Source organism: Crinia signifera, chromosome 1, assembly GCF_055691185.1.
Source record: "Crinia signifera chromosome 1, ASM5569118v1, whole genome shotgun sequence".
NCBI classification, from domain to species: domain Eukaryota; kingdom Metazoa; phylum Chordata; class Amphibia; order Anura; family Myobatrachidae; genus Crinia; species Crinia signifera.
The window spans coordinates 254512151-254656329 of record NC_139217.1 but is presented as its reverse complement, the minus strand read 5'-3'; the positions used below and the strand labels follow the sequence as shown (position 1 = coordinate 254656329).

The window sequence follows — 144179 nt, the reverse complement described above, 5'->3', positions numbered from 1 at the left end:
GCTGGTTTCTCTAAACATTTGTGTTTATGAAAGTGGGTGTTTTTATTGGCCAATCCAATCGGATAGCCCGATTAAAAAACGTTGAAACATCGGAAAAATAGAGATGAATGGCCATTTTTCACTCTGATGATTTTATTATCTGTTTATATCACTACTATTGCCATACATTCAGTGATATACAGTGCAGGAATGATAATTTACAAGTGAAAGCAGTACAAAAACACTACGACCTTTTCATACCCCCACTATCCACGTCGGCATGGAGTTGATTTTATTACTTCAGGCTGCGCTCGCCACACTATATAAAGTCAACTCTGCGCCGACGTGGATAGTGGGGGTATGAAAAGGTCGGAGGACGCGTACCGCTGCCCCTCGCGGGGTCACTGCGCTCGCCACGCTACGGGTTGGCATTCATAGTGGGGTGGCATTAACAATGGGGGTGCATTTGACATGGAAATTACCCATCAGGGTGGGTATGCAATCAAAAATTGGATATGGGGGCCATTTAACATTGCTTCCTATGTAAAATCGGGTCCATCGCATTGGTCGCATTGTATGCCATTATAATGGTATGCGATGAACCTGATTTTACATTTGTCGGGAAACCTCAAAAAAAGCCAGAAATCGGGTCCGTCGGGTCTCATCGCATACCTTAAATTAAGGTATGCAATGGGACCCGATGGGCGCCGTGCTAGGAAACAAGTACCAACACATTTTCTTTTTTTTTTTTTTTCATTTGTATCTCAGCCCATATTCACATGCAGAAGTAATACTATTATACTGTATACGCCCATTGAAGTTTAGCGCTTGGCATTCGAGTGAAGTGACACTTTGTACACTTACAATCTACTCTGTTCTCTTAAGTATGATACAGTATATATAGTAATAGAACCCAAATCTGTTACCCTTGTTGGATTTGCTGCCCTGTCATGCAGCATATTATATGTATTGGTGTAAATAGCCTTTCCATGCATGGTATGGAGAAGCTTATTTTACAAGGACAGAGGCAGTATGGTATACAGTATACTGTATACTGATGGCTTTTCCTATCTCTTAGCAACAGCCAAGATGAAGTACCAACCAATCCGCTTCAGTCAATTCCTGTCAACCAATCAGCTCCTGTCAACCAACTGTCATTTCAGACATAGCCTGTGGACTGACAGTTGGGAGCTGCTTAGGCAGTATGTTATGTCTCTCCAAGATTAGATATCTCTGCCCCCAAGTTTGAGAACCTCAATGTTTATCTCAGCAGAAGAAGAATTGAACTAAGATTGACAAATACTGGAGTCAGATCGTGTATCATCATTACCATCCTCGCGGATTGAGAAGATGGCGCGGTTCTTGTAAAAAACCTGAAGCAAGCTAAGTAAGTCACATTACTTTTTTGACCTATGCAGACTATACACATTGGGGTAGATGTATGACGCAGTGATAAAGTGGAGAAGTGAGCCAGGGGAGAAGTTGCCTATGGCAACCAATTAGCTGCTCAGTATAATTTTATAGCATGTTATGTCAATGCTGATTGGTTGCCATGGGCAACTTCTACACTTGCTCACTTCTCCGCTCTTATCACTACTTCATACATCTACCCCATTGTGAGTTGTGATAATGCTATATACCATTTATTATGTGCTGTAAAATTATGTTGAATTTGTTGTGCATATTGGGCCTAATTCAGCTTGAGTTGTAGTTTTGCGATTACTTGTGGCACCCGGCAAAGGGCAAGGCTGGTCAGCATGCTGGGTTGCCTCCGTGCGATATAATTGCTACACTTTATGATTGCATTGCTAGTATGAGAGTGCTTAACTAGACAGTGAAGCGTTCGCATGGTAAGGGTAGCTTCCTGGCTGTGCGGTCAACCTGGGAAGCCAGTCGCCAGGCTGCCATGTTTCAGGTGGCAAAGGCTGTTTGTGATATCCTGCAGCCGCAGAGGTCCGTCCCAGAAATGGTCCGTAAACACCACTTCATGGCTTGCACATGCGCGCACCCACAGTTTAGCAAATATCTGCAAATAGCGATTTTTGATAATCTACAATTGAACATGAATAAGGCCCATTATACATTGAAGACCAAAATGTATTGCCTTGGGCCCAGCTAGGCCTAAATGTCTTGTCCTTGCTTACAGTGTAAGTGTTTTTTGTGTGTGTTTATTTCAAGGTTGTTGACATTAATTATATTCTTATCTCTATGTTCCCAGTATGTTGCATGGGGAGATATACCATATTTGGAGGACAGAGGAGAAGTTGCCCATAGGAACCAATCAGCTTCCAAGTGTCATTTTGCAGGCTGTGCTGTAAAAAATGCAAGAAGATGATAGGGTACTATGAACAATTTCTCCACTTTCTCACCAGAATTGATCATTCTTCCTCTATTGGTTTTCCCATTTGTAAGCAATGTGCCACTGGCGTACGGGTAGGCCTTGCTCTGTGCTGGGCGGCACCTGCAGCATACCACCATTGGTTGTATATTTGCAAATTAGGCCCTATGTGCTCTAATTTTCTGCACTGTAAAAATGGCCTATTTTGCCCAATAAAACTATCGGGATGTCTAATTACAACCAGTTTTCAGAGTCCAGTTGCAGGTTTGGGTCCGGTTAACTAGATTAGAGCGCGCCGTGTTTGGATTCTGCAATGGTTAGGCACCAGGAAAAGGTAAGGTAGCACCTGCTACATTTGCATAGTACATGGCCCTACCCCCAAAAGGAGGTACAGTGGGAATTGGGAGGGAGGAACCTCTTCTTGGGGGCACGGCATGTTTTTCCATCTTGTCTGGAACACCTTAAAATGTTTTGTGCAGTTTCTCTTGCAGGTACGGGCCCAGTTAACTGGATTAGATTGCTTTGTATTTAGATTTTGAATAGGCTTTACACCAGGAAAAGGTAAGGTAGCACCTGCTACACTTTCATAGTACATAGCCCTGCCCCCCAAAAAAGGTACAGTCGGCATTGGGAGGGTGGAACCTCTTTTGGGGGTCATGGCATTTTTCCCACCATGATTAGAACACCCTAAAACCTTTTGTGCAGTTTCTCTTGCAGGTATTTGTCCAGTTATCTGGATTAAAGCGTACCTATGTTGGATTTTGCAATGGTTGGGCACCAGGAAAGGTAAGGTAGCACCTGCTACATTTGCACAGAGCCGGCCTTAGGCATAGGCAAACTAGGCAATCGCCTAGGGCATTTGGAATGCCTGGGGGCACCAGCAGCTTCTGCTGATTAAAATGATATGCAGCATGTCTATATTCTGAGTGAGGCTGTATCTGCATATGAAATAGTGTATTCATGGAAATCACTGTAACATAGCATTCCGTATTCATGTACAGCCACAGTAGCACACAGAATATAGGCATGCTGCATATCATTTTAATCATTGGAAGCTCCTTGTGTGTGCTGGTCATAACAATGCAAATAAGACGAATTTTCAGCAAAAAAGGCACCCAACGTTAGCAGAACTGGCCTGGAGCTGCATGGTCTATTGAGGCAAGATGTATGAGGAAACATCTGTATCCAAGCAGAGGCAGAGGTCACAGTGCTAGCGGCTGTGCGAGTGCTATCTGCGGGTGGGTTGGTTGTGCAATAGTGTTCGGCATATGTGTAAGGAGCATTATGTATGTCATGTATAAATGCATTAATGTGCAACATATGTGTAACAGGCATTATTTGTGTCATGTGTATAAGGGCATCAATAATGTGCAACATATGTGTAATGGGCATTATGTGTGTCATGTGTATAAGGGCATTAATAATGTGCAACATATGTGTAATGGGCATTATGTGTGTCATGTGTATAAGGGCATTAATAATGTGCAACATATGTGTAAGGGGCATTATGTGTGTCATTATGTGTATGAAGGGCATTAGTAAAGGTTGGCATAATGTGTAAGGAGCATTATGGTTATAAGGACATTAATAATGTGTGTCATGTGTAAGGGGCATTACTGTGTGGTATTATCAGGGGAGCCGAGAGAAAGGGGTAGGGGGTACAAATTATCTAGGCCAAAGTCTGATGGAAGGGTCAAGTGGGGGCCCTGGGCCCCCGCCCCTTAAGTGTCAGCACAGCTGCAGCTCTTCTCCTCTGCCCAGCACACACTGCTTTGTGCTGGGTTGCAGTGTGGCCATGGAGGTGCTTAAAATACAATATTTTCTCAGGATTTTTTTCTAAGGGTGTAATGTGAATAATGTGAGGAGTAATGTATATAAGGTAAAGTGGTACTACTGTGTGATGTAACGTGAATAAGGGACACCATCGCATGATATAATGTGAATAAAGTTGCGCTACTGTGTGGCATAATTTGAATTGGGGGTACTATTGTGTGGCCATGCCCCTTCACAGAAAGAACACACCCCTGTTTGGGCTGCGCACCGAATGTGTGCACTGTTTCTATTTCAAATATTGCGGGTAGGAGCACCAAAATGATGACTGCTATGATGAGGGGTTGATGGTGCTGGGAAAGGGGAGCAGGGTCAGAGGCGGAACTAGTGGCGGTGCTAGGGGGCACCAGCCAAAACCTTGCCTAGGGCGTCATTTAGGCTAGGGCCGGCTCTGCATTTGCATAGTACATGGGCCTACTCCCAAAAAGAGGTACAGTCGGAATTGGGAGGAAGGAACCTCTTCTTGAGGGCAGTGCATTTTTTCCATCTGGTTTGGAATACCTTAATACGTTTTGTGCAGTTTCTCTTGCAGGTACGGGCCAAGTTAACTGGATTCAAGCGCTTCGTATTTTAGGTTTTGAATAGGTTTTACACTAGGAAAGGTAAGGTAGCACCTGCTACACTTGCATAGTAAACAACCCTGCCCCAAAAAAGAGGTACAGTGGGAATTGGGAGGGAGAAACCTCTTCTTGGGGGCAGTGCTTTTTTTTCCATCTTGTCTGGAACACCTTCAATCCTTTTGTGAAGTTTCTCTTGCAGGTAAGGGTCCTGTTAACTAGATTAGAGCACGCCTTGTTTGTATTCTGCATAGATTGTACACCAGGAAAAGGTAAGGCAGCACCTGCTACTCTTGCATATTACATAGCCCTGCCCCCAAAAAGAGGTACAGTGGAATTGGGAGGGTGGAACCTCTTCTTGAGGACAAGGCATGATTTTTCCATCATGTCTGGAACACCTTAAATCCGTTTGTGCAGTTTCTCTTGCAGGTATGGGTCCTGCTAACTAGATTAGAGTGTGCCGTCTTTGTATGTTGCAATGGTTAGGCACCAGGAGAAGGTAAGGTAGCACCTGCTACACTTGCATATTACTGTACATAGCCCTGCCACCAAACATAGGTAAAGTAAGCATTGGGAGGGTGGAATCTTTTTTGGGGGGCATGGCATTTTTTTCCACCATGAGTAGAACACCCTAAAACCCATTGTGCAGATTCTCTTGCAGGTATCTGTCCAGTTATCTAGATTAAAGCGTTTCTATTTTGGATTTTGCAATGGTTGGGTGCAAGGAAAAGGTAAGGTAGCACCTGCTACACTTGCATAGTACATGGCCCTACCCCCCAAAAAGAGGTAAAGTAAGCATTGGGAGGGTGGAATCTCTTTTGGGGGGCATGCAGTGGTGAAAGTGTGGCGGTACGGGCTTCCGTACCTTTATGCCGGCGGCCCCATTACCCCTGGCATTACATCCATCTATTAATAGTAAAGCTTCATCTCTTCTAAGGGACTCCCCATGGGACCTGTTGCTGGCCGTGCTGCACATCCCTACCTCCTGATAGTACAGCACAGGTGCAGACAGCAGGTAAGGCAGCACTTCCCTGTCCTGTGCACTTTTTATTAACATTTTCACTCTAAATAGGCAGCAGCCATCCCTGGTGTCCAGAGGCGTAGGGAGGGCGGAGCCACCGGAGCTCACGCTCCGGGCGCTGATTGGTCGGATGGCGCCGCCGGCCCGCCCCCCCTCCGCAAAAATCATCCCCGCTGCCGCACAAGATAGATCATCTGTACGGGCAGCGTGCACCGGCGGCTGCCTTGCCCGGCGCCTGCCTTCTGCCCCCTGCCCAGTCCGTGACGCTTGGGCGGCTGACTCAATACAATGTAAATTGGTGCTGCTGCTGCTCGGACCGGCTTCCGGGCAGCGCAGCAGTACTCAGATTCCTTCCCAGAGTCGCCTGCTTCTCACTCCCTCCTCCGTCATCAGCCACAGCCATCCGAACTTCCCAAGCGCTGGTGAGGAGAGTTTCTGCTGCCGCCCTGCTATCACTATTCAAGGTGGATTTTTTATTTTTTTACAGCTAATTAATGATGTAATATGCATAATAATAAACTTGGGGTTTGGGGGATTTGTGGGTCCTTGGGAGGGGAGGAGGGGGGGGGGAGTGAATCTCTCTGGCATCTGCTGCTGCCCTGCTGTGCTGTATGTATATTTACAGCTGTCAGCATGTTATATAGTGCAGCAGATTCCGTTACAGTGTCTTATATAGCGTAGCAGATTCCGTTACGGCACCTTATATAGCGCAGTAGATTCCGTTACAGAGTCTTATTTAGCGCAGCAGATTCCGTTACAGCGTCTTATATAGCGCAGCAGATTCCATTACAGCGTCTTATATAGCGCAGCAGATTCCGTTACAGCACCTTATATAGCGCAGCAGATTCCATTACAGCATCTTATATAACGCAGCAGATTCCGTTACAGCGCCTTATATAGTGCAGCAGATTCCGTTACAGTGTCTTATATAGCGCAGCAGATTCCATTACAGCGTCTTATATAGTGTCTTATTTTTAAGTTAACTTAAGTTTTTTCTTTTCAAATGTAACATGCAAACACATGTTAGCCACGCCCCCAATTACCGGGGTAGGGGGGCGCGAAATATGCCCTTGCTCCGGGCACCATGGCACCTAGCTACACCGCTGCTGGTGTCTCTATTCATGCCTGCTACTGTAACTTCCATCCTCCCATATCAGTGTGCACCCCTATAGCCAACCATATACTCACTCCCCATAATGTGCTCCCCTATGGCCAGCTTTGCACCTCCCCCAGTCTGCACCCCTATAGCCAGCCCCATACCCTCTCCCCTTGGTATGCCCCCCTGCAGCCAGTCTCCTCCTCTGTAGGGAGGGCGGAGCCACCGGAGCTCACGCTCCGGGCGCTGATTGGTCGGATGGCGCCGCCGGCCCGCCCCCCCTCCGCAAAAATCATCCCCGCTGCCGCACAAGATAGATCATCTGTACGGGCAGCGTGCACCGGCGGCTGCCTTGCCCGGCGCCTGCCTCCTGCCCCCTGCCCAGTCCGTGACGCTTGGGCGGCTGACTCAATACAATGTAAATTGGTGCTGCTGCTGCTCGGACCAGCTTCCGGGCAGCGCAGCAGTACTCAGATTCCTTCCCAGAGTCGCCTGCTTCTCACTCCCTCCTCCGTCATCAGCCACAGCCATCCGAACTTCCCAAGCGCTGGTGAGGAGAGTTTCTGCTGCCGCCCTGCTATCACTATTCAAGGTGGATTTTTTTTTTTTTTTTACAGCTAATTAATGATGTAATATGCATAATAATAAACTTGGGGTTTGGGGGATTTGTGGGTCCTGGGGGAGGGGAGGAGGGGGGGGGGAGTGAATCTCTCTGGCATCTGCTGCTGCCCTGCTGTGCTGTATGTATATTTACAGCTGTCAGCATGTTATATAGTGCAGCAGATTCCGTTACAGTGTCTTATATAGCGTAGCAGATTCCGTTACGGCACCTTATATAGCGCAGTAGATTCCGTTACAGAGTCTTATTTAGCGCAGCAGATTCCGTTACAGCGTCTTATATAGCGCAGCAGATTCCATTACAGCGTCTTATATAGCGCAGCAGATTCCGTTACAGCACCTTATATAGCGCAGCAGATTCCATTACAGCATCTTATATAACGCAGCAGATTCCGTTACAGCGCCTTATATAGTGCAGCAGATTCCGTTACAGTGTCTTATATAGCGCAGCAGATTCCATTACAGCGTCTTATATAGTGTCTTATTTTTAAGTTAACTTAAGTTTTTTCTTTTCAAATGTAACATGCAAACACATGTTAGCCACGCCCCCAATTACCGGGGTAGGGGGGCGCGAAATATGCCCTTGCTCCGGGCACCATGGCACCTAGCTACACCGCTGCTGGTGTCTCTATTCATGCCTGCTACTGTAACTTCCATCCTCCCATATCAGTGTGCACCCCTATAGCCAACCATATACTCACTCCCCATAATGTGCTCCCCTATGGCCAGCTTTGCACCTCCCCCAGTCTGCACCCCTATAGCCAGCCCCATACCCTCTCCCCTTGGTATGCCCCCCTGCAGCCAGTCTCCTCCTCTGTAGTGTGCACCCCTGAAACCAACCCCTATATCCAGCCCCTGTAGTATGCTCCCCTGTATGCAGCCCTGTAGAATAACATCCCCAGAACCCTAAATCCCCCAATAGTGCACTTAAACCTAACCCCTCACCCTCTTCGTGTTATGGGGAAACTGGAAGCAGTTTTGCAGATTGGGGCGTTTTTGTTCTATTTACTGCACATAGCATTTTTCGTCTGTCTCCATTTAAAACAGTCCCCTAGAATTCCAGACCCTTTAGACAGTGGTGCAAGTACGGTGGTACAGAGTTATGGCATGGGTAATATGCAGGGGTGTAAACATGAAACATTGAAACCCCTGGCATTGAGCATGAAACCCATAGCAACGAGCATGTAGGTAAGCGGCACTTACGTGGTATATTATGTAGTGAGCATTACAGCATGTGTTATATGTAATGGGCATTACAGTGCGTGGCATAATTGTGTTTGGTATATAACGTGTAATGGGCATTACGGTGTGTGGTATTATTTGTAATAGGTATTACGGTGTGTGGCATGTGTAATGGGCATTACGATGTGTGGCATAATGTGTACTGGGCATTATGGCATGGGTAATATGTATTGGGTGTGTGACATGTAACAGGCAGTACTGTGTAGATTTTTGCTGCGCGCCTTCGGCGTGCAATATCCCTATTTATGGTTTGTCTGGCTCCTGCACTTTGATCCTGGCCCTACATTTTGTGTTCAGGATGCAATGCTCAAGCCCAAACAGAAATGTCATCGTGTTCTAAAGTTTTGTCATGTAACCACTCCCCCTCGTGTCATATGACCACGCCCCTAGCCACGCCCATATTTTTTCCAGCACGCGCCACAGTACCACTAGGACATTTTTTCTACTTGCACCACTGGGGGCATGGCATTTTTTCCCACCATGATTAGAACACCCTAAAACCTTTTGTGCAGTTTTTCTTGCAGGTATTTGTCCAGTTATCTGGATTAAAGCATGCCTATATTGGATTTTGCAATGATTGGGCGCCAGGAAAACGTAAGGTAGCACCTGCTACACTTGCACAGTACATGGCCCTTCCCCCAAAAAAAGGTACAGTGGGAATTGGGAGGTAGGAACCTCTTCTTGGGGGCAGATCATTTTTTTCCATTATGTCTGGAATACCTTAAAACATTTTGTGCAGTTTCTCTTGCAGACACGGGCCCAGTGAACTGCATTAGAGCTCATCACATTTAGGTTTTGCATAGGTTGCACACCCGAACAATGTAAGGTAGCACCTGCTACACTTGCATAGTACATAGCCCTGCCCCAAAATGAGTTACAGTGGGAATTGGGAGGGCGTAACCTCTTCTTGAGGGCAAGGCATGATTTTTCCATCATGTCTGGAACACCTTAAATCCTTTTGTGCCGTTTCTCTTGCAGTTAATGGTCCTGTGAACTAGATTAGAGCGTGCTGTGTTTGTATTCTCCAATGGTTAGGCACCGGGAAAAGGTAAGGTAGCACCTGCTACACTTTCATATTACATAACCCTGCCCCCCAAAAAAGGTACAGTCGGCATTAAGAGGGTGGAACCTCTTTTGGGAGGCATGGCATTTTTTTCCACCATGATTAGAACACCCTAAAACCTTTTGTGCAGTTTCTCTTGCAGGTATTTGTCCAGTTATCTGGATTAAAGCGTACCTATGTTGGATTTTACAATGGTTGGGCGCCAGGAAAAGGTAAGGTAGCACCTGCTACATTTGCATAGTACATGGCCCTACCCCCAAAAAAGGTACAGTCGGAATTGGGAGGGAGGAACCTCTCCTGGGGGGGCAGAGCATTTTTTTCCATTATGTCTGGAATACCTTAAATCCTTTTGTGCCGTTTCTCTTGCAGGTAAGGGTCTTGTGAACTAGATTAGAGCGTGCCGTGTTTGTATTCTCCAATGGTTAGGAACCGGGAAAAGGTAAGGTAGCACCTGCTACACTTGCATATTACATAGCCCTGCCCCCAAAAAGAGGTAAAGTAAGCATTCGGAGGGTTGAATCTCTTTTGGGGGGCATGGCATTTTTCCCACCATGATTAGAACTCCCTAAAACCTTTTGTGCAGTTTCTCTTGCAGGTATTTATCCAGTTATCTGGAGTAAAGCGTGCCTATGTTGGATTTTGCAATTGTTGGGCGCCAAGAAAAGGTAAGGTAGCACCTGCTACACTTGCATAGTACATAGCCCTGCCCCAAAAAGAGGTACAGTGTGAATTGGGAGGGAGAAACCTCTTCTTGGGGGCAGTGCATTTTTTTCCATATTGTCTGGAACACCTTAAATCCTTTTGTGCAGTTTCTCTTGCAGGTAAGGGTCCTGTGAACTGGAGCCTGCTCGAGCCATACTACTACCAGCCACCAAGATCATTTTTGGATTACAAATATCCCACTTGGGATTGGGACACTGATTACAAACGGAACCAGCGCCTGGAGCTATACTCCTTTCATCAAACGGAGTGGACACCCACTGTGGAGATCCAAAGCTACCTCTGGCTCTGATATAGGACGTGGTTTCCATATCTCTACCCAGCATACTAAGAGGGACAATCCATGTGGACTGGTAAATATTTGCTTAAAAGCCTTATTGTCTCATAAATATTCACATGCAGTTGTGAGCCTCATAGCCAGCCCGGGCACCAGGAGAAGGTAAGGTAGCACCTGCTACATTTTCATAGCACATAGTGCTGCCTCCCAATAAAGGTACAGTGGGCATTGGGAGGGTGGAACCTCTTTTGGGGGGACATGGCATTTTTTTCCACCGTGATTGGAACAACCTAAAACCTTTTGTGCAGTTTCTCTTGCAGGTATTTGTCCAGTTATCTGGATTAAAGCGTGCCTATGTTGGATTTTTCAATGGTTGGGCACCAGGAAAAGGTAAGGTAGCACCTGCTACATTTGCATAGTACATGGGCCTACTCCCAAAAAGAGGTACAGTCGGAATTGGGAGGAAGGAACCTCTTCTTGGGGGCACGGCATGTTTTTCCATCTTGTCTGGAACACCTTAATACGTTTTGTGCAGTTTCTCTTGCAGGTACGGGCCAAGTTAACTGGATTCAAGCGCTTCGTATTTAGATTTTGCATAGGTTGTACAACAGGAAAAGGTAAGGTAGCACCTGCTACACTTGCATAGTAAATAGCCCTGCCCCAAAAAAGAGGTACAGTGGTAATTGGGAGGGAGAAACCTCTTCTTGGGGGCAGTGCATTTTTTTCCATCTTGTCTGGAACACCTTAAATCCTTTTGTGAAGTTTCTCTTACAGGTAAGGGTCCTGTTAACTAGATTAGAGCATGCCGTGTTTGTATTCTGCATAGATTGTACACCAGGAAAAGGTAAGGCAGCACTTGCTACACTTGCATATTACATAGCCCTGCCCCCAAAAAGAGGTACAGTGGAATTGGGAGAGTGGAACATCTTTTGGGGGTCATGGCATTTTTTTCCACCATGATTAGAACACCCTAAAACCTTTTGTTCAGTTTCTCTCGCAGGTATTTGTCCAGTTTTCTGGATTAAAGCATTCCGGTGTTGGATTTTGCAATGGTTGGGCGCCAGGAAAAGGTAAGGTAGCACCTGCTACACTTGCAAAGTACATGGCCCTACCCCCAAAAAAAGGTACAGTGGGAATTGGGAGGGAGGAACCTCTTCTTGTGGGCAAATCATTTATTTCCATTATGTCTGGAATACCTTAAAATATTTTGTGCAGTTTCTACGGTACGGGCCCAGTGAACTGCATTAGAGCTCATCGCATTTAGGTTCTCTTTTTGTTTTTTTCCATTTGTATCTCAGCTCATATTCACATGCAGAAGTAATACTATTATACTGTGTACGCCCATTGATTTTTAGGGTACTTGTTTCCTAGACCGGCGCCCATCGCGGGCATCGCATGTACATCGCATGCCAAAGCGTGGCGAGCACAGCGCGCCCCGCGAGGGGACGCGGAATACACGTTAAGTAATCCGTGTCCCCTCGCGGGGCTCGCTGCGCTCGCCACGCTTCGGGAGCGTGTTCCGCGTCCCCTCGCCGGGCTCGTAATGCTCGCCACGCTTTGGGCTCGGTGGCTCGCTGCACTCCCCACACTTTCTATTCTCAACTCCACACTGATGTGGATAGTGGGGGTATGAAAAGGTCGGAGGATGCGTACCGCCGCCCCTCGCGGGCTCGCTGCGCCCACCACGCTTCGGGTTGACGTTGATCGTGGGGTGGCGTTAACAATTGGGGGGGCCATTTCACACTTCAGGGTGGGTATTTGGGGTCTGTGGGCCATTTAACATTGTTCCCTATGTGAAATCGGGTCAATTGGGCCATTTAACATTGTTCCCTATAAAAAATCGCGGTAATCGTGTCGGTCGCAACGCATGCGATTTTTTGGGCTCATGCGATGCGACCGACGCAATTTTTTTCCTTGCGATGCCTAAGATCAAAATCGTGGGCGCCGTTCTAGGAAACAAGTACCAAGTTTAGCGCTGGACATTCGAGTGAAGTGACACTTTGTACACTTACAATCTACTCTGTTCTCTTAAGTATGATACAGTATATATAGTAATAGAACCCAAATCTGTTACCCTTGTTGGATTTGCTGCCCTGTCATGCAGCATATTATATGTATTGGTGTAAATAGCCTTTCCATGCATGGTATGGAGAAGCTTATTTTACAAGGACAGAGGCAGTATGGTATACAGTATGTACTGATGGCTTTTCCTATCTCTTAGCAACAGCCAAGATGAAGCACCAACCAATCAGCTTCAATCAACTCCTGTCAACCAATCAGCTCCTGTCAACCAACTGTCATTTCAGACATAGCCTGTGGACTGACAGTTGGGAGCTGCTTAGGCAGTATGTTATGTCTCTCCAAGATTAGATATCTCTGCCCCCAAGTTTGAGAACCTCAATGTTTATCTCAGCAGAAGAAGAATTGAACTAAGATTGACAAATACTGGAGTCAGATCGTGTATCATCATTACCATCCTCGCGGATTGAGAAGATGGCGCGGTTCTTGTAAAAGCCTGAAGCAAGCTAAGTAAGTCACATTACTTTTTTGACCTATGCAGACTATACACATTGGGGTAGATGTATGACGCAGTGATAAAGTGGAGAAGTGAGCCAGGGGAGAAGTTGCCTATGGCAACCAATTAGCTGCTCAGTATAATTTTATAGCATGTTATGTCAATGCTGATTGGTTGCCATGGGCAACTTCTACACATGCTCACTTCTCCGCTCTTATCACTGCTTGATAGATCTGCTCCATTGTGAGTTGTGATAATGCTATATACCATTTATTATGTGCTGTAAAATTATGTTGAATTTGTTGTGCATATTGGGCCTAATTCAGCTTGAGTTGTAGTTTTGCGATTACTTGTGGCACCCGGCAAAGGGCAAGGCTGGTCAGCATGCTGGGTTGCCTCCGTGCGATATAATTGCTACACTTTATGATTGCATTGCTAGTATGAGAGTGCTTAGCTAGACAGTGAAGCGTTTGCATGGTAAGGGTAGCTTCCTGGCTGCGCGGTCTACCTGGGAAGCCAGTCGCCAGGCTGCCATGTTTCAAGTCACAAAGGCTGTTTGTGATATCCTGCAGCCGCAGAGGTCCATCCCAGAAATGGTCCGTAAACACCACTTCATGGCTTGCACATGCGCGCACCCACAGTTTAGCAAATATCTCTAAATAGCGATTTTTGATAATCTACAATTGAACATGAATAAGGCCCATTATACATTGAAGACCAAAATGTATTGCCTTGGACCCAGCTAGGCCTAAATGTCTTGTCCTTGCTTACAGTGTAAGTTTTATTTGTGTGTGTTTATTTCAAGGTTGCTGACATTAATTATATTCTTATCTCTATGTTCCCAGTATGTTGCATGGGGAGATATACCATATTTGGAGGACAGAGGAGAAGTTGCCCATAGGAACCAATCAGCTTCCAAGTGTCATTTTGCAGGCTGTGCTGTAAAAAATGCCAGAAGCTGATTGGGTACTATGAACAATTTCTCCACTTTCTCACCAGAATTGATCATTCTTCCTCTATTGGTTTTCCCATTTGTAAGCAATGTGCCACTGGCGTACGGGTAGGCCTTGCTCTGTGCTGGGCGGCACCTGCAGCATACCACCATTGGTTGTATATTTGCAAATTAGGCCCTATGTGCTCTAATTTTCTGCACTGTAAAAATGGCCTATTTTGCCCAATAAAACTATCGGGATGTCTAATTACAACCAGTTTTCAGAGTCCAGTTTCTCTTGCAGGTTTGGGTCCTGTTAACTAGATTAGAGCATGCCTTGTTTGTATTCTGCATAGATTGTACACCAGGAAAAGGTAAGGCAGCACCTGCTACACTTGCATATTACATAGCCCTGCCCCCAAAAAGAGGTACAGTGGAATTGGGAGGGTGGAACCTCTTCTTTAGGGCAAGGCATGATTTTTCCATCATGTCTGGAACACCTTAAATCCGTTTGTGCAGTTTCTCTTGCAGGTATGGGTCCTGTTAACTAGATTAGAGCGTGCCGTGTTTGTATGTTGCAATGGTTAGGCACCAGGAGAAGGTAAGGTAGCACCTGCTACACTTGCATATTACATAGCCCTGCCAACAAACATAGGTAAAGTAAGCATTGGGAGGGTGGAATCTCTTTTGGGGGGCATGGCATTTTTTTCCACCATGATTAGAACACCCTAAAACCGATTGTGCAGATTCTCTTGCAGGTATTTGTCCAGTTATATAGATTGAAGCGTTCCTATGTTGGATTTTGCAATGGTTGGGCGCCAGGAAAAGGTAAGGTAGCACCTGCTTCACTTGCATAGTACATGGCCCTACCCCCCCAAAAAAGTACAGTGGGAATTGGGAGGGAGGAACCTTTTCTTGGGGGCAGAGCATTTTTTTCCATCTTTTCTGGAATACCTTAAAACATTTTGTGCAGTTTCTCCTGCAGGTACGGGCCCAGTGAACTGGATTAGAGCTCATCGCATTTAGGTTTTGCATAGGTTGTACACCCGGAAAAGGTAAGGTAGACCCTTCTACACTTGCATAGTACATAGCCCTGCCCCAAAAAGAGGTACAGTGGGAATTGGGAGGGCGGAACCTCTTCTTGAGGGCAAGGCATGATTTTTCCATCATGTCTGGAACACCTTAAATCCTTTTGTGTAGTTTCTCTTGCAGGTAAGGGTCCTGTGAACTAGATTAGAGCGTGTCGTGTTTGTTAGGAACCGGGAAAAGGTAAGGTAGCACCTGCTACACTTTCATAGCACATAACCCTGCCACCAAAAAGAGGTAAAGTAAGCATTGGGAGGGTGGAATCTCATTTGAGGGACATGGCATTTTTTTCCCACCATGATTAGAACACCCTAAAACCCATTGTGCAGATTCTCTTGCAGGTTCCAGTTATCTAGACTAAAGCGTGCCTATGTTGGATTTTGCAATAGTTGGGCGCCAGGAAAAGGTAAGGTAGCACCTGCTACACTTTCATAGCACATAGCCCTGCCCCCCCCCCTTCCTAAAAAAAAAGGTGCAGTGGGCATTGGGAGGGTAGAACCTCTTTTGGGGGTCATGGCATTTTTTTCCACCATGATTAGAACATCCTAAAACCTTTTGTGCAGTTTCTCTTGCAGGTATTTGTCCAGTTATCTGGATTAAAGCGTGCCTATGTTGGATTTTGCAATGGTTGGGCGCCAGGAAAAGGTAAGGTAGCACCTGCTACACTTGCATAGTACATAGCCCTGCCCCAAAAAGAGGTATAGTGGGAATTGGGAGGGCGGAACCTCTTCTTGAGGGCAAGGCATGATTTTACCATCATGTCTGGAACACCTTAAATCCTTTTGTGCCGTTTCTCTTGCAGGTAAGGGTCTTGTGAACTAGATTAGAGCGTGCCGTGTTTGTAATCTCCAATGGTTAGGAACCGGGAAAAGGTAAGGTAGCACCTGCTACACTTGCATGTTACATCGCCCTGCCACCAAAAAGAGGTAAATTAAGCATTGGGAGGGTGGAATCTCTTTTGGGGGGCATGGCATTTGTTCCCACCATGATTAGAACACCCTAGAACCTTTTGTGCAGTTTATCTTGCAGGTATTTATCCAGTTATCTAGATTAAAGCGTGCCTATGTTGGATTTTGCAATAGTTGGGCGCCAGGAGAAGGTAAGGTAGCACCTGCTACATTTTCATAGCACATAGTGCTGCCTCCCAATAAAGGTACAGTGGGCATTGGGAGGGTAGAACCTCTTTTGGGGGTCATGGCATTTTTTTCCACCATGATTAAAACATCCTAAAACCTTTTGTGCCGTTTCTCTTGCAGGTATTTGTCCAGTTATCTGGATTAAAGCGTGCCTATGTTGGATTTTGCAATGGTTGGGCACCAGGAAAAGGTAAGGTAGCACCTGCTACATTTGCATAGTACATGGACCTACTCCCAAAAAGAGGTACAGTGGGAATTGGGAGGGAGGAACCTCTTCTTGGGGGCACGGCATGTTTTGCCATCTTGTCTGGAACACCTTAATACGTTTTGTGCAGTTTCTCTTGCAGGTACGGGCCCAGTGAACTGCATTAGAGCGTGCCGTGTTTGTATTCTCCAATGGTTAGGCACCAGGAAAAGGTAAAGTAGCACCTGCTACTCTTGCATAGTACATAGCCCTGCCCCAAAAAGAGGTACAGTGGGAATTGGGATGGAGGAACCTCTTCTTGGGGGCAGTGCTTTTTTTCCATTTTGTCTGGAACACCTTAAATCCTTTTGTGCAGTTTCTCTTGCAGGTAAGGGTCCTGTGAACTGGATTAGAGCGAGCCGGGTTTCGATTTTGCAATGGTATGGCACCAGGAGAAGGTAAGGTAGCACCTGCTACATTTTCATAGCACATAGTGCTGCCTCCCAATAAAGGTACAGTGGGCATTGGGAGGGTGGAACCTCTTTTGAGGGGTCATGGCATTTTTTTCCACCGTGATTGGAACAACCTAAAACCTTTTGTGCAGTTTCTCTTGCAGGCATTTGTCCAGTTATCTGGATTAAAGCGTGCCTATGTTGGATTTTTCAATGGTTGGGCACCAGGAAAAGGTAAGGTAGCACCTGCTACATTTGCATAGTACATGGGCCTACTCCCAAAAAGAGGTACAGTCGGAATTGGGAGGAAGGAACCTCTTCTTGGGGGCACGGCATGTTTTTCCATCTTGTCTGGAACACCTTAATACGTTTTGTGCAGTTTCTCTTGCAGGTACGGGCCAAGTTAACTGGATTCAAGCGCTTCGTATTTAGATTTTGCATAGGTTGTACAACAGGAAAAGGTAAGGTAGCACCTGCTACACTTGCATAGTAAATAGCCCTGCCCCAAAAAAAGAGGTACAGTGGGAATTGGGAGGGAGAAACCTCTTCTTGGGGGCAGTGCATTTTTTTCCATCTTGTCTGGAACACCTTAAATCCTTTTGTGAAGTTTCTCTTGCAGGTAAGGGTCCTGTTAACTAGATTAGAGCATGCCTTGTTTGTATTCTGCATAGATTGTACACCAGGAAAAGGTAAGGCAGCACCTGCTACACTTGCATATTACATAGCCCTGCCCCCAAAAAGAGGTACAGTGGAATTGGGAGGGTGGAACCTCTTCTTGAGGGCAAGGCATGATTTTTCCATCATGTCTGGAACACCTTAAATCCGTTTGTGCAGTTTCTCTTGCAGGTATGGGTCCTGTTAACTAGATTAGAGCGTGCCGTGTTTGTATGTTGCAATGGTTAGGCACCAGGAGAAGGTAAGGTAGCACCTGCTACACTTGCATATTACATAGCCCTGCCACCAAACATAGGTAAAGTAAGCATTGGGAGGGTGGAATCTCTTTTGGGGGGCATGGCATTTTTTTCCACCATGATTAGAACACCCTAAAACCGATTGTGCAGATTCTCTTGCAGGTATTTGTCCAGGTATATAGATTGAAGCGTTCCTATGTTGGATTTTGCAATGGTTGGGCGCCAGGAAAAGGTAAGGTAGCACCTGCTTCACTTGCATAGTACATGGCCCTACCCCCCAAAAAAAGTACAGTGGGAATTGGGAGGGAGGAACCTTTTCTTGGGGGCAGAGCATTTTTTTCCATCTTTTCTGGAATACCTTAAAACATTTTGTGCAGTTTCTCCTGCAGGTACGGGCCCAGTGAACTGGATTAGAGCTCATCGCATTTAGGTTTTGCATAGGTTGTACACCCGGAAAAGGTAAGGTAGACCCTTCTACACTTGCATAGTACATAGCCCTGCCCCAAAAAGAGGTACAGTGGGAATTGGGAGGGCGGAACCTCTTCTTGAGGGCAAGGCATGATTTTTCCATCATGTCTGGAACACCTTAAATCCTTTTGTGTAGTTTCTCTTGCAGGTAAGGGTCCTGTGAACTAGATTAGAGCGTGTCGTGTTTGTTAGGAACCGGGAAAAGGTAAGGTAGCACCTGCTACACTTTCATAGCACATAACCCTGCCACCAAAAAGAGGTAAAGTAAGCATTGGGAGGGTGGAATCTCATTTGAGGGACATGGCATTTTTTCCCACCATGATTAGAACACCCTAAAACCCATTGTGCAGATTCTCTTGCAGGTTCCAGTTATCTAGACTAAAGCGTGCCTATGTTGGATTTTGCAATAGTTGGGCGCCAGGAAAAGGTAAGGTAGCACCTGCTACACTTTCATAGCACATAGCCCTGCCCCCCCCCCTTCCTAAAAAAAAAAGTGCAGTGGGCATTGGGAGGGTAGAACCTCTTTTGGGGGTCATGGCATTTTTTTCCACCATGATTAGAACATCCTAAAACCTTTTGTGCAGTTTCTCTTGCAGGTATTTGTCCAGTTATCTGGATTAAAGCGTGCCTATGTTGGATTTTGCAATGGTTGGGCGCCAGGAAAAGGTAAGGTAGCACCTGCTACACTTGCATAGTACATAGCCCTGCCCCAAAAAGAGGTATAGTGGGAATTGGGAGGGCGGAACCTCTTCTTGAGGGCAAGGCATGATTTTACCATCATGTCTGGAACACCTTAAATCCTTTTGTGCCGTTTCTCTTGCAGGTAAGGGTCTTGTGAACTAGATTAGAGCGTGCCGTGTTTGTAATCTCCAATGGTTAGGAACCGGGAAAAGGTAAGGTAGCACCTGCTACACTTGCATGTTACATCGCCCTGCCACCAAAAAGAGGTAAATTAAGCATTGGGAGGGTGGAATCTCTTTTGGGGGGCATGGCATTTGTTCCCACCATGATTAGAACACCCTAGAACCTTTTGTGCAGTTTATCTTGCAGGTATTTATCCAGTTATCTAGATTAAAGCGTGCCTATGTTGGATTTTGCAATAGTTGGGCGCCAGGAGAAGGTAAGGTAGCACCTGCTACATTTTCATAGCACATAGTGCTGCCTCCCAATAAAGGTACAGTGGGCATTGGGAGGGTAGAACCTCTTTTGGGGGTCATGGCATTTTTTTCCACCATGATTAAAACATCCTAAAACCTTTTGTGCCGTTTCTCTTGCAGGTATTTGTCCAGTTATCTGGATTAAAGCGTGCCTATGTTGGATTTTGCAATGGTTGGGCGCCAGGAAAAGGTAAGGTAGCACCTGCTTCACTTGCATAGTACATGGCCCTACCCCCCAAAAAAAGTACAGTGGGAATTGGGAGGGAGGAACCTTTTCTTGGGGGCAGAGCATTTTTTTCCATCTTTTCTGGAATACCTTAAAACATTTTGTGCAGTTTCTCCTGCAGGTACGGGCCCAGTGAACTGGATTAGAGCTCATCGCATTTAGGTTTTGCATAGGTTGTACACCCGGAAAAGGTAAGGTAGACCCTTCTACACTTGCATAGTACATAGCCCTGCCCCAAAAAGAGGTACAGTGGGAATTGGGAGGGCGGAACCTCTTCTTGAGGGCAAGGCATGATTTTTCCATCATGTCTGGAACACCTTAAATCCTTTTGTGTAGTTTCTCTTGCAGGTAAGGGTCCTGTGAACTAGATTAGAACGTGTCGTGTTTGTTAGGAACCGGGAAAAGGTAAGGTAGCACCTGCTACACTTTCATAGCACATAACCCTGCCACCAAAAAGAGGTAAAGTAAGCATTGGGAGGGTGGAATCTCATTTGAGGGACATGGCATTTTTTCCCACCATGATTAGAACACCCTAAAACCCATTGTGCAGATTCTCTTGCAGGTTCCAGTTATCTAGACTAAAGCGTGCCTATGTTGGATTTTGCAATAGTTGGGCGCCAGGAAAAGGTAAGGTAGCACCTGCTACACTTTCATAGCACATAGCCCTGCCCCCCCCCCCTTTCTAAAAAAAAAAAGTGCAGTGGGCATTGGGAGGGTAGAACCTCTTTTGGGGGTCATGGCATTTTTTTCCACCATGATTAGAACATCCTAAAACCTTTTGTGCAGTTTCTCTTGCAGGTATTTGTCCAGTTATCTGGATTAAAGCGTGCCTATGTTGGATTTTGCAATGGTTGGGCGCCAGGAAAAGGTAAGGTAGCACCTGCTACACTTGCATAGTACATAGCCCTGCCCCAAAAAGAGGTATAGTGGGAATTGGGAGGGCGGAACCTCTTCTTGAGGGCAAGGCATGATTTTACCATCATGTCTGGAACACCTTAAATCCTTTTGTGCCGTTTCTCTTGCAGGTAAGGGTCTTGTGAACTAGATTAGAGCGTGCCGTGTTTGTAATCTCCAATGGTTAGGAACCGGGAAAAGGTAAGGTAGCACCTGCTACACTTGCATGTTACATCGCCCTGCCACCAAAAAGAGGTAAATTAAGCATTGGGAGGGTGGAATCTCTTTTGGGGGGCATGGCATTTGTTCCCACCATGATTAGAACACCCTAGAACCTTTTGTGCAGTTTATCTTGCAGGTATTTATCCAGTTATCTAGATTAAAGCGTGCCTATGTTGGATTTTGCAATAGTTGGGCGCCAGGAGAAGGTAAGGTAGCACCTGCTACATTTTCATAGCACATAGTGCTGCCTCCCAATAAAGGTACAGTGGGCATTGGGAGGGTAGAACCTCTTTTGGGGGTCATGGCATTTTTTTCCACCATGATTAAAACATCCTAAAACCTTTTGTGCCGTTTCTCTTGCAGGTATTTGTCCAGTTATCTGGATTAAAGCGTGCCTATGTTGGATTTTGCAATGGTTGGGCACCAGGAAAAGGTAAGGTAGCACCTGCTACATTTGCATAGTACATGAACCTACTCCCAAAAAGAGGTACAGTGGGAATTGGGAGGGAGGAACCTCTTCTTGGGGGCACGGCATGTTTTGCCATCTTGTCTGGAACACCTTAATACGTTTTGTGCAGTTTCTCTTGCAGGTACGGGCCCAGTGAACTGCATTAGAGCGTGCCGTGTTTGTATTCTCCAATGGTTAGGCACCAGGAAAAGGTAAAGTAGCACCTGCTACACTTGCATAGTACATAGCCCTGCCCCAAAAAGAGGTACAGTGGGAATTGGGATGGAGGAACCTCTTCTTGGGGGCAGTGCTTTTTTTCCATTTTGTCTGGAACACCTTAAATCCTTTTGTGCAGTTTCTCTTGCAGGTAAGGGTCCTGTGAACTGGATTAGAGCGAGCCGGGTTTCGATTTTGCAATGGTATGGCACCAGGAGAAGGTAAGGTAGCACCTGCTACATTTTCATAGCACATAGTGCTGCCTCCCAATAAAGGTACAGTGGGCATTGGGAGGGTGGAACCTCTTTTGAGGGGTCATGGCATTTTTTTCCACCGTGATTGGAACAACCTAAAACCTTTTGTGCAGTTTCTCTTGCAGGTATTTGTCCAGTTATCTGGATTAAAGCGTGCCTATGTTGGATTTTTCAATGGTTGGGCACCAGGAAAAGGTAAGGTAGCACCTGCTACATTTGCATAGTACATGGGCCTACTCCCAAAAAGAGGTACAGTCGGAATTGGGAGGAAGGAACCTCTTCTTGGGGGCACGGCATGTTTTTCCATCTTGTCTGGAACACCTTAATACGTTTTGTGCAGTTTCTCTTGCAGGTACGGGCCAAGTTAACTGGATTCAAGCGCTTCGTATTTAGATTTTGCATAGGTTGTACAACAGGAAAAGGTAAGGTAGCACCTGCTACATTTTCATAGCACATAGTGCTGCCTCCCAATAAAGGTACAGTGGGCATTGGGAGGGTAGAACCTCTTTTGGGGGTCATGGCATTTTTTTCCACCATGATTAGAACATCCTAAAACCTTTTGTGCCGTTTCTCTTGCAGGTATTTGTCCAGTTATCTGGATTAAAGCGTGCCTATGTTGGATTTTGCAATGGTTGGGCACCAGGAAAAGGTAAGGTAGCACCTGCTACATTTGCATAGTACATGGACCTACTCCCAAAAAGAGGTACAGTGGGAATTGGGAGGGAGGAACCTCTTCTTGGGGGCACGGAATGTTTTGCCATCTTGTCTGGAACACCTTAATACGTTTTGTGCAGTTTCTCTTGCAGGTACAGGCCAAGTTAACTGGATTCAAGCGCTTCGTATTTAGATTTTGCATAGGTTGTACAACAGGAAAAGGTAAGGTAGCACCTGCTTCACTTGCATAGTAAATAGCCCTGCCCCAAAAAAGAGGTACAGTGGGAATTGGGAGGGAGAAACCTCTTCTTGGGGGCAGTGCATTTTTTTCCATCTTGTCTGGAACACCTTAAATCCTTTTGTGAAGTTTCTCTTGCAGGTAAGGGTCCTGTTAACTAGATTAGAGCATGCCTTGTTTGTATTCTGCATAGATTGTACACCAGGAAAAGGTAAGGCAGCACTTGCTACACTTGCATATTACATAGCCCTGCCCCCAAAAAGAGGTACAGTGGAATTGGGAGGGTGGAACCTCTTCTTGGGGGCAAGGCATGATTTTTCCATCATGTCTGGAACACCTTAAATCCGTTTGTGCAGTTTCTCTTGCAGGTACGGGTCCTGTTAACTAGATTAGAGCGTGCCGTGTTTTTATGTTGCAATGGTTAGGCACCAGGAGAAGGTAAGGTAGCACCTGCTACACTTGCATATTACATAGCCCTGCCACCAAACATAGGTAAAGTAAGCATTGGGAGGGTGGAATCTCTTTTGGGGGGCATGGATTTTGCAATAGTTGGGCGCCAGGAAAAGGTAAGGTAGCACCTGCTACACTTTCATAGCACATAGCCCTGCCCCCCCCCCCCCCCCCTAAAAAAAAAGGTGCAGTGGGCATTGGGAGGGTAGAACCTCTTCTTTTGGGGGTCATGGCATTTTTTTCCACAATGATTAGAACATCCTAAAACCTTTTGTGCAGTTTCTCTTGCAGGTATTTGTCCAGTTATCTGGATTAAAGCGTGCCTATGTTGGATTTTGCAATGGTTGGGCGCCAGGAAAAGGTAAGGTAGCACCTGCTACACTTGCATAGTACATAGCCCTGCCCCAAAAAGAGGTATAGTGGGAATTGGGAGGGCGGAACCTCTTCTTGAGGGCAATGCATGATTTTACCATCATGTTTGGAACACCTTAAATCCTTTTGTGCCGTTTCTCTTGCTGGTAAGGGTCTTGTGAACTTGATTAGAGCGTGCCGTGTTTGTAATCTCCAATGGTTAGGAACCGGGAAAAGGTAAGGTAGCACCTGCTACACTTGCATGTTACATCGCCCTGCCACCAAAAAGAGGTAAATTAAGCATTGGGAGGGTGGAATCTCTTTTGGGGGGCATGGCATTTGTTCCCACCATGATTAGATTACCCTAGAACCTTTTGTGCAGTTTATCTTGCAGGTATTTATCCAGTTATCTAGATTAAAGCGTGCCTATGTTGGATTTTGCAATAGTTGGGCGCCAGGAGAAGGTAAGGTAGCACCTGCTACATTTTCATAGCACATAGTGCTGCCTCCCAATAAAGGTACAGTGGGCATTGGGAGGGTAGAACCTCTTTTGGGGGTCATGGCATTTTTTTCCACCATGATTAGAACATCCTAAAACCTTTTGTGCCGTTTCTCTTGCAGGTATTTGTCCAGTTATCTGGATTAAAGCGTGCCTATGTTGGATTTTGCAATGGTTGGGCACCAGGAAAAGGTAAGGTAGCACCTGCTACATTTGCATAGTACATGGGCCTACTCCCAAAAAGAGGTACAGTGGGAATTGGGAGGGAGGAACCTCTTCTTGGGGGCACGGCATGTTTTGCCATCTTGTCTGGAACACCTTAATACGTTTTGTGCAGTTTCTCTTGCAGGTACGGGCCCAGTGAACTGCATTAGAGCGTGCCGTGTTTGTATTCTCCAATGGTTAGGCACCAGGAAAAGGTAAGGTAGCACCTGCTACACTTGCATAATACATAGCCCTGCCCCAAAAAGAGGTACAGTGGGAATTGGGATGGAGGAACCTCTTCTTGGGGGCAGTGCTTTTTTTCCATTTTGTCTGGAACACCTTAAATCCTTTTGTGCAGTTTCTCTTGCAAGTAAGGGTCCTGTGAACTGGATTAGAGCGAGCCGGGTTTCGATTTTGCAATGGTATGGCACCAGGAGAAGGTAAGGTAGCACCTGCTACATTTTCATAGCACATAGTGCTGCCTCCCAATAAAGGTACAGTGGGCATTGGGAGGGTGGAACCTCTTTTGAGGGGTCATGGCATTTTTTTCCACCGTGATTGGAACAACCTAAAACCTTTTGTGCAGTTTCTCTTGCAGGTATTTGTCCAGTTATCTGGATTAAAGCGTGCCTATGTTGGATTTTTCAATGGTTGGGCACCAGGAAAAGGTAAGGTAGCACCTGCTACATTTGCATAGTACATGGGCCTACTCCTAAAAAGAGGTACAGTCGGAATTGGGAGGAAGAAACCTCTTCTTGGGGGCACGGCATGTTTTTCCATCTTGTCTGGAACACCTTAATACGTTTTGTGCAGTTTCTCTTGCAGGTACGGGCCAAGTTAACTGGATTCAAGCGCTTCGTATTTAGATTTTGCATAGGTTGTACAACAGGAAAAGGTAAGGTAGCACCTGCTTCACTTGCATAGTAAATAGCCCTGCCCCAAAAAAGAGGTACAGTGGGAATTGGGAGGGAGAAACCTCTTCTTGGGGGCAGTGCATTTTTTTCCATCTTGTCTGGAACACCTTAAATCCTTTTGTGAAGTTTCTCTTGCAGGTAAGGGTCCTGTTAACTAGATTAGAGCATGCCTTGTTTGTATTCTGCATAGATTGTACACCAGGAAAAGGTAAGGCAGCACTTGCTACACTTGCATATTACATAGCCCTGCCCCCAAAAAGAGGTACAGTGGAATTGGGAGGGTGGAACCTCTTCTTGAGGGCAAGGCATGATTTTTCCATCATGTCTGGAACACCTTAAATCCGTTTGTGCAGTTTCTCTTGCAGGTACGGGTCCTGTTAACTAGATTAGAGCGTGCCGTGTTTTTATGTTGCAATGGTTAGGCACCAGGAGAAGGTAAGGTAGCACCTGCTACACTTGCATATTACATAGCCCTGCCACCAAACATAGGTAAAGTAAGCATTGGGAGGGTGGAATCTCTTTTGGGGGGCATGGCATTTTTTTCCACCATGATTAGAACACCCTAAAACCGATTGTGCAGATTCTCTTGCAGGTATTTGTCCAGTTATATAGATTAAATCGTTCCTATGTTGGATTTTGCAATGGTTGGGCGCCAGGAAAAGGTAAGGTAGCACCTGCTACACTTGCATAGTACATGGCCCTACCCCCCAAAAAAAGTACAGTGGGAATTGGGAGGGAGGAACCTTTTCTTGGGGGCAGAGAATTTTTTTCCATTTTTTCTGGAATACCTTAAAACATTTTGTGCAGTTTCTCCTGCAGGTACGGGCCCAGTGAACTGGATTAGAGCTCATCGCATTTAGGTTTTGCATAGGTTGTACACCCGGAAAAGGTAAGGTAGCACCTTCTACACTTGCATAGTACATAGCCCTGCCCCATTTGGTAGCACCTACTACATTTGCATAGTACATGGGCCTACTCCCAAAAAGAGGTACAGTGGGAATTGGGAAGGAGGAACCTCTTCTTGGGAGCACGGCATGTTTTGCCATCTTGTCTGGAACACCTTAATACTGTGGTCTCCAACCTTTTTTGGGTCATTGGCTCCACTATGCCCGTCTTCACATGGGCATAATAAATTAGTCATTGCTGCTGGTGCGTTCGGAGCTCAGCTCCATCATCACCCTGCTGGCAATTGGAGTCCGTCCGTTCTTCCCCCCACAGCCCCACACCATGCTAGAAGTCATATTTGACTTCTAGCCTATGACTGGGAACACAGAGCTGCGTTGCTGCAGCGTTACCCGGAAGTGCCGGGAGCGCTTAGCGCGGTGCTCCCTGTCAGACACTAGAGGTCAAATATGACTTCTACCGCCTGCTGTCTCCTCTGGTGCCCGTAACAAGGAGGACTACAGCGGGGCAAGGCGGCGGCTATAGCGCCGCAAGCCAGCGGCAACAGCGGGCGGGCGGACCGGGCAGGCAGCAGTGGTCGAGCCACCCGTTTCGCTCAGGCGAGCTACCGGTAGCTCGCGAGCGACGGGTTGGCGACCACTGCCTTAATACGTTTTGTGCAGTTTCTCTTGCAGGTACGGGCCCAGTGAACTGCATTAGAGCTTATCACATTTAGGTTTGCATAGGTTGTACACCCGAACAATGTAAGGTAGCACCTGCTACACTTGCATAGTACATAGCCCTGCCCGAAAAAGAGGTACAGTGGAAATTAGGAGGGCGTAACCTCTTCTTGAGGGCAAGGCATGATTTTTCCATCATGTCTGGAACACCTTAAATCCTTTTGTGCCGTTTCTCTTGCAGTTAAGGGTCCTGTGCAGGGCCGGTGCAAGCCCTGTTAGCGCCCAAGGCGACCCCCCCGCACGCCCGCCCCCCTCTCTCCCCAACGGGGGTGCGGGCGCTGTCCACCGGGGGGGGGGGGCAGCGGATTGCCTCCATAGTAGCTCCACAGCCGGGCTGCGGGGGGGGGGGGGGGGAGGAGGTGTGTGGCCGCTACAGGGGAGAGGGGACTGCAGAGGGGTGGTGTCAGGCAGGCGGAGTGCTGACTAGGTGGTGGGAGCTGGGGGCCGCCGTCCACCGCTGGCCTGGCTGCGGACGACCAGGCAGAGGCAGCAAGTTTTACACGGGGTGCTCCGGCGTGTGTGTGTGGGGGGGGGGAGCACTCACCCGCCTGGCAGATTGATGCTGCAGCTTCTCCTTCCTCCGGCGGCTCTCCAGTCTCCTCTGCGGTAGCTTTCCTGCTGCTGGCCTGCAGCTCACTACCTCCCTCCAGTGGCCTAAACCTGCCTAGTGGTGGCGCCGGCCCTGATTGTGTCATTTCTGTTCTTGTCATTTGCTACAGATATGCCGGAGCGACTGGATGCTGTGCAGGCTGTTCTGTGGGACAAGGAAATAGGAGTCTAGTTGGACTTTAATATAGAGGATCATAGCCACAATCCAAACTTCTACTCCACCAACTTGGCTCCACTTTGGGCCTCATGTTACTCTGGCACGAGGCTGTGGACAAAGCAGTCTCCTACTTAGAGGTAATTAATTATCTTGTATTATATTATTTTTTTATTTGTTCCTAATTGTATTACATACTCCAGGCTTGCCTACCCTCCTGGAATTGCCCTGAGGCTCCCGAAAATCGGGTCCCCCGGGAAGGTGGGCAATCCTCCCGCATTGGCCAGGCAGCCCCCGCACCCCCTTCCCTGCAGCACAAAATTACCTTTTTTTGCGGGTCCGCGAATTACGTTGTTTGACTGTCGTGGGGGTGGGGCTTGATGACGTCTGCCTGTCCCGCCCCCCTGACTTGCTGCTGTCAGCAAGTATGACATACTCCTATGGTATTGATTCCATCTGTTAATATCGAAATTCGTGCAGACCCTAGTGCGGGATCAAAACCTAAACACTTGCCAATACTGAGAGAGCGGTCCAATCAGGAACTAAAGGTGCGCAATGTATCCCAGAATTCCAATGGCAGGACAGGTTCCTGCCACTGGAAAAGTTTATTTACAAACGCATTATTACTGGTTACTACTGAAGTAATATGTAAGAATATATATAATGTAATATAACGTATGAAGTAGCTTTTATGAACTTGGCAGAGTATATATAATGGGGTATATTGGTTTGCAAATCCACTGTACTGGTTTCTCATTTCCCTACAGTATTTGGCATGATGTTACATTACCTATTTGCTTTCTCAATGCCAAAACGTAAAAAAAAACTTTTTGAAAAATAAAACTGATTTCAAATCTTACTTATATTGTCTGTATTATTTATAAATAGTGATAAAGATTTTCATAAAATAGTTTTTTAACACTGCGCTCTGCCTTTGTGGTGTCCTATCCTGAACTCAGGTGCTGCTTTTCCTTAAGGCAGGGGTTCCCAATCTTTTTTTAATCACGGCACCCTAGAGTATAAGAATTTTTTTCGCGGCACCCCTAGGCCAAATTTATTTTAATTAGATTGGATTTATATGCTATTCTTAGGGTCAGTTATGTGGAAAAGGGCAGGAATTGCTTCTGTTTGTACACATTTTATGATTGGCAGCCACCAGCACTGGTTTTGCTTATAAATAATTAACCATTCATAATTTTAGTTGGTCCTGGACTACCAACCCAGGGCACCCCTGCATGTGTCCCGAGGCACCCCAGGGAGCTACGGCGCACAGTTTGGGAACCACTGCCTTAAGGGTATCCCTGTCCCTTATTGCTTATAGTGGAGAAAGTTTGGAGATGGGAAAAGCGCTATCCTGATGGTGTTGAAAAGGGTTAATTGTTGTGGGTGTAAAAAAGAGGAAGAATGGGTCAAGTACTGTAAAGGTAAAAATAAGGTATTTATTGATAGATATTAAATAATAAATAGTAAAGATACTATGTGTGAGCCAGACTCTGTATGACCGGGGGGGGGGGGGGAGTTTTGCTGCGGGGAATATTGGTCGGCAGTTCTGGGTGGTGTTGCAGCCTTGTTACCCTAGGGGTAATGTGTACCCTTGATGGGTGTAAATGGTGTTTCTATACACCTACTCGGGGTCCCCAGTATGATGGGAATTTTCCTACACAAGTGTCGCCAGGGGAGAGTTCCCAATGGGTTTTCAGTTAGTCTGTCCTAGACTACTTTAGCTACTGTGGGTCCTGAGCCCAGGACCTACAGCCTCTCCTGACGACAGGGGCGGATTGGAAATTAAAACCAGCCCGGGAAATATTTTGAAGCAGCCCTGACAGGGGGGGGGGGGGGGTGTGATGTTGTTGCGCGCCACAGGCGCGCCAGATTTTTGGGGGGCGTGGCCTATCCCAACGAGGCCACGCCTGATTTTTGCCGCTGAGATAAAAAAACATTATGCAACGGAATGAGAGACACAGGGTGAGAGGGGGTTGGTGCAGGGTGAGAGGGGTTGGTAATGAAGGGTGAGAAGGGGGTGACGAGGGGTGAGAGTAGAGTGACAGGGTGGAAGAGGATGCAGGGAGGGAGGGGGGACGGAGGGTGGCGTACAATGCTGGGAGGGGAGATGCAGGGTGGCTGAGGACGAAGGGAGGGAAGACTTACACAGGGTGGCACAGGACGCAGAGTGTGAGGGGGGCATGGTGGCACAGGATGCAGGGTAGATGGAGGAATGCAGAGTGGCAGAGGATGCAGGGAGGGGAGTCAATAAGTGGTGGAGGATGCAGGGAGGGGAGACAGTGATGCCCATTATACATATGCCACACACCATGATGCTATTATACATATGCCACACACCATGATGCTATTATACATATGCCGCATACTGTGATGCCCAATATACATATGCCAAACACTGTGATGCTCATTATACATATGCCACACACCGTGATGTCCATTATACATATGTCACACACCGAGATGCCCAATATACATATGTCACACACCGTGATGCCCAACATACATATGTCACACACCGTGATGCCCAACATACATATGCCAAACACCGTGATGCTCATTATACATATGTCACACACCAAGATGCCCATTATACATATGCCACACCGTGATGCCCATTATACATATGCCACACACCGTGATGCCCATTATACATACGCCACACACCGTGATACCCATTATACATATGTCACACACTGTGATGCCCATTATACATATTCCACACACCGTGATGCCCAACATACATATGCCACACACCGTGATGCCCATTATACATATGCCACACACCGTGATGCCCATTATACATACGCCACACACCGTGATACCCATTATACATATGTCACACACCGTGATGCCCATTATACATATGTCACACACTGTGATGCCCAATATACATATGCCAAACACCGTGATGCTCATTATACATATGCCTCACACCGTGATGCCCATTATACATATGCCGCACACCGTGATGCCCATTATAAATTTGCCACACACCGTGATGCCCATTATACATTTGCCACACACCGTGATGCCCATTATACATACGCCACACACCGTGATGCCCATTATACATATGCCACACACCTTGAAGCCCATTATACATATGCCACACACCTTGATGCCCATCATATCATGCCCATCCCCAGCGCACATTATATACCTGGCTGGCTAGCTGTAGAGGTGCTCCAGGCTCTGCCCATGCTTGGCTGGCTCTTCCTATGGCTGTGGCTGCCAGGCTGCTGCTCTGCTGCTGCTGCTATAGGGAGGAGGCTAGCAGAAGGATGGGCGGCGCTGCAGACTGCTGCTCAGTCTTTAATTCTGCTGCTTTACCAGCGCCGCCCCCTTCCTGTTTTTGATCCCCAGCACGCAACTTAGCAGCCGCACAGACACACTCAAAGGGGCCTTTGAGGCCGAAACGCTTGAAAAAGGCCTTTGAGGCCGAAACGCGTCGTCAACATAGGACAAGGACACCCACACAAGCATTCTCAGACTTTTTGTAACTTTTTAAACATTGTAATGGCAGATGTGTGCCCCCTTTGGCATGCATACCTTAAAGTCAATCAACTTAAACACTCTAATAGAAATAAAGACTCGGAGACGTAGGTTGGCAGAAACTGTTAGCTGTATTTATTTATAATTCTTTAAGCTAATTTTGATGTTTGTTTTATTTAATTAATTAATTTAATTAATTTAATGGTGGCCCAGAAAAGAACGGCTATTTAACTAAACTAAACTCCACCCCAAACTAGCATACATAGGTTGGCCTAACTCAACACGGTATCCACTCCTCCTACTACCATGACTACCCCACCCAGCCGGATGGGGACGCTGTCCCCGAGCGGGTGATACAGCGAAGGCCTAAGCCAATGAGAGGCGAGCGCACCGAAACCAACCAATACGCAGCAAACATAACTTAATGAAAATCTTACAACCTATCAACAAGCCGTTCTTTCCCGCCTACAGCTAACGCGTTTAAGATGAGAAATTATATGCCCACCCCACAAGCCCCAAATAAAGAGGGAGGGAGGGCGGGAGATTTCTCAGGAAAAAGAGGCAGACTTCTCCCATTCCTGAGGTAATATTTCCAGCTAACCAGCCAAACCTAGGATCTGATAGGGTCCCCGAGTCACATGACCCACAAGCTGCACACCCAGCCTATCATGTTTAAACTACTCCCTGTCTATGCAGCCACTGCGTTGTTCTAAACATTGTAATGGCAGATGTGTGCCCCCTTTGGCATGCATACCTTAAAGTCAATCAACTTAAACACTCTAATAGAAATAAAGACTCGGAGACGTAGGTTGGCAGAAACTGTTAGCTGTATTTATTTATAATTCTTTAAGCTAATTTTGATGTTTGTTTTATTTAATTAATTAATTTAATTAATTTAATGGTGGCCCAGAAAAGAACGGCTATTTAACTAAACTAAACTCCACCCCAAACTAGCATACGTAGGTTGGCCTAACTCAACACGGTATCCACTCCTCCTACTACCATGACTACCCCACCCAGCCGGATGGGGACGCTGTCCCCGAGCGGGTGATACAGGGGATGGCCTAAGCCAATGAGAGGCGAGCGCACCGAAACCAACCAATACGCAGCAAACATAACTTAATGAAAATCTTACAACCTATCAACAAGCCGTTCTTTCCCGCCAAAGCGGGGATCTCGATCCCGAGACCCCGCCCACCACCGATCTAGAGCACCGACACCACTGCCAATAACAGATCCTCCACAAATATCCAAAGACCTTCCCAGGTTAAGTGAATCCCATCAGGCCTATACAGATGCTGGTAACCAAACCTGATCCTCTCGTGCTGGACCGTAACACTACCAAACTCCAGCACCCGCCGAGCAACAGCTGCATTCAGCTTCTTTCTGGACTCATCAATTGCTCGGCAATCTAACGCCCCTCTCCAACACAGTCGGGGCACTATAAATGACCAAATCAGGGTGCACCTGGGGCAGGCATTCCTGATTGCTTCCAGATCATCCAAGATTGTGGACCTCAGCCTCAATTGGGACATTTTCCCGAGGTCATTCCCACCGAGGTGGATCACCAACACTTCAGGTAACCCAAATAGCTTCACCTTCAGCAGGAGGAAAGCCCTTAGCTCGCGCCATGACATCCCCCCCACTCCCAACCAGCGCACCAGATGACAACAATCCAACACAGGTCCTTCACCAGAAGCCATAAGCCTAGAAGCCCAATGCACATAAGAGTGACCTACCACCCAAACCCTGCGGTTATCGTAGCCCACACCTATATGGAAAGAAATATGTAAATCGGAGTTAGAATTGTTTACTCAAGGACAGGTAAATGTAATTATTAGGAAGAAAAAATTTGGTTGTGCACAAATTTGGTGCGGTAGCACTGCTTCACTACTAAGTGAAGCCACTCCAGACACAAAAGGATAGGACGAGACATGGGAGGGTAAGGATTGGATAGGGTTAGGAAAATAGGGGATTACTCGGCCGGAGAAAAAACGTCTGGACCTGCTGAGGGACTCTTAATTGGTGCCTAATTAGCCGAATTGGTAATGCCGAATTCAGTCCGTCAGTCAGGTAAAAAAGCGTGAAAACTCCGGACGCTGGCCCAACAACAGAGCGTAGCTAATCCCCAAGTAGGAAGGCCTAAGGGAAGGGTAACATAGGAGATCATCCACTCAAGACGGAAACCAGACACGCACAGGCATCAGGGCAGGAGGTGTGGCCTAATGTATTTCTTATAGGTCGCTGAGCGCCATCTACCTAAACTCTTGATGTCCCTAACCTGCCAGCTGGCCCTAGCCGCTGATGTAGCCGCACCTATGCGGAAGGAGTGAGTGCCAAAGTCTCCAGGGGGGAAACCCAGCTCGCTCAGACAGCGACGCATCATCCAGCTAAATTGGTACCTCGTCAGAGGGGAACTATCATAGTGCAGGAGCCAAGATTCCGCAGCGTCAGGCCTTACCATTGCATACTGACTAGCCAAAGCTACCGGGCAAACTAATGCCGGCACCACCGGATGCATTGGCACCCAAACCCCCTTGGCCTGGTCAGTTTTTGAGCGCCTAATCCTACACCAAAGAGCCCGTTTGTCTATGCGTATGTCCGACAGCAGGAGAGTGGATTCTTTGTTCTTAGATGGAGCAACTAGCTCCATAACTCTGAGAGCCCCATGAAAAGCCATTGAGAAGGCCAAACGAAATAATAAACATTCAAAAGCTGAATCCGCAATGACGCTCACTTTTTCAGATAGCGCATTAAGCATGGTGAAATCAATGGGACGCCTCCTATCTGGTGCCACCGGAGCTGCGCGCGACCACCCCTTCATAGCTTTCCTTACTAAAAAACACTTTGTGAAATCAGGAAAGCTGCGCGAAGAAGGATATGCCCGCTAAGTGACGCGACACTGCCACCCTGGACTTGCCTGCGTTGTAAAATTTCCAAATGAAAGAAAGCAGGAGCTTTTGCCCGCGCCTACCTGGGAGCGCAGACCCTCCAGCAAAGGACTCCCATTCAGACCATGCTTGGCGATAAGTCCTAAGAGTAGCGGGCGCTACCGACAGCTCAGCTAGCCCCTCCAGTCCGGCTTGATGACCTGCCAAACATAAAGTGGGCAAGAGACCCCAACAGCATCAGCATCGGGAGCCAACTGCCTAAAGCGCTCCCATTGAAATCGCAACAGCGCGTCCGCAATCTCGTTATGTATGCCAGGAACATGCTTCGCCTTGAAAAGGATGTTGAAACGGAGGCATTGCAAGGACAGCTGCGCTAGGACCCTAAGAACCTGGAGCGACTTTGCTTTCTGATTATTAATCGCGTGTACCGCGCTGAAGTTGTCGCACCAGAAGATGACACTACGGTTAGCCAACCGAGGGCCCCACAATTCCATCGCAACCATGATAGGGAAGAGCTCGAGGAGCAGCATGTCCCTGATCAAGCCGCCCTCTAGCCAGGACGCAGGCCAAGATTGCGCGCACCAGCTTCCCTTGAGGAAGCAGCCGAAGCCTGAAGAGCCAGCTGCATCTGTAAAAAGCTGAATCCTAGCATTGTCCATGACCGGGGACAACCATATGCGAACGCCGTTAAAATCCTCCAGGAAGGAGGACCAAACTGCGAGGTCACGCTTAATCTCAGCTGAGAGGCGTATCAAATGGTGTCGCCTAGCAATCCCTGCTGTGGCTCGCTCTAACTTGCGGCAAAACAGCCTACCCATCGGGATAACCTGGCATGCAAACCTGAGCTGCCCCAATAGGGACTGCGCCTGCTTCAGCGTTACTTTGCGAGATGCGTTAAATAGATCGATTATGCTCTTGAGTTTGGCTATCTTCTCCCGAGACAGGAGGCACAGGCCCCGATCTGTGTCAATCTGTATACCCAGAAATGACAAATACGTCACGGGGCCCTCGGTTTTCTCCTCGGCAATTGGCACGCCAAATTCGCCGAAGAGAGAACGGACGGTATGCAGAAGCTCCATGCATTGAACAGAATGCGATGGACCAACACATAAAAAGTCGTCCAGGTAATGAGCGATCCCGCTCACCCCTGCCGACTTTTCCACGCACCAATGCAAAAAGGTACTGAACCTCTCGAAATACGCACACGAGACAGAGCATCCCATCGGCAAGCACTTGTCGACAAAAAACTCGGCCCCTATGCGGAAGCCCATGTACCTGAATGCATTTGGGTGCAGTGGAAGCAGCCGAAAGGCTGACTCTATATCGATCTTGGCCATGAGGGCCCCCTGGCCATAGGATCTAACCATCTCAAGAGCATCTTCGAAGGACTGATAAACAACTGTGCAGCACTCCTGTGGGATGGCATCGTTAACAGAGAAACCATCCGGATAGGACAGGTGTTGAATCAGCCTGTATTTACCAGGAACCTTTTTTGGGACCACACCTACTGGTGAAATGATCAAATTGTCCAACGGGGGGCCCAAAAAAGGTCCGGCCATGCGACCCAGAGCAATTTCTTTATCAACCTTCTCTCTGAGAATAGCAGAAAGCGCTCGCGCGGATTGCAGGTTCCTAAAAGACCCGCCTCTAACATCCCCTTGTATGGGTAACTCAAAACCAACTGAAAAACCATTAAACAAGAAATCTGCGATTGCCTTATCAGGATACTGCCGAAGCCATGGGGACATGGGTTCGACCCTAACCGGCGTGGTGGCCCTAGCGAGCGGGGCCAGCTGTAGCATGCTTTGGTCCGGCCTGAGCCCCCGCCCCTCTTGAGGGGCGGCTGCCGCGAAAGCAAGTAGATGCCGGGTGATTGCCAGCGCAGTTAATGCATATGTGCTTATATTTGCATCGCTGGCCTTGCTGACAAAAGGAATTATTAAAGGCATAGCATTTGCCCTTTGCGGAACCGGGGGTGAATGACCTACCTGTACCCCCCGGGGTAAAACGTTTCGCTCCTGGCGGCTCGCTAGCAGCCCGCTGTTGTACATGAACCTGCGCCGGCGCAGTGGGGAGAGGGTGAGCCTCAGCCCCAACCTCTGAATGGACTCTGGCTATCTCCATCCAGACCTCCACGTCTTTGCAACCAAAGTCCATTATGTGTAAGCAATCCTGCTTGCGCCTGAAGCGCTCATCATATGTCCTCCATGCAACCCCACCATAAGGCATGTGCATGTCATGAATCATATGAATGTACCTAATGACATTCATGTGTTCATCCGGGCGGTCCTCGAGGTAGCAAGCCGCAAAGACGCAAAAGCCTGCCAGCCAGTTATCGTATGAGCGAAAAGCCTCAGACCCAATCCCAGATTTTGACTTAGCTGCCTTATACGCCTTTTGAGATTCGTCAGTTAGGCTGAACAAATCCACAAAATCACCTTTCTCAATCTTCTTTCTGCAGCTGTCCCTGAGCCCCCGCAGCACTGCGGTGTAATCGCAGTGCACTACCACGGGAGATTCCTGCGCTTCCTTTCCCTGCGTGAAATACGTGCCTCCCGCTTGCGCTTACCCAACCGAGCATGCCGGCTGGCCTCCTTCTTAGCATATTTCGCCGCCTGCTTCCACGCCTTAGCAGCGCTGCCCACTTTCGAGCCTGCCGCGGACGAGGACGAGGAGGAAGAAGAGTAATGCGTAGAATGACATTTTGGTTGGTAAGCTGCTCAATCAGAGGTGTGTCATTCAGGTGCCAAAAGGGAGGGGTAATTCTGTCTAGGAAAAAAAAAACATTTTGTATCCCAATTGCACACTGAATGAGAAAATAACTACATATTGATCAGATAATACAGAGATGTTGGTTGCATATATCTGCAGATATAGGGCTAAGCCCCCAGGCCGTGCGTCAAGGCCTCTCTGCCACTGGGGGTCCCTAATACTGGGTAATGCGTAGAATGGGAGCCCCCGGAGGAGGATCCCGAGCCCTCGCTCCCCACCTCATCAGAGGAAGCCTCACCTGACGAATCGGGCTGGGCCGCCCATGTGTCGTCATCAGCCTGCACAAATGCGGCGCAGCCTGGTATAGTCTCTCTCCCTGAGGACCTACGCCGGCTATGACCTGAAGCCCTAGCCTCGCCAGGAGTCCCGTCCACCAAAGGAGCCAATGCCCCGGCTACAGAAGACAGTGCTGCAGAGAGGAAGGCAGGGTCAAAAGCAGGGGTTAATGATCTCCCCCGGCTGCTGCGCCCGTGTGCCTCAGCACCAGACCCAGTGCGCCTAGAGGATCGACCCCCGCTGCGCCCACTGCCTCCCTCACTGCCTGAGCGCTGCCTCCGTGATGGCCCAGGGTCAGCGCGCTCCCATGATGGCCTGTACTGAGGGCTCACGCTAGTGCCCGGCCTGCCGGCGCCCCGCGCCCTCAAGGGGGCCACAGACCATTCAGCCTCACTCCCCTGACGCTCTGGCGCATCGGTCCGATCCTTTGTGGTGCCATATAAATAAAGTATAATAACCATAATAATATGCGACCAGTGGCAAACGCAGGATTTTCAGAAGGGGGTTTCCAGAGGGGCGGAGCAAAGCACGGAGATGGACACTTAGGTGACCCAGTATATGCCGGGTCAGTTAAAGTATTATAGATAGACCAAATGTATATAAATAATATTAATAATAATAAAAAAAATATATATATATATACATACATACACATACATACATACAGGGGCGTCAACAGCAGTGTAGACCCCTGCGCATAGCAATGTATTGGGGCCCCTGTCAGGAATGTGCTATGAAGCCCCATCACCCATCTACTGGTAGTGTCCTAGCATAATTATTAAAAGATCTATGTATCAGAATCAGAATCAACTTTATTGGCCATGTGTGCTTGTGCACACTAGGAATTTTTTGTGGATCGTATTACATAACAAGAATACAATAAAACCACTAACAGCACACATTATGTATAACTGACTGACGTACCTGGCATTGTCCTGGTTTAAGCCTTTGAGTTATTAAATTATCAATGAGTTGGATATAACGGTTATCATTTATAAATAATTGGCAGCTCTTCCAACACACCCATGGGGTGGCTGCTGAGTGTCGTTTTTTTTTTTGTTGGGGTTTCGCCAGTAGCCCTATTCCCCAGTTTTCCTTCAGGTGTAAAAGTTTCCATACACGTTACAATTATTGAATACAGTATTGTATATAATACTGTATACAATAATTGTAACGTGTATGGGTACCTTTACTGCCAGCCCGATTGCTGTTCATGTGTGCAATGTGTAATGACCAACCTTGAAAGGAGTGTACACCGTAAGATGCTGTGCCTTTGGTCTCAAATTGCGGTTGGGGATTCTTTGCTGGATACAGGGAGGAAAATCACGCAGCGGCCTTGCACTTTTTCTCACTTGATAAATATTCCCAGACCTGGGCAGGATCCCACGGCCATGCTCTGGAGGATGAGGGACTTCCGGCAGCACTGTGGTCCCTCTGACGCCCTCGAAAGTCTTATTGGGGACACAGACAGGGTTTCTCTCCACTCGCGTCTTGATAAACTTGGCCTTGCTTCCGTAGGTCATTGTGCTGCGGGATTCTTCATAAGCACTATCCGCAGGGCTGATGTGCGTGATCATAACCAATCGGCTTTTCCCGCTCAGTGCTCCCTTTAGCAGCCAGGTCAGCTTGCTGTCCCGATAGTTTATATGGCTGCCTGGTCTGTCACGCAGCGCCATGATACACATCCTGAGGGTAAGAAGGGATCGGTTGATGTATCCTCCTTCTTTCATGGTCTGGCCGCTGTTCTTAGTCTGGCTTGCTCGTTCTGATCCCGCAAGGTCTACCATGTACAACTTGCCTGTGCTCACACTATCACTGGCTGTCTGCTTTATGGTGACCTGCAATACTGCATGTGAGCGGGATGAGGTCTTATTAGCGGCTGTGGGAGCTTCTGTGCGCCGCTTGTTGCCCTTCTTCAGCAGGGTCATGGCTTCCTCAGGAGTGCTAAGGGAGAATGTAGAAATCCCTTCTATGTTGGTGTTGCCATTGGGATCCTCTCTGAGGACCAAAGACCTAGAGGAAGGTCTTAATAGGTCTCGGACGGTTTCATTATAGATCTCCGCGTATGATAATGATACGGAGAAATTCTTTTTTTCCCCAGTCTCCTCAATGGCTTTAAACAGGTCCTTCAGGGTGCGATATATTACTCCAGGTTCGCGGTCCTTACCCATCATGGTGAAGGTCTTTCCAGTGCCTGTGGGGCCGTAGGCAAATATGGCAGCATTGTACCCGGACAGGATGTCACCCAATAAGGGCTTCACTGTGGAATCATACACAGTCTCCTGGGTAGCTGCCTGGTCAAACACCTGGTTAAATTGGAATGTTGTTTCTCTTGTCCTGGTGGAGCGCAGGACATCATTAGGATCCTCACCGGGGTCCTGCAATAGCACTGTCTGCGGTCCGAGCTGGTGTGTGATGCATCGGGCGCAGTTCTTAGTCTCCGTCAAATTAACGGGACGGATGCGCAGAGCGACAGTCATTTGGTGGTCTATAGCTTTATTAGCTTTCGCCTTCTTCATTTTATATCAAACTTCAATCTTCAGAAAAGAGTGAAAAATTATCTGTGTTGGCACAAGTCCAGCAATATTAGATATGACTCAGGAAGCAGTCAGCTGCCAGTGTTCTACCCATCACAGCCCATTGTGACATCATCGGCCCATTGTGACATCATCGGCCCATTGTGACATCACTAGCTGCCATATGGCAGAAGGGCACTGCTATGTATCTCATCCAGGGTCTGCTGTTACAGAAGTGGTATCGTCTTCTGGTCCCCCTGGGATGTCTTACCTCTTACTTATTTACGTGATAAAAGTTAATAGGCACAAAGAACCTTTTATCTCTGCATGTTTGTAGCCATACACAGCAGTGGGAGCAATTGTATTAGTTCTGAAAGAAAATATATGTTGCCCACAGATGCCAGTGGAAGTGCGCCTCCAGTGGCCAAATTATTAATTACTTTAGTATAGTGTGAATACTGCTTCATCTCTCGCTGCAGTTTTATAATCAGGAGAAATATACTAACCATGTACAGTTACCTTGTAATAAACCAGCTCATGTCCTCTCTTTCTGCAGTACAATGCATTAAGGACCGCCAAGGATATTATGCCAAGGATCCTTACAAAAACCATGATGGGGACTGGGACAGATGAGGATATGTTAATCCAAATTCTCATCACCAGGGCAGAGGTAACAGGCTATAGTTTGAGAATGGACATTGTGCTGCTAGGAGGACGCAGAGTGTTTCTCACTGATAAGATCACAACATGTGCTGTATGGCCATTCACACAAATTAGGGCCCTTATTCAGATCTGATCGCAGAACAAATTTGTTCTCAAAATGGGCAAAACCGTGGCCCTTATTCTGATCGGTGCGGCCCGATCAGAATATGCGGCCGCAACCGTGCAGGCGAATCCCCGCCTTCCATATGGATCGCCACCTGCCGTCCGTATGCGGATATGTGGCGATCCGCATGAAATTGTACGGGGATACGCCTCCTCCATGGTGGGAGCAGCCCCTGCATTCGATGGTCGCCGAACATCGAATGCAGGGCCGCACGCTCCACCAGGTCCCGCAACACAAGACCACACGGACACTTGTCCGTGTGAAATCATGTATAGGGGCGGGCAGCTGACATCCGGCGATGTCAGATGCCCGCCCCGTACCCACGCGTCACGGCCTCATTACCATGCATACGCCCCGCGTTTGCATGGGAACGCCCATGAAACGGGGGGCGTATGCATAGGGTAATGAGGCTAAGTAGCCCCTCACGCCCCTCTACGCCCCCTGTGCGGCGTATAAAGAATCCGTGCGGCGAAATCGCCTGCACATGCGCAGAGTGACCTCTGCACATGCGCAGACGATCAACATCGGCGGTCCGTCCGCATGCGGGAATTTCCGCACCGATCAGAATAAGGGCCCATGTGCCCTCCAGGTGGGACAGATGTAACATGTGTAGAGAGAGTTAGATTTTGTTTCTGTGCAGGGTAAATACTGACTGCATTATTTTGACACTGCAATTTAGATTTCAGTTTCAAAACACCCCACCCAAATGTAACTCTCTCTGCACATGTTACATCTGCCCCACCTGCAGTGCACAAGGTTTTGCCCATATTGAGAACAATTTTGTACTGCGATCAGATCTGAATAAGGGCCTAGGTCAATCCATTTTATTTAACAACATTATCAGAATAATTGGTCTTTTGTTAAAGTTTATTTCACCATTTTTCCAATTGGCTGTATTATAATCTCTATATTGTATCCAGGGCCGGTGCAAGCCCTGTTAGCGCCCAAGGCGACCCCCCCGCACGCCCGCCCGCCCCCCCTCTCTCCCCAACGGGGGTGCGGGCGCTGTCCACCGGGGGGGGGGGGCAGCGGATTGCCTCCATAGTAGCTCCACAGCCGGGCTGCGGGGGGGGGGGGGGGAGGAGGTGTGCGGCCGCTACAGGGGAGAGGGGACTGCAGAGGGGTGGTGGCAGGCAGGCGGAGTGCTGACTAGGTGGCGGGAGCTGGGGGCCGCCGTCCACCGCTGGCCTGGCTGCGGACGACCAGGCAGAGGCAGCAAGTTTTACATGGGGTGCTCCGGCGTGTGTGTGTGGGGGGGGGAAGCACTCACCCGCCTGGCAGATTGATGCTGCAGCTTCTTCTTCCTCCGGCGGCTCTCCAGTCTCCTCTGCGGTAGCTTTCCTGCTGCTGGCCTGCAGCTCACTACCGCCCTCCAGTGGCCGGCGCCCTAGGCAAATGCCTAAACCTGCCTAGTGGTGGCGCCGGCCCTGGCGCTTCGTATTTAGATTTTACATAGGTTGTACAACAGGAAAAGGTAAGGTAGCACCTGCTACACTTGCATAGTAAATAGCCCTGCCCCAAAAAAGAGGTACAGTGGGAATTGGGAGGGAGAAACCTCTTCTTGGGGGCAGTGCATTTTTTTCCATCTGGTCTGGAACACCTTAAATCCTTTTGTGAAGTTTCTCTTGCAGGTAAGGGTCCTGTTAACTAGATTAGAGCATGCCTTGTTTGTATTCTGCATAGATTGTACACCAGGAAAAGGTAAGGCAGCACCTGCTACACTTGCATATTACATAGCCCTGCCCCCAAAAAGAGGTACAGTGGAATTGGGAGGGTGGAACCTCTTCTTGAGGGCAAGGCATGATTTTTCCATCATGTCTGGAACACCTTAAATCCGTTTGTGCAGTTTCTCTTGCAGGTATGGTGGAAAAATCATGCCTTGCCCTCAAGAAGAGGTTCCACCCTCCCAATTCCACTGTACCTCTTTTTGGGGGCAGGGCTATGTAATATGCAAGTGTAGCAGGTGCTGCCTTACCTTTTCCTGGTGTACAATCATGTCTGGAACACCTTAAATCCGTTTGTGCAGTTTCTCTTGCAGGTATGGGTCCTGTTAACTAGATTAGAGCGTGCCGTGTTTGTATTCTCCAATGGTTAGGCACCGGGAAAAGGTAAGGTAGCACCTGCTACACTTGCATAGTACATAGCCCTGCCCCAAAAAGAGGTACAGTGGGAATTGGGATGGAGGAACCTCTTCTTGGGGGCAGTACTTTTTTTCCATTTTGTCTGGAACACCTTAAATCCTTTTGTGCAGTTTCTCTTGCAGGTAAGGGTCCTGTGAACTGGATTAGAGCGAGCCGGGTTTCGATTTTGCAATGGTATGGCACCAGGAGAAGGTAAGGTAGCACCTGCTACATTTTCATAGCACATAGTGCTGCCTCCCAATAAAGGTACAGTGGGCATTGGGAGGGTGGAACCTCTTTTGAGGGGTCATGGCATTTTTTTCCACCGTGATTGGAACAACCTAAAACCTTTTGTGCAGTTACTCTTGCAGGTATTTGTCCAGTTATCTGGATTAAAACGTGCCTATGTTGGATTTTTCAATGGTTGGGCACCAGTAAAAAGGTAAGGTAGCACCTGCTACATTTGCATAGTACATGGGCCTACTCCCAAAAAGAGGTACAGTCGGAATTGGGAGGAAGGAACCTGTTCTTGGGGGCACGGCATGTTTTTCCATCTTGTCTGGAACACCTTAATACGTTTTGTGCAGTTTCTCTTGCAGGTACGGGCCATGTTAACTGGATTCAAGCGCTTCGTATTTAGATTTTGCATAGGTTGTACAACAGGAAAAGGTAAGGTAGCACCTGCTACACTTGCATAGTAAATAGCCCTGCCCCAAAAAAGAGGAACAGTGGGAATTGGGAGGGAGAAACCTCTTCTTGGGGGCAGTGCATTTTTTTCCATCTGGTCTGGAACACCTTAAATCCTTTTGTGAAGTTTCTCTTGCAGGTAAGGGTCCTGTTAACTAGATTAGAGCATGCCTTGTTTGTATTCTGCATAGATTGTACACCAGGAAAAGGTAAGGCAGCACCTGCTACACTTGCATATTACATAGCCCTGTCCCCAAAAAGAGGTACAGTGGAATTGGGAGGGTGGAACCTCTTCTTGAGGGCAAGGCATGATTTTTCCATCATGTCTGGAACACCTTAAATCCGTTTGTGCAGTTTCTCTTGCAGGTATGGGTCCTGTTAACTAGATTAGAGCGTGCCGTGTTTGTATGTTGCAATGGTTAGGCACCAGGAGAAGGTAAGGTAGCACCTGCTACACTTGCATATTACATAGCCCTGCCACCAAACATAGGTAAAGTAAGCATTGGGAGGGTGGAATCTCTTTTGGGGGGCATGGCATTTTTTTCCACCATGATTAGAACACCCTAAAACCGATTGTGCAGATTCTCTTGCAGGTATTTGTCCAGTTATATAGATTAAAGCGTTCCTATGTTGGATTTTGCAATGGTTGGGCGCCAGGAAAAGGTAAGGTAGCACCTGCTACACTTGCATAGTACATGGCCCTACCCCCCAAAAAAAGTACAGTGGGAATTGGGAGGGAGGAACCTTTTCTTGGGGGCAGAGCATTTTTTTACATCTTTTCTGGAAAACCTTAAAACATTTTGTGCAGTTTCTCCTGCAGGTACGGGCCCAGTGAACTGGATTAGAGCTCATCGCATTTAGGTTTTGCATAGGTTGTACACCCGGAAAAGGTAAGGTAGCACCTTCTACACTTGCATAGTACATAGCCCTGCCCCAAAAAGAGCTACAGTGGGAATTGGGATGGAGGAACCTCTTCTTGGGGGCAGTGCTTTTTTTCCATTTTTTCTGGAACACCTTAACTCCTTTTGTGCAGTTTCTCTTGCAGGTAAGGGTCCTGTGAACTGGATTAGAGCGAGCCGGGTTTTGATTTTGCAATGGTATGGCACCCGGAGAAGGTAAGGTAGCACCTGCTACATTTTCATAGCACATAGTGCTGCCTCCCAATAAAGGTACAGTGGGCATTGGGAGGGTGGAACCTCTTTTGAGGGGTCATGGCATTTTTTTCCACTGTGATTGGAACAACCTAAAACCTTTTGTGCAGTTTCTCTTGCAGGTATTTGTCCAGTTATCTGGATTAAAGCGTGCCTATGTTGGATTTTTCAATGGTTGGGCACCAGGAAAAGGTAAGGTAGCACCTGCTACATTTGCATAGTACATGGGCCTACTCCCAAAAAGAGGTACAGTCGGAATTGGGAGGAAGGAACCTCTTCTTGGGGGCACGGCATGTTTTTCCATCTTGTCTGGAACACCTTAATACGTTTTGTGCAGTTTCTCTTGCAGATACGGGCCAAGTTAACTGGATTCAAGCGCTTCGTATTTAGATTTTGCATAGGTTGTACAACAGGAAAAGGTAAGGTAGCACCTGCTACACTTGCATAGTAAATAGCCCTGCCCCAAAAAAGAGGTACAGTGGGAATTGGGAGGGAGAAACCTCTTCTTGGGGGCAGTGCATTTTTTTCCATCTTGTCTGGAACACCTTAAATCCTTTTGTGAAGTTTCTCTTGCAGGTAAGGGTCCTGTGAACTAGATTAGAGCATGTCGTGTTTGTTAGGAACCGGGAAAAGGTAAGGTAGCACCTGCTACACTTTCATAGCACATAGCCCTGCCACCAAAAAGAGGTAAAGTAAGCATTGGGAGGGTGGAATCTCATTTGAGGGACATGGCATTTTTTCCCACCATTATTAGAACACCCTAAAACCCATTGTGCAGATTCTCTTGCAGGTTCCAGTTATCTAGACTAAAGCGTGCCTATGTTGGATTTTGCAATAGTTGGGCGCCAGGAAAAGGTAAGGTAGCACCTGCTACACTTTCATAGCACATAGCCCTGCCCCCCCCCCCCCCCCTAAAAAAAAAGGTGCAGTGGGCATTGGGAGGGTAGAACCTCTTTTGGGGGTCATGGCATTTTTTTCCACCATGATTAGAACATCCTCAAACCTTTTGTGCAGTTTCTCTTGCAGGTATTTGTCCAGTTATCTGGATTAAAGCGTGCCTATGTTTGATTTTGCAATGGTTGGGCGCCAGGAAAAGGTAAGGTAGCACCTGCTACACTTGCATAGTACATAGCCCTGCCCCAAAAAGAGGTATAGTGGGAATTGGGAGGGCGGAACCTCTTCTTGAGGGCAAGGCATGATTTTACCATCATGTCTGGAACACCTTAAATCCTTTTGTGCCGTTTCTCTTGCAGGTAAGGGTCTTGTGAACTAGATTAGAGCGTGCCGTGTTTGTATTCTCCAATGGTTAGGAACCGGGAAAAGGTAAGGTAGCACCTGCTACACTTGCATGTTACATAGCCCTGCCACCAAAAAGAGGTAAATTAAGCATTGGGAGTGTGGAATCTCTTTTGGGGGGCATGGCATTTGTTCCCACCATGATTAGAACACCCTAAAACCTTTTGTGCAGTTTCTCTTGCAGGTATTTATCCAGTTATCTAGATTAAAGCGTGCCTATGTTGGATTTTGCAATAGTTGGGCGCCAGGAGAAGGTAAGGTAGCACCTGCTACATTTTCATAGCACATAGTGCTGCCTCCCAATAAAGGTACAGTGGGCATTGGGAGGGTAGAACCTCTTTTGGGGGTCATGGCATTTTTTTCCACCATGATTAGAACATCCTAAAACCTTTTGTGGAGTTTCTCTTGCAGGTATTTGTCCAGTTATCTGGATTAAAGCGTGCCTATGTTGGATTTTGCAATGGTTGGGCACCAGGAGAAGGTAAGGTAGTACCTGCTACATTTTCATAGCACATAGTGCTGCCTCCCAATAAATGTACAGTGGGCTTTGGGAGGATGGAACCTCTTTTGGGGGGTCATGGCATTTTTTTCCACCATGATTAGAACACCCTAAAACCTTTTGTGCAGTTTCTCTTGCAGGTATTGGTCCAGTTATCTGGATTAAAGCGTGCCGGTGTTCGATTTTGCAATGGTTGGGCGCCAGGAAAAGGTAAGGTAGCACCTGCTACACTTGCATAGTACATAGCCCTGCCCCAAAAAGAGGTATAGTGGGAATTGGGAGGGCGGAACCTCTTCTTGAGGGCAAGGCATGATTTTACCATCATATCTGGAACACCTTAAATCATTTTGTGCCGTTTCTCTTGCAGGTGAGGGTCTTGTGAACTAGGTTAGAGCGTGCAGTGTTTGTATTCTCCAATGGTTAGGAACCGGGAAAAGGTAAGTTAGCACCTGCTACACTTGCATATTACATAGCCCTGCCACCAAAAAGAGGTAAAGTAAGCATTTGGAGGGTGGAATCTCTTTTGGGGGGCATGGCATTTTACCACCATTATTAGAACACCCTAATACCTTTTGTGCAGTTTCTCTTGCAGGTATTTGTCCAGTTATCTGGATTAAAGCGTGCCTATGTTGGATTTTGCAATGGTTGGGCACCAGGAAAAGGTAAGGTAGCACCTGCTACATTTGCATAGTACATGGGCCTACTCCCAAAAAGAGGTACAGTGGGAATTGGGAGGGAGGAACCTCTTCTTGGGGGCACGGCATGTTTTGCCATCTTGTCTGGAAGACCTTAATACATTTTGTGCAGTTTCTCTTGCAGACACGGGCCCAGTGAACTGCATTAGAGCTTATCACATTTAGGTTTGCATAGGTTGTACACCCGAACAATGTAAGGTAGCACCTGCTACACTTACATAGTACATAGCCCTGCCCCAAAAAGAGGTACAGTGGGAATTGGGAGGGCGTAACCTCTTCTTGAGGGCAAGGCATGATTTTTCCATCATGTCTGGAACACCTTAAATCCTTTTGTGCCGTTTCTCTTGCAGTTAAGGGTCCTGTGAACTAGATTAGAGCGTGCCGTGTTTGTATTCTCTAATGGTTAGGCACCGGGAAAAGGTAAGGTAGCACCTGCTACACTTGCATAGTACATAGCCCTGCCCCAAAAAGAGGTACAGTGGGAATTGGGATGGAGGAACCTCTTCTTGGGGGCAGTGCTTTTTTTCCATTTTGTCTGGAACACCTTAAATCCTTTTGTGCAGTTTCTCTTGCAGGTAAGGGTCCTGTGAACTGGATTAGAGCGAGCCGGGTTTCGATTTTGCAATGGTATGGCACCAGGAGAAGGTAAGGTAGCACCTGCTACATTTTCATAGCACATAGTGCTGCCTCCCAATAAAGGTACAGTGGGCATTGGGAGGGTGGAACCTCTTTTGAGGGGTCATGGCATTTTTTTCCACCGTGATTGGAACAACCTAAAACCTTTTGTGCAGTTTCTCTTGCAGGTATTTGTCCAGTTATCTGGATTAAAGCATGCCTATGTTGGATTTTTCAATGGTTGGGCACCAGGAAAAGGTAAGGTAGCACCTGCTACATTTGCATAGTACATGGGCCTACTCCCAAAAAGAGGTACAGTCGGAATTGGGAGGAAGGAACCTCTTCTTGGGGGCACGGCATGTTTTTCCATCTTGTCTGGAACACCTTAATACGTTTTGTGCAGTTTCTCTTGCAGGTACGGGCCAAGTTAACTGGATTCAAGCGCTTCGTATTTAGATTTTACATAGGTTGTACAACAGGAAAAGGTAAGGTAGTCACTGCTACACTTGCATAGTAAATAGCCCTGCCCCAAAAAGAGGTACAGTGGGAATTGGGAGGGAGAAACCTCTTCTTGGGGGCAGTGCATTTTTTTCCATCTGGTCTGGAACACCTTAAATCCTTTTGTGAAGTTTCTCTTGCAGGTAAGGGTCCTGTTAACTAGATTAAAGCGTTCCTATGTTGGATTTTGCAATGGTTGGGCGCCAGGAAAAGGTAAGGTAGCACCTGCTACACTTGCATAGTACATGGCCCTACCCCCCAAAAAAAGTACAGTGGGAATTGGGAGGGAGGAACCTTTTCTTGGGGGCAGAGCATTTTTTTACATCTTTTCTGGAATACCTTAAAACATTTTGTGCAGTTTCTCCTGCAGGTACGGGCCCAGTTAACTGGATTAGAGCTCATCGCATTTAGGTTTTGCATAGGTTGTACACCCGGAAAAGGTAAGGTAGCACCTTCTACACTTGCATAGTACATAGCCCTGCCCCAAAAAGAGGTACAGTGGGAATTGGGATGTAGGAACCTCTTCTTGGGGGCAGTGCTTTTTTTCCATTTTGTCTGGAACACCTTAACTCCTTTTGTGCAGTTTCTCTTGCAGGTAAGGGTCCTGTGAACTGGATTAGAGCGAGCCGGGTTTCGATTTTGCAATGGTATGGCACCAGGAGAAGGTATGGTAGCACCTGCTACATTTTCATAGCACATAGTGCTGCCTCCCAATAAAGGTACAGTGGGCATTGGGAGGGTGGAACCTCTTTTGAGGGGTCATGGCATTTTTTTCCACCGTGATTGGAACAACCTAAAACCTTTTGTGCAGTTTCTCTTGCAGGTATTTGTCCAGTTATCTGGATTAAAGCGTGCCTATGTTGGATTTTTCAATGGTTGGGCACCAGGAAAAGGTAAGGTAGCACCTGCTACATTTGCATAGTACATGGGCCTACTCCCAAAAAGATGTACAATCGGAATTGGGAGGAAGGAACCTCTTCTTGGGGGCACGGCATGTTTTTCCATCTTGTCTGGAACACCTTAATACGTTTTGTGCAGTTTCTCTTGCAGATACGGGCCAAGTTAACTGGATTCAAGCGCTTCGTATTTAGATTTTGCATAGGTTGTACAACAGGAAAAGGTAAGGTAGCACCTGCTACACTTGCATAGTAAATAGCCCTGCCCCAAAAAAGAGGTACAGTGGGAATTGGGAGGGAGAAACCTCTTCTTGGGGGCAGTGCATTTTTTTCCATCTGGTCTGGAACACCTTAAATCCTTTTGTGAAGTTTCTCTTGCAGGTAAGGGTCCTGTTAACTAGATTAGAGCATGTCGTGTTTGTTAGGAACCGGGAAAAGGTAAGGTAGCACCTGCTACACTTTCATAGCACATAGCCCTGCCACCAAAAAGAGGTAAAGTAAGCATTGGGAGGGTGGAATCTCATTTGAGGGACATGGCATTTTTTCCCACCATTATTAGAACACCCTAAAACCCATTGTGCAGATTCTCTTGCAGGTTCCAGTTATCTAGACTAAAGCGTGCCTATGTTGGATTTTGCAATAGTTGGGCGCCAGGAAAAGGTAAGGTAGCACCTGCTACACTTTCATAGCACATAGCCCTGCCCCCCCCCCTAAAAAAAAAGGTGCAGTGGGCATTGGGAGGGTAGAACCTCTTTTGGGGGTCATGGCATTTTTTTCCACCATGATTAGAACATCCTAAAACCTTTTGTGGCGTTTCTCTTGCAGGTATTTGTCCAGTTATCTGGATTAAAGCGTGCCTATGTTTGATTTTGCAATGGTTGGGCGCCAGGAAAAGGTAAGGTAGCACCTGCTACATTTTCATAGCACATAGTGCTGCCTCCCAATAAATGTACAGTGGGCTTTGGGAGGATGGAACCTCTTTTGGGGGGTCATGGCATTTTTTTCCACCATGATTAGAACACCCTAAAACCTTTTGTGCAGTTTCTCTTGCAGGTATTGGTCCAGTTATCTGGATTAAAGCGTGCCGGTGTTCGATTTTGCAATGGTTGGGCGCCAGGAAAAGGTAAGGTAGCACCTGCTACACTTGCATAGTACATAGCCCTGCCCCAAAAAGAGGTATAGTGGGAATTGGGAGGGCGGAACCTCTTCTTGAGGGCAAGGCATGATTTTACCATCATATCTGGAACACCTTAAATCATTTTGTGCCGTTTCTCTTGCAGGTAAGGGTCTTGTGAACTAGGTTAGAGCGTGCAGTGTTTGTATTCTCCAATGGTTAGGAACCGGGAAAAGGTAAGTTAGCACCTGCTACACTTGCATATTACATAGCCCTGCCGCCAAAAAGAGGTAAAGTAAGCATTTGGAGGGTGGAATCTCTTTTGGGGGGCATGGCATTTTACCACCATTATTAGAACACCCTAATACCTTTTGTGCAGTTTCTCTTGCAGGTATTTGTCCAGTTATCTGGATTAAAGCGTGCCTATGTTGGATTTTGCAATGGTTGGGCACCAGGAAAAGGTAAGGTAGCACCTGCTACATTTGCATAGTACATGGGCCTACTCCCAAAAAGAGGTACAGTGGGAATTGGGAGGGAGGAACCTCTTCTTGGGGGCACGGCATGTTTTGCCATCTTGTCTGGAAGACCTTAATACATTTTGTGCAGTTTCTCTTGCAGACACGGGCCCAGTGAACTGCATTAGAACTTATCACATTTAGGTTTGCATAGGTTGTACACCCGAACAATGTAAGGTAGCACCTGCTACACTTACATAGTACATAGCCCTGCCCCAAAAAGAGGTACAGTGGGAATTGGGAGGGCGTAACCTCTTCTTGAGGGCAAGGCATGATTTTTCCATCATGTCTGGAACACCTTAAATCCTTTTGTGCCGTTTCTCTTGCAGTTAAGGGTCCTGTGAACTAGATTAGAGCGTGCCGTGTTTGTATGTTGCAATGGTTAGGCACCAGGAGAAGGTAAGGTAGCACCTGCTACACTTGCATATTACATAGCCCTGCCACCAAACATAGGTAAAGTAAGCATTGGGAGGGTGGAATCTCTTTTGGGGGGCATGGCATTTTTTTCCACCATGATTAGAACACCCTAAAACCGATTGTGCAGATTCTCTTGCAGGTATTTGTCCAGTTATATAGATTAAAGCGTTCCTATGTTGGATTTTGCAATGGTTGGGCGCCAGGAAAAGGTAAGGTAGCACCTGCTACACTTGCATAGTACATGGCCCTACCCCCCAAAAAAAGTACAGTGGGAATTGGGAGGGAGGAACCTTTTCTTGGGGGCAGAGCATTTTTTTACATCTTTTCTGGAATACCTTAAAACATTTTGTGCAGTTTCTCCTGCAGGTACGGGCCCAGTGAACTGGATTAGAGCTCATCGCATTTAGGTTTTGCATAGGTTGTACACCCGGAAAAGGTAAGGTAGCACCTTCTACACTTGCATAGTACATAGCCCTGCCCCAAAAAGAGGTACAGTGGGAATTGGGATGGAGGAACCTCTTCTTGGGGGCAGTGCTTTTTTTCCATTTTGTCTGGAACACCTTAACTCCTTTTGTGCAGTTTCTCTTGCAGGTAAGGGTCCTGTGAACTGGATTAGAGCGAGCCGGGTTTCGATTTTGCAATGGTATGGCACCCGGAGAAGGTAAGGTAGCACCTGCTACATTTTCATAGCACATAGTGCTGCCTCCCAATAAAGGTACAGTGGGCATTGGGAGGGTGGAACCTCTTTTGAGGGGTCATGGCATTTTTTTCCACCGTGATTGGAACAACCTAAAACCTTTTGGGCAGTTTCTCTTGCAGGTATTTGTCCAGTTATCTGGATTAAAGCGTGCCTATGTTGGATTTTTCAATGGTTGGGCACCAGGAAAAGGTAAGGTAGCACCTGCTACATTTGCATAGTACATGGGCCTACTCCCAAAAAGAGGTACAGTCGGAATTGGGAGGAAGGAACCTCTTCTTGGGGGCACGGCATGTTTTTCCATCTTGTCTGGAACACCTTAATACGTTTTGTGCAGTTTCTCTTGCAGATACGGGCCAAGTTAACTGGATTCAAGCGCTTCGTATTTAGATTTTGCATAGGTTGTACAACAGGAAAAGGTAAGGTAGCACCTGCTACACTTGCATAGTAAATAGCCCTGCCCCAAAAAAGAGGTACAGTGGGAATTGGGAGGGAGAAACCTCTTCTTGGGGGCAGTGCATTTTTTTCCATCTTGTCTGGAACACCTTAAATCCTTTTGTGAAGTTTCTCTTGCAGGTAAGGGTCCTGTGAACTAGATTAGAGCATGTCGTGTTTGTTAGGAACCGGGAAAAGGTAAGGTAGCACCTGCTACACTTTCATAGCACATAGCCCTGCCACCAAAAAGAGGTAAAGTAAGCATTGGGAGGGTGGAATCTCATTTGAGGGACATGGCATTTTTTCCCGCCATTATTAGAACACCCTAAAACCCATTGTGCAGATTCTCTTGCAGGTTCCAGTTATCTAGACTAAAGCGTGCCTATGTTGGATTTTGCAATAGTTGGGCGCCAGGAAAAGGTAAGGTAGCACCTGCTACACTTTCATAGCACATAGCCCTGCCCCCCCCCCTAAAAAAAAAGGTGCAGTGGGCATTGGGAGGGTAGAACCTCTTTTGGGGGTCATGGCATTTTTTTCCACCATGATTAAAACATCCTAAAACCTTTTGTGCAGTTTCTCTTGCAGGTATTTGTCCAGTTATCTGGATTAAAGCGTTGCTTATGTTTGATTTTGCAATGGTTGGGCGCCAGGAAAAGGTAAGGTAGCACCTGCTACACTTGCATAGTACATAGCCCTGCCCCAAAAAGAGGTATAGTGGGAATTGGGAGGGCGGAACCTCTTCTTGAGGGCAAGGCATGATTTTACCATCATGTCTGGAACACCTTAAATCCTTTTGTGCCGTTTCTCTTGCAGGTAAGGGTCTTGTGAACTAGATTAGAGCGTGCCGTGTTTGTATTCTCCAATGGTTAGGAACCGGGAAAAGGTAAGGTAGCACCTGCTACACTTGCATGTTACATAGCCCTGCCACCAAAAAGAGGTAAATTAAGCATTGGGAGGGTGGAATCTCTTTTGGGGGGCATGGCATTTGTTCCCACCATGATTAGAACACCCTAAAACCTTTTGTGCAGTTTCTCTTGCAGGTATTTATCCAGTTATCTAGATTAAAGCGTGCCTATGTTGGATTTTGCAATAGTTGGGCGACAGGAGAAGGTAAGGTAGCACCTGCTACATTTTCATAGCACATAGTGCTGCCTCCCAATAAAGGTACAGTGGGCATTGGGAGGGTAGAACCTCTTTTGGGGGTCATGGCATTTTTTTCCACCATGATTAGAACATCCTAAAACCTTTTGTGGAGTTTCTCTTGCAGGTATTTGTCCAGTTATCTGGATTAAAGCGTGCCTATGTTGGATTTTGCAATGGTTGGGCACCAGGAGAAGGTAAGGTAGTACCTGCTACATTTTCATAGCACATAGTGCTGCCTCCCAATAAATGTACAGTGGGCTTTGGGAGGATGGAACCTCTTTTGGGGGGTCATGGCATTTTTTCCACCATGATTAGAACACCCTAAAACCTTTTGTGCAGTTTCTCTTGCAGGTATTGGTCCAGTTATCTGGATTAAAGCGTGCCGGTGTTCGATTTTGCAATGGTTGGGCGCCAGGAAAAGGTAAGGTAGCACCTGCTACACTTGCATAGTACATAGCCCTGCCCCAAAAAGAGGTATAGTGGGAATTGGGAGGGCGGAACCTCTTCTTGAGGGCAAGGCATGATTTTACCATCATATCTGGAACACCTTAAATCATTTTGTGCCGTTTCTCTTGCAGGTAAGGGTCTTGTGAACTAGGTTAGAGCGTGCAGTGTTTGTATTCTCCAATGGTTAGGAACCGGGAAAAGGTAAGTTAGCACCTGCTACACTTGCATATTACATAGCCCTGCCACCAAAAAGAGGTAAAGTAAGCATTTGGAGGGTGGAATCTCTTTTGGGGGGCATGGCATTTTACCACCATTATTAGAACACCCTAATACCTTTTGTGCAGTTTCTCTTGCAGGTATTTGTCCAGTTATCTGGATTAAAGCGTGCCTATGTTGGATTTTGCAATGGTTGGGCACCAGGAAAAGGTAAGGTAGCACCTGCTACATTTGCATAGTACATGGGCCTACTCCCAAAAAGAGGTACAGTGGGAATTGGGAGGGAGGAACCTCTTCTTGGGGGCACGGCATGTTTTGCCATCTTGTCTGGAAGACCTTAATACATTTTGTGCAGTTTCTCTTGCAGACACGGGCCCAGTGAACTGCATTAGAGCTTATCACATTTAGGTTTGCATAGGTTGTACACCCGAACAATGTAAGGTAGCACCTGCTACACTTACATAGTACATAGCCCTGCCCCAAAAAGAGGTACAGTGGGAATTGGGAGGGCGTAACCTCTTCTTGAGGGCAAGGCATGATTTTTCCATCATGTCTGGAACACCTTAAATCCTTTTGTGCCGTTTCTCTTGCAGTTAAGGGTCCTGTGAACTAGATTAGAGCGTGCCCTGTTTGTATTCTCCAATGGTTAGGCACCGGGAAAAGGTAAGGTAGCACCTGCTACACTTGCATAGTACATAGCCCTGCCCCAAAAAGAGGTACAGTGGGAATTGGGATGGAGGAACCTCTTCTTGGGGGCAGTGCTTTTTTTCCATTTTGTCTGGAACACCTTAAATCCTTTTGTGCAGTTTCTCTTGCAGGTAAGGGTCCTGTGAACTGGATTAGAGCGAGCCGGGTTTCGATTTTGCAATGGTATGGCACCAGGAGAAGGTAAGGTAGCACCTGCTACATTTTCATAGCACATAGTGCTGCCTCCCAATAAAGGTACAGTGGGCATTGGGAGGGTGGAACCTCTTTTGAGGGGTCATGGCATTTTTTTCCACCGTGATTGGAACAACCTAAAACCTTTTGTGCAGTTTCTCTTGCAGGTATTTGTCCAGTTATCTGGATTAAAGCGTGCCTATGTTGGATTTTTCAATGGTTGGGCACCAGGAAAAGGTAAGGTAGCACCTGCTACATTTGCATAGTACATGGGCCTACTCCCAAAAAGAGGTACAGTCGGAATTGGGAGGAAGGAACCTCTTCTTGGGGGCACGGCATGTTTTTCCATCTTGTCTGGAACACCTTAATACGTTTTGTGCAGTTTCTCTTGCAGGTACGGGCCAAGTTAACTGGATTCAAGCGCTTCGTATTTAGATTTTACATAGGTTGTACAACAGGAAAAGGTAAGGTAGCACCTGCTACAATTGCATAGTAAATAGCCCTGCCCCAAAAAGAGGTACAGTGGGAATTGGGATGGAGGAACCTCTTCTTGGGGGCAGTGCTTTTTTTCCATTTTGTCTGGAACACCTTAAATCCTTTTGTGCAGTTTCTCTTGCAGGTAAGGGTCCTGTGAACTGGATTAGAGCGAGCCGGGTTTCGATTTTGCAATGGTATGGCACCAGGAGAAGGTAAGGTAGCACCTGCTACATTTTCATAGCACATAGTGCTGCCTCCCAATAAAGGTACAGTGGGCATTGGGAGGGTGGAACCTCTTTTGAGGGGTCATGGCATTTTTTTCCACCGTGATTGGAACAACCTAAAACCTTTTGTGCAGTTTCTCTTGCAGGTATTTGTCCAGTTATCTGGATTAAAACGTGCCTATGTTGGATTTTTCAATGGTTGGGCACCAGGAAAAGGTAAGGTAGCACCTGCTACATTTGCATAGTACATGGGCCTACTCCCAAAAAGAGGTACAGTCGGAATTGGGAGGAAGGAACCTCTTCTTGGGGGCACGGCATGTTTTTCCATCTTGTCTGGAACACCTTAATACGTTTTGTGCAGTTTCTCTTGCAGGTACGGGCCATGTTAACTGGATTCAAGCGCTTCGTATTTAGATTTTGCATAGGTTGTACAACAGGAAAAGGTAAGGTAGCACCTGCTACACTTGCATAGTAAATAGCCCTGCCCCAAAAAAGAGGTACAGTGGGAATTGGGAGGGAGAAACCTCTTCTTGGGGGCAGTGCATTTTTTTCCATCTGGTCTGGAACACCTTAAATCCTTTTGTGAAGTTTCTCTTGCAGGTAAGGGTCCTGTTAACTAGATTAGAGCATGCCTTGTTTGTATTCTGCATAGATTGTACACCAGGAAAAGGTAAGGCAGCACCTGCTACACTTGCATATTACATAGCCCTGTCCCCAAAAAGAGGTACAGTGGAATTGGGAGGGTGGAACCTCTTCTTGAGGGCAAGGCATGATTTTTCCATCATGTCTGGAACACCTTAAATCCGTTTGTGCAGTTTCTCTTGCAGGTATGGGTCCTGTTAACTAGATTAGAGCGTGCCGTGTTTGTATGTTGCAATGGTTAGGCACCAGGAGAAGGTAAGGTAGCACCTGCTACACTTGCATATTACATAGCCCTGCCACCAAACATAGGTAAAGTAAGCATTGGGAGGGTGGAATCTCTTTTGGGGGGCATGGCATTTTTTTCCACCATGATTAGAACACCCTAAAACCGATTGTGCAGATTCTCTTGCAGGTATTTGTCCAGTTATATAGATTAAAGCGTTCCTATGTTGGATTTTGCAATGGTTGGGCGCCAGGAAAAGGTAAGGTAGCACCTGCTACACTTGCATAGTACATGGCCCTACCCCCCAAAAAAAATACAGTGGGAATTGGGAGGGAGGAACCTTTTCTTGGGGGCAGAGCATTTTTTTACATCTTTTCTGGAATACCTTAAAACATTTTGTGCAGTTTCTCCTGCAGGTACGGGCCAAGTTAACTGGATTCAAGCGCTTCGTATTTAGATTTTACATAGGTTGTACAACAGGAAAAGGTAAGGTAGCACCTGCTACACTTGCATAGTACAGAGCCCTGCCCCAAAAAAGAGGTACAGTGGGAATTGGGAGGGAGAAACCTCTTCTTGGGGGCAGTGCATTTTTTTCCATCTTGTCTGGAACACTTTAAATCATTTTGTGAAGTTTCTCTTGCAGGTAAGGGTCCTGTTAACTAGATTAGAGCACGCCTTCAGGGGCGTAACTATAGCACCGCAGCCCCCGCCACCGCGGGGGGGGGGGGAGGCGCTGTGCATGTGGGGGCGCCGGGGGCTGTGGTGCTATAGTTACCCCCCCATCCCCAATCCCCCGCAGACTTACGTATTTTGCTGGTCCCGGCGGCTCCGTTCTTCTGATGAGGACCACCACAAAATGGCCGCCCCCATATAGCACACTATTCTCTGAAACTGTCTGCTGTATGGGGGCGGCCATTTTGTGGTGGTCCTCAGCAGAAGAACGGAGCCGCCGGGACCAGCGCGATAGGTAAGACTGCGGAGGAGGGGGTTAGCATGGGCGGCAGGGCGGCGGGGGGGTACTTGACGGGGCGGCGGCGGGGGGTGGGTATGGGCGCCCCCTCTTAACGGCGGGGGTTCACCCAAAACTTAGCTACGCCACTGCACGCCTTGTTTGTATTCTGCATAGATTGTACACCAGGAAAAGGTAAGGCAGCACCTGCTACACTTGCATATTACATAGCCTTGCCCCCAAAAAGAGGTACAGTGGAATTGGGAGGGTGGAACCTCTTCTTGAGGGCAAGGCATGATTTTTCCATCATGTCTGGAACACCTTAAATCCGTTTGTGCAGTTTCTCTTGCAGGTAAGGGTCTTGTGAACTAGATTAGAGCGTGCCGTGTTTGTAATCTCCAATGGTTAGGAACCGGGAAAAGGTAAGGTAGCACCTGCTACACTTGCATATTACATAGCCCTGCCACCAAAAAGAGGTAAAGTAAGCATTGGGAGGGTGGAATCTCTTTTGGGGGGCATGGCATTTGTTCCCACCATGATTAGAACACCATAAAACCTTTTGTGCAGTTTCTCTTGCAGGTATTTATCCAGTTATCTAGATTAAAGCGTGCCTATGTTGGATTTTGCAATTGTTGGGCGCCAGGAAAAGGTAAGGTAGCACCTGCTACATTTTCATAGCACATAGTGCTGCCTCCCAATAAAGGTACAGTGGGCATTGGGAGGGTAGAACCTCTTTTGGGGGTAATGGCATTTTTTTCCACCATGATTAGAACATCCTAAAACCTTTTGTGCAGTTTCTCTTGCAGGTATTTGTCCAGTTATCTGGATTAAAGCGTGCCTATGTTGGATTTTGCAATGGTTGGGCACCAGGAGAAAGTAAGGTAGCACCTGCTACATTTTCATAGCACATAGTGCTGCCTCCCAATAAATGTACAGTGGGCATTGGGAGGGTGGAACCTCTTTTGGGGGGGTCATGGCATTTTTTTCCACCATGATTAGAACACCCTAAAACCTTTTGTGCAGTTTCTCTTGCAGGTATTGGTCCAGTTATCTGGATTAAAGCGTGCCGGTGTTCGATTTTGCAATGGTTGGGCGCCAGGAAAACGTAAGGTAGCACCTGCTACACTTGCATAGTACATAGCCCTGCCCCAAAAAGAGGTACAGTGGGAATTGGGAGGGCGGAACCTCTTCTTGAGGGCAAGGCATGATTTTACCATCATGTCTGGAACACCTTAAATCCTTTTGTGCCGTTTCTCTTGCAGGTAAGGGTCTTGTGAACTAGATTAGAGCGTGCCGTGTTTGTATTCTCCAATGGTTAGGAACCGGGAAAAGGTAAGGTAGCACCTGCTGCACTTGCATATTACATAGCCCTGCCACCAAAAAGAGGTAAAGTAAGCATTGGGAGGGTGGAATCTCTTTTGGGGAGCATGGCATTTGTTCCCACCATGATTAGAACACCCTAAAACCTTTTGTGCAGTTTCTCTTGCAGGTATTTGTCCAGTTATCTGGATTAAAGCGTGCCTATGTTGGATTTTGCAATGGTTGGGCACCAGGAAAAGGTAAGGTAGCACCCACTACATTTGCATAGTACATGGGCCTACTCCCAAAAAGAGGTACAGTGGGAATTGGGAGGGAGGAACCTCTTCTTGGGGGCACGGCATGTTTTGCCATCTTGTCTGGAAGACCTTAATACGTTTTGTGCAGTTTCTCTTGCAGGTACGGGCCCAGTGAACTGCATTAGAGCTTATCACATTTAGGTTTGCATAGGTTGTACACCCGAACAATGTAAGGTAGCACCTGCTACACTTGCATAGTACATAGCCCTGCCCCAAAAAGAGGTACAGTGGGAATTGGGAGGGCGTAACCTCTTCTTGAGGGCAAGGCATGATTTTTCCATCATGTCTGGAACACCTTAAATCCTTTTGTGCCGTTTCTCTTGCATTTAAGGGTCCTGTGAACTAGATTAGAGCGTGCCGTGTTTGTATTCTCCAATGGTTAGGCACCGGGAAAAGGTAAGGTAGCACCTGCTACACTTGCATAGTACATAGCCCTGCCCCAAAAAGAGGTACAGTGGGAATTGGGATGGAGGAACCTCTTCTTGGGGGCAGTGCTTTTTTCCATTTTGTCTGGAACACCTTAAATCCTTTTGTGCAGTTTCTCTTGCAGGTAAGGGTCCTGTGAACTGGATTAGAGCGAGCCGGGTTTCGATTTTGCAATGGTATGGCACCAGGAGAAGGTAAGGTAGCACCTGCTACATTTTCATAGCACATAGTGCTGCCTCCCAATAAAGGTACAGTGGGCATTTGGAGGGTGGAACCTCTTTTGAGGGGTCATGGCATTTTTTTCCACCGTGATTGGAACAACCTAAAACCTTTTGTGCAGTTTCTCTTGCAGGTATTTGTCCAGTTATCTGGATTAAAGCATGCCTATGTTGGATTTTTCAATGGTTGGGCACCAGGAAAAGGTAAGGTAGCACCTGCTACATTTGCATAGTACATGGGCCTACTCCCAAAAAGAGGTACAGTCGGAATTGGGAGGAAGGAACCTCTTCTTGGGGGCACGGCATGTTTTTCCATCTTGTCTGGAACACCTTAATACGTTTTGTGCAGTTTCTCTTGCAGGTACGGGCCAAGTTAACTGGATTCAAGCGCTTCGTATTTAGATTTTACATAGGTTGTACAACAGGAAAAGGTAAGGTAGCACCTGCTACACTTGCATAGTAAATAGCCCTGCCCCAAAAAGAGGTACAGTGGGAATTGGGATGGAGGAACCTCTTCTTGGGGGCAGTGCTTTTTTTCCATTTTGTCTGGAACACCTTAAATCCTTTTGTGCAGTTTCTCTTGCAGGTAAGGGTCCTGTGAACTGGATTAGAGCGAGCCGGGTTTCGATTTTGCAATGGTATGGCACCAGGAGAAGGTAAGGTAGCACCTGCTACATTTTCATAGCACATAGTGCTGCCTCCCAATAAAGGTACAGTGGGCATTGGGAGGGTGGAACCTCTTTTGAGGGGTCATGGCATTTTTTTCCACCGTGATTGGAACAACCTAAACCCTTTTGTGCAGTTTCTCTTGCAGGTATTTGTCCAGTTATCTGGATTAAAGCATGCCTATGTTGGATTTTTCAATGGTTGGGCACCAGGAAAAGGTAAGGTAGCACCTGCTACATTTGCATAGTACATGGGCCTACTCCCAAAAAGAGGTACAGTCGGAATTGGGAGGAAGGAACCTCTTCTTGGGGGCACGGCATGTTTTTCCATCTTGTCTGGAACACCTTAATACGTTTTGTGCAGTTTCTCTTGCAGGTACGGGCCAAGTTAACTGGATTCAAGCGCTTCGTATTTAGATTTTACATAGGTTGTACAACAGGAAAAGGTAAGGTAGCACCTGCTACACTTGCATAGTAAATAGCCCTGCCCCAAAAAAGAGGTACAGTGGGAATTGGGAGGGAGAAACCTCTTCTTGGGGGCAGTGCATTTTTTTCCATCTGGTCTGGAACACCTTAAATCCTTTTGTGAAGTTTCTCTTGCAGGTAAGGGTCCTGTTAACTAGATTAGAGCATGCCTTGTTTGTATTCTGCATAGATTGTACACCAGGAAAAGGTAAGGCAGCACCTGCTACACTTGCATATTACATAGCCCTGCCCCCAAAAAGAGGTACAGTGGAATTGGGAGGGTGGAACCTCTTCTTGAGGGCAAGGCATGATTTTTCCATCATGTCTGGAACACCTTAAATCCGTTTGTGCAGTTTCTCTTGCAGGTATGGGTCCTGTTAACTAGATTAGAGCGTGCCGTGTTTGTATTCTCCAATGGTTAGGCACCGGGAAAAGGTAAGGTAGCACCTGCTACACTTGCATAGTACATAGCCCTGCCCCAAAAAGAGGTACAGTGGGAATTGGGATGGAGGAACCTCTTCTTGGGGGCAGTGCTTTTTTTCCATTTTGTCTGGAACACTTTAAATCCTTTTGTGCAGTTTCTCTTGCAGGTATTTATCCAGTTATCTAGATTAAAGTGTGCCTATGTTGGATTTTTCAATGGTTGGGCACCAGGAAAAGGTAAGGTAGCACCTGCTACATTTGCATAGTACATGGGCCTACTCCCAAAAAGAGGTACAGTCGTAATTGGGAGGAAGGAACCTCTTCTTGGGGGCAGTGCATTTTTTTCCATTTTGTCTGGAACACCTTAAATCCTTTTGTGAAGTTTCTCTTGCAGGTAAGGGTCCTGTTAACTAGATTAGAGCGTGCCGTGTTTGTATGTTGCAATGGTTAGGCACCAGGAGAAGGTAAGGTAGCACCTGCTACACTTGCATATTACATAGCCCTGTCCCCAAAAAGAGGTACAGTGGAATTGGGAGGGTGGAACCTCTTCTTGAGGGCAAGGCATGATTTTTCCATCATGTCTGGAACACCTTAAATCCGTTTGTGCAGTTTCTCTTGCAGGTATGGGTCCTGTTAACTAGATTAGAGCGTGCCGTGTTTGTATGTTGCAATGGTTAGGCACCAGGAGAAGGTAAGGTAGCACCTGCTACACTTGCATATTACATAGCCCTGCCACCAAACATAGGTAAAGTAAGCATTGGGAGGGTGGAATCTCTTTTGGGGGGCATGGCATTTTTTTCCACCATGATTAGAACACCCTAAAACCGATTGTGCAGATTCTCTTGCAGGTATTTGTCCAGTTATATAGATTAAAGCGTTCCTATGTTGGATTTTGCAATGGTTGGGCGCCAGGAAAAGGTAAGGTAGCACCTGCTACACTTGCATAGTACATGGCCCTACCCCCCAAAAAAAGTACAGTGGGAATTGGGAGGGAGGAACCTTTTCTTGGGGGCAGAGCATTTTTTTACATCTTTTCTGGAATACCTTAAAACATTTTGTGCAGTTTCTCCTGCAGGTACGGGCCCAGTGAACTGGATTAGAGCTCATCGCATTTAGGTTTTGCATAGGTTGTACACCCGGAAAAGGTAAGGTAGCACCTTCTACACTTGCATAGTACATAGCCCTGCCCCAAAAAGAGGTACAGTGGGAATTGGGATGGAGGAACCTCTTCTTGGGGGCAGTGCTTTTTTTCCATTTTGTCTGGAACACCTTAACTCCTTTTGTGCAGTTTCTCTTGCAGGTAAGGGTCCTGTGAACTGGATTAGAGCGAGCCGGGTTTCGATTTTGCAATGGTATGGCACCCGGAGAAGGTAAGGTAGCACCTGCTACATTTTCATAGCACATAGTGCTGCCTCCCAATAAAGGTACAGTGGGCATTGGGAGGGTGGAACCTCTTTTGAGGGGTCATGGCATTTTTTTCCACCGTGATTGGAACAACCTAAAACCTTTTGTGCAGTTTCTCTTGCAGGTATTTGTCCAGTTATCTGGATTAAAGCGTGCCTATGTTGGATTTTTCAATGGTTGGGCACCAGGAAAAGGTAAGGTAGCACCTGCTACATTTGCATAGTACATGGGCCTACTCCCAAAAAGAGGTACAGTCGGAATAGGGAGGAAGGAACCTCTTCTTGGGGGCACGGCATGTTTTTCCATCTTGTCTGGAACACCTTAATACGTTTTGTGCAGTTAGTCTTGCAGATACGGGCCAAGGTAACTGGATTTAAGCGCTTCGTATTTAGATTTTGCATAGGTTGTACAACAGGAAAAGGTAAGGTAGCACCTGCTACACTTGCATAGTACAGAGCCCTGCCCCAAAAAAGAGGTACAGTGGGAATTGGGAGGGAGAAACCTCTTCTTGGGGGCAGTGCATTTTTTTCCATCTTGTCTGGAACACTTTAAATCATTTTGTGAAGTTTCTCTTGCAGGTAAGGGTCCTGTTAACTAGATTAGAGCACGCCTTCAGGGGCGTAACTATAGCACCGCAGCCCCCGCCACCGCGGGGGGGGGGGGGGGCGCTGTGCATGTGGGGGCGCCGGGGGCTGTGGTGCTATAGTTACCCCCCCATCCCCAATCCCCCGCAGACTTACGTATTTTGCTGGTCCCAGCGGCTCCGTTCTTCTGATGAGGACCACCACAAAATGGCCGCCCCCATATAGCACACTATTCTCTGAAACTGTCTGCTGTATGGGGGCGGCCATTTTGTGGTGGTCCTCAGCAGAAGAACGGAGCCGCCGGGACCAGCGCGATAGGTAAGACTGCGGAGGAGGGGGTTAGCATGGGCGGCAGGGCGGCGGGGGGGTACTTGACGGGGCGGCGGCGGGGGGGTGGGTATGGGCGCCCCCCCTTAACGGCGGGGGTTCACCCAAAACTTAGCTACGCCACTGCACGCCTTGTTTGTATTCTGCATAGATTGTACACCAGGAAAAGGTAAGGCAGCACCTGCTACACTTGCATATTACATAGCCTTGCCCCCAAAAAGAGGTACAGTGGAATTGGGAGGGTGGAACCTCTTCTTGAGGGCAAGGCATGATTTTTCCATCATGTCTGGAACACCTTAAATCCGTTTGTGCAGTTTCTCTTGCAGGTAAGGGTCTTGTGAACTAGATTAGAGCGTGCCGTGTTTGTAATCTCCAATGGTTAGGAACCGGGAAAAGGTAAGGTAGCACCTGCTACACTTGCATATTACATAGCCCTGCCACCAAAAAGAGGTAAAGTAAGCATTGGGAGGGTGGAATCTCTTTTGGGGGGCATGGCATTTGTTCCCACCATGATTAGAACACCATAAAACCTTTTGTGCAGTTTCTCTTGCAGGTATTTATCCAGTTATCTAGATTAAAGCGTGCCTATGTTGGATTTTGCAATTGTTGGGCGCCAGGAAAAGGTAAGGTAGCACCTGCTACATTTTCATAGCACATAGTGCTGCCTCCCAATAAAGGTACAGTGGGCATTGGGAGGGTAGAACCTCTTTTGGGGGTAATGGCATTTTTTTCCACCATGATTAGAACATCCTAAAACCTTTTGTGCAGTTTCTCTTGCAGGTATTTGTCCAGTTATCTGGATTAAAGCGTGCCTATGTTGGATTTTGCAATGGTTGGGCACCAGGAGAAAGTAAGGTAGCACCTGCTACATTTTCATAGCACATAGTGCTGCCTCCCAATAAATGTACAGTGGGCATTGGGAGGGTGGAACCTCTTTTGGGGGGGTCATGGCATTTTTTTCCACCATGATTAGAACACCCTAAAACCTTTTGTGCAGTTTCTCTTGCAGGTATTGGTCCAGTTATCTGGATTAAAGCGTGCCGGTGTTCGATTTTGCAATGGTTGGGCGCCAGGAAAACGTAAGGTAGCACCTGCTACACTTGCATAGTACATAGCCCTGCCCCAAAAAGAGGTACAGTGGGAATTGGGAGGGCGGAACCTCTTCTTGAGGGCAAGGCATGATTTTACCATCATGTCTGGAACACCTTAAATCCTTTTGTGCCGTTTCTCTTGCAGGTAAGGGTCTTGTGAACTAGATTAGAGCGTGCCGTGTTTGTATTCTCCAATGGTTAGGAACCGGGAAAAGGTAAGGTAGCACCTGCTGCACTTGCATATTACATAGCCCTGCCACCAAAAAGAGGTAAAGTAAGCATTGGGAGGGTGGAATCTCTTTTGGGGAGCATGGCATTTGTTCCCACCATGATTAGAACACCCTAAAACCTTTTGTGCAGTTTCTCTTGCAGGTATTTGTCCAGTTATCTGGATTAAAGCGTGCCTATGTTGGATTTTGCAATGGTTGGGCACCAGGAAAAGGTAAGGTAGCACCCACTACATTTGCATAGTACATGGGCCTACTCCCAAAAAGAGGTACAGTGGGAATTGGGAGGGAGGAACCTCTTCTTGGGGGCACGGCATGTTTTGCCATCTTGTCTGGAAGACCTTAATACGTTTTGTGCAGTTTCTCTTGCAGGTACGGGCCCAGTGAACTGCATTAGAGCTTATCACATTTAGGTTTGCATAGGTTGTACACCCGAACAATGTAAGGTAGCACCTGCTACACTTGCATAGTACATAGCCCTGCCCCAAAAAGAGGTACAGTGGGAATTGGGAGGGCGTAACCTCTTCTTGAGGGCAAGGCATGATTTTTCCATCATGTCTGGAACACCTTAAATCCTTTTGTGCCGTTTCTCTTGCAGTTAAGGGTCCTGTGAACTAGATTAGAGCGTGCCGTGTTTGTATTCTCCAATGGTTAGGCACCGGGAAAAGGTAAGGTAGCACCTGCTACACTTGCATAGTACATAGCCCTGCCCCAAAAAAAGGTACAGTGGGAATTGGGATGGAGGAACCTCTTCTTGGGGGCAGTGCTTTTTTTCCATTTTGTCTGGAACACCTTAAATCCTTTTGTGCAGTTTCTCTTGCAGGTAAGGGTCCTGTGAACTGGATTAGAGCGAGCCGGGTTTCGATTTTGCAATGGTATGGCAGCAGGAGAAGGTAAGGTAGCACCTGCTACATTTTCATAGCACATAGTGCTGCCTCCCAATAAAGGTACAGTGGGCATTGGGAGGGTTGAACCTCTTTTGAGGGGTCATGGCATTTTTTCCCACCATGATTAGAACATCCTAAAAGCTTTTGTGCAGTTTCTCTTGCAGGTATTTGTCCAGTTATCTGGATTAAAACGTGCCTATGTTGGATGTTTCAATGGTTGGGCACCAGGAAAAGGTAAGGTAGCACCTGCTACATTTGCATAGTACATGGGCCTACTCCCAAAAAGAGTTACAGTCGGTTTGAGGAAGGAACCTCTTCTTGGGGGCACGGCATGTTTTTCCATCTTGTCTGGAACACCTTAATACGTTTTGTGCAGTTTCTCTTGCAGGTACGGGCCAAGTTAACTGGATTCAAGCGCTTCGTATTTAGATTTTGCATAGGTTGTACACAGGGCCGCCAAGAGAAATTCTGGGCCCCGGTACAACAACTTCCTGGGTCCCCCACGGGTGGAGATCCCCGCACACTCTGCGGACCTTGTGTTAGGCCACTGTTTCCAAGGTGGATACACGTACAAAAATTTACACTGTAATGTCTATTACACATGTCACACATCTGTGATGATTGTATACATGTTGATGTATTACATGGATATAATGCCATACTAGTTATTCTTAATATAAGATATATTGTGCTATAAACATATGCTATCCCCACAGGGGACATTGTCTGAGTGATGAACAATTCCCAGCAGTCTCTGCAACTGTTGAAGAGGTCAGGAGTTGGTCACATGACCAGGGTCAGGAGAGACAGTTGAGAGGGAGCAACAGTTGGGCTGTGCAGTCTGTGAGGAGAAGATTGAGAGTCTCTGTGGAGAGGGGCAGTGAGTAGGAGTGAGCCCGGCAGCAGCCCAAAAGGAGAGAGGGGTGTGGTGAGTACGGAGCCAGCCCCAAAGCAGTATAGTGCAGCCCTGGACCAGCCCACACAATTAGGAGCCAGTTCCAGCGGCCTCTATAGAAATGCTGACTGACAGACCTGGAACAGAACTACAGCAAGGGGGAGTGGTGAGAGTCAGCCCAGCCCCAAAAGTAGTGTCGCACAGCCCCAGGATAGCCTATAATCACCTCTAGCCATATATGGAGAGTTCTGCAGGAACTGAGTGACAGGCAATGTAAAACGTATGATCACTGCATCGTGGAGAAGGAATTCCCTAAACTGACAAGTTTGCTAGAGACTGCTTATTGTAAAGGTCTGCAGCGTTGGTGGTATACATATATATACAGAGACTAATTAGGTGGAGAGACTGAATTTATAAAGATGTCATATACTATTGAGGAAAAAGCAATTACCTCAGGCATCATCCAGTTAAACAGAAGTCTCCATTAAGGATGCATTATACCAGAGACTCTATTTGGTCTTAGGGTCAGCGGTTATGCAGAATTAGCTAGAGATCACCTAATTCTAGGATTCATTCATCTCTCCAGTTAGTTTGAATTACTTCAGAGGCTGTAATTACACAACCCTGCGGAGTCAATAATTACTTATTCCTACACGAACTCTATGTGTATACCAGTACAAAATACTGGAAGTTAGCATCACCAAGAGTTAAGTTCAGCGGAGAAGGGAGAGAGCATAGACACATGAATCATTGCCCTTCTGTCAGCCAAGTTAACTCTTTCCCTTGAGATCACATGGTCATCTGTTTATTAAGGAAAATAAATAACTTGGAGTAAAACTGCCCAACATCTCCTCTGAGATAGGAAAACATTTCCTTCAGTAATAAAAGGTTAAAGGTGATTTGGAGATTGTGACTAGAAACAAGACTACAGGCAGCAGTGGAAATTAATTCATTATTGAGATAGCAACACACAAACCAGCAGCTTCAGGAACAGTTAATAAGGAACCCCTTTTCCAGTAACCTAGTTGAGTGGATTACAAATACCTGAGGGATGAACTTTCAGCGTAGACTTTGGTCCCCTGAGAGCGAAAGGGACAGTTCTATAAGGAAGCGCTTTATTAAAGAGTAACTGCAGTTACGTCACAGACACTAAGGGTGAATTAACCCATTATTGCGCAATAAGAAACTATAGTAATTAAATTAGTAGAGGCCTCTTAGAAATGGTACCAAATATGAATTGTTTTTTTTGCATTGTAACATTTCCGTATGCATTGTAAGTGAATGAATAATAATCTGTTTTCTTTGTAGCATATAAGGTAGGGATAGTGTTGTATGTATTTAAAGTGAACTGGAGCACAGTGGCGGAGGAATCCATTGAAGTACCAACATTTGCTGTTCCAGTATAATAAAATTGTTAACGCTTGTTGTTATTTATGTGGAAACAATTGAATGTGTATTATTGAAGTGCATTATCCTAAATTTTGGAAATAATAAATTGCTCAAGTATTGATAAAGAATTGTCTCCATGTGATATCCCGAACACTTGTCTAAAGGAAAGAAAGACATACTTACCTGAGACCCTGTAGAGAAAGAGAAGTTGACACTTAGATGTGATAGATTTCACATTTGGCGTCAGCAGAACAGGATACATACATCAAAAGCGGGGAAAACCTAACCCAGCGTCATGTCTCAAGACAATAGTCAAGAAGAGATGCTTGGCAACGAGGACCAAGGAAATGCAACGGGTAGAATAAGTTCAATGGCACGTAAACCGGCAGTGATAACTATGCCCTATTACTTGGGGGCGCCATGGCTTCCCACTTATACCGGAGATAGTGGAATGACTGAAACTTATGCGTTCCTCGACTTTAGGGAACAAATTGAAACCATGTTCCAAGTATATAGTTTAGACGAAAATCAATAAGTAGATATACTTTTGGCTCAACTGAGAGGATTTGCAAAAAGGGAAGTAAAGTCATGGCCAAAATGTCAGAAAAGATCGGCAACAGACATCTTGAATAAGTTGGCGAAAGTGTTTGATGCAAAGACTCTCTCCGAATTAAAAACACAGTTTTATTCCCGAAAGCAGCAACCAAATGAAACATTGCGGGAATACGCAGTGGAGTTACAAGAGGCCTTACAGGACATTAAGACATGTGCTCCTAGGGAACCAATTGAGGAAGATGAAACCTTAACTAATCAATTCCTCGATGGAATCTACGACGCGAATACGAAAGGACAAGTAAAAATGTTGCATCGACAAGAATCACCTATAAGCTTTTCAGACTTCAAGGACTTGATAACAAGGGTGTTAGGTGATAAGCCCAAAAAAGGAACTACCCTTGGATCCGTTGAAACCGTTTTTCAGCAAGTTCAATCTGTTGCCTCTAAAGACCCCATCGAAGAAATGAAAGGGCAAATTGCTGAATTGACACAAGGAATGACTGATCTTTGTCGAGAATTGAGAACCTTAAAAGAAACGCAGACCTTACAGAGACCCTGGCAGATGGAGAGAGAATCCCGTTATGGAAATGATGGGAGAAACGCTTCGTGGAGCTCTAGGCGACTTCCTACAGATAAATTCGATGGACAAGGAAGACCCATCTGCGGGCATAGCCAAAGGAGCGGGCATATTGAGCGAAATTGCCGCAGTATGGAACATTTAAACAGAACTCCCGAGGTCCGGGACCAACCATCGGGAGAATCGTCAGTAGAAGGTCCCACATCGCAAGAATGGATACCAAAATTCATTGGGTGTTGCCCTACCATTGAGATCAAAGTGAATGAAGTCAGCATACCAGCATTGTTGGATACTGGGTCACAAGTGACTACAATTCGATGGGATGAGTTTATTAAGCATTGGAGGAAAGAAAGTATCATAGCCACACCACCGGCCGGGTTGAATTTGTTAGCCAGTAATGGACAACGTATCAAGTGTTGTGGATACTTTGAAGCTGAGATCGAGATAGGACAAGCTCATCTTCTCAATCAAGGATGTTTAATTACGGCCGTTAAAGAACAATGGTTACCGCCCATAATTATTGGAATGAATGTCATAAGAAATTGCCCAGAAGAACTAATCTCGACACTGACACAAAAATCGTACAGCCAACCTCAGACTCTGAACCGAATTATGCAGCACACTATTTATGGCCGGAGAAGCCAGGTAGAGAAGAGAGTGCTGGCTACACAAGTACAAGGAACTGTCAAGTGGTTTAATGTCCCGAAGAGGTATGGCTTCATCAACAGGAATGACACAAAAGATGATGTCTTTGTCCATCAGACGGCCATAAAGAGAAACAACCCCCAGAAATTTCTGCGCAGTGTTGGAGAGGGCGAGACGGTTGAATTTGATGTGGTAGAAGGAGAGAAGGGTGCTGAGGCAGCCAACGTGACGGGCCCTGGTGGTGTACCAGTTAAAGGAAGCCGGTTTGCTCCCAACAGACGTCAGTTCTGCAGATGGTCTTACCAGCCAAAAGTAGAGGATGCTGCCGAATCTGGTGGAGAAGGCATAAGTACAGACCAAGCAAGTGAAGGGGAGAGAGTGGAAGAAGTGTTCACTCCGCAGAGACCCATCCAGTGCAGAAGTCCACCGCAATTTTCCCACAGGCAACCTTTTAGTAGGGGAAACAGAGCAGCGGATCAGGAGCTTGACGCCCTCCCCGAGGGGACAGAAGTGATACAGACCGATGGGGTGAACGAACACGAGCATCGGCATGAACAGGCCGAGGAAGTAGTGGAAGAAAGGGTGGAGACAGCTCACCACCCACAAGGGACAAGTTATGGCCAGAACGCGAATGCCGCATCATTTAGAGTGGGAGACCGAGTTTTGAAGCTGGATGACAATCGGAGTAACGATTTAGATCCCTTCTGGGAATCGGAACCCTACGTAATTGTTCACCTTGCGGCTACAGACCCTGGGGTGTATGGAATAAGAAGAGATGGAGATGACCACCAAGTTCTTAAGATGGTACACAGAAACCAACTCGAGCCATGCCAGGACTGTACAGAAGAAGACGCAATACCACAAGTCCCCTACCATCCTATGGAAGACCCACTATATCTTCAGCGCCTTAGGGAAATACTCCTCGCAGAGAAAAGAAGAAAGGCCGAGGAACGTGGCCCATTCCTCCACAAAGAAGGTGTAGAGGAGATGTCCAGCAGACTCATTAGAAGTACCCGAGGGGTGAAACCCCTCCGATTCAGAGACTGATCATATATGTTTAAAGTAAAGAATAGTTTATGAAAAAAAAAATTTAATTCTCTTGATTCAAAGGCATGTAATGTGTTGCAGTGTTCGATGTGTATATATGTATATATATATATGTATATATGTACAGGTATGTAGTATATTGATGTTTTAAAATTTATAAAGTCCATTGCCTGAGGACATGCAATGTTTTACCGGGGAAAAATGTGATGATTGTATACATGTTGATGTATTACATGGATATAATGCCATACTAGTTATTCTTAATATAAGATATATTGTGCTATAAACATATGCTATCCCCACAGGGGACATTGTCTGAGTGATGAACAATTCCCAGCAGTCTCTGCAACTGTTGAAGAGGTCAGGAGTTGGTCACATGACCAGGGTCAGGAGAGACAGTTGAGAGGGAGCAACAGTTGGGCTGTGCAGTCTGTGAGGAGAAGATGGAGAGTCTCTGTGGAGAGGGGCAGTGAGTAGGAGTGAGCCCGGCAGCAGCCCAAAAGGAGAAAGGGGTGTGGTGAGTACGGAGCCAGCCCCAAAGCAGTATAGTGCAGCCCTGGACCAGCCCACACAATTAGGAGCCAGTTCCAGCGGCCTCTATAGAAATGCTGACTGACAGACCTGGAACAGAACTACAGCAAGGGGGAGTGGTGAGAGTCAGCCCAGCCCCAAAAGTAGTGTCGCACAGCCCCAGGATAGCCTATAATCACCTCTAGCCTTATATGGAGAGTTCTGCAGGAACTGAGTGACAGGCAATGTAAAACGTATGATCACTGCATCGTGGAGAAGGAATTCCCTAAACTGACAAGTTTGCTAGAGACTGCTTATTGTAAAGGTCTGCAGCGTTGGTGGTATACATATATATACAGAGACTAGTTAGGTGGAGAGACTGAATTTATAAAGATGTCGTATACTATTGAGGAAAAAGCAATTACCTCAGGCATCATCCAGTTAAACAGAAGTCTCCATTAAGGATGCATTATACCAGAGACTCTATTTGGTCTTAGGGTCAGCGGTTATGCAGAATTAGCTAGAGATCACCTAATTCTAGGATTCATTCATCTCTCCAGTTAGTTTGAATTACTTCAGAGGCTGTAATTACACAACCCTGCGGAGTCAATAATTACTAATTCCTACACGAACTCTATGTGTATACCAGTACAAAATACTGGAAGTTAGCATCACCAAGAGTTAAGTTCAGCGGAGAAGGGAGAGAGCATAGACACATGAATCATTGCCCTTCTGTCAGCCAAGTTAACTCTTTCCCTTGAGATCACATGGTCATCTGTTTATTAAGGAAAATAAATAACTTGGAGTAAAACTGCCCAACATCTCCTCTGAGATAGGAAAACATTTCCTTCAGTAATAAAAGGTTAAAGATAATTTGGAGATTGTGACTAGAAACAAGACTACAGGCAGCAGTGGAAATTAATTCATTATTGAGATAGCAACACACAAACCAGCAGCTTCAGGAACAGTTAATAAGGAACCCCTTTTCCAGTAACCTAGTTGAGTGGATTACAAATACCTGAGGGATGAACTTTCAGCGTAGACTTTGGTCCCCTGAGAGCGAAAGGGACAGTTCTATAAGGAAGCGCTTTATTAAAGAGTAACTGCAGTTACGTCACAGACACTAAGGGTGAATTAACCCATTATTGCGCAATAAGAAACTATAGTAATTAAATTAGTAGAGGCCTCTTAGAAATGGTACCAAATATGAATTGTTTTTTTTTGCATTGTAACATTTCCGTATGCATTGTAAGTGAATGAATAATAATCTGTTTTCTTTGTAGCATATAAGGTAGGGATAGTGTTGTATGTATTTAAAGTGAACTGGAGCACAGTGGCGGAGGAATCCATTGAAGTACCAACATTAGCTGTTCCAGTATAATAAAATTGTTAACGCTTGTTGTTATTTATGTGGAAACAATTGAATGTGTATTATTGAAGTGCATTATCCTAAATTTTGGAAATAATAAATTGCTCAAGTATTGATAAAGAATTGTCTCCATGTGATATCCCGAACACTTGTCTAAAGGAGAGCAAGACATACTTACCTGAGACCCTGTAGAGAAAGAGAAGTTGACACTTAGATGTGATAGATTTCACACATCCATTACATATTATACCACATGCCATAATGCTCATTACACGTTATGCCACACACCTTAATGCTCATTGCATATTAAGAAGTTAACATGCTCTACCAGGGGTTAACATGCTCTGCCAGGGGTTAACATTCTGTGCCAGGGATTAACCTGTCTGCCCTGATTTACATGCTCTGCCAGGGGTTAACATGCTCTGCCAGGGGTTACATGCTCTTTGCAAAGGATTTACACTTACCCTCCAACATGGCCCATTTCATTAGGTACAAAATGCTCTGTTCCTGGACTTCCCTGCCAGTGGCAATTACAGATGTGAGCCTGCAGCACAGTCCAATATTCAAAAGGGGGGGTCACATATACTGCCACCCCAAGCATCACTGTCCTGGACTCACTGGCAGTTGATGTGACTGCCCCTCTTTGAATTTTGGACTGTGCTGGAGTCCAACCTCTGTAATTACCACTGGCAGGGAAGTCCAGGAACAGAGCATTTTGTACCTAATGGAATGGGTCATGTTAGGGGTACTTGCCACCAAATAAAAAAAAAACCTGTGTGTCCAGACCAGGGCCCCCCTGACAGGCCCGGGCCCGGGTAAATCGTACCTGCTCCCCCCCTCTCTCGGCACCCCTAGTTGTACAACAGGAAAAGGTAAGGTAGCACCTGCTACACTTGCATAGTAAATAGCCCTGCCCCAAAAAAGAGGTAAAGTGGGAATTGGGAGGGAGAAACCTCTTCTTGGGGGCAGTGCATTTTTTTCCATCTTGTCTGGAACACCTTAAATCCTTTTGTGAAGTTTCTCTTGCAGGTAAGGGTCCTGTTAACTAGATTAGAGCATGCCTTGTTTGTATTCTGCATAGATTGTACACCAGGAAAATCTAAAGCAGCACCTGCTACACTTGCATATTACATAGCCCTGCCCCCAAAAAGAGGTACAGTGGAATTGGGAGGGTGGAACCTCTTCTTGAGGGCAAGGCATGATTTTTCCATCATGTCTGGAACACCTTAAATCCATTTGTGGCAGTTTCTCTTGCAGGTATGGGTCCTGTTAACTAGATTAGAGCGTGCCGTGTTTGTATGTTGCAATGGTTAGGCACCAGGAGAAGGTAAGGTAGCACCTGCTACACTTGCATATTACATAGCCCTGCCACCAAACATAGGTAAAGTAAGCATTGGGAGGGTGGAATCTCTTTTGGGGGGCATGGCATTTTTTTCCACCATGATTAGAACACCCTAAAACCGATTGTGCAGATTCTCTTGCAGGTATTTGTTCAGTTATATAGATTAAAGCGTTCCTATGTTGGATTTTGCAATGGTTGGGCGCCAGGAAAAGGTAAGGTAGCACCTGCTACACTTGCATAATACATGGCCCTACCCCCAAAAAAAAAGTACAGTGGGAATTGGGAGGGAGGAACCTTTTCTTGGGGGCAGAGCATTTTTTTCCATCTTTTCTTGTATACCTTAAAACATTTTTTGCAGTTTCTCCTGCAGGTACGGGCCCAGTGAACTGGATTAGAGCTCATTGCATTTAGGTTTTGCATAGGTTGTACACCCGGAAAAGGTAAGGTAGAACCTTCTACACTTGCATAGTACATAGCCCTGCCCCAAAAAGAGGTACAGTGGGAATTGGGAGGGCGGAACCTCTTCTTGAGGGCAAGGCATGATTTTTCCATCATGTCTGGAACACCTTAAATCCTTTTGTGTAGTTTTTCTTGCAGGTAAGGGTCCTGTGAACTAGATTAGAGCATGTTGTGTTTGTTAGGAACCGGGAAAAGGTAAGGTAGCACCTGCTACACTTTCATAGCACATAGCCCTGCCACCAAAAAGAGGTAAAGTAAGCATTGGGAGGGTGGAATCTCATTTGAGGGACATGGCATTTTTTCCCACCATGATTAGAACACCCTAAAACCCATTGTGCAGATTCTCTTGCAGGTTCCAGTTATCTAGACTAAAGCGTGCCTATGTTGGATTTTGCAATAGTTGGGCGGCAGGAAAAGGTAAGGTAGCACCTGCTACACTTTCATAGCACATAGCCCTGCCCCCCCCCACCCCCCCTTCCTAAAAAAAAAGGTGCAGTGGGCATTGGGAGGGTAGAACCTCTTTTGGGGGTCATGGCATTTTTTTCCACCATGATTAGAACATCCTAAAACCTTTTGTGCAGTTTCTCTTGCAGGTATTTGTCCAGTTATCTGGATTAAAGCGTGCCTATGTTGGATTTTGCAATAGTTGGGCGCCAGGAAAAGGTAAGGTAGCACCTGCTACACTTTCATAGCACATAGCCCTGCCCCCCCCCCCCCTTCCCTAAAAAAAAGGTGCAGTGGGCATTGGGAGGGTAGAACCTCTTTTGGGGGTCATGGCATTTTTTTCCACCATGATTAAAACATCCTAAAACCTTTTGTGCAGTTTCTCTTGCAGGTATTTGTCCAGTTATCTGGATTAAAGCGTGCCTATGTTTGATTTTGCAATGGTTGGGCGCCAGGAAAAGGTAAGGTAGCACCTGCTACACTTGCATAGTACATAGCCCTGCCCCAAAAAGAAGTATAGTGGGAATTGGGAGGGCGGAACCTCTTATTGAGGGCAAGGCATGATTTTACCATCATGTCTGGAACACCTTAAATCCTTTTGTGCCGTTTCTCTTGCAGGTAAGGGTCTTGTGAACTAGATTAGAGCGTGCCGTGTTTGTATTTTCCAATGGTTAGGAACCGGGAAAAGGTAAGGTAGCACCTGCTACACTTGCATGTTACATAGCCCTGCCACCAAAAGGAGGTAAATTAAGCATTGGGAGGGTGGAATCTCTTTTGGGGGGCATGGCATTTGTTCCCACCATGATTAGAACATCCTAAAACCTTTTGTGCAGTTTCTCTTGCAGGTATTTATCCAGTTATCTAGATTAAAGCGTGCCTATGTTGGATTTTGTAATAGTTGGGCGCCAGGAGAAGGTAAGGTAGCACCTGCTACATTTTCATAGCACATAGTGCTGCCTCCCAATAAAGGTACAGTGGGCATTGGGAGGGTAGAACCTCTTTTGGAGGTCATGGCATTTTTTTCCACCATGATTAGAACATCCTAAAACGTTTTGTGCGGTTTCTCTTGCAGGTATTTGTCCAGTTATCTGGATTAAAGCGAGCCGGGTTTCGATTTTGCAATGGTATGGCACCAGGAGAAGGTAAGGTAGCACCTGCTACATTTTCATAGCACATAGGCCCTTATTCTGATTGATGCGTACTTTTCCGCATACTTTCGGATAGCGTCTTTACGGCGTCTGCGCATGCGTGGAGAACGCAACGCGCATGTGCCACGCATTGACTCCGTACCTGTTCGGCCAAATCCCGTACAAAACTGTGCACCGCAATCAGTCTGGAAATATGGGCGTATTATGGGCGTCATGCGGAATGACACATGGGCGTAGTTTAAAAGTGGGCAAAACTGGGAGGAAACATGGGCGGACACGGGGGAGTACACTTATGTTGGGGGGCGTGCATTCGGATAGCACTCCGAATGCACGCGAACAAAACCGATAGAAATGTGCGGTGTCCATAAGTCAAGTATTGCTTTGCGGAAACCACTCGGTCTTGCGGTAGGCGAACGGAACGCCTAATGACTACAAGCATTAACACCTGAACCCAATACAATAGACTCCTTTACTCATTACTCACTAATAGGACGCTTGTCAGTGCTTTAATTGAAACCATTGCTGCTTCAAGGAACCTTTACTAAACACACACATATGCTGTACTTGTCCCACACTTTTAAACTGCTAAGAATGGACATCACTGAATATTAATACTATCAATACACATGTGTATTCTACATGTACTAATTAAACCACACAATTTTGGTAAAATAAAGAAATTTATTTAAATACATTTCACAGACAATTACACTGTGAAGCAATTAAAAAAAAAAAAAAAAATAATACCAAAAACCATGGCAGGAATGTACCAAAATAAATTATAATACAAAATAAATATAATTGCACACATTCATAGCCACAGCAGAATCATTTGGAACACAAAGGGACTTAGCAACATCACTTCAAGTACAGCTGACAGTAATGGCAGGCAAAAGAGGGCAACAGGGGAACCAAAAATGACATATGAAGCAAGGGCTCATCTGGTTACCCTCAGCACGTGATTGGACACAAGAAGCTGACACACACAGCACAATGAAAGAGTTGGGATCACATAACGGTGGAGATTAATGCAGCCACAAGTTCATTTGCGAGCACGTTTGCCCTTGGTAGGCTCCTTGGCCTGTGCAGCAGCTCTTCGGCCACGGCCAGATGCTGGGGCAGGTGGAGCAGATGCTGGTGAGGGGGTGGATGGTCTACCCCTCCTGCCAGCAGGGAGTGTTGCTGGTGGTAATGCACCAGAAACGGATGACATTAGGACCCTATTGCTGTTAACTAGCTCCACCATAAGCTCATTATGGTGGAGGAGGAGATCATTTTGACGCGTGGCTTGCTCGGCCAGCACCTGAACACTTGCAGCCATGGCCTGATGCGCCTCAGCCATGGCCTGCATGCTCCCAGCGATGGACTGCTGGGTGCTGACCAAGCTCGCCATGACCTCCTCGGTCCTACGCATCCGTTCTGATGCCAACTCTCCCTGCTGGTTAATGTCCCCAAGCATCTGGGCCAAGCTGGCATAATCGGCTTGGACCGATGCCTGCTGCTGCACAAGCCTACCACTGGGGCCAGGTGGCACGGACTCCTCCACCTCCTGAGAAGACTCTTCACCAAGCAGTGGGGTGTCTGTTGAAAATGATAAACACAATTAGGACACATTCTAAGATAATTACTTGCACAAGCTTATGCCATGACAAATATTTACCTTCCAGAAAAGACGCAAACACTTCAGCTGGGGCCTCGCTATCCATCGTGCTCACCCCCCTGACCTCCTCAACTGCTACACAGCACTCGGCCATCAACTCCAGGGGGGTGAACTCTAGCCCTGATGGCATGGGCCCGGCCCCAGATCTCTGGCTGTGTTCCCACCGCTTGGTCATCTTCCTCTTCAGGTTGGTTTTGAAGTCGTGCCACCTGCAATGTAAGTTGACATATTAATACAAGTCACTCCAGATGTTTGCTGTTGCAGCCATTGCTCTGTGCTACATATTACGAAATATGCTTAATGTCAAAAAGATAACATTACATTCAACTATGATATCAACCGTTACAATACACATTCACACTCACCCTACTCTAACTCTCAACTAAATAACATGGCAATAATGTCTGTGTATCGTACCAACCTCACCGGCCATTTGCCAAATCCATCTAAGCATGAATTCAAACATTACTTGTCTATTACTGGGCACATGTATGACAAAACAACTAGCCTCTTCTTGACGTGCTCCGTCTCACGAACTTGTGGCGCCACTTCATTAATCTCTGCCGTTATGTCTTCCCAAATCTTCCATCTGCGTGTGTGTGTCATCTTCTCCGGTGGACACTCAATCCAATCACGTGCTCACGGAACCAGGATGGCAAGCTCCTGTGCTTCATATGCCTTATTTCTGGAACTTGGTTCCTCTGTTGGCCTCTTTTTCCCCCTGCCACGTCCATGCCCACGCCCACTGGCACGTGTCGCTGTACTTGAAGTGCTGGCCATGGTAGTATCTTGTGAAGTCCCCGGTTGTGTTCCAAATGATTCTGCTGAGGCTGCATATGAGGCAGCTGCAGGTTGCCCTGCTGTAGAAGGGCCAGGTGCAGGTTGCCCTGCTGTAGAAGGGCCAGGTGCAGGTTGCCCTGCTGTAGAAGGGCCAGGTGCAGGTTGCCCTGCTGTAGAAGGGCCAGGTGCAGGTTGCCCTGCTGGAGAAGGGCCAGCAGCCTCATCATTTCCCACTGGCTGCCTGTGCAGTGGCACATAGGAGGTGCTGGAGTCCATCCTGTCAAAAAGTAGCTGCAACTCCTGGTCCACCTCTGATTGGGATCCAGACATGTTAGCAGCAACTTTGTCACATTCTAATACACCTTTATATACTGTTTGTGTATCCTGTTTGGCGTACATCAGCGGCAGCTGCGTTCCGTGCGCGAGCGTAACGGGCGCCTGCGTACGGCGCGGTTTTTCCGCGACGCATACGTTGCGGAAATTCCATTGTGTAAAACCTGGCGAAACTTCTACATGAAATATTGGTAACCAATTCTAACATTGCATAGAATCTTCTGATACACCTGTGACTATCGCACAATATACATGCTATTTGGTAGCATGACATGACATTTGGTTCATGACTACTGTGGTATTGTTGAGTTTGATTGCAATCTAAAAGTAGCCCAATCCCTTAGAAAATCCAGGCCACAAGTCAGGCAATACTCATCACTACTGTTATAGACAACACATGTGAGAGGCCTATAAATAGTGAATTGCTGCTAGAATCATTTGTCTCCAGATCTGTACTTGTCAGGGTCTAAGGTAAGCTCTTCCATGGTCCTTGTAGATATGATATCCATTAACAATGTAAGTGTATGAATGTATGCACCATTGCCTCACTGACTACAGATTGTTGGGCCAGCAAAGTCTTTGTAGCATTATTGCAACATGTCACATGTTCACTATTTCACTCACAGGTCTTAAACCTGTGTGTGTCCATCTATTGCAGGACAACATGTCCCAGCAATAGGTGAAATGTGTCAGAGTACATGATGTCGGCAACAAATGCAGACACCTTTGATACTCAAGTAGTGTTTAGTAGTTCGATGTTGTAAGCATCTGTGTGTTTAGGACGGTGTGTATTGAGTTCATATTATTGTTACATCATTATAGAGTCAAATGGATATTCGAGATTTGACGGGGCGGCCATCTATTGTACGTATTGAAGCCTACAAATCTATTTGTTGTCGGATATGCCCATTATGTGCATAGGTGCATCATTATTTATGTTCATTTCTTTATAGGTTGCTGAAGCAATGATGGCATTCATGGCAAGGAGGCTAAGGGCACTTGCGGCTCTCCCCACTCGTCGGCCAAGGAGGCCAGGACGTGCTAGAATCTATCGCACACGGGTGACTCTGTTTGGTATGCCCGATGATGAGGTACTTACTAGGTACCGGTTACCGCCACATGTCATTCTGGATCTGCTCTCGTTAATTGAGAGTGATCTGGAACCTCTTCACGGGATCACGACAGCAATTCCGCCTCACACACAGCTGCTGGCGGTGTTGCATTTCTGCGCCTCAGGATCATTCCAACAAGTAGTGGCAGTACTTGCTGGAATATCTCAGCCGGCCTTCTGCCGAATCCTGAGGCGTGTGACGTCGGCCATGTTTAGGCGCAAGGGGCACTTCATGGCCATGACATTTGCCACCGAGACCCTGCGCAGAAGCCAGCAGGCCTTCCATCAAATTGCTGGCTTCCCTAATGTGATAGGGGCTGTGGATGGCACCCATGTACCATTTGTGCCTCCATCTCGAAGTGAGAAGATATATAGGAACCGCAAATTGTTCCACTCACTGAACGTGATGGTGGTATGTGGCCCATCCATGGAAATTCTCTCCTTCAACTCGAAGTTTCCCGGAAGTGCCCATGACTCTCATGTTATCCGACAAACCGGGATTTGGCAAAGACTACAAGAGCTGGAAGGCCGTGATGCGTGGGTTCTGGGTGACTCCGGTTACCCATGTACGCCCTGGCTACTTACGCCGTACAGCTCCCCAGCACCGGGCCCACAGGAGGCATTCAATCGGGCGCATGTTGCCACCAGGCAAGTGGTGGAGCGCTCAATTGGCCTTTTAAAGGGACGATTTAGAGTGCTCCACCGCACTGGTGGTGACTTACAGTATGCGCCTGAAATGGTGTCGAGGATCGTGGGCCTGTGTATATTTTTCCATAACATTGCTGTGCGGCGTGAGATACCCTTTGATGAGTGGGAGGTTCCATCTGAGCCGCAAGATCCGCCCATGCGCCCATCCCGCGCCCCTGAATGCCGGAGGGGATACCAGCTGCGGGACTCTGTGGCGCAAAGATTCTTCAGGTACATTTTATATAGTTGACCAGAACACACCAATTGTTGTAAAAATCACCCCTTCAAATAAGTACAGTGTGTTAGTTGTAAGTCTTACAAAACGACAATTAGCCAGCCTGCCCTCCTAATGGCCAAGAAATAGGAGATATTTATCATATGTGCTTAGTTTTGGTGGAAGTACAATATAGGTGGTCATTATTATACCTTGTGCAAGGGATCTTATGTGTTTGTTATATCTTCATTATTGTAGTTGATACTATCACTGATGTCTGGTGAGTACATTGATTTATTCTCTAATGTGGTGGTGACTTTTTTCTGTGTTGATGTATGATTTGTTTGCAGATATATATATATATATGATATTTGAATTTATTAACATGTTTAGAAATTTCAAGGAGCAGGCAGGCAGGCAGGCAGCGCTGGTGTATAATGGTGGACTCAGGATACCTGCAAGTATGTGTATGTGTCTTTTAAACATAAATGTACGCATACACATAGATGCATAGAGTAAGTAATGCGAAGTACAGCTACGTTGCTAAGCTATAGCACGCGTTGCTTGGCGGTGCGATGCCTTATTCGATTTGCAAAGTGCATACACACTGTGTTTTATATATATCAGATTTGTTCATTGCCATACATCAGCACTACCGTTTTTAAGGCATGCGAATTTTTCGCCATGTGTGTTGGCGCAGAGACGCTGTTCATGTAAAGATGAACAATAAAGTTATTAACACAAATAACTGTGAGAAACCAATGACAGCACATGATTGGTTGATTGATGCCATTGTTAACATGGCGGAGACACGCAGAGCAGAGGCGTTTTCACCTGCGGAACTGAGGGCTCTGGTCTCCGTCATGGAGACAAGGCTGGGCCGTGCAGGGCCCTTTATAACAAATGGGCAGAAGCGGCGGGCCTATGCTGCGGCAGGGCGCCGGATTTACGCCCGCACCCGGGTGCGGAGGAGCATCGGCCAGTTAGAGAGGCGCTGGTCAGACCTCAGCAGGCGCCAGCCCCAGCTTCTCGAAGAGATTAGGAGGGAGATAGCTGTTTGTGAGTATTTTCGCTATGAAATTTCGCACTTACATCATAGCATATATAAACAATAAAAGTTGTCTCATGATAAGTGGGTGGGTGTCCATGGGTTTAAAAGTCCATAGACTGTTATGTGTGCTTCTTCCTGGTTAACATGCAGTCATGTGGCTTTTATATGTAATTACATAGCATTCTTGATTCTGATGCATACAATGTGCAAGATCTAATATGTGTTAAACATTGATAAATGCAAGGGTTGTAATGATTGAACAAATTACTAACAATCACATAATAACTTAAATGTCACATTTTGGAGTCCATTAACAGTAAGGAGCAACTTTCAAGCATTGTTTTCGATCATTATCACCCTTCCATGTATCTCTTGTTATGGATTAATACATGTGCCCCAATGACCCTACATTGACAATGATGTTTGTTTTCTACCACACAGCACGAGCCCGAGCACTACAGGCACGGGAACAGGCCGAGGCAGGCCAGGCCGAGGAGGAGGTGCAACAGCCTGATGAGGAGGTGCCGGCGATGGTCGAGGAGGAGGAGGAGGAGTATGTGGTGGAGGAGGTGGTGGAGGAGGAGGAGGTGCCTGAGGAGGTGGCGGAGGAGGAGGTGGAGGAGGTGTTGGTGGCGGAGGAGGAGGTGGAGGAGGTGTTGGTGGTGGAGGAGGAGGTGGAGGAGGTGTTGGTGGCGGAGGAGGAGGTGGAGGAGGTGTTGGTGGCGGAGGAGGTGGCTGAGGAGCCCACGCTTGTCCCGGAGTCGGCCGAATCAGAGGGGGAGGAGGCGTGTGAGACGGTGGAGGCCCAACAGATCGGTATGTATACATAATGCATCATTCATGAATTAGTTGTACTGGTATTTGTTATGTAGCACTGGTGATGATAAATTTTGTTACAATACTATTAATACAGAACCCAAAGTGGGTAGCTACAGATACAGGTACGGGTTAGATGGGGTGTCCAAGGCATCCCTTTCATCCAGGACACCTCTTAATTACACAGGTTTGTGGGATGGCTTGGAGCTCCATTTTGACTGCCACATAACCGTTGTAGTTAAACAGGATCCTGGAGTAAAGGGATGAGTGTATCATTTGTGGATTAAATTCACCTGCTGCAAGCGTAGATTCTGTCCCATCATATAGCGGAATATATGTTTTAGGTGAATGTTATTTATAAACTATATGATGTATGCTATAAATGGAGTATGGGCCGGCCTACCTTGGAATGGAGTCACAAGTTGACAGTGTCCCTGGAGCCTCCTCTACCTAAACACCCCCTGTAGTTCAGATTGTTTTTTTGCCCTCACAGAATTGTAGGTTGGTTTAGACTGAATTATGATTTTGAGGATGTGTACTGTGCATTCCTGACATTTGCATAACTCCCATGCCACGAACCATCACTGAACTTATACTGAGGAGATTGTGACAAGTTGTTATTGACGGAGGCCATGACATGCTTGTCATTGGTTAGTCATGGGTGGGTTGTGAATGAGAAGAAACACTATGACTGTTATGTCTTCTGCAGCGTAAAGGGTAGAGGGACAAAAACACAGTATTTATTAAATAAGTTTGCATGTATGTATATATGTATGTGTCATATTTATTTATCTATGTGTGTCTCTATCTCTCTACATATATATATATATATATATATATATATATATATATACACATGTCACCTAGCATTTCTGCGATTTATGTAGCAGTATGTGAAATGTATGCATGAATATCATGACTAATTTTTGCCCCTTTGACATGCCCACAGATGCTACAACACCAGCAGATGAGGGTGTTCGTGGGGCCCTCCTGCGGATGGGCCACCATTTGCGGCTCCTAATTGCGGATCTTCAGGACCTCCGGGATTTGCTCCTTTAATTTATTTTTTTTCTTCATTTCTATTTCAATGTTTCATAGTACTATAAATAAATATTTTATGCAAGTTCGAAGTTGTTGGTTTTCTTTGCACATTAAACAGTATATGTGTAGATTGTTTATAATATTTTACACAGGGTCAAATACAAACCATTGCACTTCAATTGCTGTAAGGGTTAATGTGTGCAATGCATGTGTTAGGCATGGTTGTAAGGATATATTGGCATATAATTGATTCCAATTCCAAATAAACATTTTTTTATGAGGATAGGTAATTGAATAAGTGGGTCATGTGATGTATTGCAGAATAGACATAATAGTGGGTAGTTTTGCGTAAATACACCGCTTCCGTGCGGACGGACCGCTTGCCATCCGTTCGGATGCGGTATTCCCGTGCATACTCTGTAATACCGTGCAGAATCTGAGTGTTTCCCCCGCACACGCATGGTTTGTATGTCGTCCGTAAACACGCCCTGTTCTTAAAGAGTGAGTCCGTCCGAATGCGGAGGACACGTGGGCGTTTCTACGGACGATGGCCGCACGCGGCAGCACAGCGTGGCGTGCGGACCGCACCGTAAGAATTCGGGAATATCCGCATCAATCAGAATAAGGGCCATAGTGCTGCCTCCCAATAAAGGTACAGTGGGCATTGGGAGGGTGGAACCTCTTTTGAGGGGTCATGGCATTTTTTTCCACCGTGATTGGAACAACCTAAAACCTTTTGTGCAGTTTCTCTTGCAGGTATTTGTCCAGTTATCTGGATTAAAACGTGCCTATGTTGGATTTTTCAATGGTTGGGCACCAGGAAAAGGTAAGGTAGCACCTGCTACATTTGCATAGTACATGGGCCTACTCCCAAAAAGAGGTACAGTCGGAATTGGGAGGAAGGAACCTCTTCTTGGGGGCACGGCATGTTTTTCCATCTTGTCTGGAACACCTTAATACGTTTTGTGCAGTTTCTCTTGCAGGTACGGGCCAAGTTAACTGGATTCAAGCGCTTCGTATTTAGATTTTGCATAGGTTGTACAACAGGAAAAGGTAAGGTAGCACCTGCTACACTTGCATAGTAAATAGCCCTGCCCCAAAAAAGAGGTACAGTGGGAATTAGGAGGGAGAAACCTCTTCTTGGGGGCAGTGCATTTTTTTCCATCTTGTCTGGAACACCTTAAATCCTTTTGTGAAGTTTCTCTTGCAGGTAAGGGTCCTGTTAACTAGATTAGAGCATGCCTTGTTTGTATTCTGCATAGATTGTTCACCAGGAAAAGGTAAGGCAGCACCTGCTACACTTGCATATTACATAGCCCTGCCCCCAAAAAGAGGTACAGTGGAATTGGGAGGGTGGAACCTCTTCTTGAGGGCAAGGCATGATTTTTCCATCATGTCTGGAACACCTTAAATCCTTTTGTGCAGTTTCTCTTGCAGGTATGGGTCCTGTTAACTAGATTAGAGCGTGCCGTGTTTGTATGTTGCAATGGTTAGGCACCAGGAGAAGGCCTCTTCTTGAGGGCAAGGCATGATTTTTCCATCATGTCTGGAACACCTTAAATCCTTTTGTGTAGTTTTTCTTGCAGGTAAGGGTCCTGTGAACTAGATTAGAGCATGTCGTGTTTGTTAGGAACCGGGAAAAGGTAAGGTAGCACCTGCTACACTTGCATATTACATAGCCCTGCCACCAAACATAGGTAAAGTAAGCATTGGGAGGGTGGAATCTCTTTTGGGGGGCATGGCATTTTTTTCCACCATGATTAGAACACCCTAAAACCGATTGTGCAGATTCTCTTGCAGGTATTTGTTCAGTTATATAGATTAAAGCGTTCCTATGTTGGATTTTGCAATGGTTGGGCGCCAGGAAAAGGTAAGGTAGCACCTGCTACACTTGCATAATACATGGCCCTACCCCCCAAAAAAAGTACAGTGGGAATTGGGAGGGAGGAACCTTTTATTGGGGGCAGAGCATTTTTTTCCATCTTTTCTGGTATACCTTAAAACATTTTTTGCAGTTTCTCCTGCAGGTACGGGCCCAGTGAACTGGATTAGAGCTCATCGCATTTAGGTTTTGCATAGGTTGTACACCCGGAAAAGGTAAGGTAGAACCTTCTACACTTGCATAGTACATAGCCCTGCCCCAAAAAGAGGTACAGTGGGAATTGGGAGGGCGGAACCTCTTCTTGAGGGCAAGGCATGATTTTTCCATCATGTCTGGAACACCTTAAATCCTTTTGTGTAGTTTCTCTTGCAGGTAGGGGTCCTGTGAACTAGATTAGAGCATGTCGTGTTTGTTAGGAACCGGGAAAAGGTAAGGTAGCACCTGCTACACTTTCATAGCACATAGCCCTGCCACCAAAAAGAGGTAAAGTAAGCATTGGGAGGGTGGAATCTCATTTGAGGGACATGGCATTTTTTCCCACCATGATTAGAACACCCTAAAACCCATTGTGCAGATTCTCTTGCAGGTTCCAGTTATCTAGACTAAAGCGTGCCTATGTTGGATTTTGCAATAGTTGGGCGGCAGGAAAAGGTAAGGTAGCACCTGCTACACTTTCATAGCACATAGCCCTGCCCCCCCCCCCCCCCTTCCTAAAAAAAAAGGTGCAGTGGGCATTGGGAGGGTAGAACCTCTTTTGGGGGTCATGGCATTTTTTTCCACCATGATTAGAACATCCTAAAACCTTTTGTGCAGTTTCTCTTGCAGGTATTTGTCCAGTTATCTGGATTAAAGCGTGCCTATGTTGGATTTTGCAATAGTTGGGCGCCAGGAAAAGGTAAGGTAGCACCTGCTACACTTTCATAGCACATAGCCCTGCCCCCCCCCCCCCTAAAAAAAAAGGTGCAGTGGGCATTGGGAGTGTAGAACCTCTTTTGGGGGTCATGGCATTTTTTTCCACCATGATTAGAACATCCTAAAACCTTTTGTGCAGTTTCTCTTGCAGGTATTTGTCCAGTTATCTGGATTAAAGCGTGCCTATGTTTGATTTTGCAATGGTTGGGCGCCAGGAAAAGGTAAGGTAGCACCTGCTACACTTGCATAGTACATAGCCCTGCCCCAAAAAGAGGTATAGTGGGAATTGGGAGGGCGGAACCTCTTCTTGAGGGCAAGGCATGATTTTACCATCATGTCTGGAACACCTTAAATCCTTTTGTGCCGTTTCTCTTGCAGGTAAGGGTCTTGTGAACTAGATTAGAGCGTGCCGTGTTTGTATTCTCCAATGGTTAGGAACCGGGAAAAGGTAAGGTAGCACCTGCTACACTTGCATGTTACATAGCCCTGCCACCAAAAAGAGGTAAATTAAGCATTGGGAGGGTGGAATCTCTTTTGGGGGGCATGGCATTTGTTCCCACCATGATTAGAACACCCTAAAACCTTTTGTGCAGTTTCTCTTGCAGGTATTTATCCAGTTATCTAGATTAAAGCGTGCCTATGTTGGATTTTGCAATAGTTGGGCGCCAGGAGAAGGTAAGGTAGCACCTGCTACATTTTCATAGCACATAGTGCTGCCTCCCAATAAAGGTACAGTGGGCATTGGGAGGGTAGAACCTCTTTTGGGGGTCATGGCATTTTTTTCCACCATGATTAGAACATCCTAAAACCTTTTGTGGAGTTTCTCTTGCAGGTATTTGTCCAGTTATCTGGATTAAAGCGTGCCTATGTTGGATTTTGCAATGGTTGGGCACGAGGAGAAGGTAAGGTAGCACCTGCTACATTTTCATAGCACATAGTGCTGCCTCCCAATAAATGTACAGTGGGCTTTGGGAGGATGGAACCTCTTTTGGGGGGTCATGGCATTTTTTTCCACCATGATTAGAACACCCTAAAACCTTTTGTGCAGTTTCTCTTGCAGGTATTGGTCCAGTTATCTGGATTAAAGCGTGCCGGTGTTCGATTTTGCAATGGTTGGGCGCCAGGAAAAGGTAAGGTAGCACCTGCTACACTTGCATAGTACATAGCCCTGCCCCAAAAAGAGGTATAGTGGGAATTGGGAGGGCGGAACCTCTTCTTGAGGGCAAGGCATGATTTTACCATCATATCTGGAACACCTTAAATCATTTTGTGCCGTTTCTCTTGCAGGTAAGGGTCTTGTGAACTAGGTTAGAGCGTGCAGTGTTTGTATTCTCCAATGGTTAGGAACCGGGAAAAGGTAAGTTAGCACCTGCTACACTTGCATATTACATAGCCCTGCCACCAAAAAGAGGTAAAGTAAGCATTTGGAGGGTGGAATCTCTTTTGGGGGGCATGGCATTTTACCACCATTATTAGAACACCCTAATACCTTTTGTGCAGTTTCTCTTGCAGGTATTTGTCCAGTTATCTGGATTAAAGCGTGCCTATGTTGGATTTTGCAATGGTTGGGCACCAGGAAAAGGTAAGGTAGCACCTGCTACATTTGCATAGTATATGGGCCTACTCCCAAAAAGAGGTACAGTGGGAATTGGGAGGGAGGAACCTCTTCTTGGGGGCACGGCATGTTTTGCCATCTTGTCTAGAAGACCTTAATACGTTTTGTGCAGCTTCTCTTGCAGACACGGGCCCAGTGAACTGCATTAGAGCTTATCACATTTAGGTTTGCATAGGTTGTACACCCGAACAATGTAAGGTAGCACCTGCTACACTTACATAGTACATAGCCCTGCCCCAAAAAGAGGTACAGTGGGAATTGGGAGGGCGTAACCTCTTCTTGAGGGCAAGGCATGATTTTTCCATCATGTCTGGAACACCTTAAATCCTTTTGTGCCGTTTCTCTTGCAGTTAAGGGTCCTGTGAACTAGATTAGAGCGTGCCGTGTTTGTATTCTCCAATGGTTAGGCACCGGGAAAAGGTAAGGTAGCACCTGATACACTTGCATAGTACATAGCCCTGCCCCAAAAAGAGGTACAGTGGGAATTGGGATGGAGGAACCTCTTCTTGGGGGCAGTGCTTTTTTTCCATTTTGTCTGGAACACCTTAAATCCTTTTGTGCAGTTTCTCTTGCAGGTAAGGGTCCTGTGAACTGGATTAGAGCGAGCCGGGTTTCGATTTTGCAATGGTATGGCACCAGGAGAAGGTAAGGTAGCACCTGCTACATTTTCATAGCACATAGTGCTGCCTCCCAATAAAGGTACAGTGGGCATTGGGAGGGTGGAACCTCTTTTGAGGGGTCATGGCATTTTTTTCCACCGTGATTGGAACAACCTAAAACCTTTTGTGCAGTTTCTCTTGCAGGTATTTGTCCAGTTATCTGGATTAAAACGTGCCTATGTTGGATTTTTCAATGGTTGGGCACCAGGAAAAGGTAAGGTAGCACCTGCTACATTTGCATAGTACATGGGCCTACTCCCAAAAAGAGGTACAGTCGGAATTGGGAGGAAGGAACCTCTCTTCTTGGGGGCACAGCATGTTTTTCCATCTTGTCTGGAACACCTTAATACGTTTTGTGCAGTTTCTCTTGCAGGTACGGGCCAAGTTAACTGGATTCAAGCGCTTCGTATTTAGATTTTGCATAGGTTGTACAACAGGAAAAGGTAAGGTAGCACCTGCTACACTTGCATAGTAAATAGCCCTGCCCCAAAAAAGAGGTACAGTGGGAATTGGGAGGGAGAAACCTCTTCTTGGGGGCAGTGCATTTTTTTCCATCTTGTCTGGAACACCTTAAATCCTTTTGTGAAGTTTCTCTTGCAGGTAAGGGTCCTGTTAACTAGAGTAGAGCATGCCTTGTTTGTATTCTGCATAGATTGTACACCAGGAAAAGGTAAGGCAGCACCTGCTACACTTGCATATTACATAGCCCTGCCCCCAAAAAGAGGTACAGTGGAATTGGGAGGGTGGAACCTCTTCTTGAGGGCAAGGCATGATTTTTCCATCATGTCTGGAACACCTTAAATCCGTTTGTGCAGTTTCTCTTGCAGGTATGGGTCCTGTTAACTAGATTAGAGCGTGCCGTATTTGTATTCTCCAATGGTTAGGCACCGGGAAAAGGTAAGGTAGCACCTGCTACACTTGCATAGTACATAGCCCTGCCCCAAAAAGAGGTACAGTGGGAATTGGGATGGAGGAACCTCTTCTTGGGGCAGTGCTTTTTTTCCATTTTGTCTGGAACACCTTAAATCCTTTTGTGCAGTTTCTCTTGCAGGTAAGGGTCCTGTGAACTGGATTAGAGCGAGCCGGGTTTCGATTTTGCAATGGTATGGCACCAGGAGAAGGTAAGGTAGCACCTGCTACATTTTCATAGCACATAGTGCTGCCTCCCAATAAAGGTACAGTGGGCATTGGGAGGGTGGAACCTCTTTTGAGGGGTCATGGCATTTTTTTCCACCGTGATTGGAACAACCTAAAACCTTTTGTGCAGTTTCTCTTGCAGGTATTTGTCCAGTTATCTGGATTAAAACGTGCCTATGTTGGATTTTTCAATGGTTGGGCACCAGGAAAAGGTAAGGTAGCACCTGCTACATTTGCATAGTACATGGGCCTACTCCCAAAAAGAGGTACAGTCGGAATTGGGAGGAAGGAACCTCTTCTTGGGGGCACGGCATGTTTTTCCATCTTGTCTGGAACACCTTAATACGTTTTGTGCAGTTTCTCTTGCAGGTACGGGCCAAGTTAACTGGATTCAAGCGCTTCGTATTTAGATTTTGCATAGGTTGTACAACAGGAAAAGGTAAGGTAGCACCTGCTACACTTGCATAGTAAATAGCCCTGCCCCAAAAAAGAGGTACAGTGGGAATTGGGAGGGAGAAACCTCTTCTTGGGGGCAGTGCATTTTTTTCCATCTTGTCTGGAACACCTTAAATCCTTTTGTGAAGTTTCTCTTGCAGGTAAGGGTCCTGTTAACTAGATTAGAGCATGCCTTGTTTGTATTCTGCATAGATTGTACACCAGGAAAAGGTAAGGCAGCACCTGCTACACTTGCATATTACATAGCCCTGCCCCCAAAAAGAGGTACAGTGGAATTGGGAGGGTGGAACCTCTTCTTGAGGGCAAGGCATGATTTTTCCATCATGTCTGGAACACCTTAAATCCGTTTGTGCAGTTTCTCTTGCAGGTATGGGTCCTGTTAACTAGATTAGAGCGTGCCGTGTTTGTATGTTGCAATGGTTAGGCACCAGGAGAAGGTAAGGTAGCACCTGCTACACTTGCATATTACATAGCCCTGCCACCAAACATAGGTAAAGTAAGCATTGGGAGGGTGGAATCTCTTTTGGGGGGCATGGCATTTTTTTCCACCATGATTAGAACACCCTAAAACCGATTGTGCAGATTCTCTTGCAGGTATTTGTTCAGTTATATAGATTAAAGCGTTCCTATGTTGGATTTTGCAATGGTTGGGCGCCAGGAAAAGGTAAGGTAGCACCTGCTACACTTGCATAATACATGGCCCTACCCCCAAAAAAAAGTACAGTGGGAATTGGGAGGGAGGAACCTTTTCTTGGGGGCAGAGCATTTTTTTTTTCATCTTTTCTGGTATACCTTAAAACATTTTTTGCAGTTTCTCCTGCAGGTACGGGCCCAGTGAACTGGATTAGAGCTCATCGCATTTAGGTTTTGCATAGGTTGTACACCCGGAAAAGGTAAGGTAGAACCTTCTACACTTGCATAGTACATAGCCCTGCCCCAAAAAGAGGTACAGTGGGAATTGGGAGGGCGGAACCTCTTCTTGAGGGCAAGGCATGATTTTTCCATCATGTCTGGAACACCTTAAATCCTTTTGTGTAGTTTCTCTTGCAGGTAAGGGTCCTGTGAACTAGATTAGAGCATGTCGTGTTTGTTAGGAACCGGGAAAAGGTAAGGTAGCACCTGCTACACTTTCATAGCACATAGCCCTGCCACCAAAAAGAGGTAAAGTAAGCATTGGGAGGGTGGAATCTCATTTGAGGGACATGGCATTTTTTCCCACCATGATTAGAACACCCTAAAACCCATTGTGCAGATTCTCTTGCAGGTTCCAGTTATCTAGACTAAAGCGTGCCTATGTTGGATTTTGCAATAGTTGGGCGGCAGGAAAAGGTAAGGTAGCACCTGCTACACTTTCATAGCACATAGCCCTGCCCCCCCCCCCTTCCTTAAAAAAAAGGTGCAGTGGGCATTGGGAGGGTAGAACCTCTTTTGGGGGTCATGGCATTTTTTTCCACCATGATTAGAACATCCTAAAACCTTTTGTGCAGTTTCTCTTGCAGGTATTTGTCCAGTTATCTGGATTAAAGCGTGCCTATGTTGGATTTTGCAATAGTTGGGCGCCAGGAAAAGGTAAGGTAGCACCTGCTACACTTTCATAGCACATAGCCCTGCCCCCCCCCCCCCCCCCCCCCCCTTAAAAAAAAGGTGCAGTGGGCATTGGGAGGGTAGAACCTCTTTTGGGGGGTCATGGCATTTTTTTCCACCATGATTAGAACATCCTAAAACCTTTTGTGCAGTTTCTCTTGCAGGTATTTGTCCAGTTATCTGGATTAAAGCGTGCCTATGTTTGATTTTGCAATGGTTGGGCGCCAGGAAAAGGTAAGGTAGCACCTGCTACACTTGCATAGTACATAGCCCTGCCCCAAAAAGAGGTATAGTGGGAATTGGGAGGGCGGAACCTCTTCTTGAGGGCAAGGCATGATTTTACCATCATGTCTGGAACACCTTAAATCCTTTTGTGCCGTTTCTCTTGCAGGTAAGGGTCTTGTGAACTAGATTAGAGCGTGCCGTGTTTGTATTCTCCAATGGTTAGGAACCGGGAAAAGGTAAGGTAGCACCTGCTACACTTGCATGTTACATAGCCCTGCCACCAAAAAGAGGTAAATTAAGCATTGGGAGGGTGGAATCTCTTTTGGGGGGCATGGCATTTGTTCCCACCATGATTAGAACACCCTAAAACCTTTTGTGCAGTTTCTCTTGCAGGTATTTATCCAGTTATCTAGATTAAAGCGTGCCTATGTTGGATTTTGCAATAGTTGGACGCCAGGAGAAGGTAAGGTAGCACCTGCTACATTTTCATAGCACATAGTGCTGCCTCCCAATAAAGATACAGTGGGCATTGGGAGGGTAGAACCTCTTTTGGGGGTCATGGCATTTTTTTCCACCATGATTAGAACATCCTAAAACCTTTTGTGGAGTTTCTCTTGCAGGTATTTGTCCAGTTATCTGGATTAAAGCGTGCCTATGTTGGATTTTGCAATGGTTGGGCACCAGGAGAAGGTAAGGTAGCACCTGCTACATTTTCATAGCACATAGTGCTGCCTCCCAATAAATGTACAGTGGGCTTTGGGAGGATGGAACCTCTTTTGGGGGGTCATGGCATTTTTTTCCACCATGATTAGAACACCCTAAAACCTTTTGTGCAGTTTCTCTTGCAGGTATTGGTCCAGTTATCTGGATTAAAGCGTGCCGGTGTTCGATTTTGCAATGGTTGGGCGCCAGGAAAAGGTAAGGTAGCACCTGCTACACTTGCATAGTACATAGCCCTGCCCCAAAAAGAGGTATAGTGGGAATTGGGAGGGCGGAACCTCTTCTTGAGGGCAAGGCATGATTTTACCATCATATCTGGAACACCTTAAATCATTTTGTGCCGTTTCTCTTACAGGTAAGGGTCTTGTGAACTAGGTTAGAGCGTGCAGTGTTTGTATTCTCCAATGGTTAGGAACCGGGAAAAGGTAAGTTAGCACCTGCTACACTTGCATATTACATAGCCCTGCCACCAAAAAGAGGTAAAGTAAGCATTTGGAGGGTGGAATCTCTTTTGGGGGGCATGGCATTTTACCACCATTATTAGAACACCCTAATACCTTTTGTGCAGTTTCTCTTGCAGGTATTTGTCCAGTTATCTGGATTAAAGCGTGCCTATGTTGGATTTTGCAATGGTTGGGCACCAGGAAAAGGTAAGGTAGCACCCACTACATTTGCATAGTACATGGGCCTACTCCCAAAAAGAGGTACAGTGGGAATTGGGAGGGAGGAACCTCTTCTTGGGGGCACGGCATGTTTTGCCATCTTGTCTGGAAGACCTTAATACGTTTTGTGCAGTTTCTCTTGCAGACACGGGCCCAGTGAACTGCATTAGAGCTTATCACATTTAGGTTTGCATAGGTTGTACACCCGAACAATGTAAGGTAGCACCTGCTACACTTACATAGTACATAGCCCTGCCCCAAAAAGAGGTACAGTGGGAATTGGGAGGGCGTAACCTCTTCTTGAGGGCAAGGCATGATTTTTCCATCATGTCTGGAACACCTTAAATCCTTTTGTGCCGTTTCTCTTGCAGTTAAGGGTCCTGTGAACTAGATTAGAGCGTGCCGTGTTTGTATTCTCCAATGGTTAGGCACCAGGAAAAGGTAAGGTAGCACCTGCTACACTTGCATAGTACATAGCCCTGCCCCAAAAAGAGGTACAGTGGGAATTGGGATGGAGGAACCTCTTCTTGGGGGCAGTGCTTTTTTTCCATTTTGTCTGGAACACCTTAAATCCTTTTGTGCAGTTTCTCTTGCAGGTAAGGGTCCTGTGAACTGGATTAGAGCGAGCCGGGTTTCGATTTTGCAATGGTATGGCACCAGGAGAAGGTAAGGTAGCACCTGCTACATTTTCATAGCACATAGTGCTGCCTCCCAATAAAGGTACAGTGGGCATTGGGAGGGTGGAACCTCTTTTGAGGGGTCATGGCATTTTTTTCCACCGTGATTGGAACAACCTAAAACCTTTTGTGCAGTTTCTCTTGCAGGTATTTGTCCAGTTATCTGGATTAAAACGTGCCTATGTTGGATTTTTCAATGGTTGGGCACCAGGAAAAGGTAAGGTAGCACCTGCTACATTTGCATAGTACATGGGCCTACTCCCAAAAAGAGGTACAGTCGGAATTGGGAGGAAGGAACCTCTTCTTGGGGGCACGGCATGTTTTTCCATCTTGTCTGGAACACCTTAATACGTTTTGTGCAGTTTCTCTTGCAGGTACTGGCCAAGTTAACTGGATTCAAGCGCTTCGTATTTAGATTTTGCATAGGTTGTACAACAGGAAAAGGTAAGGTAGCACCTGCTACACTTGCATAGTAAATAGCCCTGCCCCAAAAAAGAGGTACAGTGGGAATTGGGAGGGAGAAACCTCTTCTTGGGGGCAGTGCATTTTTTTCCATCTTGTCTGGAACACCTTAAATCCTTTTGTGAAGTTTCTCTTGCAGGTAAGGGTCCTGTTAACTAGATTAGAGCATGCCTTGTTTGTATTCTGCATAGATTGTACACCAGGAAAAGGTAAAGCAGCACCTGCTACACTTGCATATTACATAGCCCTGCCCCCAAAAAGAGGTACAGTGGAATTGGGAGGGTGGAACCTCTTCTTGAGGGCAAGGCATGATTTTTCCATCATGTCTGGAACACCTTAAATCCGTTTCTGCAGTTTCTCTTGCAGGTATGGGTCCTGTTAACTAGATTAGAGCGTGCCGTGTTTGGATGTTGCAATGGTTAGGCACCAGGAGAAGGTAAGGTAGCACCTGCTACACTTGCATATTACATAGCCCTGCCACCAAACATAGGTAAAGTAAGCATTGGGAGGGTGGAATCTCTTTTGGGGGGCATGGCATTTTTTTCTACCATGATTAGAACACCCTAAAACCGATTGTGCAGATTCTCTTGCAGGTATTTGTTCAGTTATATAGATTAAAGCGTTCCTATGTTGGATTTTGCAATGGTTGGGCGCCAGGAAAAGGTAAGGTAGCACCTGCTACACTTGCATAATACATGGCCCTACCCCCCAAAAAAAGTACAGTGGGAATTGGGAGGGAGGAACCTTTTCTTGGGGGCAGAGCATTTTTTTCCATCTTTTCTGGTATACCTTAAAACATTTTTTGCAGTTTCTCCTGCAGGTACGGGCCCAGTGAACTGGATTAGAGCTCATCGCATTTAGGTTTTGCATAGGTTGTACACCCGGAAAAGGTAAGGTAGAACCTTCTACACTTGCATAGTACATAGCCCTGCCCCAAAAAGAGGTACAGTGGGAATTGGGAGGGCGGAACCTCTTCTTGAGGGCAAGGCATGATTTTTCCATCATGTCTGGAACACCTTAAATCCTTTTGTGTAGTTTCTCTTGCAGGTATGGGTCCTGTGAACTAGATTAGAGCATGTCGTGTTTGTTAGGAACCGGGAAAAGGTAAGGTAGCACCTGCTACAATTTCATAGCACATAGCCCTGCCACCAAAAAGAGGTAAAGTAAGCATTGGGAGGGTGGAATCTCATTTGAGGGACATGGCATTTTTTCCCACCATGATTAGAACACCCTAAAACCCATTGTGCAGATTCTCTTGCAGGTTCCAGTTATCTAGACTAAAGCGTGCCTATGTTGGATTTTGCAATAGTTGGGCGGCAGGAAAAGGTAAGGTAGCACCTGCTACACTTTCATAGCACATAGCCCTGCCCCCCCCCCCCTTCCTAAAAAAAAAAGGTGCAGTGGGCATTGGGAGGGTAGAACCTCTTTTGGGGGTCATGGCATTTTTTTCCACCATGATTAGAACATCCTAAAACCTTTTGTGCAGTTTCTCTTGCAGGTATTTGTCCAGTTATCTGGATTAAAGCGTGCCTATGTTGGATTTTGCAATAGTTGGGCGCCAGGAAAAGGTAAGGTAGCACCTGCTACACTTTCATAGCACATAGCCCTGCCCCCCCCCCCCCCCCCCAAAAAAAAAAGGTGCAGTGGGCATTGGGAGGGTAGAACCTCTTTTGGGGGTCATGGCATTTTTTTCCACCATGATTAGAACATCCTAAAACCTTTTGTGCAGTTTCTCTTGCAGGTATTTGTCCAGTTATCTGGATTAAAGCGTGCCTATGTTTGATTTTGCAATGGTTGGGCGCCAGGAAAAGGTAAGGTAGCACCTGCTACACTTGCATAGTACATAGCCCTGCCCCAAAAAGAGGTATAGTGGGAATTGGGAGGGCGGAACCTCTTCTTGAGGGCAAGGCATGATTTTACCATCATGTCTGGAACACCTTAAATCCTTTTGTGCCGTTTCTCTTGCAGGTAAGGGTCTTGTGAACTAGATTAGAGCGTGCCGTGTTTGTATTCTCCAATGGTTAGGAACCGGGAAAAGGTAAGGTAGCACCTGCTACACTTGCATGTTACATAGCCCTGCCACCAAAAAGAGGTCAATTAAGCATTGGGAGGGTGGAATCTCTTTTGGGGGGCATGGCATTTGTTCCCACCATGATTAGAACACCCTAAAACCTTTTGTGCAGTTTCTCTTGCAGGTATTTATCCAGTTATCTAGATTAAAGCGTGCCTATGTTGGATTTTGCAATAGTTGGGCGCCAGGAGAAGGTAAGGTAGCACCTGCTACATTTTCATAGCACATAGTGCTGCCTCCCAATAAAGGTACAGTGGGCATTGGGAGGGTAGAACCTCTTTTGGGGGTCATGGCATTTTTTTCCACCATGATTAGAACATCCTAAAACCTTTTGTGGAGTTTCTCTTGCAGGTATTTGTCCAGTTATCTGGATTAAAGCGTGCCTATGTTGGATTTTGCAATGGTTGGGCACCAGGAGAAGGTAAGGTAGCACCTGCTACATTTTCATAGCACATAGTGCTGCCTCCCAATAAATGTACAGTGGGCTTTGGGAGGAAGGAACCTCTTTTGGGGGGTCATGGCATTTTTTTCCACCATGATTAGAACACCCTAAAACCTTTTGTGCAGTTTCTCTTGCAGGTATTGGTCCAGTTATCTGGATTAAAGCGTGCCGGTGTTCGATTTTGCAATGGTTGGGCGCCAGGAAAAGGTAAGGTAGCACCTGCTACACTTGCATAGTACATAGCCCTGCCCCAAAAAGAGGTATAGTGGGAATTGGGAGGGCGGAACCTCTTCTTAAGGGCAAGGCATGATTTTACCATCATATCTGGAACACCTTAAATCATTTTGTGCCGTTTCTCTTGCAGGTAAGGGTCTTGTGAACTAGGTTAGAGCGTGCAGTGTTTGTATTCTCCAATGGGTAGGAACCGGGAAAACGTAAGTTAGCACCTGCTACACTTGCATATTACATAGCCCTGCCACCAAAAAGAGGTAAAGTAAGCATTTGGAGGGTGGAATCTCTTTTGGGGGGCATGGCGTTTTACCACCATTATTTGAACACCCTAATACCTTTTGTGCAGTTTCTCTTGCAGGTATTTGTCCAGTTATCTGGATTAAAGCGTGCCTATGTTGGATTTTGCATAGGTTGTACACCCGAACAATGTAAGGTAGCACCTGCTACACTTACATAGTACATAGCCCTGCCCCAAAAAGAGGTACAGTGGGAATTGGGAGGGCGTAACCTCTTCTTGAAGGCAAGGCATGATTTTTCCATCATGTCTGGAACACCTTAAATCCTTTTGTGCCGTTTCTCTTGCAGTTAAGGGTCCTGTGAACTAGATTAGAGCGTGCCGTGTTTGTATTCTCCAATGGTTAGGCACCGGGAAAAGGTAAGGTAGCACCTGCTACACTTGCATAGTACATAGCCCTACCCCAAAAAGAGGTACAGTGGGAATTGGGATGGAGGAACCTCTTCTTGGGGGCAGTGCTTTTTTTCCATTTTGTCTGGAACACCTTAAATCCTTTTGTGCAGTTTCTCTTGCAGGTAAGGGTCCTGTGATCTGGATTAGAGCGAGCCGGGTTTCGATTTTGCAATGGTATGGCACCAGGAGAAGGTAAGGTAGCACCTGCTACATTTTCATAGCACATAGTGCTGCCTCCCAATAAAGGTACAGTGGGCATTGGGAGGGTGGAACCTCTTTTGAGGGGTCATGGCATTTTTTTCCACCGTGATTGGAACAACCTAAAACCTTTTGTGCAGTTTCTCTTGCAGGTATTTGTCCAGTTATCTGGATTAAAGCATGCCTATGTTGGATTTTTCAATGGTTGGGCACCAGGAAAAGGTAAGGTAGCACCTGCTACATTTGCATAGTACATGGGCCTACTCCCAAAAAGAGGTACAGTCGGAATTGGGAGGAAGGAACCTCTTCTTGGGGGCACGGCATGTTTTTCCATCTTGTCTGGAACACCTTAATACGTTTTGTGCAGTTTCTCTTGCAGGTACGGGCCAAGTTAACTGGATTCAAGCGCTTCGTATTTAGATTTTGCATAGGTTGTACAACAGGAAAAGGTAAGGTAGCACCTGCTACACTTGCATAGTAAATAGCCCTGCCCCAAAAAAGAGGTACAGTGGGAATTGGGAGGAAGAAACCTCTTCTTGGGGGCAGTGCATTTTTTTCCATCTGGTCTGGAACACCTTAAATCCTTTTGTGAAGTTTCTCTTGCAGGTAAGGGTCCTGTTAACTAGATTAGAGCATGCCTTGTTTGTATTCTGCATAGATTGTACACCAGGAAAAGGTAAGGCAGCACCTGCTACACTTGCATATTACATAGCCCTGCCCCCAAAAAGAGGTACAGTGGAATTGGGAGGGTGGAACCTCTTCTTGAGGGCAAGGCATGATTTTTCCATCATGTCTGGAACACCTTAAATCCGTTTGTGCAGTTTCTCTTGCAGGTATGGGTCCTGTTAACTAGATTAGAGCGTGCCATGTTTGTATGTTGCAATGGTTAGGCACCAGGAGAAGGTAAGGTAGCACCTGCTACACTTGCATATTACATAGCCCTGCCACCAAACATAGGTAAAGTAAGCATTGGGAGGGTGGAATCTCTTTTGGGGGGCATGGCATTTTTTTCCACCATGATTAGAACACCCTAAAACCGATTGTGCAGATTCTCTTGCAGGTATTTGTCCAGTTATATAGATTAAAGCGTTCCTATGTTGGATTTTGCAATGGTTGGGCACCAGGAAAAGGTAAGGTAGCACCTGCTACACTTGCATAGTACATGGCCCTACCCCCCAAAAAAAGTACTGTGGGAATTGGGAGGGAGGAACCTTTTCTTGGGGGCAGAGCATTTTTTTCCATCTTTTCTGGAATACCTTAAAACATTTTGTGCAGTTTCTCCTGCAGGTACGGGCCCAGTGAACTGGATTAGAGCTCATCGCATTTAGGTTTTGCATAGGTTGTACACCCGGAAAAGGTAAGGTAGAACCTTCTACACTTGCATAGTACATAGCCCTGCCCCAAAAAGAGGTACAGTGGGAATTGGGAGGGCGGAACCTCTTCTTGAGGGCAAGGCATGATTTTTACATCATGTCTGGAACACCTTAAATCCTTTTGTGTAGTTTCTCTTGCAGGTAAGGGTCCTGTGAACTAGATTAGAGCATGTCGTGTTTGTTAGGAACCGGGAAAAGGTAAGGTAGCACCTGCTACACTTTCATAGCACATAGCCCTGCCACCAAAAAGAGGTAAAGTAAGCATTGGGAGGGTGGAATCTCATTTGAGGGACATGGCATTTTTTCCCACCATTATTAGAACACCCTAAAACCCATTGTGCAGATTCTCTTGCAGGTTCCAGTTATCTAGACTAAAGCGTGCCTATGTTGGATTTTGCAATAGTTGGGCGCCAGGAAAAGGTAAGGTAGCACCTGCTACACTTTCATAGCACATAGCCCTGCCCCCCCCCCCTTCCTAAAAAAAAAAGGTGCAGTGGGCATTGGGAGGGTAGAACCTCTTTTGGGGGTCATGGCATTTTTTTTCCACCATGATTAGAACATCCTAAAACCTTTTGTGCAGTTTCTCTTGCAGGTATTTGTCCAGTTATCTGGATTAAAGCGTGCCTATGTTGGATTTTGCAATGGTTGGGCACCACGAAAAGGTAAGGTAGCACCTGCTACACTTGCATAGTACATAGCCCTGCCCCAAAAAGAGGTATAGTGGGAATTGGGAGGGCTGAACCTCTTCTTGAGGGCAAGGCACGATTTTACCATCATGTCTGGAACACCTTAAATCCTTTTGTGCCGTTTCTCTTGCAGGTAAGGGTCTTGTGAACTAGATTAGAGCGTGCCGTGTTTGTATTCTCCAATGGTTAGGAACCGGGAAAAGGTAAGGTAGCACCTGCTACACTTGCATGTTACATAGCCCTGCCACCAAAAAGAGGTAAATTAAGCATTGGGAGGGTGGAATCTCTTTTGGGGGGCATGGCATTTGTTCCCACCATGATTAGAACACCTTAAAACCTTTTGTGCAGTTTCTCTTGCAGTTATTTATCCAGTTATCTTGATTAAAGCGTGCCTATGTTGGATTTTGCAATAGTTGGGCGCCAGGAGAAGGTAAGGTAGCACCTGCTACATTTTCATAGCACATAGTGCTGCCTCCCAATAAAGGTACAGTGGGCATTGGGAGGGTAGAACCTCTTTTGGGGGTCATGGCATTTTTTTCCACCATGATTAGAACATCCTAAAACCTTTTGTGCAGTTTCTCTTGCAGGTATTTGTCCAGTTATCTGGATTAAAGCGTGCCTATGTTGGATTTTGCAATAGTTGGGCGCCAGGAGAAGGTAAGGTAGCACCTGCTACATTTCATAGCACATAGTGCTGCCTCCCAATAAATGTACAGTGGGCATTGGGAGGGTGGAACCTCTTTTGGGGGGTCATGGCATTTTTTTCCACCATGATTAGAACACCCTAAAACCTTTTGTGCAGTTTCTCTTGCAGGTATTGGTCCAGTTATCTGGATTAAAGCGTGCCGGAGTTCGATTTTGCAATTGTTGGGCGCCAGGAAAAGGTAAGGTAGCACCTGCTACACTTGCATAGTACATAGCCCTGCCCCAAAAAGAGGTATAGTGGTAATTGGGAGGGCGGAACCTCTTCTTGAGGGCAAGGCATGATTTTACCATCATGTCTGGAACACCTTAAATCATTTTGTGCCGTTTCTCTTGCAGGTAAGGGTCTTGTGAGCTAGATTAGAGTGTGCAGTGTTTGTATTCTCCAATGGTTAGGAACCGGGAAAAGGTAAGGTAGCACCTGCTACACTTGCATATTACATAGCCCTGCCACCAAAAAGAGGTAAAGTAAGCATTTGGAGGGTGGAATCTCTTTTAGGGGGCATGGTATTTGTTCCCACCATGATTAGAACACCCTAAAACCTTTTGTGCAGTTTCTCTTGCAGGTATTTGTCCAGTTATCTAGATTAAAGCGTGCCTATGTTGGATTTTGCAATGGTTGGGCACCAGGAAAAGGTAAGGTAGCACCTGCTACATTTGCATAGTACATGGGCCTACTCCCAAAAAGAGGTACAGTGGGAATTGGGAGGGAGGAACCTCTTCTTGGGGGCACGGCATGTTTTGCCATCTTGTCTGGAACACCTTAATACGTTTTGTGCAGTTTCTCTTGCATGTACGGGCCTAGTGAACTGCATTAGAGCTTATCACATTTAGGTTTGCATAGGTTGTACACCCGAACAATGTAAGGTAGCACCTGCTACACTTGCATAGTACATAGCCCTGCCCCAAAAAGAGGTACAGTGGGAATAGGGAGGGCGTAATCTTTTTTTGAGGGCAAGACATGATTTTTCCATCATGTCTGGAACACCTTAAATCCTTTTGTGCCGTTTCTCTTGCAGTTAAGGGTCCTGTGAACTAGATTAGAGCGTGCCGTGTTTGTATTCTCCAATGGTTAGGCACCGGGAAAAGGTAAGGTAGCACCTGCTACACTTGCATAGTACATAGCCCTGCCACCAAAAAGAGGTAAAGTAAGCATTTGGAGAGTGGAATCTCTTTTGGGGGGCATGGCATTTGTTCCCACCATGATTAGAATACCCTAAAACCTTTTGTGCAGTTTCTCTTGCAGGTATTTGTCCAGTTATCTGGATTAAAGAGTGCCTATGTTGGATTTTGCAATGGTTGGGCACCAGGAAAAGGTAAGGTAGCACCTGCTACATTTGCATAGTACATGGGCCTACTCCCAAAAAGAGGTACAGTGGGAATTGGGAGGGAGGAACCTCTTCTTGGGGGCACGGCATGTTTTGCCATCTTGTCTGGAACACCTTAATACGTTTTGTGCAGTTTCTCTTGCAGGTACGGGCCCAGTGAACTGCATTAGAACTTATCACATTTAGGTTTGCATAGGTTGTACACCCGAACAATGTAAGGTAGCACCTGCTACACTTGCATAGTACATAGCCCTGCCCCAAAAAGAGGTACAGTGGGAATAGGGAGGGCGTAACCTCTTCTTGAGGGCAAGGCATGATTTTTCCATCATGTCTGGAACACCTTAAATCCTTTTGTGCCGTTTCTCTTGCAGTTAAGGGTCCTGTGAACTAGATTAGAGCGTGCCGTTTTTGTATTCTCCAATGGTTAGGCACCGGGAAAAGGTAAGGTAGCACCTGCTACACTTGCATAGTACATAGCCCTGCCACCAAAAAGAGGTAAAGTAAGCATTTGGAGGGTGGAATCTCTTTAGGGGGGCATGGCATTTGTTCCCACCATGATTAGAACACCCTAAAACCTTTTGTGCAGTTTCTCTTGCAGGTATTTGTCCAGTTATCTGGATTAAAGCGTGCCTATGTTGGATTTTGCAATGGTTGGGCACCAGGAAAAGGTAAGGTAGCACCTGCTACATTTGCATAGTAAAATGGGCCTACTACCAAAAAGAGGTACAGTGGGAATTGGGAGGGAGGAACCTCTTCTTGGGGGCACGGCATGTTTTGCCATCTTGTCTGGAACACCTTAATACGTTTTGTGCAGTTTCTCTTGCAGGTAAGGGCCCAGTGAACTGCATTAGAGCTTATCACATTTAGGTTTGCATAGGTTGTACACCCGAACAATGTAAGGTAGCACCTGCTACACTTGCATAGTACATAGCCCTGCCCAAAAAGAGGTACAGTGGGAATTGGGAGGGCGTAACCTCTTCTTGAGGGCAAGGCATGATTTTTCCATCATGTCTGGAACACCTTAAATCCTTTTGTGCCGTTTCTCTTGCAGTTAAGGGTCCTGTGAACTAGATTAGAGCGTGCCGTTTTTGTATTCTCCAATGGTTAGGCACCGGGAAAAGGTAAGGTAGCACCTGCTACACTTGCATAGTACATAGCCCTGCCCCAAAAAGAGGTACAGTGGGAATTGGGATGGAGGAACCTCTTCTTGGGGGCAGTGCTTTTTTTCCATTTTGTCTGGAACACCTTAAATCCTTTTGTGCAGTTTCTCTTGCAGGTAAGGGTCCTGTGAACTGGATTAGAGCGAGCCGGGTTTCGATTTTGCAATGGTATGGCACCAGGAGAAGGTAAGGTAGAACCTGCTACATTTTCATAGCAGATAGTGCTTCCTCCCAATAAAGGTACAGTGGGCATTGGGAGGGTGGAACCTCTTTTGAGGGGTCATGGCATTTTTTTCCACCGTGATTGGAACAACCTAAAACCTTTTGTGCAGTTTCTCTTGCAGGTATTTGTCCAGTTATCTGGATTAAAGCGTGCCTATGTTGGATTTTTCAATGGTTGGGCACCAGGAAAAGGTAAGGTAGCACCTGCTACATTTGCATAGTACATGGGCCTACTCCCAAAAAGAGGTACAGTCGGAATTGGGAGGAAGGAACCTCTTCTTGGGGGCACGGCATGTTTTTCCATCTTGTCTGGAACACCTTAATACGTTTTGTGCAGTTTCTCTTGCAGGTACGGGCCAAGTTAACTGGATTCAAGCGCTTCTTATTTAGATTTTGCATAGGTTGTACAACAGGAAAAGGTAAGGTAGCACCTGCTACACTTGCATAGTAAATAGCCCTGCCCCAAAAAAGAGGTACAGTGGGAATTGGGAGGGCGGAACCTCTTCTTGAGGGCAAGGCATGATTTTTCCATCATGTCTGGAACACCTTAAATCCTTTTGTGTAGTTTCTCTTGCAGGTAAGGGTCCTGTGAACTAGATTAGAGCATGTCTTGTTTGTTAGGAACCGGGAAAAGGTAAGGTAGCACCTGCTACACTTTCATAGCACATAGCCCTGCCACCAAAAAGAGGTAAAGTAAGCATTGGGAGGGTGGAATCTCATTTGAGGGTCATGGCATTTTTTCCCACCATGATTAGAACACCCTAAAACCCATTGTGCAGATTCTCTTGCAGGTTCCAGTTATCTAGACTAAAGCGTGCCTATGTTGGATTTTGCAATAGTTGGGCGGCAGGAAAAGGTAAGGTAGCACCTGCTACACTTTCATAGCACATAGCCCTGCCCCCCCCCCCCCCCTTCCTAAAAAAAAAGGTGCAGTGGGCATTGGGAGGGTAGAACCTCTTTTGGGGGTCATGGCATTTTTTTCCACCATGATTAGAACATCCTAAAACCTTTTGTGCAGTTTCTCTTGCAGGTATTTGTCCAGTTATCTGGATTAAAGCGTGCCTATGTTGGATTTTGCAATAGTTGGGCGCCAGGAAAAGGTAAGGTAGCACCTGCTACACTTTCATAGCACATAGCCCTGCCCCCCCCCCCCCCTAAAAAAAAAGGTGCAGTGGGCATTGGGAGGGTAGAACCTCTTTTGGGGGTCATGGCATTTTTTTCCACCATGATTAGAACATCCTAAAACCTTTTGTGCAGTTTCTCTTGCAGGTATTTGTTCAGTTATCTGGATTAAAGCGTGCCTATGTTTGATTTTGCAATGTTTGGGCGCCAGGAAAAGGTAAGGTAGCACCTGCTACACTTACATAGTACATAGCCCTGCCCCAAAAAGAGGTACAGTGGGAATTGGGAGGGCGTAACCTCTTCTTGAGGGCAAGGCATGATTTTTCCATCATGTCTGGAACACCTTAAATCCTTTTGTGCCGTTTCTCTTGCAGTTAAGGGTCCTGTGAACTAGATTAGAGCGTGCCGTGTTTGTATTCTCCAATGGTTAGGCACCGGGAAAAGGTAAGGTAGCACCTGATACACTTGCATAGTACATAGCCCTGCCCCAAAAAGAGGTACAGTGGGAATTGGGATGGAGGAACCTCTTCTTGGGGGCAGTGCTTTTTTTCCATTTTGTCTGGAACACCTTAAATCCTTTTGTGCAGTTTCTCTTGCAGGTAAGGGTCCTGTGAACTGGATTAGAGCGAGCCGGGTTTCGATTTTGCAATGGTATGGCACCAGGAGAAGGTAAGGTAGCACCTGCTACATTTTCATAGCACATAGTGCTGCCTCCCAATAAAGGTACAGTGGGCATTGGGAGGGTGGAACCTCTTTTGAGGGGTCATGGCATTTTTTTCCACCGTGATTGGAACAACCTAAAACCTTTTGTGCAGTTTCTCTTGCAGGTATTTGTCCAGTTATCTGGATTAAAACGTGCCTATGTTGGATTTTTCAATGGTTGGGCACCAGGAAAAGGTAAGGTAGCACCTGCTACATTTGCATAGTACATGGGCCTACTCCCAAAAAGAGGTACAGTCGGAATTGGGAGGAAGGAACCTCTTCTTGGGGGCACGGCATGTTTTTCCATCTTGTCTGGAACACCTTAATACGTTTTGTGCAGTTTCTCTTGCAGGTACGGGCCAAGTTAACTGGATTCAAGCGCTTCGTATTTAGATTTTGCATAGGTTGTACAACAGGAAAAGGTAAGGTAGCACCTGCTACACTTGCATAGTAAATAGTCCTGCCCCAAAAAAGAGGTACAGTGGGAATTGGGAGGGAGAAACCTCTTCTTGGGGGCAGTGCATTTTTTTCCATCTTGTCTGGAACACCTTAAATCCTTTTGTGAAGTTTCTCTTGCAGGTAAGGGTCCTGTTAACTAGATTAGAGCATGCCTTGTTTGTATTCTGCATAGATTGTACACCAGGAAAAGGTAAGGCAGCACCTGCTACACTTGCATATTACATAGCCCTGCCCCCAAAAAGAGGTACAGTGGAATTGGGAGGGTGGAACCTCTTCTTGAGGGCAAGGCATGATTTTCCATCATGTCTGGAACACCTTAAATCCGTTTGTGCAGTTTCTCTTGCAGGTATGGGTCCTGTTAACTAGATTAGAGCGTGCCGTGTTTGTATTCTCTAATGGCTAGGCACCGGGAAAAGGTAAGGTAGCACCTGCTACACTTGCATAGTACATAGCCCTGCCCCAAAAAGAGGTACAGTGGGAATTGGGATGGAGGAACCTCTTCTTGGGGCAGTGCTTTTTTTCCATTTTGTCTGGAACACCTTAAATCCTTTTGTGCAGTTTCTCTTGCAGGTAAGGGTCCTGTGAACTGGATTAGAGCGAGCCGGGTTTCGATTTTGCAATGGTATGGCACCAGGAGAAGGTAAGGTAGCACCTGCTACATTTTCATAGCACATAGTGCTGCCTCCCAATAAAGGTACAGTGGGCATTGGGAGGGTGGAACCTCTTTTGAGGGGTCATGGCATTTTTTTCCACCGTGATTGGAACAACCTAAAACCTTTTGTGCAGTTTCTCTTGCAGGTATTTGTCCAGTTATCTGGATTAAAACGTGCCTATGTTGGATTTTTCAATGGTTGGGCACCAGGAAAAGGTAAGGTAGCACCTGCTACATTTGCATAGTACATGGGCCTACTCCCAAAAAGAGGTACAGTCGGAATTGGGAGGAAGGAACCTCTTCTTGGGGGCACGGCATGTTTTTCCATCTTGTCTGGAACACCTTAATACGTTTTGTGCAGTTTCTCTTGCAGGTACGGGCCAAGTTAACTGGATTCAAGCGCTTCGTATTTAGATTTTGCATAGGTTGTACAACAGGAAAAGGTAAGGTAGCACCTGCTACACTTGCATAGTAAATAGCCCTGCCCCAAAAAAGAGGTACAGTGGGAATTGGGAGGGAGAAACCTCTTCTTGGGGGCAGTGCATTTTTTTCCATCTTGTCTGGAACACCTTAAATCCTTTTGTGAAGTTTCTCTTGCAGGTAAGGGTCCTGTTAACTAGATTAGAGCATGCCTTGTTTGTATTCTGCATAGATTGTACACCAGGAAAAGGTAAGGCAGCACCTGCTACACTTGCATATTACATAGCCCTGCCCCCAAAAAGAGGTACAGTGGAATTGGGAGGGTGGAACCTCTTCTTGAGGGCAAGGCATGATTTTTCCATCATGTCTGGAACACCTTAAATCCGTTTGTGCAGTTTCTCTTGCAGGTATGGGTCCTGTTAACTAGATTAGAGCGTGCCGTGTTTGTATGTTGCAATGGTTAGGCACCAGGAGAAGGTAAGGTAGCACCTGCTACACTTGCATATTACATAGCCCTGCCACCAAACATAGGTAAAGTAAGCATTGGGAGGGTGGAATCTCTTTGGGGGGGCATGGCATTTTTTTCCACCATGATTAGAACACCCTAAAACCGATTGTGCAGATTCTCTTGCAGGTATTTGTTCAGTTATATAGATTAAAGCGTTCCTATGTTGGATTTTGCAATGGTTGGGCGCCAGGAAAAGGTAAGGTAGCACCTGCTACACTTGCATAATACATGGCCCTACCCCCAAAAAAAAGTACAGTGGGAATTGGGAGGGAGGAACCTTTTCTTGGGGGCAGAGCATTTTTTTCCATCTTTTCTGGTATACCTTAAAACATTTTTTGCAGTTTCTCCTGCAGGTACGGGCCCAGTGAACTGGATTAGAGCTCATCGCATTTAGGTTTTGCATAGGTTGTACACCCGGAAAAGGTAAGGTAGAACCTTCTACACTTGCATAGTACATAGCCCTGCCCCAAAAAGAGGTACAGTGGGAATTGGGAGGGGGGAACCTCTTCTTGAGGGCAAGGCATGATTTTTCCATCATGTCTGGAACACCTTAAATCCTTTTGTGTAGTTTCTCTTGCAGGTAAGGGTCCTGTGAACTAGATTAGAGCATGTCGTGTTTGTTAGGAACCAGGAAAAGGTAAGGTAGCACCTGCTACACTTTCATAGCACATAGCCCTGCCACCAAAAAGAGGTAAAGTAAGCATTGGGAGGGTGGAATCTCATTTGAGGGACATGGCATTTTTTCCCACCATGATTAGAACACCCTAAAACCCATTGTGCAGATTCTCTTGCAGGTTCCAGTTATCTAGACTAAAGCGTGCCTATGTTGGATTTTGCAATAGTTGGGCGGCAGGAAAAGGTAAGGTAGCACCTGCTACACTTTCATAGCACATAGCCCTGCCCCCCCCTGCCCCCCCCCCCCCTTCCTTAAAAAAAAGGTGCAGTGGGCATTGGGAGGGTAGAACCTCTTTTGGGGGTCATGGCATTTTTTTCCACCATGATTAGAACATCCTAAAACCTTTTGTGCAGTTTCTCTTGCAGGTATTTGTCCAGTTATCTGGATTAAAGCGTGCCTATGTTTGATTTTGCAATGGTTGGGCGCCAGGAAAAGGTAAGGTAGCACCTGCTACACTTGCATAGTACATAGCCCTGCCCCAAAAAGAGGTATAGTGGGAATTGGGAGGGCGGAACCTCTTCTTGAGGGCAAGGCATGATTTTACCATCATGTCTGAAACACCTTAAATCCTTTTGTGCCGTTTCTCTTGCAGGTAAGGGTCTTGTGAACTAGATTAGAGCGTGCAGTGTTTGTATTCTCCAATGGTTAGGAACCGGGAAAAGGTAAGGTAGCACCTGCTACACTTGCATGTTACATAGCCCTGCCACCAAAAAGAGGTAAATTAAGCATTGGGAGGGTGGAATCTCTTTTGGGGGGCATGGCATTTGTTCCCACCATGATTAGAACACCCTAAAACCTTTTGTGCAGTTTCTCTTGCAGGTATTTATCCAGTTATCTAGATTAAAGCGTGCCTATGTTGGATTTTGCAACAGTTGGGCGCCAGGAGAAGGTAAGGTAACACCTGCTACATTTTCATAGCACATAGTGCTGCCTCCCAATAAAGATACAGTGGGCATTGGGAGGGTAGAACCTCTTTTGGGGGTCATGGCATTTTTTTCCACCATGATTAGAACATCCTAAAACCTTTTGTGGAGTTTCTCTTGCAGGTATTTGTCCAGTTATCTGGATTAAAGCGTGCCTATGTTGGATTTTGCAATGGTTGGGCACCAGGAGAAGGTAAGGTAGCACCTGCTACATTTTCATAGCACATAGTGCTGCCTCCCAATAAATGTACAGTGGGCTTTGGGAGGATGGAACCTCTTTTGGGGGGTCATGGCATTTTTTTCCACCATGATTAGAACACCCTAAAACCTTTTGTGCAGTTTCTCTTGCAGGTATTGGTCCAGTTATCTGGATTAAAGCGTGCCGGTGTTCGATTTTGCAATGGTTGGGCGCCAGGAAAAGGTAAGGTAGCACCTGCTACACTTGCATAGTACATAGCCCTGCCCCAAAAAGAGGTATAGTGGGAATTGGGAGGGCGGAACCTCTTCTTGGGGGCACAGCATGTTTTGCCATCTTGTCTGGAAGACCTTAATACGTTTTGTGCAGTTTCTCTTGCAGACACGGGCCCAGTGAACTGCATTAGAGCTTATCACATTTAGGTTTGCATAGGTTGTACACCCGAACAATGTAAGGTAGCACCTGCTACACTTACATAGTACATAGCCCTGCCCCAAAAAGAGGTACAGTGGGAATTGGGAGGGCGTAACCTCTTCTTGAGGGCAAGGCATGATTTTTCCATCATGTCTGGAACACCTTAAATCCTTTTGTGCCGTTTCTCTTGCAGTTAAGGGTCCTGTGAACTAGATTAGAGCGTGCCGTGTTTGTATTCTCCAATGGTTAGGCACCAGGAAAAGGTAAGGTAGCACCTGCTACACTTGCATAGTACATAGCCCTGCCCCAAAAAGAGGTACAGTGGGAATTGGGATGGAGGAACCTCTTCTTGGGGGCAGTGCTTTTTTTCCATTTTGTCTGGAACACCTTAAATCCTTTTGTGCAGTTTCTCTTGCAGGTAAGGGTCCTGTGAACTGGATTAGAGCGAGCCGGGTTTCGATTTTGCAATGGTATGGCACCAGGAGAAGGTAAGGTAGCACCTGCTACATTTTCATAGCACATAGTGCTGCCTCCCAATAAAGGTACAGTGGGCATTGGGAGGGTGGAACCTCTTTTGAGGGGTCATGGCATTTTTTTCCACTGTGATTGGAACAACCTAAAACCTTTTGTGCAGTTTCTCTTGCAGGTATTTGTCCAGTTATCTGGATTAAAACGTGCCTATGTTGGATTTTTCAATGGTTGGGCACCAGGAAAAGGTAAGGTAGCACCTGCTACATTTGCATAGTACATGGGCCTACTCCCAAAAAGAGGTACAGTCGGAATTGGGAGGAAGGAACCTCTTCTTGGGGGCACGGCATGTTTTTCCATCTTGTCTGGAACACCTTAATACGTTTTGTGCAGTTTCTCTTGCAGGTACGGGCCAAGTTAACTGGATTCAAGCGCTTCGTATTTAGATTTTGCATAGGTTGTACAACAGGAAAAGGTAAGGTAGCACCTGCTACACTTGCATAGTAAATAGCCCTGCCCCAAAAAAGAGGTACAGTGGGAATTGGGAGGGAGAAACCTCTTCTTGGGGGCAGTGCATTTTTTTCCATCTTGTCTGGAACACCTTAAATCCTTTTGTGAAGTTTCTCTTGCAGGTAAGGGTCCTGTTAACTAGATTAGAGCATGCCTTGTTTGTATTCTGCATAGATTGTACACCAGGAAAAGGTAAAGCAGCACCTGCTACACTTGCATATTACATAGCCCTGCCCCCAAAAAGAGGTACAGTGGAATTGGGAGGGTGGAACCTCTTCTTGAGGGCAAAGCATGATTTTTCCATCATGTCTGGAACACCTAAAATCCGTTTGTGCAGTTTCTCTTGCAGGTATGGGTCCTGTTAACTAGATTAGAGCGTGCCGTGTTTGTATGTTGCAATGGTTAGGCACCAGGAGAAGGTAAGGTAGCACCTGCTACACTTGCATATTACATAGCCCTGCCACCAAACATAGGTAAAGTAAGCATTGGGAGGGTGGAATCTCTTTTGGGGGGCATGGAATTTTTTTCCACCATGATTAGAACACCCTAAAACCGATTGTGCAGATTCTCTTGCAGGTATTTGTTCAGTTATATAGATTAAAGCGTTCCTATGTTGGATTTTGCAATGGTTGGGCGCCAGGAAAAGGTAAGGTAGCACCTGCTACACTTGCATAATACATGGCCCTACCCCCAAAAAAAAGTATAGTGGGAATTGGGAGGGAGGAACCTTTTCTTGGGGGCAGAGCATTTTTTTCCATCTTTTCTGGTATACCTTAAAACATTTTTTGCAGTTTCTCCTGCAGGTACGGGCCCAGTGAACTGGATTAGAGCTCATCGCATTTAGGTTTTGCATAGGTTGTACACCCGGAAAAGGTAAGGTAGAACCTTCTACACTTGCATAGTACATAGCCCTGCCCCAAAAAGAGGTACAGTGGGAATTGGGAGGGCGGAACCTCTTCTTGAGGGCAAGGCATGATTTTTCCATCATGTCTGGAACACCTTAAATCCTTTTGTGTAGTTTCTCTTGCAGGTAAGGGTCCTGTGAACTAGATTAGAGCATGTCGTGTTTGTTAGGAACCGGGAAAAGGTAAGGTAGCACCTGCTACAATTTCATAGCACATAGCCCTGCCACCAAAAAGAGGTAAAGTAAGCATTGGGAGGGTGGAATCTCATTTGAGGGACATGGCATTTTTTCCCACCATGATTAGAACACCCTAAAACCCATTGTGCAGATTCTCTTGCAGGTTCCAGTTATCTAGACTAAAGCGTGCCTATGTTGGATTTTGCAATAGTTGGGCGGCAGGAAAAGGTAAGATAGCACCTGCTACACTTTCATAGCACATAGCCCTGCCCCCCCCCCCCCCCCTTCCTAAAAAAAAAGGTGCAGTGGGCATTGGGAGGGTAGAACCTCTTTTGGGGGTCATGGCATTTTTTTCCACCATGATTAGAACATCCTAAAACCTTTTGTGCAGTTTCTCTTGCAGGTATTTGTCCAGTTATCTGGATTAAAGCGTGCCTATGTTGGATTTTGCAATAGTTGGGCGCCAGGAAAAGGTAAGGTAGCACCTGCTACACTTTCATAGCACATAGCCCTGCCCCCCCCCCCCCCCCCCCTAAAAAAAAAGGTGCAGTGGGCATTGGGAGGGTAGAACCTCTTTTGGGGGTCATGGCATTTTTTTCCACCATGATTAGAACATCCTAAAACCTTTTGTGCAGTTTCTCTTGCAGGTATTTGTCCAGTTATCTGGATTAAAGCGTGCCTATGTTTGATTTTGCAATGGTTGGGCGCCAGGAAAAGGTAAGGTAGCACCTGCTACACTTGCATAGTACATAGCCCTGCCCCAAAAAGAGGTATAGTGGGAATTGGGAGGGCGGAACCTCTTCTTGAGGGCAAGGCATGATTTTACCATCATGTCTGGAACACCTTAAATCCTTTTGTGCCGTTTCTCTTGCAGGTAAGGGTCTTGTGAACTAGATTAGAGCGTGCCGTGTTTGTATTCTCCAATGGTTAGGAACCGGGAAAAGGTAAGGTAGCACCTGCTACACTTGCATGTTACATAGCCCTGCCACCAAAAAGAGGTAAATTAAGCATTGGGAGGGTGGAATCTCTTTTGGGGGGCATGGCATTTGTTCCCACCATGATTAGAACACCCTAAAACCTTTTGTGCAGTTTCTCTTGCAGGTATTTATCCAGTTATCTAGATTAAAGCGTGCCTATGTTGGATTTTGCAATAGTTGGGCGCCAGGAGAAGGTAAGGTAGCACCTGCTACATTTTCATAGCACATAGTGCTGCCTCCCAATAAAGGTACAGTGGGCATTGGGAGGGTAGAACCTCTTTTGGGGGTCATGGCATTTTTTTCCACCATGATTAGAACATCCTAAAACCTTTTGTGGAGTTTCTCTTGCAGGTATTTGTCCAGTTATCTGGATTAAAGCGTGCCTATGTTGGATTTTGCAATGGTTGGGCACCAGGAGAAGGTAAGGTAGCACCTGCTACATTTTCAAAGCACATAGTGCTGCCTCCCAATAAATGTACAGTGGGCTTTGGGAGGATGGAACCTCTTTTGGGGGGTCATGGCATTTTTTTCCACCATGATTAGAACACCCTAAAACCTTTTGTGCAGTTTCTCTTGCAGGTATTGGTCCAGTTATCTGGATTAAAGCGTGCCGGTGTTCGATTTTGCAATGGTTGGGCGCCAGGAAAAGGTAAGGTAGAACCTGCTACACTTGCATAGTACATAGCCCTGCCCCAAAAAGAGGTATAGTGGGAATTGGGAGGGCGGAACCTCTTCTTGAGGGCAAGGCATGATTTTACCATCATATCTGGAACACCTTAAATCATTTTGTGCCGTTTCTCTTGCAGGTAAGGGTCTTGTGAACTAGGTTAGAGCGTGCAGTGTTTGTATTCTCCAATGGTTAGGAACCGGGAAAAGGTAAGTTAGCACCTGCTACACTTGCATATTACATAGCCCTGCCACCAAAAAGAGGTAAAGTAAGCATTTGGAGGGTGGAATCTCTTTTGGGGGCATGGCATTTTACCACCATTATTAGAACACCCTAATACCTTTTGTGCAGTTTCTCTTGCAGGTATTTGTCCAGTTATCTGGATTAAAGCGTGCCTATGTTGGATTTTGCATAGGTTGTACACCCGAACAATGTAAGGTAGCACCTGCTACACTTACATAGTACATAGCCCTGCCCCAAAAAGAGGTACACTGGGAATTGGGAGGGCGGAACCTCTTCTTGAGGGCAAGGCATGATTTTTCCATCATGTCTGGAACACCTTAAATCCTTTTGTGCCGTTTCTCTTGCAGTTAAGGGTCCTGTGAACTAGATTAGAGCGTGCCGTGTTTGTATTCTCCAATGGTTAGGCACCGGGAAAAGGTAAGGTAGCACCTGCTACACTTGCATAGTACATAGCCCTGCCCCAAAAAGAGGTACAGTGGGAATTGGGATGGAGGAACCTCTTCTTGGGGGCAGTGCTTTTTTTCCATTTTGTCTGGAACACCTTAAATCCTTTTGTGCAGTTTCTCTTGCAGGTATTGGTCCAGTTATCTGGATTAAAGCGTGCCGGTGTTCGATTTTGCAATGGTTGGGCGCCGGGAAAAGCTAAGGTAGAACCTGCTACACTTGCATAGTACATAGCCCTGCCCCAAAAAGAGGTATAGTGGGAATTGGGAGGGCGGAACCTCTTCTTGAGGGCAAGGCATGATTTTACCATCATATCTGGAACACCTTAAATCATTTTGTGCCGTTTCTCTTGCAGGTAAGGGTCTTGTGAACTAGGTTAGAGCGTGCAGTGTTTGTATTCTCCAATGGTTAGGAACCGGGAAAAGGTAAGTTAGCACCTGCTACACTTGCATATTACATAGCCCTGCCACCAAAAAGAGGTAAAGTAAGCATTTGGAGGGTGGAATCTCTTTTGGGGGGCATGGCATTTTACCACCATTATTAGAACACCCTAATACCTTCTGTGCAGTTTCTCTTGCAGGTATTTGTCCAGTTATCTGGATTAAAGCGTGCCTATGTTGGATTTTGCATAGGTTGTACACCCGAACAATGTAAGGTAGCACCTGCTACACTTACATAGTACATAGCCCTGCCCCAAAAAGAGGTACACTGGGAATTGGGAGGGCGGAACCTCTTCTTGAGGGCAAGGCATGATTTTTACATCATGTCTGGAACACCTTAAATCCTTTTGTGCCGTTTCTCTTGCAGTTAAGGGTCCTGTGAACTAGATTAGAGCGTGCCGTGTTTGTATTCTCCAATGGTTAGGCACCGGGAAAAGGTAAGGTAGCACCTGCTACACTTGCATAGTACATAGCCCTGCCCCAAAAAGAGGTACAGTGGGAATTGGGATGGAGGAACCTCTTCTTGGGGGCAGTGCTTTTTTTCCATTTTGTCTGGAACACCTTAAATCCTTTTGTGCAGTTTCTCTTGCAGGTAAGGGTCCTGTGAACTGGATTAGAGCGAGCCGGGTTTCGATTTTGCAATGGTATGGCACCAAGAGAAGGTAAGGTAGCACCTGCTACATTTTCATAGCACATAGTGCTGCCTCCCAATAAAGGTACAGTGGGCATTGGGAGGGTGGAACCTCTTTTGAGGGGTCATGGCATTTTTTTCCACCGTGATTGGAACAACCTAAAACCTTTTGTGCAGTTTCTCTTGCAGGTATTTGTCCAGTTATCTGGATTAAAGCGTGCCTATGTTGGATTTTTCAATGGTTGGGCACCAGGAAAAGGTAAGGTAGCACCTGCTACATTTGCATAGTACATGGGCCTACTCCCAAAAAGAGGTACAGTCGGAATTGGGAGGAAGGAACCTCTTCTTGGGGGCACGGCATGTTTTTCCATCTTGTCTGGAACACCTTAATACGTTTTGTGCAGTTTCTCTTGCAGGTACGGGCCAAGTTAACTGGATTCAAGCGCTTCGTATTTAGATTTTGCATAGGTTGTACAACAGGAAAAGGTAAGGTAGCACCTGCTACACTTGCATAGTAAATAGCCCTGCCCCAAAAAAGAGGTACAGTGGGAATTGGGAGGAAGAAACCTCTTCTTGGGGGCAGTGCATTTTTTTCCATCTGGTCTGGAACACCTTAAATCCTTTTGTGAAGTTTCTCTTGCAGGTAAGGGTCCTGTTAACTAGATTAGAGCATGCCTTGTTTGTATTCTGCATAGATTGTACACCAGGAAAAGGTAAGGCAGCACCTGCTACACTTGCATATTACATAGCCCTGCCCCCAAAAAGAGGTACAGTGGAATTGGGAGGGTGGAACCCCTTCTTGAGGGCAAGGCATGATTTTTCCATCATGTCTGGAACACCTTAAATCCGTTTGTGCAGTTTCTCTTGCAGGTATGGGTCCTGTTAACTAGATTAGAGCGTGCCGTGTTTGTATGTTGCAATGGTTAGGCACCAGGAGAAGGTAAGGTAGCACCTGCTACACTTGCATATTACATAGCCCTGCCACCCAACATAGGTAAAGTAAGCATTGGGAGGGTGGAATCTCTTTTGGGGGGCATGGCATTTTTTTCCACCATGATTAGAACACCCTAAAACCGATTGTGCAGATTCTCTTGCAGGTATTTGTCCAGTTATATAGATTAAAGCGTTCCTATGTTGGATTTTGCAATGGTTGGGCGCCAGGAAAAGGTAAGGTAGCACCTGCTACACTTGCATAGTACATGGCCCTACCCCCCAAAAAAGAGGTACAACGGGAATTGGGAGGGAGAAACCTCTTCTTGAGGGCAGTGCATTTTTTTCCATCTGGTCTGGAACACCTTAAATCCTTTTGTGAAGTTTCTCTTGCAGGTAAGGGTCCTGTTAACTAGATTAGAGCATGCCTTGTTTGTATTCTGCATAGATTGTACACCAGGAAAAGGTAAGGCAGCACCTGCTACACTTGCATATTACATAGCCCTGCCCCCAAAAAGAGGTACAGTGGAATTGGGAGGGTGGAACCCCTTCTTGAGGGCAAGGCATGATTTTTCCATCATGTCTGGAACACCTTAAATCCGTTTGTGCAGTTTCTCTTGCAGGTATGGGTCCTGTTAACTAGATTAGAGCGTGCCGTGTTTGTATGTTGCAATGGTTAGGCACCAGGAGAAGGTAAGGTAGCACCTGCTACACTTGCATATTACATAGCCCTGCCACCAAACATAGGTAAAGTAAGCATTGGGAGGGTGGAATCTCTTTTGGGGGGCATGGCATTTTTTTCCACCATGATTAGAACACCCTAAAACCGATTGTGCAGATTCTCTTGCAGGTATTTGTCCAGTTATATAGATTAAAGCGTTCCTATGTTGGATTTTGCAATGGTTGGGCGCCAGGAAAAGGTAAGGTAGCACCTGCTACACTTGCATAGTACATGGCCCTACCCCCCAAAAAAGAGGTACAACGGGAATTGGGAGGGAGAAACCTCTTCTTGAGGGCAGTGCATTTTTTTCCATCTGGTCTGGAACACCTTAAATCCTTTTGTGAAGTTTCTCTTGCAGGTAAGGGTCCTGTTAACTAGATTAGAGCATGCCTTGTTTGTATTCTGCATAGATTGTACACCAGGAAAAGGTAAGGCAGCACCTGCTACACTTGCATATTACATAGCCCTGCCCCCAAAAAGAGGTACAGTGGAATTGGGAGGGTGGAACCTCTTCTTGAGGGCAAGGCATGATTTTTCCATCATGTCTGGAACACCTTAAATCCGTTTGTGCAGTTTCTCTTGCAGGTATGGGTCCTGTTAACTAGATTAGAGCGTGCCGTGTTTGTATGTTGCAATGGTTAGGCACCAGGAGAAGGTAAGGTAGCACCTGCTACACTTGCATATTACATAGCCCTGCCACCAAACATAGGTAAAGTAAGCATTGGGAGGGTGGAATCTCTTTTGGGGGGCATGGCATTTTTTTCCACCATGATTAGAACACCCTAAAACCGATTGTGCAGATTCTCTTGCAGGTATTTGTCCAGTTATATAGATTAAAGCGTTCCTATGTTGGATTTTGCAATGGTTGGGCGCCAGGAAAAGGTAAGGTAGCACCTGCTACACTTGCATAGTACATGGCCCTACCCCCCAAAAAAAGTACAGTGGGAATTGGGAGGGAGGAACCTTTTCTTGGGGGCAGAGCATTGTTTTCCATCTTTTCTGGAATACCTTAAAACATTTTGTGCAGTTTCTCCTGCAGGTACGGGCCCAGTGAACTGGATTAGAGCTCATCGCATTTAGGTTTTGCATAGGTTGTACACCCGGAAAAGGTAAGGTAGAACCTTCTACACTTGCATAGTACATAGCCCTGCCCCAAAAAAGAGGTACAGTGGGAATTGGGAGGAAGAAACCTCTTCTTGGGGGCAGTGCATTTTTTTCCATCTTGTCTGGAACACCTTAAATCCTTTTGTGTAGTTTCTCTTGCAGGTAAGGGTCCTGTGAACTAGATTAGAGCATGTCGTGTTTGTTAGGAACCGGGAAAAGGTAAAGTAGCACCTGCTACACTTTCATAGCACATAGCCCTGCCACCAAAAAGAGGTAAAGTAAGCATTGGGAGGGTGGAATCTCATTTGAGGGACATGGCATTTTTTCCCACCATTATTAGAACACCCTAAAACCCATTGTGCAGATTCTCTTGCAGGTTCCAGTTATCTAGACTAAAGCGTGCCTATGTTGGATTTTGCAATAGTTGGGCGCCAGGAAAAGGTAAGGTAGCACCTGCTACACTTTCATAGCACATAGCCCTGCCCCCCCCCCCCCTTCCTTAAAAAAAAATGTGCAGTGGGCATTGGGAGGGTAGAACCTCTTTTGGGGGTCATGGCATTTTTTTCCACCATGATTAGAACATCCTAAAACCTTTTGTGCAGTTTCTCTTGCAGGTATTTGTCCAGTTATCTGGATTAAAGCGTGCCTATGTTGGATTTTGCAATGGTTGGGCGCCACGAAAAGGTAAGGTAGCACCTGCTACACTTGCATAGTACATAGCCCTGCCCCAAAAAGAGGTATAGTGGGAATTGGGAGGGCTGAACCTCTTCTTGAGGGCAAGGCATGATTTTACCATCATGTCTGGAACACCTTAAATCCTTTTGTGCCGTTTCTCTTGCAGGTAAGGGTCTTGTGAACTATATTAGAGCGTGCCGTGTTTGTATTCTCCAATGGTTAGGAACCGGGAAAAGGTAAGGTAGCACCTGCTACACTTGCATGTTACATAGCCCTGCCACCAAAAAGAGGTAAATTAAGCATTGGGAGGGTGGAATCTCTTTTGGGGGGCATGGCATTTGTTCCCACCATGATTAGAACACCTTAAAACCTTTTGTGCAGTTTCTCTTGCAGTTATTTATCCAGTTATCTTGATTAAAGCGTGCCTATGTTGGATTTTGCAATAGTTGGGCGCCAGGAGAAGGTAAGGTAGCACCTGCTACATTTTCATAGCACATAGTGCTGCCTCCCAATAAAGGTACAGTGGGCATTGGGAGGGTAGAACCTCTTTTGGGGGTCATGGCATTTTTTTCCACCATGATTAGAACATCCTAAAACCTTTTGTGCAGTTTCTCTTGCAGGTATTTGTCCAGTTATCTGGATTAAAGCGTGCCTATGTTGGATTTTGCAATAGTTGGGCGCCAGGAGAAGGTAAGGTAGCACCTGCTACATTTCATAGCACATAGTGCTGCCTCCCAATAAATGTACAGTGGGCATTGGGAGGGTGGAACCTCTTTTGGGGGTCATGGCATTTTTTTCCACCATGATTAGAACATCCTAAAACCTTTTGTGCAGTTTCTCTTGCAGGTATTTGTCCAGTTATCTGGATTAAAACGTGCCTATGTTGGATTTTGCAATGGTTGGGCGCCAGGAAAAGGTAAGGTAGCACCTGCTACACTTGCATAGTACATAGCCCTGCCCCAAAAAGAGGTATAGTGGGAATTGGGAGGGCGGAACCTCTTCTTGAGGGCAAGGCATGATTTTACCATCATGTCTGGAACACCTTAAATCCTTTTGTGCCGTTTCTCTTGCAGGTAAGGTTCTTGTGAACTAGATTAGAGCGTGCCGTGTTTGTAATCTCCAATGGTTAGGAACCGGGAAAAGGTAAGGTAGCACCTGCTACACTTGCATGTTACATCGCCCTGCCACCAAAAAGAGGTAAATTAAGCATTGGGAGGGTGGAATCTCTTTTGGGGGGCATTGCATTTGTTCCCACCATGATTAGAACACCCTAGAACCTTTTGTGCAGTTTATCTTGCAGGTATTTATCCAGTTATCTAGATTAAAGCGTGCCTATGTTGGATTTTGCAATGGTTGGGCACCAGGAAAAGGTAAGGTAGCACCTGCTACATTTGCATAGTACATGGGCCTACTCCCAAAAAGAGGTACAGTGGGAATTGGGAGGGAGGAACCTCTTCTTGGGGGCACGGCATGTTTTGCCATCTTGTCTGGAACACCTTACTACGTTTTGTGCAGTTTCTCTTGCAGGTACGGGCCCAGTGAACTGCATTAGAACTTATCACATTTAGGTTTGCATAGGTTGTACACCCGAACAATGTAAGGTAGCACCTGCTACACTTGCATAGTACATAGCCCTGCCCCAAAAAGAGGTACAGTGGGAATAGGGAGGGCGTAACCTCTTCTTGAGGGCAAGGCATGATTTTTCCATCATGTCTGGAACACCTTAAATCCTTTTGTGCCGTTTCTCTTGCAGTTAAGGGTCCTGTGAACTAGATTAGAGTGTGCCGTTTTTGTATTCTCCAATGGTTAGGCACCGGGAAAAGGTAAGGTAGCACCTGCTACACTTGCATAGTACATAGCCCTGCCACCAAAAAGAGGTAAAGTAAGCATTTGGAGGGTGAAATCTCTTTAGGGGGGCATGGCATTTGTTCCCACCATGATTAGAACACCCTAAAACCTTTTGTGCAGTTTCTCTTGCAGGTATTTGTCCAGTTATCTGGATTAAAGCGTGCCTATGTTGGATTTTGCAATGGTTGGGCACCAGGAAAAGGTAAGGTAGCACCTGCTACATTTGCATAGTAAAATGGGCCTACTCCCAAAAAGAGGTACAGTGGGAATTGGGAGGGAGGAACCTCTTCTTGGGGGCACGGCATGTTTTGCCATCTTGTCTGGAACACCTTAATACGTTTTGTGCAGTTTCTCTTGCAGGTACGGGCCCAGTGAACTGCATTAGAGCTTATCACATTTAGGTTTGCATAGGTTGTACACCCGAACAATGTAAGGTAGCACCTGCTACACTTGCATAGTACATAGCCCTGCCCAAAAAGAGGTATAGTGGGAATTGGGAGGGCGTAACCTCTTCTTGAGGGCAAGGCATGATTTTTCCATCATGTCTGGAACACCTTAAATCCTTTTGTGCCGTTTCTCTTGCAGTTAAGGGTCCTGTGAACTAGATTAGAGCGTGCCGTTTTTGTATTCTCCAATGGTTAGGCACCGGGAAAAGGTAAGGTAGCACCTGCTACACTTGCATAGTACATAGCCCTGCCCCAAAAAGAGGTACAGTGGGAATTGGGATGGAGGAACCTCTTCTTGGGGGCAGTGCTTTTTTTCCATTTTGTCTGGAACACCTTAAATCCTTTTGTGCAGTTTCTCTTGCAGGTAAGGGTCCTGTGAACTGGATTAGAGCGAGCCAGGTTTCGATTTTGCAATGGTATGGCACCAGGAGAAGGTAAGGTAGAACCTGCTACATTTTCATAGCAGATAGTGCTGCCTCCCAATAAAGGTACAGTGGGCATTGGGAGGGTGGAACCTCTTTTGAGGGGTCATGGCATTTTTTTCCACCGTGATTGGAACAACCTAAAACCTTTTGTGCAGTTTCTCTTGCAGGTATTTGTCCAGTTATCTGGATTAAAGCGTGCCTATGTTGGATTTTTCAATGGTTGGGCACCAGGAAAAGGTAAGGTAGCACCTGCTACATTTGCATAGTACATGGGCCTACTCCCAAAAAGAGGTACAGTCGGAATTGGGAGGAAGGAACCTCTTCTTGGGGGCACGGCATGTTTTTCAATCTTGTCTGGAACACCTTAATACGTTTTGTGCAGTTTCTCTTGCAGGTACGGGCCAAGTTAACTGGATTCAAGCGCTTCGTATTTAGATTTTGCATAGGTTGTACAACAGGAAAAGGTAAGGTAGCACCTGCTACACTTGCATAGTAAATAGCCCTGCCCCAAAAAAAGAGGTACAGTGGGAATTGGGAGGGAGAAACCTCTTCTTGGGGGCAGTGCATTTTTTTCCATCTTGTCTGGAACACCTTAAATCCTTTTGTGAAGTTTCTCTTGCAGGTAAGGGTCCTGTTAACTAGATTAGAGCATGCCTTGTTTGTATTCTGCATAGATTGTACACCAGGAAAAGGTAAGGCAGCACCTGCTACACTTGCATATTACATAGCCCTACCCCCAAAAAGAGGTACAGTGGAATTGGGAGGGTGGAACCTCTTCTTGAGGGCAAGGCATGATTTTTCCATCATGTCTGGAACACCTTAAATCCGTTTGTGCAGTTTCTCTTGCAGGTATAGGTCCTGTTAACTAGATTAGAGCGTGCCGTGTTTGTATGTTGCAATGGTTAGGCACCAGGAGAAGGTAAGGTAGCACCTGCTACACTTGCATATTACATAGCCCTGCCACCAAACATAGGTAAAGTAAGCATTGGGAGGGTGGAATCTCTTTTGGGGGGCATGGCATTTTTTTCCACCATGATTAGAACACCCTAAAACCGATTGTGCAGATTCTCTTGCAGATATTTGTCCAGTTATATAGATTGAAGCGTTCCTATGTTGGATTTTGCAATGGTTGGGCGCCAGGAAAAGGTAAGGTAGCACCTGCTACACTTGCATAGTACATGGCCCTACCCCCCAAAAAAAGTACAGTGGGAATTGGGAGGGAGGAACCTTTTCTTGGGGGCAGAGCATTTTTTTCCATCTTTTCTGGAATACCTTAAAACATTTTGTGCAGTTTCTCCTGCAGGTACGGGCCCAGTGAACTAGATTAGAGCTCATCGCATTTAGGTTTTGCATAGGTTGTACACCCGGAAAAGGTAAGGTAGACCCTTCTACACTTGCATAGTACATAGCCCTGCCCCAAAAATAGGTACAGTGGGAATTGGGAGGGCTGAACCTCTTCTTGAGGGCAAGGCATGATTTTTCCATCATGTCTGGAACACCTTAAATCCTTTTGTGTAGTTTATCTTGCAGGTAAGGGTCCTGTGAACTAGATTAGAGCGTGTCGTGTTTGTTAGGAACCGGGAAAAGGTAAGGTAGCACCTGCTACACTTTCATAGCACATAACCCTGCCACCAAAAAGAGGTAAAGTAAGCATTGGGAGGGTGGAATCTCATTTGAGGGACATGGCATTTTTTCCCACCATGATTAGAACACCCTAAAACCCATTGTGCAGATTCTCTTGCAGGTTCCAGTTATCTAGACTAAAGCGTGCCTATGTTGGATTTTGCAATAGTTGGGCGCCAGGAAAAGGTAAGGTAGCACCTGCTACACTTTCATAGCACATAGCCCTGCCCCCCCCCCCTTCCTAAAAAAAAAGGTGCAGTGATCATTGGGAGGGTAGAACCTCTTTTGGGGGTCATGGCATTTTTTTCCACCATGATTAAAACATCCTAAAACCTTTTGTGCAGTTTCTCTTGCAGGTATTTGTCCAGTTATCTGGATTAAAGCGTGCCTATGTTTGATTTTGCAATGGTTGGGCCCCAGGAAAAGGTAAGGTAGCACCTGCTACACTTGCATAGTACATAGCCCTGCCCCAAAAAGAGGTATAGTGGGAATTGGGAGGGCGGAACCTCTTCTTGAGGGCAAGGCATGATTTTACCATCATGTCTGGAACACCTTAAATCCTTTTGTGCCGTTTCTCTTGCAGGTAAGGGTCTTGTGAACTAGATTAGAGCGTGCCATGTTTGTAATCTCCAATGGTTAGGAACCGGGAAAAGGTAAGGTAGCACCTGCTACACTTGCATGTTACATCGCCCTGCCACCAAAAAGAGGTAAATTAAGCATTGGGAGGGTGGAATCTCTTTTGGGTGGCATGGCATTTGTTCCCACCAGGATTAGAACCCCCTAGAACCTTTTGTGCAGTTTATCTTGCAGGTATTTATCCAGTTATCTAGATTAAAGCGTGCCTATGTTGGATTTTGCAATAGTTGGGCGCCAGGAGAAGGTAAGGTAGCACCTGCTACATTTTCATAGCACATAGTGCTGCCTCCCAATAAATGTACAGTGGGCATTGGCAGGGTAGAACCTCTTTTGGGGGTCATGGCATTTTTTTCCACCATGATTAGAACATCCTAAAACCTTTTGTGCCGTTTCTCTTGCAGGTATTTGTCCAGTTATCTGGATTAAAGCGTGCCTATGTTGGATTTTGCAATGGTTGGGCACCAGGAAAAGGTAAGGTAGCACCTGCTACATTTGCATAGTACATGGGCCTACTCCCAAAAAGAGGTACAGCGGGAATTGGGAGGGAGGAACCTCTTCTTGGGGGCACGGCATGTTTTGCCATCTTGTCTGGAACACCTTAATACGTTTTGTGCAGTTTCTCTTGCAGGTACGGGCCCAGTGAACTGCATTAGAGCGTGCCGTGTTTGTATTCTCCAATGGTTAGGCACCAGGAAAAGGTAAGGTAGCACCTGCTACACTTGCATAGTACATAGCCCTGCCCCAAAAAGAGGTACAGTGGGAATTGGGATGGAGGAACCTCTTCTTGGGGGCAGTGCTTTTTTTCCATTTTGTCTGGAACACCTTAAATCCTTTTGTGCAGTTTCTCTTGCAGGTAAGGGTCCTGTGAACTGGATTAGAGCGAGCCAGGTTTCGATTTTGCAATCGTATGGCACCAGGAGAAGGTAAGGTAGCACCTGCTACATTTTCATCGCACATAGTGCTGCCTCCCAATAAAGGTACAGTGGGCATTGGGAGGGTGGAACCTCTTTTGAGGGGTCATGGCATTTTTTTCCACCGTGATTGGAACAACCTAAAACCTTTTGTGCAGTTTCTCTTGCAGGTATTTGTCCAGTTATCTGGATTAAAGCGTGCCTATGTTGGATTTTTCAATGGTTGGGCACCAGGAAAAGGTAAGGTAGCACCTGCTACATTTGCATAGTACATGGGCCTACTCCCAAAAAGAGGTACAGTCGGAATTGGGAGGAAGGAACCTCTTCTTGGGGGCACGGCATGTTTTTCCATCTTGTCTGGAACACCTTAATACGTTTTGTGCAGTTTCTCTTGCAGGTACGGGCCAAGTTAACTGGATTCAAGCGCTTCGTATTTAGATTTTGCATAGGTTGTACAACAGGAAAAGGTAAGGTAGCACCTGCTTCACTTGCATAGTAAATAGCCCTGCCCCAAAAAAGAGGTACAGTGGGAATTGGGAGGGAGAAACCTCTTCTTGGGGGCAGTGCATTTTTTTCCATCTTGTCTGGAACACCTTAAATCATTTTGTGAAGTTTCTCTTGCAGGTAAGGGTCCTGTTAACTAGATTAGAGCATGCCTTGTTTGTATTCTGCATAGATTGTACACCAGGAAAAGGTAAGGCAGCACTTGCTACACTTGCATATTACATAGCCCTGCCCCCAAAAAGAGGTACAGTGGAATTGGGAGGGTGGAACCTCTTCTTGAGGGCAAGGCATGATTTTTCCATCATGTCGGGAACACCTTAAATCCGTTTGTGCAGTTTCTCTTGCAGGTACGGGTCCTGTTAACTAGATTAGAGCGTGCCGTGTTTTTATGTTGCAATGGTTAGGCACCAGGAGAAGGTAAGGTAGCACCTGCTACACTTGAATATATCATAGCCCTGCCACCAAACATAGGTAAAGTAAGCATTGGGAGGGTGGAATCTCTTTTGGGGGGCATGGATTTTGCAATAGTTGGGTGCCAGGAAAAGGTAAGGTAGCACCTGCTACACTTTCATAGCACATAGCCCTGCCCCCCCCCCCCTAAAAAAAAGGTGCAGTGGGCATTGGGAGGGTAGAACCTCTTTTGGGGGTCATGGCATTTTTTTCCACCATGATTAGAACATCCTAAAACCTTTTGTGCAGTTTCTCTTGCAGGTATTTGTCCAGTTATCTGGATTAAAACGTGCCTATGTTGGATTTTGCAATGGTTGGGCGCCAGGAAAAGGTAAGGTAGCACCTGCTACACTTGCATAGTACATGGCCCTACCCCCCAAAAAAAGTACAGTGGGAATTGGGAGGGAGGAACCTTTTCTTGGGGGCAGAGCATTTTTTTCCATCTTTTCTGGAATACCTTAAAACATTTTGTGCAGTTTCTCCTGCAGGTACGGGCCCAGTGAACTAGATTAGAGCTCATCGCATTTAGGTTTTGCATAGGTTGTACACCCGGAAAAGGTAAGGTAGACCCTTCTACACTTGCATAGTACATAGCCCTGCCCCAAAAATAGGTACAGTGGGAATTGGGAGGGCTGAACCTCTTCTTGAGGGCAAGGCATGATTTTTCCATCATGTCTGGAACACCTTAAATCCTTTTGTGTAGTTTATCTTGCAGGTAAGGGTCCTGTGAACTAGATTAGAGCGTGTCGTGTTTGTTAGGAACCGGGAAAAGGTAAGGTAGCACCTGCTACACTTTCATAGCACATAACCCTGCCACCAAAAAGAGGTAAAGTAAGCATTGGGAGGGTGGAATCTCATTTGAGGGACATGGCATTTTTTCCCACCATGATTAGAACACCCTAAAACCCATTGTGCAGATTCTCTTGCAGGTTCCAGTTATCTAGACTAAAGCGTGCCTATGTTGGATTTTGCAATAGTTGGGCGCCAGGAAAAGGTAAGGTAGCACCTGCTACACTTTCATAGCACATAGCCCTGCCCCCCCCCCCCCCTTCCTAAAAAAAAAGGTGCAGTGATCATTGGGAGGGTAGAACCTCTTTTGGGGGTCATGGCATTTTTTTCCACCATGATTAAAACATCCTAAAACCTTTTGTGCAGTTTCTCTTGCAGGTATTTGTCCAGTTATCTGGATTAAAGCGTGCCTATGTTTGATTTTGCAATGGTTGGGCGCCAGGAAAAGGTAAGGTAGCACCTGCTACACTTGCATAGTACATAGCCCTGCCCTAAAAAGAGGTATAGTGGGAATTGGGAGGGCGGAACCTCTTCTTGAGGGCAAGGCATGATTTTACCATCATGTCTGGAACACCTTAAATCCTTTTGTGCCGTTTCTCTTGCAGGTAAGGGTCTTGTGAACTAGATTAGAGCGTGCCATGTTTGTAATCTCCAATGGTTAGGAACCGGGAAAAGGTAAGGTAGCACCTGCTACACTTGCATGTTACATCGCCCTGCCACCAAAAAGAGGTAAATTAATCATTGGGAAGGTGGAATCTCTTTTGGGTGGCATGGCATTTGTTCCCACCAGGATTAGAACCCCCTAGAACCTTTTGTGCAGTTTATCTTGCAGGTATTTATCCAGTTATCTAGATTAAAGCGTGCCTATGTTGGATTTTGCAATAGTTGGGCGCCAGGAGAAGGTAAGGTAGCACCTGCTACATTTTCATAGCACATAGTGCTGCCTCCCAATAAATGTACAGTGGGCATTGGCAGGGTAGAACCTCTTTTGGGGGTCATGGCATTTTTTTCCACCATGATTAGAACATCCTAAAACCTTTTGTGCCGTTTCTCTTGCAGGTATTTGTCCAGTTATCTGGATTAAAGCGTGCCTATGTTGGATTTTGCAATGGTTGGGCACCAGGAAAAGGTAAGGTAGCACCTGCTACATTTGCATAGTACATGGGCCTACTCCCAAAAAGAGGTACAGCGGGAATTGGGAGGGAGGAACCTCTTCTTGGGGGCACGGCATGTTTTGCCATCTTGTCTGGAACACCTTAATACGTTTTGTGCAGTTTCTCTTGCAGGTACGGGCCCAGTGAACTGCATTAGAGCGTGCCGTGTTTGTATTCTCCAATGGTTAGGCACCAGGAAAAGGTAAGGTAGCACCTGCTACACTTGCATAGTACATAGCCCTGCCCCAAAAAGAGGTACAGTGGGAATTGGGATGGAGGAACCTCTTCTTGGGGGCAGTGCTTTTTTTCCATTTTGTCTGGAACACCTTAAATCCTTTTGTGCAGTTTCTCTTGCAGGTAAGGGTCCTGTGAACTGGATTAGAGCGAGCCAGGTTTCGATTTTGCAATCGTATGGCACCAGGAGAAGGTAAGGTAGCACCTGCTACATTTTCATAGCACATAGTGCTGCCTCCCAATAAAGGTACAGTGGGCATTGGGAGGGTGGAACCTCTTTTGAGGGGTCATGGCATTTTTTTCCACCGTGATTGGAACAACCTAAAACCTTTTGTGCAGTTTCTCTTGCAGGTATTTGTCTAGTTATCTGGATTAAAGCGTGCCTATGTTGGATTTTTCAATGGTTGGGCACCAGGAAAAGGTAAGGTAGCACCTGCTACATTTGCATAGTACATGGGCCTACTCCCAAAAAGAGGTACAGTCGGAATTGGGAGGAAGGAACCTCTTCTTGGGGGCACGGCATGTTTTTCCATCTTGTCTGGAACACCTTAATACGTTTTGTGCAGTTTCTCTTGCAGGTACGGGCCAAGTTAACTGGATTCAAGCGCTTCGTATTTAGATTTTGCATAGGTTGTACAACAGGAAAAGGTAAGGTAGCACCTGCTTCACTTGCATAGTAAATAGCCCTGCCCCCAAAAAGAGGTACAGTGGAATTGGGAGGGTGGAACCTCTTCTTGAGGGCAAGGCATGATTTTTCCATCATGTCGGGAACACCTTAAATCCGTTTGTGCAGTTTCTCTTGCAGGTACGGGTCCTGTTAACTAGATTAGAGCGTGCCGTGTTTTTATGTTGCAATGGTTAGGCACCAGGAGAAGGTAAGGTAGCACCTGCTACACTTGAATATATCATAGCCCTGCCACCAAACATAGGTAAAGTAAGCATTGGGAGGGTGGAATCTCTTTTGGGGGGCATGGATTTTGCAATAGTTGGGTGCCAGGAAAAGGTAAGGTAGCACCTGCTACACTTTCATAGCACATAGCCCTGCCCCCCCCCCCCCTAAAAAAAAGGTGCAGTGGGCATTGGGAGGGTAGAACCTCTTTTGGGGGTCATGGCATTTTTTTCCACCATGATTAGAACATCCTAAAACCTTTTGTGCAGTTTCTCTTGCAGGTATTTGTCCAGTTATCTGGATTAAAACGTGCCTATGTTGGATTTTGCAATGGTTGGGCGCCAGGAAAAGGTAAGGTAGCACCTGCTACACTTGCATAGTACATAGCCCTGCCCCAAAAAGAGGTATAGTGGGAATTGGGAGGGCGGAACCTCTTCTTGAGGGCAAGGCATGATTTTACCATCATGTCTGGAACACCTTAAATCCTTTTGTGCCGTTTCTCTTGCAGGTAAGGTTCTTGTGAACTAGATTAGAGCGTGCCGTGTTTGTAATCTCCAATGGTTAGGAACCGGGAAAAGGTAAGGTAGCACCTGCTACACTTGCATGTTACATCGCCCTGCCACCAAAAAGAGGTAAATTAAGCATTGGGAGGGTGGAATCTCTTTTGGGGGGCATTGCATTTGTTCCCACCATGATTAGAACACCCTAGAACCTTTTGTGCAGTTTATCTTGCAGGTATTTATCCAGTTATCTAGATTAAAGCGTGCCTATGTTGGATTTTGCAATAGTTGGGCGCCAGGAGAAGGTAAGGTAGCACCTGCTACATTTTCATAGCACATAGTGCTGCCTCCCAATAAAGGTACAGTGGGCATTGGGAGGGTAGAACCTCTTTTGGGGGTCATGGCATTTTTTTCCACCATGATTAGAACATCCTAAAACCTTTTGTGCCGTTTCTCTTGCAGGTATTTGTCCAGTTATCTGGATTAAAGCGTGCCTATGTTGGATTTTGCAATGGTTGGGCACCAGGAAAAGGTAAGGTAGCACCTGCTACATTTGCATAGTACATGGGCCTACTCCCAAAAAGAGGTACAGTGGGAATTGGGAGGGAGGAACCTCTTCTTGGGGGCACGGCATGTTTTGCCATCTTGTCTGGAACACCTTAATACGTTTTGTGCAGTTTCTCTTGCAGGTACGGGCCCAGTGAACTGCATTAGAGCGTGCCGTGTTTGTATTCTCCAATGGTTAGGCACCAGGAAAAGGTAAGGTAGCACCTGCTACACTTGCATAGTACATAGCCCTGCCCCAAAAAGAGGTACAGTGGGAATTGGGATGGAGGAACCTCTTCTTGGGGGCAGTGCTTTTTTTCCATTTTGTCTGGAACACCTTAAATCCTTTTGTGCAGTTTCTCTTGCAGGTAAGGGTCCTGTGAACTGAATTAGAGCGAGCCGGGTTTCGATTTTGCAATGGTATGGCACCAGGAGAAGGTAAGGTAGCACCTGCTACATTTTCATAGCACATAGTGCTGCCTCCCAATAAAGGTTCAGTGGGCATTGGGAGGGTGGAACCTCTTTTGAGGGGTCATGGCATTTTTTTCCACCGTGATTGGAACAACCTAAAACCTTTTGTGCAGTTTCTCTTGCAGGTATTTGTCCAGTTATCTGGATTAAAGCGTGCCTATGTTGGATTTTTCAATGGTTGAGCACCAGGAAAAGGTAAGGTAGCACCTGCTACATTTGCTTAGTACATGGGCCTACTCCCAAAAAGAGGTACAGTCGGAATTGGGAGGAAGGAACCTCTTCTTGGGGGCACGGCATGTTTTTCCATCTTGTCTGGAACACCTTAATACGTTTTGTGCAGTTTCTCTTGCAGGTACGGGCCAAGTTAACTGGATTCAAGCGCTTCGTATTTAGATTTTGCATAGGTTGTACAACAGGAAAAGGTAAGGTAGCACCTGCTTCACTTGCATAGTAAATAGCCCTGCCCCAAAAAAGAGGTACAGTGGGAATTGGGAGGGAGAAACCTCTTCTTGGGGGCAGTGCATTTTTTTCCATCTTGTCTGGAACACCTTAAATCCTTTTGTGAAGTTTCTCTTGCAGGTAAGGGTCCTGTTAACTAGATTAGAGCATGCCTTGTTTGTATTCTGCATAGATTTTACACCAGGAAACGTAAGGCAGCACTTGCTACACTTGCATATTACATAGCCCTGCCCCCAAAAAGAGGTACAGTGGAATTGGGAGGGTGGAACCTCTTCTTGAGGGCAAGGCATGATTTTTCCATCATGTCTGGAACACCTTAAATCCGTTTGTGCAGTTTCTCTTGCAGGTACGGGTCCTGTTAACTAGATTAGAGCGTGCCGTGTTTTTATGTTGCAATGGTTAGGCACCAGGAGAAGGTAAGGTAGCACCTGCTACACTTGCATATTACATAGCCCTGCCACCAAACATAGGTAAAGTAAGCATTGGGAGGGTGGAATCTCTTTTGGGGGGCATGGCATTTTTTTCCACCATGATTAGAACACCCTAAAACCGATTGTGCAGATTCTCTTGCAGGTATTTGTCCAGTTATATAGATTAAATCGTTCCTATGTTGGATTTTGCAATGGTTGGGCGCCAGGAAAAGGTAAGGTAGCACCTGCTACACTTGCATAGTACATGGCCCTACCCCCCAAAAAAAGTACAGTGGGAATTGGGAGGGAGGAACCTTTTCTTGGGGGCAGAGAATTTTTTTCCATCTTTTCTGGAATACCTTAAAACATTTTGTGCAGTTTCTCCTGCAGGTACGGGCCCAGTGAACTGGATTAGAGCTCATCGCATTTAGGTTTTGCATAGTTTGTACACCCGGAAAAGGTAAGGTAGCACCTTCTACACTTGCATAGTACATAGCCCTGCCCCAAAAAGAGGTACAGTGGGAATTGGGAGGGCGGAACCTCTTCTTGAGGGCAAGGCATGATTTTTCCATCATGTCTGGAACACCTAAAATCCTTTTGTGTAGTTTCTCTTGCAGATAAGGGTCCTGTGAACTAGATTAGAGCGTGTCGTGTTTGTTAGGAATCGGGAAAAGGTAAGCTAGCACCTGCTACACTTTCATAGCACATAGCCCTGCCACCAAAAAGAGGTAAAGTAAGCATTGGGAGGGTGGAATCTCATTTGAGGGACATGGCATTTTTTCCCACCATGATTAGAACACCCTAAAACCCATTGTGCAGATTCTCTTGCAGGTTCCAGTTATCTAGACTAAAGCGTGCCTATGTTGGATTTTGCAATAGTTGGGCGCCAGGAAAAGGTAAGGTAGCACCTGCTACACTTTCATAGCACATAGCACTGCCCCCCCCCCCCCCCCTAAAAAAAAAGGTGCAGTGGGCATTGGGAGGGTAGAACCTCTTTTGGGGGTCATGGCATTTTTTTCCACCATGATTAGAACATCCTAAAACCTTTTGTGCAGTTTCTCATGCTGGTATTTGTCCAGTTATCTGGATTAAAGCGTGCCTATGTTGGATTTTGCAATGGTTGGGCGCCAGGAAAAGGTAAGGTAGCATCTGCTACATTTTCATAGCACATAGTGCTGCCTCCCAATAAAGGTACAGTGGGCATTGGGAGTGTAGAACCTCTTTTGGGGGTCATGGCATTTTTTTCCACCATGATTTGAACACCCTAAAACCTTTTTTGCAGTTTCTCTTGCAGGTATTTGTCCAGTTATCTAGATTAAAGCGTGCCTATGTTGGATTTTGCAATAGTGGGCGCCAGGTAAAGGTAAGGTAGCACCTGCTACACTTTCACAGCACATAGCCCTGGCCCCCCCCTCCCCCCCCCCCCCCCCAAAAAAAAGGTACAGTGGGCATTGGGAGGGTGGAACCTCGTTTGGGGGTCATGGAATTTTTTTCCACCATGATTAGAACATCTGAAAACCTTTTGTGCAGTTTCTCTTGCAGGTATTTGTCCAGTTTTCTGGATTAAAGCGTGCCTATGTTGGATTTTGCAATGGTTGGGCGCCAGGAAAAGGTAAGGTAGCATCTGCTACATTTTCATAGCACATAGTGCTGCCTCTCAGTAAAGGTACAGTGGGCATTGGGAGGGTAGAACCTCTTTTGGGGGTCATGGCATTTTTTTCCACCATGATTTGTACACCCTAAAACCTTTTGTGCAGTTTCTCATGCAGGTATTGGTCCAGTTATCTGGATTAAAGCGTGCTGGTGTTCGATTTTGCAATGGTTGGGCGCCAGGAAAAGGTAAGGTAGCACCTGCTACACTTGCATAGTACATAGCCCTGCCCCAAAAAGAGGTACAGTGGGAATTGGGAGGGCGGAACCTCTTCTTGAGGGCAAGGCATGATTTTACCATCATGGCTGGAACACCTTAAATCCTTTTGTGCCGTTTCTCTTGCAGGTAAGGGTCTTGTGAACTAGATTAGAGCGTGCCGTGTTTGTATTCTCCAATGGTTAGGAACCAGGAAAAGGTAAGGTAGCACCAGCTACACTTGCATATTACATAGCCCTGCCACCAAAAAGAGGTAAAGTAAGCATTGGGAGGGTGGAATCTCTTTTGGGGGGCATGGCATTTGTTCCCACCATGATTAGAACACCCTAAAACCTTTTGTGCAGTTTCTCTTGCAGGTATTTATCCAGTTATCTAGATTAAAGCGTGCCTATGTTGGATTTTGCAATAGTTGGGCGCTAGGAGAAGGTAAGGTAGCACCTGCTACATTTTCATAGCACATAGTGCTGCCTCCCAATAAAGGTACAGTGGGCATTGGGAGGGTAGAACCTCTTTTGGGGGTCATGGCATTTTTTTGCACCATGATTAGAACATCCTAAAACCTTTTGTGGAGTTTCTCTTGCAGGTATTTGTCCAGTTATCTGGATTAAAGCGTGCCTATGTTGGATTTTGCAATGGTTGGGCACCAGGAGAAGGTAAGGTAGCACCTGCTACATTTTCATAGCACATAGTGCTGCCTCCCAATAAATGTACAGTGGGCATTGGGAGGGTGGAACCTCTTTTGGGGGGGTCATGGCATTTTTTTCCACCATGATTAGAACACCCTAAAACCTTTTGTGCAGTTTCTCTTGCAGGTATTGGTCCAGTTATCTGGATTAAAGCGTGTCGGTGTTCGATTTTGCAATGGTTGGGCGCCAGGAAAAGGTAAGGTAGCACCTGCTACACTTGCATAGTACATAGCCCTGCCCCAAAAAGAGGTACAGTGGGAATTGGGAGGGCGGAACCTCTTCTTGAGGGCAAGGCATGATTTTCCCATCATGTCTGGAACACCTTAAATCCTTTTGTGCCGTTTCTCTTGCAGGTAAGGGTCCTGTGAATTAGATTAGAGTGTGCCGTGTTTGTATTCTCCAATGGTTAGGAGCCTGGAAAAGGTAAGGTAGCACCTGCTACACTTGCATATTACATAACCCTGCCACCAAAAAGAGGTAAAGTTAGCATTGGGAGGGGGGAATCTCTTTTGGGGGGCATGGCATTTGTTCCCACCATGATTAGAACACCCTAAAACCTTTTGTGCAGTTTCTCTTGCAGGTATTTATCCAGCTATCTGGATTAAAGTGTGCCTATGTTGGATTTTGCAATGGTTGGGCACCAGGAAAAGGTAAGGTAGCACCTACTACATTTGCATAGTACATGGGCCTACTCCCAAAAAGAGGTACAGTGGGAATTGGGAGGGAGGAACCTCTTCTTGGGAGCACGGCATGTTTTGCCATCTTGTCTGGAACACCTTAATACTGTGGTCTCCATCCTTTTTTGGGTCGGGAGCTACTCGCGACAAAATAAACCCCCGAAGAACTACTAAAGTAAAAAAAATAAAAAAATCGGCATAATATCCCAAAAAATGCCCTTGACACATAATGCCACAAACTGTAATGCCCCTGACACATTATGCCACACACTGCAATGCCCCAAAACATACCTCCCAACACTGGAGGCAGAGGAGAAGAGTCATCTGCGCGTGCCGAAGGCCCGCGCCAAAAATTAGAAGGTTCAGCTACTACCGTGGAACTCCTGCGAGGCTACATCCCTCATTTTTTCCACACACACACACACAATGCCCATTATACATATGCCCAACAACGTGATACTCCGTTATACAAATGCCCCACACCGTGATGCTCCATTATACTTATGCCACACCGTGATACTCCATTATACATATGCCACACACCGTGATGCACCATTATATATATGCCACACACCGTGATACTCCATTATACATATGCCACACACTGTGATGAACCATTATACATATGCCACACCGTGATACTCCATTATACATATGCCACACACCGTGATACTCCATTATACATATGCCACACCGTGATACTCCATTATACATATGCCACACACCGTGATGCACCATTATACATATGCCACACACCGTGATGCACCACTATACATATGCCACACACCGTGATGCACCATTATACATATGCCACACACCGTGATGCACCATTATACATATGCACCATTATACATATGCCACACACCGTGATGCACCATTATACATATGCCACACACCTGATTGTGTCATTTCTGTTCTTGTCATTTGCTACAGATATGCCGGAGCGACTGGATGCTGTGCAGGCTGTTCTGTGGGACAAGGAAATAGGAGTCTGGTTGGACTTTAATATAGAGGATAATAGACACAATCCAAACTTCTACCCCACCAACTTGGCTCCACTTTGGGCCTCATGTTACTCTGGCACGAGGCTGTGGACAAAGCAGTCTCCTACTTAGAGGTAATTAATTATCTTGTATTATATTATTTTTCTATTTGTTCCTAATTGTATTACATACTCCAGGCTTGCCTACCCTCCTGGAATTGCCGTGAGGCTCCCGAAAATCGGGTCCCCCGGGAAGGTGGGCAATCCTCCCGCATTGGCCAGGCAGCCCCCGCACCCCCTTCCCTGCAGCACAAAATTACCTTTTTTTGCGGGTCCGCGAATTACGTTGTTTGACTGTCGTGGGGGTGGGGCTTGATGACGTCTGCCTGTCCCGCCCCCCTGACTTGCTGCTGTCAGCAAGTATGACATACTCCTATGGTATTGATTCCATCTGTTAATATCGAAATTCGTGCAGACCCTAGTGCGGGATCAAAACCTAAACACTTGCCAATACTGAGAGAGCGGTCCAATCAGGAACTATAGGTGCGCCATGTATCCCAGAATTCCAATGGCAGGCCAGGTTCCTGCCACTGGAAAAGTTTATTTACAAACGCATTATTACTGGTTACTACTGAAGTAATATGTAAGAATATATATAATGTAATATAACGTATGAAGTAGCTTTTATGAATTTGGCAGAGTATATATAATGGGGTATATTGGTTTGCAAATCCACTGTACTGGTTTCTCATTTCCCTACAGTATTTGGCATGATGTTACATTACCTATTTGCTTTCTCAATGCCAAAACGTAAAAAAAAAAAACTTTTTGAAAAATAAAACTGATTTAAAATCTTACTTATATTGTCTGTATTATTTATAAATAGTGATAAAGATTTTCATGAATAGATGAGCAGGACCCTCATCCCTCGTGTGCTTTCCTTCTCTTAATGTCCCATACACTATGCGATTTGGGCCAATTCCGGTAGATCAAGCTGAGATATTGGGTGAAATCGGTCCAAATCGCATGTGTAGAATATCCGTTCTGATGCACAGTCCTGTGTTCATCGGAGTGGAGTCGGAGGTTGGACATTCGGCGGGGGATCAGGTGCGACTTCTCCCTTCAGAGAATTTGCATAGTGCATGGGGGCCTTTACTTAAGCCATCTTTGATAGCACCAAACCCTGTGGTTTTCTACCACGCTGATACCCTGCAGATGTAGCTATAGTTATGTGCCCTGTACTTGTCCTCTATTGTATTCAGCTGTAGGTCACTGTTTCCCTCATTTGTATATGTGGTGCCATATAAATAAAGTATAATAACCATAATAATATGCGATCAGTGGCAAACGCAGGATTTTCAGAAGGGGGTTTCCAGAGGGGCGGAGCAAAGCATGGAGATGGACACTTAGGTGACCCAGTATATGCCGGGTCAGTTAAAGTATTATAGATAGACCAAATGTATATAAATAATATTAATAATAAAAAAAAATATATATATATATACATACATACACATACATACATACAGGGGCGTCAACAGCAGTGTAGACCCCTGCGCATAGCAATGTATTGGGGCCCCTGTCAGGAATGTGCTATGAAGCCCCATCACCCATCTACTGGTAGTGTCCTAGCATAATTATTAAAAGATCTATGTATCAGAATCAGAATCAACTTTATTGGCCATGTGTGCTTGTGCACACTAGGAATTTTTTGTGGATCGTATTACATAGCAAGAATACGATAAAACCACTAACAGCACACGTTATGTATAACTGATTGACGTACCTGGCATTGTCCTGGTTTAAGCCTTTGAGTTATTAAATTATCAATGAGTTGGATATAACGGTTATCATTTATAAATAATTGGCAGCTCTTCCAACACACCCATGGGGTGGCTGCTGAGTGTCGTTTTTTTTTTGTTGGGGTTTCGCCAGTAGCCCTATTCCCCAGTTTTCCTTCAGGTGTAAAAGTTTCCATACACGTTACAATTATTGAATACAGTATTGTATATAATACTGTATACAATAATTGTAACGTGTATGGGTACCTTTACTGCCAGCCCGATTGCTGTTCATGTGTGCAATGTGTAATGACCAACCTTGAAAGGAGTGTACACCGTAAGATGCTGTGGCTTTGGTCTCAAATTGCGGTTGGGGATTCTTTGCTGGATACAGGGAGGAAAATCACGCAGCGGCCTTGCACTTTTTCTCACTTGATAAATATTCCCAGACCTGGGCAGGATCCCACGGCCATGCTCTGGAGGATGAGGGACTTCCGGCAGCACTGTGGTCCCTCTGACGCCCTCGGAAGTCTTATTGGGGACACAGACAGGGTTTCTCTCCACTCGCGTCTTGATAAACTTGGCCTTGCTTCCGTAGGTCATTGTGCTGCGGGATTCTTCATAAGCACTATCCGCAGGGCTGATGTGCGTGATCATAACCAATCGGCTTTTCCCGCTCAGTGCTCCCTTTAGCAGCCAGGTCAGCTTGCTGTCCCGATAGTTTATATGGCTGCCTGGTCTGTCACGCAGCGCCATGATACACATCCTGAGGGTAAGAAGGGATCGGTTGATGTATCCTCCTTCTTTCATGGTCTGGCCGCTGTTCTTAGTCTGGCTTGCTCGTTCTGATCCCGCAAGGTCTACCATGTACAACTTGCCTGTGCTCACACTATCACTGGCTGTCTGCTTTATGGTGACCTGCAATACTGCATGTGAGCGGGATGATGTCTTATTAGCGGCTGTGGGAGCTTCTGTGCGCCGCTTGTTGCCCTTCTTCAGCAGGGTCATGGCTTCCTCAGGAGTGCTAAGGGAGAATGTAGAAATCCCTTCTATGTTGGTGTTGCCATTGGGATCCTCTCTGAGGACCAAAGACCTAGAGGAAGGTCTTAATAGGTCTCGGACGGTTTCATTATAGATCTCCGCGTATGATAATGATACGGAGAAATTCTTTTTTTCCCCAGTCTCCTCAATGGCTTTAAACAGGTCCTTCAGGGTGCGATATATTACTCCAGGTTCGCGGTCCTTACCCATCATGGTGAAGGTCTTTCCGGTGCCTGTGGGGCCGTAGGCAAATATGGCAGCATTGTACCCGGACAGGATGTCACCCAATAAGGGCTTCACTGTGGAATCATACACAGTCTCCTGGGTAGCTGCCTGGTCAAACACCTGGTTAAATTGGAATGTTGTTTCTCTTGTCCTGGTGGAGCGCAGGACATCATTAGGATCCTCACCGGGGTCCTGCAATAGCACTGTCTGCGGTCCGAGCTGGTGTGTGATGCATCGGGCGCGGTTCTTAGTCTCCGTCAAATTAATGGGACGGATGCGCAGAGCGACAGTCATTTGGTGGTCTATAGCTTTATTAGCTTTCGCCTTCTTCATTTTATATCAAACTTCAATCTTCAGAAAAGAGTGAAAAATTATCTGTGTTGGCACAAGTCCAGCAATATTAGATATGACTCAGGAAGCAGTCAGCTGCCAGTGTTCTACCCATCACAGCCCATTGTGACATCATCGGCCCATTGTGACATCATCGGCCCATTGTGACATCACTAGCTGCCATATGGCAGAAGGGCACTGCTATGTATCTCATCCAGGGTCTGCTGTTACAGAAGTGGTATCGTCTTCTGGTCCCCCTGGGATGTCTTACCTCTTACTTATTTACGTGATAAAAGTTAATAGGCACAAAGAACCTTTTATCTCTGCATGTTTGTAGCCATACACAGCAGTGGGAGCAATTGTATTAGTTCTGAAAGAAAATATATGTTGCCCACAGATGCCAGTGGAAGTGCGCCTCCAGTGGCCAAATTATTAATTACTTTAGTATAGTGTGAATACTGCTTCATCTCTCGCGGCAGTTTTATAATCAGGAGAAATATACTAACCATGTACAGTTACCTTGTAATAAACCAGCTCATGTCCTCTCTTTCTGCAGTACAATGCATTAAGGACCGCCAAGGATATTATGCCAAGGATCCTTACAAAAACCATGATGGGGACTGGGACAGATGAGGATATGTTAATCCAAATTCTCATCACCAGGGCAGAGGTAACAGGCTATAGTTTGAGAATGGACATTGTGCTGCTAGGAGGACGCAGAGTGTTTCTCACTGATAAGATCACAACATGTGCTGTATGGCCATTCACACAAATTAGGGCCCTTATTCAGATCTGATCGCAGAACAAATTTGTTCTCAAAATGGGCAAAACCATGTGCCCTCCAGGTGGGACAGATGTAACATGTGTAGAGAGAGTTAGATTTTGTTTCTGTGCAGGGTAAATACTGACTGCATTATTTTGACACTGCAATTTAGATTTCAGTTTCAAAACACCCCACCCAAATGTAACTCTCTCTGCACATGTTACATCTGCCCCACCTGCAGTGCACAAGGTTTTGCCCATATTGAGAACAATTTTGTACTGCGATCAGATCTGAATAAGGGCCTAGGTCAATCCATTTTATTTAACAACATTATCAGAACAATTGGTCTTTTGTTAAAGTTTATTTCACCATTTTTCCAATTGGCTGTATTATAATTTCTATATTGTATCCAGGGCCGGTGCAAGCCCTGTTAGCGCCCAAGGCGACCCCCCCGCACGCCCGCCCCCTCTCTCCCCAACGGGGGTGCGGGTGCTGTCCACCGGCAGGGGGGGGAGGGGCAGCAGATTGCCTCCATAGTAGCTCCACAGCCGGGCTGCGGGGGGGGGGGGGGGGGGGGGGAGGAGGTGTGCGGCCGCTACAGGGGAGAGGGGACTGCAGAGGGGTGGTGGCAGGCAGGCGGAGTGCTGACTAGGTGGCGGGAGCTGGGGGCCGCCGTCCACCGCTGGCCTGGCTGCGGACGACCAGGCAGAGGCAGCAAGTTTTACACGGGGTGCTCCAGCGTGTGTGTGTGGGGGGGAAGCACTCACCCGCCTGGCAGATTGATGCTGCAGCTTCTCCTTCCTCCGGCGGCTCTCCAGTCTCCTCTGCGGTAGCTTTCCTGCTGCTGGCCTGCAGCTCACTACCGCCCTCCAGTGGCCGGCGCCCTAGGCAAATGCCTAAACCTGCCTAGTGGTGGCGCCGGCCCTGGTCCTGTGAACTAGATTAGAGCGTGCTGTGTTTGTATTCTCCAATGGTTAGGCACCAGGAGAAGGTAAGGTAGCACCTGCTACATTTTCATAGCACATAGTGCTGCCTCTTAATAAAGGTACAGTGGGCATTGGGAGGGTGGAACCACTTTTGGGGGGTCATGGCATTTTTTTCCACCGTGATTAGAACACCATTAATCCTTTTGTGCAGTTTCTCTTGCAGGTATTTGTCCAGCTATCTGGATTAAAGCGTGCCTATGTTGGATTTTGCAATGGTTGGGCACCAGGAAAAAGTAAGGTAGCACCTGCTACATTTGCAGAGTACATGGGAGGGAGGAACCTCTTCTTGGGGGCACGGCATGTTTTTCCATCTTGTCTGGAACACCTTAATACGTTTTGTGCAGTTTCTCTTGCAGGTACGGGCCAAGTTAACTGGATTCAAGCGCTTCGTATTTAGATTTTGCATAGGTTGTACAACAGGAAAAGTTAAGGTAGCACCTGCTACACTTGCATAGTAAATAGCCCTGCCCCCAAAAAAGAGGTACAGTGGAAATTGGGAGGGAGAAACCTCTTCTTGGGGGCAGTGCATTTTTTTCCATCTTGTCTGGAACACCTTAAATCCTTTTGTGAAGTTTCTCTTGCAGGTAAGGGTCCTGTTAACTAGATTAGAGCACGCCGTGTTTGTATTCTGCATAGATTGTACACCAGGAAAAGGTAAGGCAGCACCTGCTACACTTGCATAGTACATAGCCCTGCCCCAAAAAGAGGTACAGTGGGAATTGGGAGGGCGTAACCTCTTCTTGAGGGCAAGGCATGATTTTTCCATCATGTCTGGAACACCTTAAATCCTTTTGTGCCGTTCTCTTGCAGTTAAGGGTCCTGTGAACTAGATTAGAGCGTGCCGTGTTTGTATTCTCCAATGGTTAGGCACCGGGAAAAGGTAAGGTAGCACCTGCTACACTTGCATATTACATAGCCCTGCCACCAAAAAGAGGTAAAGTAAGCATTGGGAGGGTGGAATCTCTTTTGGGGGGCATGGCATTTTTCCCACCATGATTAGAACACCCTAAAACCTTTTGTGCAGTTTCTCTTGCAGGTATTTATCCAGTTATCTGGATTAAAGCGTGCCTATGATGGATTTTGCAATGGTTGGGTGCACATTTTGTGCAGTTTCTCTTGCAGGTACGGGCCCAGTGAACTGGATTAGAGCATTTAGGCTTTGCATAGGTTGTAGACCAGGAGAAGGTAAGGTAGCACCTGCTACACTTTCGTAGTACATAGCCCTGCCTCCCCAAAAAAGGTACAGTCGGCATTGGGAGGGTGGAACCTCTTTTGGGGGTCATGGCATTTTTTTCCACCATGATTAGAACACCCTAAAACCTTTTTTCAGTTTCTCTTGCAGTTATTTGTCCAGTTATCTGGATTAAAGTGTGCCTATGTTGGATTTTGCAATGGTTGGGCGCCAGGAAAAGGTAAGGTAGCATCTGCTACACTTGCATAGTGCATTGCCCTGCCCCAAAAAGAGGTACAGTGGGAATTGGGAGGGCGGAACCTCTTCTTGAGGGCAAGGCATGATTTTTCCATCATGTCTGGAACACCTTAAATCCTTTTGTGTAGTTTCTCTTGCAGGTAAGGGTCCTGTGAACTAGATTAGAGGGTGCCGTGTTTGTATTCTCCAATGGTTAGGAACCGGGAATAGGTAAGGTAGCACCAGCTACACTTTCATATTACATAACCCTGCCCCCCAAAAAAGGTACAGTCGGCATTAGGAGGGTGGAAACTCTTTTGGGAGGCATGGCATTTTTTTCCACCATGATTAGAACACCCTAAAACCTTTTGTGCAGTTTCTCTTGCAGGTATTTGTCCAGTTATCTGGATTAAAGCGTACCTATGTTGGATTTTACAATGGTTGGGCGGCAGGAAAAGGTAAGGTAGCACCTGCTACATTTGCATAGTACATGGCCCTACCCCCAAAAAAGGTACAGTGGGAATTGGGAGGGAGGAACCTCTCCTGGGGGGCTCGGCATGTTTTTCCATTATGTCTGGAATACCTTAAAACATTTTGTGCAGTTTATCTTGCAGGTAAGGGTCCTGTTAACTAGATTAGAGCACACCTTGTTTGTATTCTGCATAGATTGTACACCAGTAAAAGGTAAGGTAGAACCTGCTACACTTGCATATTACATATCCCCGCCCCCAAAAACAGGTACAGTGGAATTGGGAGAGTGGAACCTCTTTTGGGGGTCATGGCATTTTTTTCCACCATGATTAGAACACCCTAAAACCTTTTGTTTAGTTTCTCTCGCAGGTATTTGACCAGTTATCTGGATTAACCCCTTCACGACATTTGACGTATATATACGTCATGGTCGGGAAGTACTTCCCGACACATGACGTATATATACGTCATGACTTCTAACTGTCACTGCGTCTAGAGACGCAGTGACAGTTAGGTGATGTCTGCTGTCCCTGACAGCAGACATCCCCCCTCGCCGCCCAGGGGGGGCAGGGGTGCCCCCCCCGGTCGGCGATCGCTGTGATTGGCTGTTCAAATCTGAACAGCCATTCACAGCGTTTCCTGTGTTACCGGCGGCTAAGCCGCTCGGTAACACAGGGATCGGTGGTGATCGGTGCTGTCAAGTACAGCACCGATCACCTCCGATGTGCAGCCCCCCCTCCAACCCGCCGGGCACTCACCCGGCAGCAGCAGCAGCTCCCCCGGCTCCCCCGGAGCGTCTGAAGCGCACGCAGCGCTGACCTCCTCCCCCCTCCCCCCCGCAGCAGCAGCAGCAGCATCAAGCTGCAGAAAAAGTAAAAAAAAAAAAATATATGCACTGAAAAACTATATATATATATATATATATATATATATATATATATATACACACACATATATATATATATATGTGTGTGTATATATATGTATATATATATATATATATATATACACACATATATATATATATATATGTGTGTGTGTGTGTGTGTGTATATACCGCACCGATCGCCAGCCCCCCCCCCCTCCCACCCGGCAGCCCCCCTCCCTCCCACCCACCCGGCTGCCGCAGCACCAGCACCCCTCCCACCCCCCCGCCAGCCGCAGCGCCAGCCCCCTCCCAAAGCTGGTGACTAAAATGGGGTCACTTGTGGGGGGGTTCCACCGTATTGGTGCTTCGGGGGTCTTGCTAATGCGACATAGCACCCACCATTCATTCCACCACCAAAAATCACTCCTTCCCTTCTGAGTCCTGCCATGCACCCAACTGGTATTTTTTGGTCACACGTGAGGCATTGCCGTACTCGGGAGAAATTGGGGCACAGATTTTGGGGTGCTTTGTCTCCTTCATTCCTTGTGAAAATAAAAAATTTTGAGCCAGAACTGCATTTTTCTGTAAAAAATTACATTTTTTTACACAAAAATGCAGATCTGGCTCAAAATTTTTCATTTTCACAAGGAATGAAGGAGACAAAGCACCCCAAAATCTGTGCCCCAATTTCTCCCGAGTACGGCAATGCCTCATGTGTGACCAAAAAATACCAGTTGGGTGCATGGCAGGACTCAGAAGGGAAGGAGTGATTTTTGGATTTTGCAGCACAGATTCTGGTTGAATGACCCCCGAAACACCCATACAGTGGAACCTCCCCACAAGTGACCCCATTTTGCAAACTACACCCTTCAGGGAATTCATCAAGGGGTATAGTGTACATTTCAAACCCCCCGGGGTTTCACCAATTTTGATACAACTGAGCTGTGAAAATGAAAAATTAATTTTTTTTCATTTTCACTGCCCAGTTGTACCACAATTGGTGAAACCCCTGGGGGTTTGAAATGTACACTATACCCCTAGATGAATTCCCTGAAGGGTGTAGTTTGCAAAATGGGGTCACTTGTGGGGGGGTACCTAACTTTTAGCATCTTATGGTGCCTAGAAACCTACATTGTGCCTAAAAAATAATCTCATAAAAAGGAGGCTCCAAAATCAAGTAGGTGCTCCTTC

General features: G+C 46.3%; 1 long non-coding RNA gene across 1 annotated transcript; it reads left to right on the top strand.

The window, feature by feature from the left end:
• Positions 1–27553: 27553 nt before the first annotated feature.
• LOC146027881 (uncharacterized) lies at positions 27554–139126 on the top strand. Its single transcript, XR_014455159.1, has 3 exons — positions 27554–27676; positions 135067–135250; positions 139049–139126. It is a non-coding gene; the product is annotated as an uncharacterized LOC146027881 (long non-coding RNA).
• The last annotated feature ends 5053 nt before the right edge of the window (positions 139127–144179 follow it).